General features: G+C 36.5%; 6 protein-coding genes, 1 long non-coding RNA gene and 2 other non-coding genes across 19 annotated transcripts; 4 read left to right on the top strand and 5 right to left on the bottom strand.

The window, feature by feature from the left end:
- Window positions 1-5,946: 5,946 nt before the first annotated feature.
- Window positions 5,947-8,941, bottom strand: LOC127944975 (uncharacterized). 2 transcript variants are annotated; one of them, XR_008150491.1, is made up of 4 exons: window positions 8,543-8,941; window positions 7,565-8,134; window positions 6,750-6,767; window positions 5,954-6,213 (listed from the first exon to the last, which is right to left on the bottom strand). It is a non-coding gene; the product is annotated as an uncharacterized LOC127944975 (long non-coding RNA). The 2 variants fall into 2 exon arrangements; XR_008150490.1 differs by having other exon boundaries at window positions 5,947-6,213; window positions 7,565-8,941.
- Window positions 8,942-54,996: 46,055 nt separating this feature from the next.
- Window positions 54,997-56,634, top strand: LOC127944271 (transcription factor 21). Its single transcript, XM_052540153.1, has 2 exons — window positions 54,997-55,589; window positions 56,183-56,634. The coding sequence occupies exons 1-2, from the start codon at window positions 55,149-55,151 to the stop codon at window positions 56,270-56,272; spliced, it is 531 nt and encodes a 176-aa protein (XP_052396113.1). The 5' UTR covers window positions 54,997-55,148; the 3' UTR covers window positions 56,273-56,634.
- A 17,948-nt stretch (window positions 56,635-74,582) lies between these two features.
- LOC127945114 (eyes absent homolog 4) lies at window positions 74,583-104,524 on the top strand. Of its 10 annotated transcripts, none has more exons than XM_052541685.1 (20): window positions 74,583-74,947; window positions 80,692-80,763; window positions 88,768-88,817; window positions 90,011-90,129; window positions 92,122-92,190; window positions 92,373-92,450; window positions 93,560-93,626; window positions 93,782-93,924; window positions 94,083-94,232; window positions 95,136-95,209; window positions 96,323-96,503; window positions 97,722-97,858; window positions 97,998-98,081; window positions 100,196-100,285; window positions 100,415-100,473; window positions 100,645-100,805; window positions 101,239-101,353; window positions 101,449-101,570; window positions 102,229-102,329; window positions 103,838-104,524. In XM_052541685.1, exons 2-20 carry the CDS (start codon window positions 80,731-80,733, stop codon window positions 103,916-103,918), a joined length of 1,914 nt encoding a protein of 637 aa, XP_052397645.1. In that variant the 5' UTR covers window positions 74,583-74,947; window positions 80,692-80,730; the 3' UTR covers window positions 103,919-104,524. The 10 variants fall into 10 exon arrangements, with proteins under 10 accessions (XP_052397645.1, XP_052397646.1, XP_052397647.1 ...); XM_052541686.1 differs by having other exon boundaries at window positions 74,584-74,947; window positions 94,089-94,232; XM_052541687.1 differs by lacking the exon at window positions 102,229-102,329 and adding an exon at window positions 102,072-102,172 and having other exon boundaries at window positions 74,584-74,947; window positions 94,089-94,232.
- Window positions 104,525-107,099: 2,575 nt separating this feature from the next.
- On the bottom strand, window positions 107,100-109,870 carry LOC127944811 (40S ribosomal protein S12). Its single transcript, XM_052541094.1, has 6 exons — window positions 109,765-109,870; window positions 109,592-109,637; window positions 108,823-108,939; window positions 108,530-108,632; window positions 107,627-107,728; window positions 107,100-107,192 (listed from the first exon to the last, which is right to left on the bottom strand). Exons 2-6 carry the CDS (start codon window positions 109,603-109,605, stop codon window positions 107,130-107,132), a joined length of 399 nt encoding a protein of 132 aa, XP_052397054.1. The 5' UTR covers window positions 109,606-109,637; window positions 109,765-109,870; the 3' UTR covers window positions 107,100-107,129.
- LOC127945694 (small nucleolar RNA SNORD100) lies at window positions 108,698-108,782 on the bottom strand. The gene has a single exon (XR_008150944.1). It is a non-coding gene; the product is annotated as a small nucleolar RNA SNORD100 (small nucleolar RNA).
- LOC127945690 (small nucleolar RNA SNORD101) lies at window positions 109,013-109,087 on the bottom strand. The gene has a single exon (XR_008150940.1). It is a non-coding gene; the product is annotated as a small nucleolar RNA SNORD101 (small nucleolar RNA).
- Window positions 109,871-113,537: 3,667 nt separating the features above from the next.
- Window positions 113,538-120,954, bottom strand: LOC127944812 (SH3 domain-binding glutamic acid-rich-like protein 2). The gene is made up of 4 exons (XM_052541095.1): window positions 120,710-120,954; window positions 116,378-116,563; window positions 115,223-115,294; window positions 113,538-114,822 (listed from the first exon to the last, which is right to left on the bottom strand). Exons 1-4 carry the CDS (start codon window positions 120,752-120,754, stop codon window positions 114,808-114,810), a joined length of 318 nt encoding a protein of 105 aa, XP_052397055.1. The 5' UTR covers window positions 120,755-120,954; the 3' UTR covers window positions 113,538-114,807.
- A 908-nt stretch (window positions 120,955-121,862) lies between these two features.
- LOC127944358 (lebercilin) lies at window positions 121,863-131,893 on the top strand. Its single transcript, XM_052540234.1, has 8 exons — window positions 121,863-122,240; window positions 124,163-124,510; window positions 126,629-127,170; window positions 128,160-128,297; window positions 128,392-128,488; window positions 128,824-128,957; window positions 130,632-130,875; window positions 130,973-131,893. The coding sequence occupies exons 2-8, from the start codon at window positions 124,171-124,173 to the stop codon at window positions 131,758-131,760; spliced, it is 2,283 nt and encodes a 760-aa protein (XP_052396194.1). The 5' UTR covers window positions 121,863-122,240; window positions 124,163-124,170; the 3' UTR covers window positions 131,761-131,893.
- A 3,204-nt stretch (window positions 131,894-135,097) lies between these two features.
- On the top strand, window positions 135,098-142,193 carry LOC127945033 (high mobility group nucleosome-binding domain-containing protein 3-like). The gene is made up of 7 exons (XM_052541545.1): window positions 135,098-135,263; window positions 137,243-137,293; window positions 137,467-137,496; window positions 137,822-137,872; window positions 138,122-138,229; window positions 139,671-139,770; window positions 141,467-142,193. The coding sequence occupies exons 1-7, from the start codon at window positions 135,249-135,251 to the stop codon at window positions 141,487-141,489; spliced, it is 378 nt and encodes a 125-aa protein (XP_052397505.1). The 5' UTR covers window positions 135,098-135,248; the 3' UTR covers window positions 141,490-142,193.
- The last annotated feature ends 1,986 nt before the right edge of the window (window positions 142,194-144,179 follow it).

Here is a 144,179-nt window from a genome sequence, read left to right as displayed (position 1 = left end):
AAAGATGTTAAATACTCATCTGAGGAGGAAATAATGTTGCATCATAATGAAAGGATGTGTAACGTACACTTTTCTGTAAACTGAGCCAAACATTTTTTCACTGATTTAGGGTAGAGTAAGAATATTTACTGTATTGCGCAAGTTAGTTCATACTTAAATATAATTTCATATGCAATATTACCTTTTCTTTTCATCATCATCTTTAAGAGTTCATGATCATTTCTGTTCAACTTTATTTCCCAGTTGATAAATCCATCCACGATTCATAAAACACAACACAAGCAACTGAGGTACAAGAAGTATTGACATCCAAAAGTCATTGAAATCATTTAAGAATCAAATCGACAGGTTAAAAAAAAGCCTCAGGTCAAATATTCATTTATTACCAATGAAATGTTTGACAAAAACTTCCTGCTCCGATGTCCAGATCTGAATTTAAAAAAATTACAAACAGGCTCCGAAGTCCCGATCTGAATCAACCGATGTCGCGAACAGGCTCCGAAATGTCGAACTGAATCAACCGAGTCGCGAACAGGCTCCGAAGTGCCGAATTGAATCAATGAAGTCGCGAACATGGTCCGTAAGTGCCCAACTGAATCAACGGAGTCGCGAACACGCTCCGAAGTGCCGAACTGAATCAACGGAGTCGCGAACAGGCTCCGAAGTGCACAACTGAATCAACGGAGTCGCGAAAACGCTCCGAAGCGCCGATCTGAATCAACTGAGTCGCGATTAGGCTGCGAAGCGCCGATCTGAATCAACCGAGTGGCGAACAGGCTTCGAAGCGGCGAACTGAATCAACAGAGTCGCGAACAGGCTCCGAAGTGCGGCTCTGAATCAACCGAGTCGCGAACAGGCTCCGAAGTGCCGATCTGAATCAAAACAATCAACAATACATCCTAAAAGAGTTCTATTTTCTTTTTTGAAAGAAAGAATAAATTTTACTGACCCCAAACTTTTGACCTCTAGTGTTTATTGTTAGAAAATACTTATATTTTAAATAAATGCTCTTCTTTTTAACTTTTTATTCATCAAAGAATGCTGAAAGAAGTATCACAGTTCAGCAGCACAACTCTGATAATAAATCGTCATATTAGAATGATTTCTGAAGATCATGTGACACTGAAGACTGGAGGAATGATGCTAAAAATCACAGAAATAAAATAGATTTTAATGTATATTAAAATAGAAAAATGTTGTTTTACTCTATAATAATATTTACCTTTTCCCTCTGTATTTTTGATCAAATAAATGCAGTTTTAATGAGTATACTCCTGTAAAAAAATAAATAAGTAAACATAATTCTGATCCCAAACTGTGTGTGTGTGTGTGTGTGTCTGTGTGTGTGTGTGCGTGTGTGTGTGTGTGTGTGTGTGTGTGTGCATAGCACTTACATACTAATCCCCACAATAATAAAGATGTTAAATACTCATCTGAGGAGGGAATAATGTTGCATCATAATGAAAGGATGTGTAACGTACTTTTCTGTAAACTGAGCCAAACATTTTTTCACTGATTTAGGGTAAAGAATATTTACTGTATTGCGCAAGTTAGTTCATACTTAAATATAATTGTATATGCAATATTACCTTTTCTTTTCATCATCATCTTTAAGAGTTCATGATCATTTCTGTTCAACTTTATTTCCCAGTTGATAAATCCATGCACAATTCATAAAACACAACACAAGCAACTGAGGTACAAGAAGTATTGACATCCAAAAGTCATTGAAAACATTTAAGAATCAAATCGACAGGTTAAAAAAAAGCCTCAGGTCAAATATTCATTTATTACCAGTGAAATGTTTGACAAAAACTTCCTGCTCCGATGTCCAGATCTGAATTTTAAAAAATTACCAACAGGCTCCGAAGTCCCGATCTGAATCAACCGAGTCGCGAACAGGCTCCGAAATGTCGAACTGAATCAACCGAGTCGCGAACAGGCTCCGAAGTGCTGAATTGAATCAATGAAGTCGCGAACACGCTCCGAAGTGCCGAACTGAATCAACGGAGTCGCGAACAGGCTCCGAAGTGCACAACTGAATCAACGGAGTCGCGAAAACGCTCCGAAGCGCCGATCTGAATCAACTGAGTCGCGAATAGGCTCCGAAGCGCCGATCTGAATCAACAGAGTCGCGAACAGGCTCCGAAGCGCCGAACTGAATCAACAGAGTCGCGAACAGGCTCCGAAGTGCGGATCTGAATCAACTGAGTCGCGAACAGGCTCCGAAGTGCGGCTCTGAATCAACCGATGTCGCGAACAGGCTCCGAAGTGCCGATCTGAATCAAAACAATCAACAATACATCCTAAAAGAGTTCTATTTTTTTTTTTGAAAGAAAGAATAAATTTTACTGACCCCAAACTTTTAAACTCTAGTGTTTATTGTTAGAAAATACTTCTATTTTAAATAAATGCTCTTCTTTTTAACTTTTTATTCATCAAAGAATGCTGAAAGAAGTATCACAGTTCAGCAGCACAACTCTGATAATAAATCGTCATATTAGAATGATTTCTGAATATCATGTGACACTGAAGACTGGAGGAATGATGCTGAAAATCACAGAAATAAAATAGATTTTTATGTATATTAAAATAGAAAAATGTTGTTTTACTCTATAATAATATTTACCTTTTCCCTTTGTATTTTTTATCAAATAAATGCAGTTTTGATGAGTATACTCCTGTAAAAAAAAAAAAAAAAACATAATGAAATCATTCTGATCCCAAACTCTCTGTGTGTGTGTGTGTGTGTGTGTGTGTGTGTGTGTGTGTGTGTGTGCATAGCACTTACATACTAATCCCCACAATAATAAAGATGTTAAATACTCATCTGAGGAGGGAATAATGTTGCATCATAATGAAAGGATGTGTAACGTACTTTTCTGTAAACTGAGCCAAACATTTTTTCACTGATTTAGGGTAGAGTAAGAATATTTACTGTATTGCGCAAGTTAGTTCATACTTAAATATAATTTTATATGCAATATTACCTTATCTTTTCATCATCATCTTTAAGAGTTCATGATCATTTCTGTTCAACTTTATTTCCCAGTTGATAAATCCATCCACGATTCATAAAACACAACACAAGCAACTGAGGTACAAGAAGTATTGACATCCAAAAGTCATTGAAAACATTTAAGAATCAAATCGACAGGTTAAAAAAAAGCCTCAGGTCAAATATTCATTTATTACCAGTGAAATGTTTGACAAAAACTTCCTGCTCCGATGTCCAGATCTGAATTTAAAAAAATTACAAACAGGCTCGGAAGTCCCGATCTGAATCAACCGAGTCGCGAACAGGCTCCGAAATGTCGAACTGAATCAACCGAGTCGCGAACAGGCTCCGAAGTGCCGAATTGAATCAATGAAGTCGCGAACACGGTCCGTAGGTGCCGAACTGAATCAACGGAGTCGCGAACAGGCTCCGAAGTGCACAACTGAATCAACGGAGTCGCGATAACGCTCCGAAGCGCCGATCTGAATCAACTGAGTCGCGAATAGGCTCCGAAGCGCCGATCTGAATCAACCGAGTCGCGAACAGGCTCCGAAGCGCCGAACTGAATCAACAGAGTTGCGAACAGGCTCCGAAGCGCGGATCTGAATCAACTGAGTCACGAACAGGCTCCGAAGTGCGGATCTGAATCAACGGAGTCGCGAACAGGCTCCGAAGTGCCGATCTGAATCAAAACAATCAACAATACATCCTAATAGAGTTCTATTTTATTTTTTGAAAGAAAGAATAAATTTTACTGACCCCAAACTTTTGAACTCTAGTGTTTATTGTTAGAAAATACTTCTATTTTAAATAAATGCTCTTCTTTTTAACTTTTTATTCATCAAAGAATGCTGAAAGAAGTATCACAGTTCAGCAGCACAACTCTGATAATAAATCGTCATATTAGAATGATTTCTGAAGTTCATGTGACACTGAAGACTGGAGGAATGATGCTGAAAATCACAGAAATAAAATAGATTTTTATGTATATTAAAATAGAAAAATGTTGTTTTACTCTATAATAATATCTAACTTTCCCCCTGTATTTTTGATCAAATAAATGCAGTTTTGATGAGTATACTCCAGTAAAAAAAAAAAAAAAACATAAAAAAATCATTCTGATCCCAAACTGTGTGTGTGTGTGTGTGTGTGTGTGTGTGTGTGCATAGCACTTACATACTAATCCCCACAATTATAAAGATGTTAAATACTCATCTGAGGAGGAAATAATGTTGCATCATAATGAAAGGATGTGTAACGTACACTTTTCTGTAAACTGAGCCAAACATTTTTTCACTGATTTAGGGTAGAGTAAGAATATTTACTGTATTGCGCAAGTTAGTTCATACTTAAATATAATTTCATATGCAATATTACCTTTTCTTTTCATCATCATCTTTAAGAGTTCATGATCATTTCTGTTCAACTTTATTTCCCAGTTGATAAATCCATCCACGATTCATAAAACACAACACAAGCAACTGAGGTACAAGAAGTATTGACATCCAAAAGTCATTGAAATCATTTAAGAATCAAATCGACAGGTTAAAAAAAAGCCTCAGGTCAAATATTCATTTATTACCAATGAAATGTTTGACAAAAACTTCCTGCTCCGATGTCCAGATCTGAATTTTAAAAAATTACAAACAGGCTCCGAAGTCAACATCTGAATCAACCGAGTCGCGAACAGGCTCCGAAATGTCGAACTGAATCAACCGAGTCGCGAACAGGCTCCGAAGTGCCGAATTGAATCAATGAAGTCGCGAACATGGTCCGTAAGTGCCCAACTGAATCAACGGAGTCGCGAACACGCTCCGAAGTGCCGAACTGAATCAACGGAGTCGCGAACAGGCTCCGAAGTGCACAACTGAATCAACGGAGTCGCGAAAACGCTCCGAAGCGCCGATCTGAATCAACTGAGTCGCGATTAGGCTGCGAAGCGCCGATCTGAATCAACCGAGTGGCGAACAGGCTCCGAAGCGGCGAACTGAATCAACAGAGTCGCGAACAGGCTCCGAAGTGCGGATCTGAATCAACTGAGTCACGAACAGGCTCCGAAGTGCGGCTCTGAATCAACCGAGTCGCGAACAGGCTCCGAAGTGCGGATCTGAATCAACGGAGTCGCGAACAGGCTCTGAAGTGCCGATCTGAATCAAACAATCAACAATACATCCTAAAAGAGTTCTATTTTTTTTTTTGAAAGAAAGAATAAATTTTACTGACCCCAAACTTTTAAACTCTAGTGTTTATTGTTAGAAAATACTTCTATTTTAAATAAATGCTCTTCTTTTTAACTTTTTATTCATCAAAGAATGCTGAAAGAAGTATCACAGTTCAGCAGCACAACTCTGATAATAAATCGTCATATTAGAATGATTTCTGAATACCATGTGACACTGAAGACTGGAGGAATGATGCTGAAAATCACAGAAATAAAATAGATTTTTATGTATATTAAAATAGAAAAATGTTGTTTTACTCTATAATAATATTTACCTTTTCCCTTTGTATTTTTTATCAAATAAATGCAGTTTTGATGAGTATACTCCTGTAAAAAAAAAAAAAGAAACATAAAGAAATCATTCTGATCCCAAACTCTGTGTGTGTGTGTGTGTGTGTGTGTGTGTGTGTGTGTGTGTGTGTGTGTGTGTGTGTGTGTGTGCATACCCAGATAGCAAACAGTCATTGAAACTATGCTGAATCAACATCCCGTTGTCAACATTAAGTCATTGAATCAACATCGAACTCTGATGTTGATCCAACATCATTTTGCACCCTGATTTAATATTGAAACAATGTTGAAATTCTGTCCATAGATCAACGGAATTTCAATGGTATTTCAATTATCAGGAATATTGAAACAATGTTGAAATTTCAACTGAACTAAGGATCAACGTGATTTCAATGGAATTTCAATCATTTTCAAATGTTAATTTTAAATGTAATGCCATAAATTAAATAGCCTGCTTTATCTACAGCCAGGATGTTAAAAATTAATAGAACATTTAAAATCTTGTATAAAACACAGAACACACCACACTATTTAAAATCAAATTCCTGTTTATTAGCCTCTACTCTTTATTTACACTTCATTGTCATCTGATGCCTGCATAAGTTGTCGTCCAGTCCCTCCTGCCCGGTCTGGCGCATAGCGCAGCCACTTTTGGGTGAAAATTGGGTGATGGTAGCTGTCCCCATCTGCTGAGTAAGAGCATCTAAAACAGAAGATAAAATCACAATGCAAAACAAATTTAGCATTTAAGTTAAACAGAACATATATTTGAACAAATTCAGTAACCTAGGCCTATGATTTTTCAATGATCGGATAAGGCAATAAGTTCTCGTGTTGTAGGCTAGATCATATTTCCCCTATATTCAAAGCACTTTTCAAAACTGCCTGTTCATGGATGTATTCGAATTAAAGGGAGGCAAAAAGGATTAGCTTGCAGTGACCTCTTTCATAAGGAAAATGTATGAGGCCAATTGACTCAAAAATGTTTATGTTTATTATTTTATTGGTTCAGAAGTAGTTGTTAACACCACAAATTTAATATAAATAACTGGATACTAATTAAATAGTTAATGTAGATTAGAGTTACCATAGACAAAAGATGTTTTGACAAAATAATCATAGACAAAAACCGTTGCATTCAGTTTTTGATGAGGTTTTGGGCTGGAAAACCAATTGCAAGTGGTGCAAGTTGTTTGCAGAAATAAAATAAAATGAAATCAAAAATATTGTTTTGCTTACTTGGTGTGCAATAGTGATCTGTAAAAGAACAGAAAAGACAAAAATTTCTGTTAAAAACAGCAATTAAAATTCACAATCATACAGTGTGACTGTACTTTATACATATGTACTCAGGTAACCAATCTGTTATTAAAAATATAAAAACAAAGAATATAAACAACATAATATACAAATTAAATATACAGTGGTTGATTATTTTCAGCTACAGTTGATGTAATAGTAGCATTCAAGAAATAAATGTAAAATATAAAAAACGAAATACACTTTAATGTAGGCCTATTAAATATACAATTCTCATTAAAGCTAATGAATTACGCCCCATTAACTGGACTCCCCCGGCCTCTCAGATCACCATACATGTTAAAGGGATTTTAATGCTAAAATATGCTATTTTTTATGCTGCACTTTCTTCCTATAGTGAATATCAAGCTACAATATATATGTTTGTCAGCTCAAATGTTTCAGTGGTAGAACTTTTGCCTGGCGTGTCAGAGGTCTGGGTTTGGGTATTAAAATGAAGTACAATAGTTGTGCAAGTACAATGCTGTATCACTTGTGACGCAAACATCCAAAAGCAAATGAAAGCCGATGAGTACAACTGATGAGTAGTTTACACTTTATAGATTAGGGGGTGCAGAAAGCTTTGTATATTATTTATAATGTTTATTGAGATAACAGTACAATGTTGACATTTCAATGATTTATAAGTGATTAATAATATATTAACTAGTAACTATTAACCATTAAGGATTTTGTTTGATTCAGTTGTTTACTGAAGGCCCTGACTGAAACCCCAGGGTACTCAGGGTACTTACTGTCTGACAGCAGGTTCACTCAGACTCTGCTCATCATCACTGAAGAGTCCAGGAACAAAACAAGCTGACACAGAGACAACGATATTTACTCTGCTGTTTCAGGTTCATTAGAAGGAAACAAGATAAAGCAGAGGTAAAATGCAGATAAAAGACAGAATAATATATATAACAACAATAATAACATATGTAATATACAAATTCTACTACTAATAATATAATCTTAAAATAACAGAATCTATATTTTTAATTTTAGGTTGAGTGTGACTTACGTTTTGATGTCAGGGACTCCTTAAAATTGGTGAAATATATTCTGAAAAAGGCATATTAATGTATTTCATGAGCTTCTTTCATGAGTATTTCATGAGCTTATTTTCATGAGTTCACCTGTATTTCTAAGTCAGTATCTCCCTTCAGCAACATTTCTGAAGGGAGATACTGACTTAGAAATACAGATTTACTGAAGAAGCTCATGAAATACATTAATATGCCTTTTTCAGAATATATTTCACCAATTTTCTTTTCAAAAATCTTGGAGTTTCACTTTGTTCTGTATAGTTTATTTCTGTCCTCCTGAAATCACAGAACAATTTGTATTAATATCTGTTTATCATGAAATATAAACACTCATGTGAACTTGTTTTCAGCCGATTAACGTTACACTCTCAGTGTAAGTGACGTCATCGATTCAGTAAATCAGCCTTTTCCAAAAAAAACACTGACAAATCACCAGCAAAACATTCACAGAGCCATCAAAATATCTCATACACGAAGATTTGATGAAAAGCCCAGAGTTTCATCAACAAGAGCTCAAAATTAGCCTAACGTTACCTGAAAACTGCTAAGACGCTAACGGACTTTTTCGAAGACATTAAACCATTTCTATAAAATAAATTTAATTGAAACATGTCAATAACAAGTAAGAAACTTGTCAGAAACATTTGTATATCATATTTGTGTGATTTTAGCGACTAAACTTACCTAAAACAGCGTAAACCGCAGCGAGAGACGGAGATTACTGCTTGCCAGTAACGGTTTTTGTGTTGACGCCCCGTTTCCATGGCAACTCTGTTCCCCGCTCGCGCAGAACTCAGCGCACACACAGCATTCACACAAACAAACATCTCGAGTTAAAACATTACATTTATAATGTACAGCCTCATTCAATAATCACTCACTATAGAGACGGATTCTTTCTGGCAGCCTGTAAAAGAGTGAAAAACACGACGAAAAAGCAGTCAGGACTTCTCTTTAATAAACCGCTTTTACATTTTCCCTCCGAGAAACTGCTGGAAACTCAAGGCTTTAACATTAATTTACCGTGACCGTTGTCTAAACAAGTTAACGGTAACATTATTTGAAAATGAGCCAGTCTCTTCAGCTGCCTACAGACTGTATAAAAACACACCGCGTGCCTGTGCTGTCTGGATTCATATCGAACATTAAGCAAGCTTACCTGTACGCTTGTGCCAAGGGTCCAGAAATGAGCTGTGTCCGGTGCAGTACGTTGGGTATACCACCCGTTGATCTCCCGGTCAACCAAAAATCGATGGATTTTCAATCATATTTCCTGGTCAACTATATTTCGATGCACTTTCTATCATATTTCCCGGTCAACTATATTTCGATGACTTTTCAACAACCGCATCGTTTCTCTGTCCACTATAAATCAATTACTTTTCAACACATTCAGGGATCACCCGGTAACCAAATATCAATGCTTAATCAATCATAAAGATAACTATGGATCAATGTTGTTCCAATATTGTTGCCATCAACATTAATAACATCAGGTTTTCATCGATATGGTAATGTTGATTCAACATTTATTTTGCATTGAAATTTCAATATCAACCATAATGATGATTCAGATGGAAAAACAATGTTTATTCAATGTTGGCTTGCTGTCTGGGATAGCACTTACATACTAATCCCCACAATAATAAAGATGTTAAATACTCATCTGAGGAGGGAATAATGTTGCATCATAATGAAAGGATGTGTAACGTACTTTTCTGTAAACTGAGCCAAACATTTTTTCACTGATTTAGGGTAGAGTAAGAATATTTACTGTATTGCGCAAGTTAGTTCATACTTAAATATAATTTTATATGCAATATTACCTTATCTTTTCATCATCATCTTTAAGAGTTCATGATCATTTCTGTTCAACTTTATTTCCCAGTTGATAAATCCATCCACGATTCATAAAACACAACACAAGCAACTGAGGTACAAGAAGTATTGACATCCAAAAGTCATTGAAAACATTTAAGAATCAAATCGACAGGTTAAAAAAAAGCCTCAGGTCAAATATTCATTTATTACCAGTGAAATGTTTGACAAAAACTTCCTGCTCCGATGTCCAGATCTGAATTTAAAAAAATTACAAACAGGCTCCGAAGTGCGGATCTGAATCAACTGAGTCACGAACAGGCTCCGAAGTGCGGCTCTGAATCAACCGAGTCGCGAACAGGCTCCGAAGTGCGGATCTGAATCAACGGAGTCGCGAACAGGCTCCGAAGTGCCGATCTGAATCAAAACAATCAACAATACATCCTAAAAGAGTTCTATTTTTTTTTTGAAAGAAAGAATAAATTTTACTGACCCCAAACTTTTAAACTCTAGTGTTTATTGTTAGAAAATACTTCTATTTTAAATAAATGCTCTTCTTTTTAACTTTTTATTCATCAAAGAATGCTGAAAGAAGTATCACAGTTCAGCAGCACAACTCTGATAATAAATCGTCATATTAGAATGATTTCTGAATATCATGTGACACTGAAGACTGGAGGAATGATGCTGAAAATCACAGAAATAAAATAGATTTTTATGTATATTAAAATAGAAAATTGTTGTTTTACTCTATAATAATATTTACCTTTTCCCTTTGTATTTTTTATCAAATAAATGCAGTTTTGATGAGTATACTCCTGTAAAAAAAAAAAAAACATAAAGAAATCATTCTGATCCCAAACTCTCTGTGTGTGTGTGTGTGTGTGTGTGTGTGTGTGTGTGTGTGCATAGCACTTACATACTAATCCCCACAATAATAAAGATGTTAAATACTCATCTGAGGAGGGAATAATGTTGCATCATAATGAAAGGATGTGTAACGTACTTTTCTGTAAACTGAGCCAAACATTTTTTCACTGATTTAGGGTAGAGTAAGAATATTTACTGTATTGCGCAAGTTAGTTCATACTTAAATATAATTTCATATGCAATATTACCTTTTCTTTTCATCATCATCTTTAAGAGTTCATGATCATTTCTGTTCAACTTTATTTCCCAGTTGATAAATCCATCCACGATTCATAAAACACAACACAAGCAACTGAGGTACAAGAAGTATTGACATCCAAAAGTCATTGAAAACATTTAAGAATCAAATCGACAGGTTAAAAAAAAAGCCTCAGGTCAAATATTCATTTATTACCAGTGAAATGTTTGACAAAAACTTCCTGCTCCGATGTCCAGATCTGAATTTAAAAAAATTACAAACAGGCTCGGAAGTCCCGATCTGAATCAACCGAGTCGCGAACAGGCTCCGAAATGTCGAACTGAATCAACCTAGTCGCAAACAGGCTCCGAAGTGCCGAATTGAATCAATGAAGTCGCGAACACTGTCCGTAGGTGCCGAACTGAATCAACGGAGTCGCGAACAGGCTCCTAAGTGCACAACTGAATCAACGGAGTCGCGATAACGCTCCAAAGCGCCGATCTGAATCAACTGAGTCGCGAATAGGCTCCGAAGCGCCGATCTGAATCAACCGAGTCGCGAACAGGCTCCGAAGCGCCGAACTGAATCAACAGAGTCGCGAACAGGCTCCGAAGTGCGGATCTGAATCAACTGAGTCGCGAACTGGCTCAGAAGTGCGGATCTGAATCAACTGAGTCGCGAACAGGCTCCGAAGTGCGGCTCTGAATCAACCGAGTCGCGAACTGGCTCCGAAGTGCGGATCTGAATCAACGGAGTCGCGAACAGGCTCCGAAGTGCCGATCTGAATCAAAACAATCAACAATACATCCTAATAGAGTTCTATTTTATTTTTTGAAAGAAAGAATAAATTTTACTGACCCCAAACTTTTGAACTCTAGTGTTTATTGTTAGAAAATACTTCTATTTTAAATAAATGCTCTTCTTTTTAACTTTTTATTCATCAAAGAATGCTGAAAGAAGTATCACAGTTCAGCAGCACAACTCTGATAATAAATCGTCATATTAGAATGATTTCTGAAGTTCATGTGACACTGAAGACTGGAGGAATGATGCTGAAAATCACAGAAATAAAATAGATTTTTATGTATATTAAAATAGAAAAATTTTGTTTTACTCTATAATAATATCTAACTTTCCCCCTGTATTTTTGATCAAATAAATGCAGTTTTGATGAGTATACTCCAGTAAAAAAAAAAAAAAAACATAAAAAAATCATTCTGATCCCAAACTGTGTGTTTGTGTGTGTGTGTGTGTGTGTGTGTGTGTGTGTGTGTGTGTGCATAGCACTTACATACTAATCCCCACAATTATAAAGATGTTAAATACTCATCTGAGGAGGAAATAATGTTGCATCATAATGAAAGGATGTGTAACGTACACTTTTCTGTAAACTGAGCCAAACATTTTTTCACTGATTTAGGGTAGAGTAAGAATATTTACTGTATTGCGCAAGTTAGTTCATATTTAAATATAATTTCATATGCAATATTACCTTTTCTTTTCATCATCATCTTTAAGAGTTCATGATCATTTCTGTTCAACTTTATTTCCCAGTTGATAAATCCATCCACGATTCATAAAACACAACACAAGCAACTGAGGTACAAGAAGTATTGACATCCAAAAGTCATTGAAATCATTTAAGAATCAAATCGACAGGTTAAAAAAAGCCTCAGGTCAAATATTCATTTATTACCAATGAAATGTTTGACAAAAACTTCCTGCTCCGATGTCCAGATCTGAATTTAAAAAAATTACAAACAGGCTCCGAAGTCCCGATCTGAATCAACCGAGTCGCGAACAGGCTCCGAAATGTCGAACTGAATCAACCGAGTCGCGAACAGGCTCCGAAGTGCCGAATTGAATCAATGAAGTCGCGAACACGGTCCGTAAGTGCCCAACTGAATCAACGGAGTCGCGAACACGCTCCGAAGTGCCGAACTGAATCAACGGAGTCGCGAACAGGCTCCGAAGTGCACAACTGAATCAACGGAGTCGCGAAAACGCTCCGAAGCGCCGATCTGAATCAACTGAGTCGCGATTAGGCTGCGAAGCGCCGATCTGAATCAACCGAGTGGCGAACAGGCTCCGAAGTGCGGATCTGAATCAACCGAGTCGCGAACAGGCTCCGAAGTGCGGCTCTGAATCAACCGAGTCGCGAACAGGCTCCGAAGTGCGGATCTGAATCAACTGAGTCGCGAATAGGCTCCGAAGCGCCGATCTGAATCAACCGAGTCGCGAACAGGCTCCGAAGCGGCGAACTGAATCAACAGAGTCGCGAACAGGCTCCGAAGTGCGGATCTGAATCAACTGAGTCACGAACAGGCTCCGAAGTGCGGCTCTGAATCAACCGAGTCGCGAACTGGCTCCGAAGTGCGGATCTGAATCAACGGAGTCGCGAACAGGCTCCGAAGTGCCGATCTGAATCAAACAATCAACAATACATCCTAAAAGAGTTCTATTTTTTTTTTTGAAAGAAAGAATAAATTTTACTGACCCCAAACTTTTAAACTCTAGTGTTTATTGTTAGAAAATACTTCTATTTTAAATAAATGCTCTTCTTTTTAACTTTTTATTCATCAAAGAATGCTGAAAGAAGTATCACAGTTCAGCAGCACAACTCTGATAATAAATCGTCATATTAGAATGATTTCTGAATATCATGTGACACTGAAGACTGGAGGAATGATGCTGAAAATCACAGAAATAAAATAGATTTTTATGTATATTAAAATAGAAAAATGTTGTTTTACTCTATAATAATATTTACCTTTTCCCTTTGTATTTTTTATCAAATAAATGCAGTTTTGATGAGTATACTCCTGTAAAAAAAACATAAAAAAACATAAAGAAATCATTCTGATCCCAAACTCTGTGTGTGTGTGTGTGTGTGTGTGTGTGTGTGTGTGTGTGTGTGTGTGTGTGTGTGTGTGTGCATAGCACTTACATACTAATCCCCACAATTATAAAGATGTTAAATACTCATCTGAGGAGGAAATAATGTTGCATCATAATGAAAGGATGTGTAACGTACACTTTTCTGTAAACTGAGCCAAACATTTTTTCACTGATTTAGGGTAGAGTAAGAATATTTACTGTATTGCGCAAGTTAGTTCATACTTAAATATAATTTCATATGCAATATTACCTTTTCTTTTCATCATCATCTTTAAGAGTTCATGATCATTTCTGTTCAACTTTATTTCCCAGTTGATAAATCCATCCACGATTCATAAAACACAACACAAGCAACTGAGGTACAAGAAGTATTGACATCCAAAAGTCATTGAAATCATTTAAGAATCAAATCGACAGGTTAAAAAAAAGCCTCAGGTCAAATATTCATTTATTACCAATGAAATGTTTGACAAAAACTTCCTGCTCCAATGTCCAGATCTGAATTTAAAAAAATTACAAACAGGCTCCGAAGTCCCGATCTGAATCAACCGATGTCGCGAACAGGCTCCGAAATGTCGAACTGAATCAACCGAGTCGCGAACACGCTCCGAAGTGCCGAACTGAATCAACGGAGTCGCGAACAGGCTCCGAAGTGCACAACTGAATCAACGGAGTCGCGAAAACGCTCCGAAGCGCCGATCTGAATCAACTGAGTCGCGATTAGGCTGCGAAGCGCCGATCTGAATCAACCGAGTGGCGAACAGGCTCCGAAGCGGCGAACTGAATCAACAGAGTCGCGAACAGGCTCCGAAGTGCGGCTCTGAATCAACCGAGTCGCGAACAGGCTCCGAAGTGCCGATCTGAATCAAAACAATCAACAATACATCCTAAAAGAGTTCTATTTTCTTTTTTGAAAGAAAGAATAAATTTTACTGACCCCAAACTTTTGACCTCTAGTGTTTATTGTTAGAAAATACTTATATTTTAAATAAATGCTCTTCTTTTTAACTTTTTATTCATCAAAGAATGCTGAAAGAAGTATCACAGTTCAGCAGCACAACTCTGATAATAAATCGTCATATTAGAATGATTTCTGAAGATCATGTGACACTGAAGACTGGAGGAATGATGCTAAAAATCACAGAAATAAAATAGATTTTAATGTATATTAAAATAGAAAAATGTTGTTTTACTCTATAATAATATTTACCTTTTCCCTCTGTATTTTTGATCAAATAAATGCAGTTTTAATGAGTATACTCCTGTAAAAAAATAAATAAGTAAACATAATTCTGATCCCAAACTGTGTGTGTGTGTGTGTGTGTGTGTCTGTGTGTGTGTGTGCGTGTGTGTGTGTGTGTGTGTGTGTGTGTGTGCATAGCACTTACATACTAATCCCCACAATAATAAAGATGTTAAATACTCATCTGAGGAGGGAATAATGTTGCATCATAATGAAAGGATGTGTAACGTACTTTTCTGTAAACTGAGCCAAACATTTTTTCACTGATTTAGGGTAAAGAATATTTACTGTATTGCGCAAGTTAGTTCATACTTAAATATAATTGTATATGCAATATTACCTTTTCTTTTCATCATCATCTTTAAGAGTTCATGATCATTTCTGTTCAACTTTATTTCCCAGTTGATAAATCCATCCACGATTCATAAAACACAACACAAGCAACTGAGGTACAAGAAGTATTGACATCCAAAAGTCATTGAAAACATTTAAGAATCAAATCGACAGGTTAAAAAAAAGCCTCAGGTCAAATATTCATTTATTACCAGTGAAATGTTTGACAAAAACTTCCTGCTCCGATGTCCAGATCTGAATTTTAAAAAATTACCAACAGGCTCCGAAGTCCCGATCTGAATCAACCGAGTCGCGAACAGGCTCCGAAATGTCGAACTGAATCAACCGAGTCGCGAACAGGCTCCGAAGTGCTGAATTGAATCAATGAAGTCGCGAACACGCTCCGAAGTGCCGAACTGAATCAACGGAGTCGCGAACAGGCTCCGAAGTGCACAACTGAATCAACGGAGTCGCGAAAACGCTCCGAAGCGCCGATCTGAATCAACTGAGTCGCGAATAGGCTCCGAAGCGCCGATCTGAATCAACAGAGTCGCGAACAGGCTCCGAAGCGCCGAACTGAATCAACAGAGTCGCGAACAGGCTCCGAAGTGCGGATCTGAATCAACTGAGTCACGAACAGGCTCCGAAGTGCGGATCTGAATCAACGGAGTCGCGAACAGGCTCCGAAGTGCCGATCTGAATCAAAACAATCAACAATACATCCTAAAAGAGTTCTATTTTTTTTTTTGAAAGAAAGAATACATTTTACTGACCCCAAACTTGTAAACTCTAGTGTTTATTGTTAGAAAATACTTCTATTTTAAATAAATGCTCTTCTTTTTAACTTTTTATTCATCAAAGAATGCTGAAAGAAGTATCACAGTTCAGCAGCACAACTCTGATAATAAATCGTCATATTAGAATGATTTCTGAATATCATGTGACACTGAAGACTGGAGGAATGATGCTGAAAATCACAGAAATAAAATAGATTTTTATGTATATTAAAATAGAAAAATGTTGTTTTACTCTATAATAATATTTACCTTTTCCCTTTGTATTTTTTATCAAATAAATGCAGTTTTGATGAGTATACTCCTGTAAAAAAAAAAAAAAAACATAATGAAATCATTCTGATCCCAAACTCTCTGTGTGTGTGTGTGTGTGTGTGTGTGTGTGTGTGTGCATAGCACTTACATACTAATCCCCACAATAATAAAGATGTTAAATACTCATCTGAGGAGGGAATAATGTTGCATCATAATGAAAGGATGTGTAACGTACTTTTCTGTAAACTGAGCCAAACATTTTTTCACTGATTTAGGGTAGAGTAAGAATATTTACTGTATTGCGCAAGTTAGTTCATACTTAAATATAATTTTATATGCAATATTACCTTATCTTTTCATCATCATCTTTAAGAGTTCATGATCATTTCTGTTCAACTTTATTTCCCAGTTGATAAATCCATCCACGATTCATAAAACACAACACAAGCAACTGAGGTACAAGAAGTATTGACATCCAAAAGTCATTGAAAACATTTAAGAATCAAATCGACAGGTTAAAAAAAAGCCTCAGGTCAAATATTCATTTATTACCAGTGAAATGTTTGACAAAAACTTCCTGCTCCGATGTCCAGATCTGAATTTAAAAAAATTACAAACAGGCTCCGAAGTCCCGATCTGAATCAACCGAGTCGCGAACAGGCTCCGAAATGTCGAACTGAATCAACCGAGTCGCGAACAGGCTCCGAAGTGCCGAATTGAATCAATGAAGTCGCGAACACGGTCCGTAGGTGCCGAACTGAATCAACGGAGTCGCGAACAGGCTCCGAAGTGCACAACTGAATCAACGGAGTCGCGATAACGCTCCGAAGCGCCGATCTGAATCAACTGAGTCGCGAATAGGCTCCGAAGCGCCGATCTGAATCAACCGAGTCGCGAACAGGCTCCGAAGCGCCGATCTGAATCAACAGAGTTGCGAACAGGCTCCGAAGCGCGGATCTGAATCAACTGAGTCGCGAACAGGCTCCGAAGTGCGGCTCTGAATCAACCGAGTCGCGAACAGGCTCCGAAGTGCGGATCTGAATCAACGGAGTCGCGAACAGGCTCCGAAGTGCCGATCTGAATCAAAACAATCAACAATACATCCTAATAGAGTTCTATTTTATTTTTTGAAAGAAAGAATAAATTTTACTGACCCCAAACTTTTGAACTCTAGTGTTTATTGTTAGAAAATACTTCTATTTTAAATAAATGCTCTTCTTTTTAACTTTTTATTCATCAAAGAATGCTGAAAGAAGTATCACAGTTCAGCAGCACAACTCTGATAATAAATCGTCATATTAGAATGATTTCTGAAGTTCATGTGACACTGAAGACTGGAGGAATGATGCTGAAAATCACAGAAATAAAATAGATTTTTATGTATATTAAAATAGAAAAATGTTGTTTTACTCTATAATAATATCTAACTTTCCCCCTGTATTTTTGATCAAATAAATGCAGTTTTGATGAGTATACTCCAGTAAAAAAAAAAAAAAAAACATAAAAAAATCATTCTGATCCCAAACTGTGTGTGTGTGTGTGTGTGTGTGTGTGTGTGTGTGTGTGTGTGTGTGCATAGCACTTACATACTAATCCCCACAATTATAAAGATGTTAAATACTCATCTGAGGAGGAAATAATGTTGCATCATAATGAAAGGATGTGTAACGTACACTTTTCTGTAAACTGAGCCAAACATTTTTTCACTGATTTAGGGTAGAGTAAGAATATTTACTGTATTGCGCAAGTTAGTTCATACTTAAATATAATTTCATATGCAATATTACCTTTTCTTTTCATCATCATCTTTAAGAGTTCATGATCATTTCTGTTCAACTTTATTTCCCAGTTGATAAATCCATCCACGATTCATAAAACACAACACAAGCAACTGAGGTACAAGAAGTATTGACATCCAAAAGTCATTGAAATCATTTAAGAATCAAATCGACAGGTTAAAAAAAAGCCTCAGGTCAAATATTCATTTATTACCAATGAAATGTTTGACAAAAACTTCCTGCTCCGATGTCCAGATCTGAATTTTAAAAAATTACAAACAGGCTCCGAAGTCAACATCTGAATCAACCGAGTCGCGAACAGGCTCCGAAATGTCGAACTGAATCAACCGAGTCGCGAACAGGCTCCGAAGTGCCGAATTGAATCAATGAAGTCGCGAACATGGTCCGTAAGTGCCCAACTGAATCAACGGAGTCGCGAACACGCTCCGAAGTGCCGAACTGAATCAACGGAGTCGCGAACAGGCTCCGAAGTGCACAACTGAATCAACGGAGTCGCGAAAACGCTCCGAAGCGCCGATCTGAATCAACTGAGTCGCGATTAGGCTGCGAAGCGCCGATCTGAATCAACCGAGTGGCGAACAGGCTCCGAAGCGGCGAACTGAATCAACAGAGTCGCGAACAGGCTCCGAAGTGCGGATCTGAATCAACTGAGTCACGAACAGGCTCCGAAGTGCGGCTCTGAATCAACCGAGTCGCGAACAGGCTCCGAAGTGCGGATCTGAATCAACGGAGTCGCGAACAGGCTCCGAAGTGCCGATCTGAATCAAACAATCAACAATACATCCTAAAAGAGTTCTATTTTTTTTTTTGAAAGAAAGAATAAATTTTACTGACCCCAAACTTTTAAACTCTAGTGTTTATTGTTAGAAAATACTTCTATTTTAAATAAATGCTCTTCTTTTTAACTTTTTATTCATCAAAGAATGCTGAAAGAAGTATCACAGTTCAGCAGCACAACTCTGATAATAAATCGTCATATTAGAATGATTTCTGAATACCATGTGACACTGAAGACTGGAGGAATGATGCTGAAAATCACAGAAATAAAATAGATTTTTATGTATATTAAAATAGAAAAATGTTGTTTTACTCTATAATAATATTTACCTTTTCCCTTTGTATTTTTTATCAAATAAATGCAGTTTTGATGAGTATACTCCTGTAAAAAAAAAAAAAGAAACATAAAGAAATCATTCTGATCCCAAACTCTGTGTGTGTGTGTGTGTGTGTGTGTGTGTGTGTGCATAGCACTTACATACTAATCCCCACAATAATAAAGATGTTAAATACTCATCTGAGGAGGGAATAATGTTGCATCATAATGAAAGGATGTGTAACGTACTTTTCTGTAAACTGAGCCAAACATTTTTTCACTGATTTAGGGTAGAGTAAGAATATTTACTGTATTGCGCAAGTTAGTTCATACTTAAATATAATTTTATATGCAATATTACCTTATCTTTTCATCATCATCTTTAAGAGTTCATGATCATTTCTGTTCAACTTTATTTCCCAGTTGATAAATCCATCCACGATTCATAAAACACAACACAAGCAACTGAGGTACAAGAAGTATTGACATCCAAAAGTCATTGAAAACATTTAAGAATCAAATCGACAGGTTAAAAAAAAGCCTCAGGTCAAATATTCATTTATTACCAGTGAAATGTTTGACAAAAACTTCCTGCTCCGATGTCCAGATCTGAATTTAAAAAAATTACAAACAGGCTCCGAAGTGCGGATCTGAATCAACTGAGTCACGAACAGGCTCCGAAGTGCGGCTCTGAATCAACCGAGTCGCGAACAGGCTCCGAAGTGCCGATCTGAATCAAAACAATCAACAATACATCCTAAAAGAGTTCTATTTTTTTTTTGAAAGAAAGAATAAATTTTACTGACCCCAAACTTTTAAACTCTAGTGTTTATTGTTAGAAAATACTTCTATTTTAAATAAATGCTCTTCTTTTTAACTTTTTATTCATCAAAGAATGCTGAAAGAAGTATCACAGTTCAGCAGCACAACTCTGATAATAAATCGTCATATTAGAATGATTTCTGAATATCATGTGACACTGAAGACTGGAGGAATGATGCTGAAAATCACAGAAATAAAATAGATTTTTATGTATATTAAAATAGAAAATTGTTGTTTTACTCTATAATAATATTTACCTTTTCCCTTTGTATTTTTTATCAAATAAATGCAGTTTTGATGAGTATACTCCTGTAAAAAAAAAAAAAACATAAAGAAATCATTCTGATCCCAAACTCTCTGTGTGTGTGTGTGTGTGTGTGTGTGTGTGTGTGCATAGCACTTACATACTAATCCCCACAATAATAAAGATGTTAAATACTCATCTGAGGAGGGAATAATGTTGCATCATAATGAAAGGATGTGTAACGTACTTTTCTGTAAACTGAGCCAAACATTTTTTCACTGATTTAGGGTAGAGTAAGAATATTTACTGTATTGCGCAAGTTAGTTCATACTTAAATATAATTTCATATGCAATATTACCTTTTCTTTTCATCATCATCTTTAAGAGTTCATGATCATTTCTGTTCAACTTTATTTCCCAGTTGATAAATCCATCCACGATTCATAAAACACAACACAAGCAACTGAGGTACAAGAAGTATTGACATCCAAAAGTCATTGAAAACATTTAAGAATCAAATCGACAGGTTAAAAAAAAAGCCTCAGGTCAAATATTCATTTATTACCAGTGAAATGTTTGACAAAAACTTCCTGCTCCGATGTCCAGATCTGAATTTAAAAAAATTACAAACAGGCTCGGAAGTCCCGATCTGAATCAACCGAGTCGCGAACAGGCTCCGAAATGTCGAACTGAATCAACCTAGTCGCGAACAGGCTCCGAAGTGCCGAATTGAATCAATGAAGTCGCGAACACTGTCCGTAGGTGCCGAACTGAATCAACGGAGTCGCGAACAGGCTCCTAAGTGCACAACTGAATCAACGGAGTCGCGATAACGCTCCAAAGCGCCGATCTGAATCAACTGAGTCGCGAATAGGCTCCGAAGCGCCGATCTGAATCAACCGAGTCGCGAACAGGCTCCGAAGCGCCGAACTGAATCAACAGAGTCGCGAACAGGCTCCGAAGTGCGGATCTGAATCAACTGAGTCGCGAACAGGCTCCGAAGTGCGGCTCTGAATCAACCGAGTCGCGAACTGGCTCCGAAGTGCGGATCTGAATCAACGGAGTCGCGAACAGGCTCCGAAGTGCCGATCTGAATCAAAACAATCAACAATACATCCTAATAGAGTTCTATTTTATTTTTTGAAAGAAAGAATAAATTTTACTGACCCCAAACTTTTGAACTCTAGTGTTTATTGTTAGAAAATACTTCTATTTTAAATAAATGCTCTTCTTTTTAACTTTTTATTCATCAAAGAATGCTGAAAGAAGTATCACAGTTCAGCAGCACAACTCTGATAATAAATCGTCATATTAGAATGATTTCTGAAGTTCATGTGACACTGAAGACTGGAGGAATGATGCTGAAAATCACAGAAATAAAATAGATTTTTATGTATATTAAAATAGAAAAATTTTGTTTTACTCTATAATAATATCTAACTTTCCCCCTGTATTTTTGATCAAATAAATGCAGTTTTGATGAGTATACTCCAGTAAAAAAAAAAAAAAAACATAAAAAAATCATTCTGATCCCAAACTGTGTGTTTGTGTGTGTGTGTGTGTGTGTGTGTGTGTGTGTGTGTGTGTGTGTGTGTGCATAGCACTTACATACTAATCCCCACAATTATAAAGATGTTAAATACTCATCTGAGGAGGAAATAATGTTGCATCATAATGAAAGGATGTGTAACGTACACTTTTCTGTAAACTGAGCCAAACATTTTTTCACTGATTTAGGGTAGAGTAAGAATATTTACTGTATTGCGCAAGTTAGTTCATATTTAAATATAATTTCATATGCAATATTACCTTTTCTTTTCATCATCATCTTTAAGAGTTCATGATCATTTCTGTTCAACTTTATTTCCCAGTTGATAAATCCATCCACGATTCATAAAACACAACACAAGCAACTGAGGTACAAGAAGTATTGACATCCAAAAGTCATTGAAATCATTTAAGAATCAAATCGACAGGTTAAAAAAAGCCTCAGGTCAAATATTCATTTATTACCAATGAAATGTTTGACAAAAACTTCCTGCTCCGATGTCCAGATCTGAATTTTAAAAAATTACAAACAGGCTCCGAAGTCCCGATCTGAATCAACCGAGTCGCGAACAGGCTCCGAAATGTCGAACTGAATCAACCGAGTCGCGAACAGGCTCCGAAGTGCCGAATTGAATCAATGAAGTCGCGAACACGGTCCGTAAGTGCCCAACTGAATCAACGGAGTCGCGAACACGCTCCGAAGTGCCGAACTGAATCAACGGAGTCGCGAACAGGCTCCGAAGTGCACAACTGAATCAACGGAGTCGCGAAAACGCTCCGAAGCGCCGATTTAAATCAACTGAGTCGCGATTAGGCTGCGAAGCGCCGATCTGAATCAACCGAGTGGCGAACAGGCTCCGAAGTGCGGATCTGAATCAACCGAGTCGCGAACAGGCTCCGAAGTGCGGCTCTGAATCAACCGAGTCGCGAACAGGCTCCGAAGTGCGGATCTGAATCAACTGAGTCGCGAATAGGCTCCGAAGCGCCGATCTGAATCAACCGAGTCGCGAACAGGCTCCGAAGCGGCGAACTGAATCAACAGAGTCGCGAACAGGCTCCGAAGTGCGGATCTGAATCAACTGAGTCACGAACAGGCTCCGAAGTGCGGCTCTGAATCAACCGAGTCGCGAACTGGCTCCGAAGTGCGGATCTGAATCAACGGAGTCGCGAACAGGCTCCGAAGTGCCGATCTGAATCAAACAATCAACAATACATCCTAAAAGAGTTCTATTTTTTTTTTTGAAAGAAAGAATAAATTTTACTGACCCCAAACTTTTAAACTCTAGTGTTTATTGTTAGAAAATACTTCTATTTTAAATAAATGCTCTTCTTTTTAACTTTTTATTCATCAAAGAATGCTGAAAGAAGTATCACAGTTCAGCAGCACAACTCTGATAATAAATCGTCATATTAGAATGATTTCTGAAGATCATCTGACACTGAAGACTGGAGGAATGATGCTGAAAATCACAGAAATAAAATAGATTTTTATGTATATTAAAATAGAAAAATGTTGTTTTACTCTATAATAATATTTACCTTTTCCCTTTGTATTTTTTATCAAATAAATGCAGTTTTGATGAGTATACTCCTGTAAAAAAAAAAAAAAAACATAAAGAAATCATTCTGATCCCAAACTCTGTGTGTGTGTGTGTGTGTGTGTGTGTGTGTGTGTGCATAGCACTTACATACTAATCCCCATAATAATAAAGATGTTAAATACTCATCTGAGGAGGGAATAATGTTGCATCATAATGAAAGGATGTGTAACGTACTTTTCTGTAAACTGAGCCAAACATTTTTTCACTGATTTAGGGTAGAGTAAGAATATTTACTGTATTGCGCAAGTTAGTTCATACTTAAATATAATTTTATATGCAATATTACCTTATCTTTTCATCATCATCTTTAAGAATTCATGATCATTTCTGTTCAACTTTATTTCCCAGTTGATACATCCATCCACGATTCATAAAACACAACACAAGCAACTGAGGTACAAGAAGTATTGACAACCAAAAGTCATTGAAAACATTTAAGAATCAAATCGACAGGTTAAAAAAAAGCCTCAGGTCAAATATTCATTTATTACCAGTGAAATGTTTGACAAAAACTTCCTGCTCCGATGTCCAGATCTGAATTTAAAAAAATTACAAACAGGCTCCGAAGTCCCGATCTGAATCAACCGAGTCGCGAACAGGCTCCGAAATGTCGAACTGAATCAACCGAGTCGCGAACAGGCTCCGAAGTGCCGAATTGAATCAATGAAGTCGCGAACACGGTCCGTAGGTGCCGAACTGAATCAACGGAGTCGCGAATAGGCTCCGAAGTGCACAACTGAATCAACGGAGTCGCGATAACGCTCCGAAGCGCCGATCTGAATCAACTGAGTCGCGATTAGGCTGCGAAGCGCCGATCTGAATCAACCGAGTGGCGAACAGGCTCCGAAGTGCGGATCTGAATCAACCGAGTCGCGAACAGGCTCCGAAGTGCGGCTCTGAATCAACCGAGTCGCGAACAGGCTCCGAAGTGCGGATCTGAATCAACTGAGTCGCGAATAGGCTCCGAAGCGCCGATCTGAATCAACCGAGTCGCGAACAGGCTCCGAAGCGGCGAACTGAATCAACAGAGTCGCGAACAGGCTCCGAAGTGCGGATCTGAATCAACTGAGTCACGAACAGGCTCCGAAGTGCGGCTCTGAATCAACCGAGTCGCGAACTGGCTCCGAAGTGCGGATCTGAATCAACGGAGTCGCGAACAGGCTCCGAAGTGCCGATCTGAATCAAACAATCAACAATACATCCTAAAAGAGTTCTATTTTTTTTTTTGAAAGAAAGAATAAATTTTACTGACCCCAAACTTTTAAACTCTAGTGTTTATTGTTAGAAAATACTTCTATTTTAAATAAATGCTCTTCTTTTTAACTTTTTATTCATCAAAGAATGCTGAAAGAAGTATCACAGTTCAGCAGCACAACTCTGATAATAAATCGTCATATTAGAATGATTTCTGAATATCATGTGACACTGAAGACTGGAGGAATGATGCTGAAAATCACAGAAATAAAATAGATTTTTATGTATATTAAAATAGAAAAATGTTGTTTTACTCTATAATAATATTTACCTTTTCCCTTTGTATTTTTTATCAAATAAATGCAGTTTTGATGAGTATACTCCTGTAAAAAAAACATAAAAAAACATAAAGATATCATTCTGATCCCAAACTCTGTGTGTGTGTGTGTGTGTGTGTGTGTGTGTGTGTGTGTGTGTGTGCATAGCACTTACATACTAATCCCCACAATTATAAAGATGTTAAATACTCATCTGAGGAGGAAATAATGTTGCATCATAATGAAAGGATGTGTAACGTACACTTTTCTGTAAACTGAGCCAAACATTTTTTCACTGATTTAGGGTAGAGTAAGAATATTTACTGTATTGCGCAAGTTAGTTCATACTTAAATATAATTTCATATGCAATATTACCTTATCTTTTCATCATCATCTTTAAGAATTCATGATCATTTCTGTTCAACTTTATTTCCCAGTTGATACATCCATCCACGATTCATAAAACACAACACAAGCAACTGAGGTACAAGAAGTATTGACAACCAAAAGTCATTGAAAACATTTAAGAATCAAATCGACAGGTTAAAAAAAAGCCTCAGGTCAAATATTCATTTATTACCAGTGAAATGTTTGACAAAAACTTCCTGCTCCGATGTCCAGATCTGAATTTAAAAAAATTACAAACAGGCTCCGAAGTCCCGATCTGAATCAACCGAGTCGCGAACAGGCTCCGAAATGTCGAACTGAATCAACCGAGTCGCGAACAGGCTCCGAAGTGCCGAATTGAATCAATGAAGTCGCGAACACGGTCCGTAGGTGCCGAACTGAATCAACGGAGTCGCGAATAGGCTCCGAAGTGCACAACTGAATCAACGGAGTCGCGATAACGCTCCGAAGCGCCGATCTGAATCAACTGAGTCGCGATTAGGCTGCGAAGCGCCGATCTGAATCAACCGAGTGGCGAACAGGCTCCGAAGTGCGGATCTGAATCAACCGAGTCGCGAACAGGCTCCGAAGTGCGGCTCTGAATCAACCGAGTCGCGAACAGGCTCCGAAGTGCGGATCTGAATCAACTGAGTCGCGAATAGGCTCCGAAGCGCCGATCTGAATCAACCGAGTCGCGAACAGGCTCCGAAGCGGCGAACTGAATCAACAGAGTCGCGAACAGGCTCCGAAGTGCGGATCTGAATCAACTGAGTCACGAACAGGCTCCGAAGTGCGGCTCTGAATCAACCGAGTCGCGAACTGGCTCCGAAGTGCGGATCTGAATCAACGGAGTCGCGAACAGGCTCCGAAGTGCCGATCTGAATCAAACAATCAACAATACATCCTAAAAGAGTTCTATTTTTTTTTTTGAAAGAAAGAATAAATTTTACTGACCCCAAACTTTTAAACTCTAGTGTTTATTGTTAGAAAATACTTCTATTTTAAATAAATGCTCTTCTTTTTAACTTTTTATTCATCAAAGAATGCTGAAAGAAGTATCACAGTTCAGCAGCACAACTCTGATAATAAATCGTCATATTAGAATGATTTCTGAATATCATGTGACACTGAAGACTGGAGGAATGATGCTGAAAATCACAGAAATAAAATAGATTTTTATGTATATTAAAATAGAAAAATGTTGTTTTACTCTATAATAATATTTACCTTTTCCCTTTGTATTTTTTATCAAATAAATGCAGTTTTGATGAGTATACTCCTGTAAAAAAAACATAAAAAAACATAAAGAAATCATTCTGATCCCAAACTCTGTGTGTGTGTGTGTGTGTGTGTGTGTGTGTGTGTGTGTGTGTGTGTGTGCATAGCACTTACATACTAATCCCCACAATTATAAAGATGTTAAATACTCATCTGAGGAGGAAATAATGTTGCATCATAATGAAAGGATGTGTAACGTACACTTTTCTGTAAACTGAGCCAAACATTTTTTCACTGATTTAGGGTAGAGTAAGAATATTTACTGTATTGCGCAAGTTAGTTCATACTTAAATATAATTTCATATGCAATATTACCTTTTCTTTTCATCATCATCTTTAAGAGTTCATGATCATTTCTGTTCAACTTTATTTCCCAGTTGATAAATCCATCCACGATTCATAAAACACAACACAAGCAACTGAGGTACAAGAAGTATTGACATCCAAAAGTCATTGAAATCATTTAAGAATCAAATCGACAGGTTAAAAAAAAGCCTCAGGTCAAATATTCATTTATTACCAATGAAATGTTTGACAAAAACTTCCTGCTCCAATGTCCAGATCTGAATTTAAAAAAATTACAAACAGGCTCCGAAGTCCCGATCTGAATCAACCGATGTCGCGAACAGGCTCCGAAATGTCGAACTGAATCAACCGAGTCGCGAACACGCTCCGAAGTGCCGAACTGAATCAACGGAGTCGCGAACAGGCTCCGAAGTGCACAACTGAATCAACGGAGTCGCGAAAACGCTCCGAAGCGCCGATCTGAATCAACTGAGTCGCGATTAGGCTGCGAAGCGCCGATCTGAATCAACCGAGTGGCGAACAGGCTCCGAAGCGGCGAACTGAATCAACAGAGTCGCGAACAGGCTCCGAAGTGCGGCTCTGAATCAACCGAGTCGCGAACAGGCTCCGAAGTGCCGATCTGAATCAAAACAATCAACAATACATCCTAAAAGAGTTCTATTTTCTTTTTTGAAAGAAAGAATAAATTTTACTGACCCCAAACTTTTGACCTCTAGTGTTTATTGTTAGAAAATACTTATATTTTAAATAAATGCTCTTCTTTTTAACTTTTTATTCATCAAAGAATGCTGAAAGAAGTATCACAGTTCAGCAGCACAACTCTGATAATAAATCGTCATATTAGAATGATTTCTGAAGATCATGTGACACTGAAGACTGGAGGAATGATGCTAAAAATCACAGAAATAAAATAGATTTTAATGTATATTAAAATAGAAAAATGTTGTTTTACTCTATAATAATATTTACCTTTTCCCTCTGTATTTTTGATCAAATAAATGCAGTTTTAATGAGTATACTCCTGTAAAAAAATAAATAAGTAAACATAATTCTGATCCCAAACTGTGTGTGTGTGTGTGTGTGTCTGTGTGTGTGTGTGCGTGTGTGTGTGTGTGTGTGTGTGTGTGTGCATAGCACTTACATACTAATCCCCACAATAATAAAGATGTTAAATACTCATCTGAGGAGGGAATAATGTTGCATCATAATGAAAGGATGTGTAACGTACTTTTCTGTAAACTGAGCCAAACATTTTTTCACTGATTTAGGGTAAAGAATATTTACTGTATTGCGCAAGTTAGTTCATACTTAAATATAATTGTATATGCAATATTACCTTTTCTTTTCATCATCATCTTTAAGAGTTCATGATCATTTCTGTTCAACTTTATTTCCCAGTTGATAAATCCATCCACGATTCATAAAACACAACACAAGCAACTGAGGTACAAGAAGTATTGACATCCAAAAGTCATTGAAAACATTTAAGAATCAAATCGACAGGTTAAAAAAAAGCCTCAGGTCAAATATTCATTTATTACCAGTGAAATGTTTGACAAAAACTTCCTGCTCCGATGTCCAGATCTGAATTTTAAAAAATTACCAACAGGCTCCGAAGTCCCGATCTGAATCAACCGAGTCGCGAACAGGCTCCGAAATGTCGAACTGAATCAACCGAGTCGCGAACAGGCTCCGAAGTGCTGAATTGAATCAATGAAGTCGCGAACACGCTCCGAAGTGCCGAACTGAATCAACGGAGTCGCGAACAGGCTCCGAAGTGCACAACTGAATCAACGGAGTCGCGAAAACGCTCCGAAGCGCCGATCTGAATCAACTGAGTCGCGAATAGGCTCCGAAGCGCCGATCTGAATCAACAGAGTCGCGAACAGGCTCCGAAGCGCCGAACTGAATCAACAGAGTCGCGAACAGGCTCCGAAGTGCGGATCTGAATCAACTGAGTCACGAACAGGCTCCGAAGTGCGGATCTGAATCAACGGAGTCGCGAACAGGCTCCGAAGTGCCGATCTGAATCAAAACAATCAACAATACATCCTAAAAGAGTTCTATTTTTTTTTTTGAAAGAAAGAATAAATTTTACTGACCCCAAACTTTTAAACTCTAGTGTTTATTGTTAGAAAATACTTCTATTTTAAATAAATGCTCTTCTTTTTAACTTTTTATTCATCAAAGAATGCTGAAAGAAGTATCACAGTTCAGCAGCACAACTCTGATAATAAATCGTCATATTAGAATGATTTCTGAATATCATGTGACACTGAAGACTGGAGGAATGATGCTGAAAATCACAGAAATAAAATAGATTTTTATGTATATTAAAATAGAAAAATGTTGTTTTACTCTATAATAATATTTACCTTTTCCCTTTGTATTTTTTATCAAATAAATGCAGTTTTGATGAGTATACTCCTGTAAAAAAAAAAAAAAAACATAATGAAATCATTCTGATCCCAAACTCTCTGTGTGTGTGTGTGTGTGTGTGTGTGTGTGTGTGCATAGCACTTACATACTAATCCCCACAATAATAAAGATGTTAAATACTCATCTGAGGAGGGAATAATGTTGCATCATAATGAAAGGATGTGTAACGTACTTTTCTGTAAACTGAGCCAAACATTTTTTCACTGATTTAGGGTAGAGTAAGAATATTTACTGTATTGCGCAAGTTAGTTCATACTTAAATATAATTTTATATGCAATATTACCTTATCTTTTCATCATCATCTTTAAGAGTTCATGATCATTTCTGTTCAACTTTATTTCCCAGTTGATAAATCCATCCACGATTCATAAAACACAACACAAGCAACTGAGGTACAAGAAGTATTGACATCCAAAAGTCATTGAAAACATTTAAGAATCAAATCGACAGGTTAAAAAAAAGCCTCAGGTCAAATATTCATTTATTACCAGTGAAATGTTTGACAAAAACTTCCTGCTCCGATGTCCAGATCTGAATTTAAAAAAATTACAAACAGGCTCGGAAGTCCCGATCTGAATCAACCGAGTCGCGAACAGGCTCCGAAATGTCGAACTGAATCAACCGAGTCGCGAACAGGCTCCGAAGTGCCGAATTGAATCAATGAAGTCGCGAACACGGTCCGTAGGTGCCGAACTGAATCAACGGAGTCGCGAACAGGCTCCGAAGTGCACAACTGAATCAACGGAGTCGCGATAACGCTCCGAAGCGCCGATCTGAATCAACTGAGTCGCGAATAGGCTCCGAAGCGCCGATCTGAATCAACCGAGTCGCGAACAGGCTCCGAAGCGCCGAACTGAATCAACAGAGTTGCGAACAGGCTCCGAAGCGCGGATCTGAATCAACTGAGTCGCGAACAGGCTCCGAAGTGCGGCTCTGAATCAACCGAGTCGCGAACAGGCTCCGAAGTGCGGATCTGAATCAACGGAGTCGCGAACAGGCTCCGAAGTGCCGATCTGAATCAAAACAATCAACAATACATCCTAATAGAGTTCTATTTTATTTTTTGAAAGAAAGAATAAATTTTACTGACCCCAAACTTTTGAACTCTAGTGTTTATTGTTAGAAAATACTTCTATTTTAAATAAATGCTCTTCTTTTTAACTTTTTATTCATCAAAGAATGCTGAAAGAAGTATCACAGTTCAGCAGCACAACTCTGATAATAAATCGTCATATTAGAATGATTTCTGAAGTTCATGTGACACTGAAGACTGGAGGAATGATGCTGAAAATCACAGAAATAAAATAGATTTTTATGTATATTAAAATAGAAAAATGTTGTTTTACTCTATAATAATATCTAACTTTCCCCCTGTATTTTTGATCAAATAAATGCAGTTTTGATGAGTATACTCCAGTAAAAAAAAAAAAAAAAACATAAAAAAATCATTCTGATCCCAAACTGTGTGTGTGTGTGTGTGTGTGTGTGTGTGTGTGTGTGTGTGTGCATAGCACTTACATACTAATCCCCACAATTATAAAGATGTTAAATACTCATCTGAGGAGGAAATAATGTTGCATCATAATGAAAGGATGTGTAACGTACACTTTTCTGTAAACTGAGCCAAACATTTTTTCACTGATTTAGGGTAGAGTAAGAATATTTACTGTATTGCGCAAGTTAGTTCATACTTAAATATAATTTCATATGCAATATTACCTTTTCTTTTCATCATCATCTTTAAGAGTTCATGATCATTTCTGTTCAACTTTATTTCCCAGTTGATAAATCCATCCACGATTCATAAAACACAACACAAGCAACTGAGGTACAAGAAGTATTGACATCCAAAAGTCATTGAAATCATTTAAGAATCAAATCGACAGGTTAAAAAAAAGCCTCAGGTCAAATATTCATTTATTACCAATGAAATGTTTGACAAAAACTTCCTGCTCCGATGTCCAGATCTGAATTTTAAAAAATTACAAACAGGCTCCGAAGTCAACATCTGAATCAACCGAGTCGCGAACAGGCTCCGAAATGTCGAACTGAATCAACCGAGTCGCGAACAGGCTCCGAAGTGCCGAATTGAATCAATGAAGTCGCGAACATGGTCCGTAAGTGCCCAACTGAATCAACGGAGTCGCGAACACGCTCCGAAGTGCCGATCTGAATCAAAACAATCAACAATACATCCTAAAAGAGTTCTATTTTTTTTTTTGAAAGAAAGAATAAATTTTACTGACCCCAAACTTTTAAACTCTAGTGTTTATTGTTAGAAAATACTTCTATTTTAAATAAATGCTCTTCTTTTTAACTTTTTATTCATCAAAGAATGCTGAAAGAAGTATCACAGTTCAGCAGCACAACTCTGATAATAAATCGTCATATTAGAATGATTTCTGAATATCATGTGACACTGAAGACTGGAGGAATGATGCTGAAAATCACAGAAATAAAATAGATTTTTATGTATATTAAAATAGAAAATTGTTGTTTTACTCTATAATAATATTTACCTTTTCCCTTTGTATTTTTTATCAAATAAATGCAGTTTTGATGAGTATACTCCTGTAAAAAAAAAAAAAACATAAAGAAATCATTCTGATCCCAAACTCTCTGTGTGTGTGTGTGTGTGTGTGTGTGTGTGTGTGTGTGTGTGTGTGCATAGCACTTACATACTAATCCCCACAATAATAAAGATGTTAAATACTCATCTGAGGAGGGAATAATGTTGCATCATAATGAAAGGATGTGTAACGTACTTTTCTGTAAACTGAGCCAAACATTTTTTCACTGATTTAGGGTAGAGTAAGAATATTTACTGTATTGCGCAAGTTAGTTCATACTTAAATATAATTTCATATGCAATATTACCTTTTCTTTTCATCATCATCTTTAAGAGTTCATGATCATTTCTGTTCAACTTTATTTCCCAGTTGATAAATCCATCCACGATTCATAAAACACAACACAAGCAACTGAGGTACAAGAAGTATTGACATCCAAAAGTCATTGAAAACATTTAAGAATCAAATCGACAGGTTAAAAAAAAAGCCTCAGGTCAAATATTCATTTATTACCAGTGAAATGTTTGACAAAAACTTCCTGCTCCGATGTCCAGATCTGAATTTAAAAAAATTACAAACAGGCTCGGAAGTCCCGATCTGAATCAACCGAGTCGCGAACAGGCTCCGAAATGTCGAACTGAATCAACCTAGTCGCGAACAGGCTCCGAAGTGCCGAATTGAATCAATGAAGTCGCGAACACTGTCCGTAGGTGCCGAACTGAATCAACGGAGTCGCGAACAGGCTCCTAAGTGCACAACTGAATCAACGGAGTCGCGATAACGCTCCAAAGCGCCGATCTGAATCAACTGAGTCGCGAATAGGCTCCGAAGCGCCGATCTGAATCAACCGAGTCGCGAACAGGCTCCGAAGCGCCGAACTGAATCAACAGAGTCGCGAACAGGCTCCGAAGTGCGGATCTGAATCAACTGAGTCGCGAACAGGCTCCGAAGTGCGGCTCTGAATCAACCGAGTCGCGAACTGGCTCCGAAGTGCGGATCTGAATCAACGGAGTCGCGAACAGGCTCCGAAGTGCCGATCTGAATCAAAACAATCAACAATACATCCTAATAGAGTTCTATTTTATTTTTTGAAAGAAAGAATAAATTTTACTGACCCCAAACTTTTGAACTCTAGTGTTTATTGTTAGAAAATACTTCTATTTTAAATAAATGCTCTTCTTTTTAACTTTTTATTCATCAAAGAATGCTGAAAGAAGTATCACAGTTCAGCAGCACAACTCTGATAATAAATCGTCATATTAGAATGATTTCTGAAGTTCATGTGACACTGAAGACTGGAGGAATGATGCTGAAAATCACAGAAATAAAATAGATTTTTATGTATATTAAAATAGAAAAATTTTGTTTTACTCTATAATAATATCTAACTTTCCCCCTGTATTTTTGATCAAATAAATGCAGTTTTGATGAGTATACTCCAGTAAAAAAAAAAAAAAAACATAAAAAAATCATTCTGATCCCAAACTGTGTGTTTGTGTGTGTGTGTGTGTGTGTGTGTGTGTGTGTGTGTGTGTGTGTGCATAGCACTTACATACTAATCCCCACAATTATAAAGATGTTAAATACTCATCTGAGGAGGAAATAATGTTGCATCATAATGAAAGGATGTGTAACGTACACTTTTCTGTAAACTGAGCCAAACATTTTTTCACTGATTTAGGGTAGAGTAAGAATATTTACTGTATTGCGCAAGTTAGTTCATATTTAAATATAATTTCATATGCAATATTACCTTTTCTTTTCATCATCATCTTTAAGAGTTCATGATCATTTCTGTTCAACTTTATTTCCCAGTTGATAAATCCATCCACGATTCATAAAACACAACACAAGCAACTGAGGTACAAGAAGTATTGACATCCAAAAGTCATTGAAATCATTTAAGAATCAAATCGACAGGTTAAAAAAAGCCTCAGGTCAAATATTCATTTATTACCAATGAAATGTTTGACAAAAACTTCCTGCTCCGATGTCCAGATCTGAATTTTAAAAAATTACAAACAGGCTCCGAAGTCCCGATCTGAATCAACCGAGTCGCGAACAGGCTCCGAAATGTCGAACTGAATCAACCGAGTCGCGAACAGGCTCCGAAGTGCCGAATTGAATCAATGAAGTCGCGAACACGGTCCGTAAGTGCCCAACTGAATCAACGGAGTCGCGAACACGCTCCGAAGTGCCGAACTGAATCAACGGAGTCGCGAACAGGCTCCGAAGTGCACAACTGAATCAACGGAGTCGCGAAAACGCTCCGAAGCGCCGATCTGAATCAACTGAGTCGCGATTAGGCTGCGAAGCGCCGATCTGAATCAACCGAGTGGCGAACAGGCTCCGAAGTGCGGATCTGAATCAACCGAGTCGCGAACAGGCTCCGAAGTGCGGCTCTGAATCAACCGAGTCGCGAACAGGCTCCGAAGTGCGGATCTGAATCAACTGAGTCGCGAATAGGCTCCGAAGCGCCGATCTGAATCAACCGAGTCGCGAACAGGCTCTGAAGCGGCGAACTGAATCAACAGAGTCGCGAACAGGCTCCGAAGTGCGGATCTGAATCAACTGAGTCACGAACAGGCTCCGATGTGCGGCTCTGAATCAACCGAGTCGCGAACTGGCTCCGAAGTGCGGATCTGAATCAACGGAGTCGCGAACAGGCTCCGAAGTGCCGATCTGAATCAAACAATCAACAATACATCCTAAAAGAGTTCTATTTTTTTTTTTGAAAGAAAGAATAAATTTTACTGACCCCAAACTTTTAAACTCTAGTGTTTATTGTTAGAAAATACTTCTATTTTAAATAAATGCTCTTCTTTTTAACTTTTTATTCATCAAAGAATGCTGAAAGAAGTATCACAGTTCAGCAGCACAACTCTGATAATAAATCGTCATATTAGAATGATTTCTGAATATCATGTGACACTGAAGACTGGAGGAATGATGCTGAAAATCACAGAAATAAAATAGATTTTTATGTATATTAAAATAGAAAAATGTTGTTTTACTCTATAATAATATTTACCTTTTCCCTTTGTATTTTTTATCAAATAAATGCAGTTTTGATGAGTATACTCCTGTAAAAAAAAAAAAAAACATAAAGAAATCATTCTGATCCCAAACTCTGTGTGTGTGTGTGTGTGTGTGTGTGTGTGTGTGTGTGTGTGTGTGTGTGTGTGTGCATAGCACTTACATACTAATCCCCATAATAATAAAGATGTTAAATACTCATCTGAGGAGGGAATAATGTTGCATCATAATGAAAGGATGTGTAACGTACTTTTCTGTAAACTGAGCCAAACATTTTTTCACTGATTTAGGGTAGAGTAAGAATATTTACTGTATTGCGCAAGTTAGTTCATACTTAAATATAATTTTATATGCAATATTACCTTATCTTTTCATCATCATCTTTAAGAATTCATGATCATTTCTGTTCAACTTTATTTCCCAGTTGATACATCCATCCACGATTCATAAAACACAACACAAGCAACTGAGGTACAAGAAGTATTGACAACCAAAAGTCATTGAAAACATTTAAGAATCAAATCGACAGGTTAAAAAAAAGCCTCAGGTCAAATATTCATTTATTACCAGTGAAATGTTTGACAAAAACTTCCTGCTCCGATGTCCAGATCTGAATTTAAAAAAATTACAAACAGGCTCCGAAGTCCCGATCTGAATCAACCGAGTCGCGAACAGGCTCCGAAATGTCGAACTGAATCAACCGAGTCGCGAACAGGCTCCGAAGTGCCGAATTGAATCAATGAAGTCGCGAACACGGTCCGTAGGTGCCGAACTGAATCAACGGAGTCGCGAATAGGCTCCGAAGTGCACAACTGAATCAACGGAGTCGCGATAACGCTCCGAAGCGCCGATCTGAATCAACTGAGTCGCGAATAGGCTCCGAAGCGCCGATCTGAATCAACCGAGTCGCGAACAGGCTCCGAAGCGCCGAACTGAATCAACAGAGTCGCGAACAGGCTCCGAAGTGCGGATCTGAATCAACTGAGTCGCGAACAGGCTCCGAAGTGCGGCTCTGAATCAACCGAGTCGCGAACAGGCTCCGAAGTGCGGATCTGAATCAACGGAGTCGCGAACAGGCTCCGAAGTGCCGATCTGAATCAAAACAATCAACAATACATCCTAATAGAGTTCTATTTTATTTTTTGAAAGAAAGAATAAATTTTACTGACCCCAAACTTTTGAACTCTAGTGTTTATTGTTAGAAAATACTTCTATTTTAAATAAATGCTCTTCTTTTTAACTTTTTATTCATCAAAGAATGCTGAAAGAAGTATCACAGTTCAGCAGCACACCTCTGATAATAAATCGTCATATTAGAATGATTTCTGAAGTTCATGTGACACTGAAGACTGGAGGAATGATGCTGAAAATCACAGAAATAAAATAGATTTTTATGTATATTAAAATAGAAAAATGTTGTTTTACTCTATAATAATATCTAACTTTCCCCCTGTATTTTTGATCAAATAAATGCAGTTTTGATGAGTATACTCCAGTAAAAAAAAAAAAAAAACATAAAAAAATCATTCTGATCCCAAACTGTGTGTGTGTGTGTGTGTGTGTGTGCATAGCACTTACATACTAATCCCCACAATTATAAAGATGTTAAATACTCATCTGAGGAGGAAATAATGTTGCATCATAATGAAAGGATGTGTAACGTACACTTTTCTGTAAACTGAGCCAAACATTTTTTCACTGATTTAGGGTAGAGTAAGAATATTTACTGTATTGCGCAAGTTAGTTCATACTTAAATATAATTTTATATGCAATATTACCTTATCTTTTCATCATCATCTTTAAGAGTTCATGATCATTTCTGTTCAACTTTATTTCCCAGTTGATAAATCCATCCACGATTCATAAAACACAACACAAGCAACTGAGGTACAAGAAGTATTGACATCCAAAAGTAATTGAAATCATTTAAGAATCAAATCGACAGGTTAAAAAAAAGCCTCAGGTCAAATATTCATTTATTACCAATGAAATGTTTGACAAAAACTTCCTGCTCCGATGTCCAGATCTGAATTTAAAAAAATTACAAACAGGCTCCGAAGTCCCGATCTGAATCAACCGAGTCGCGAACAGGCTCCGAAGTGCCGATCTGAATCTAAACAATCAACAATACATCCTAAAAGAGTTCTATTTTCTTTTTTGAAAGAAAGAATAAATTTTACTGACCCCAAACTTTTGACCTCTAGTGTTTATTGTTAGAAAATACTTATATTTTAAATAAATGCTCTTCTTTTTAACTTTTTATTCATCAAAGAATGCTGAAAGAAGTATCACAGTTCAGCAGCACAACTCTGATAATAAATCGTCATATTAGAATGATTTCTGAAGATCATGTGACACTGAAGACTGGAGGAATGATGCTGAAAATCACAGAAATAAAATAGATTTTAATGTATATTAAAATAGAAACATTTTGTTTTACTCTATAATAATATTTACCTTTTCCCCCTGTATTTTTAATCAAATAAATGCAGTTTTGATGACTATACTCCTGTAAAAAAAAAAAACATAAAGAAATCATTCTGATCCCAAACTCTGTGTGTGTGTGTGTGTGTGTGTGTGTGCATAGCACTTACATACTAACCCCCACAATAATAAAGATGTTAAATATACTCATCTGAGGTGGGAATAATGTTGCATCATAATGAAAGGATGTGTAACGTACTTTTCTGTAAACTGAGCCAAACATTTTTTCACTGATTTAGGGTAAAGAATATTTACTGTATTGCGCAAGTTAGTTCATACTTAAATATAATTGTATATGCAATATTACCTTTTCTTTTCATCATCATCTTTAAGAGTTCATGATCATTTCTGTTCAACTTTATTTCCCAGTTGATAAATCCATCCACGATTCATAAAACACAACACAAGCAACTGAGGTACAAGTATTGACATCCAAAAGTCATTGAAAACATTTAAGAATCAAATCGACAGGTTAAAAAAAAGCCTCAGGTCAAATATTCATTTATTACCAGTGAAATGTTTGAAAAAAACTTCCTGCTCCGATGTCCAGATCTGAATTTTAAAAAATTACCAACAGGCTCCGAAGTCCCGATCTGAATCAACCGAGTCGCGAACAGGCTCCGAAATGTCGAACTGAATCAACCGAGTCGCGAACAGGCTCCGAAGTGCTGCATTGAATCAATGAAGTCGCGAACACGCTCCGAAGTGCCGAACTGAATCAACGGAGTCGCGAACAGGCTCCGAAGTGCACAACTGAATCAACGGAGTCGCGAAAACGCTCCGAAGCGCCGATCTGAATCAACTGAGTCGCGAATAGGCTCCGAAGCGCCGATCTGAATCAACCGAGTCGCGAACAGGCTCCGAAGCGCCGAACTGAATCAACAGAGTCGCGAACAGGCTCCGAAGTGCGGATCTGAATCAACTGAGTCGCGAACAGGCTCCGAAGTGCGGCTCTGAATCAACCGAGTCGCGAACAGGCTCCGAAGTGCGGATCTGAATCAACGGAGTCGCGAACAGGCTCCGAAGTGCCGATCTGAATCAAAACAATCAACAATACATCCTAAAAGAGTTCTATTTTATTTTTTGAAAGAAAGAATAAATTTTACTGACCCCAAACTTTTAAACTCTAGTGTTTATTGTTAGAAAAGACTTCTATTTTAAATAAATGCTCTTCTTTTTAACTTTTTATTCATCAAAGAATGCTGAAAGAAGTATCACAGTTCAGCAGCACAACTCTGATAATAAATCGTCATATTAGAATGATTTCTGAATATCATGTGACACTGAAGACTGGAGGAATGATGCTGAAAATCACAGAAATAAAATAGATTTTTATGTATATTAAAATAGAAAAATGTTGTTTTACTCTATAATAATATTTACCTTTTCCCTTTGTATTTTTTATCAAATAAATGCAGTTTTGATGAGTATACTCCTGTAAAAAAAAAAAAAAACATAAAGAAATCATTCTGATCCCAAACTCTGTGTGTGTGTGTGTGTGTGTGTGTGTGCATAGCACTTACATACTAATCCCCACAATAATAAAGATGTTAAATACTCATCTGAGGAGGGAATAATGTTGCATCATAATGAAAGGATGTGTAACGTACTTTTCTGTAAACTGAGCCAAACATTTTTTCACTGATTTAGGGTAGAGTAAGAATATTTACTGTATTGCGCAAGTTAGTTCATACTTAAATATAATTTTATATGCAATATTACCTTTTCTTCTCATCATCATCTTTAAGAGTTCATGATCATTTCTGTTCAACTTTATTTCCCAGTTGATAAATCCATCCACGATTCATAAAACACAACACAAGCAACTGAGGTACAAGAAGTATTGACATCCAAAAGTCATTGAAAACATTTAAGAATCAAATCGACAGGTTAAAAAAAAGCCTCAGGTCAAATATTCATTTATTACCAGTGAAATGTTTGACAAAAACTTCCTGCTCCGATGTCCAGATCTGAATTTAAAAAAATTACAAACAGGCTCCGAAGTCCCGATCTGAATCAACCAAGTCGCGAACAGGCTCCGAAATGTCGAACTGAATCAACCGAGTCGCGAACAGGCTCCGAAGTGCCGAATTGAATCAATGAAGTCGCGAACACGGTCCGTAGGTGCCGAACTGAATCAACGGAGTCGCGAACAGGCTCCGAAGTGCACAACTGAATCAACGGAGTCGCGAAAACGCTCCGAAGCGCCAATCTGAATCAACTGAGTCGCGAAGAGGCTCCGAAGCGCCGATCTGAATAAACCGAGTCGCGAACAGGCTCCGAAGCGCCGAACTGAATCAACAGAGTCGCGAACAGGCTCCGAAGTGCGGATCTGAATCAACTGAGTCGCGAACAGGCTCCGAAGTGCGGATCTGAATCAACGGAGTCGCGAACAGGCTCCGAAGTGCCGATCTGAATCAAAACAATCAACAATACATCCTAATAGAGTTCTATTTTATTTTTTGAAAGAAAGAATAAATTTTACTGACCCCAAACTTTTGAACTCTAGTGTTTATTGTTAGAAAATACTTCTATTTTAAATAAATCTTCTTTTTAACTTTTTATTCATCAAAGAATGCTGAAAGAAGTATCACAGTTCAGCAGCACAACTCTGATAATAAATCGTCATATTAGAATGATTTCTGAAGTTCATGTGACACTGAAGACTGGAGGAATGATGCTGAAAATCACAGAAATAAAATAGATTTTTATGTATATTAAAATAGAAAAATGTTGTTTTACTCTATAATAATATCTAACTTTCCCCCTGTATTTTTGATCAAATAAATGCAGTTTTGATGAGTATACTCCTGTATAAAAAAAAAAAAAACATAAAGAAATCATTCTGATCCCAAACTCTCTGTGTGTGTGTGTGTGTGTGTGTGCATAGCACTTACATACTAATCCCCACAATAATAAAGATGTTAAATACTCATCTGAGGAGGGAATAATGTTACATCATAATGAAAGGATGTGTATCGTACACTTTTCTGTAAACTGAGCCAAACATTTTTTCACTGATTTAGGGTAGAGTAAGAATATTTACTGTATTGCGCAAGTTAGTTCATACTTAAATATAATTTTATATGCAATATTACCTTTTCTTTAGAAACAGAACGCTGTTCAAATTTCTGCCGCGCAACAGAGCGCCATCTGCATAGTTTTATATAAAAAAAAAACATCATATTTGTATCTTCATTACACCAAGATACCACTGCTGCAAAATACTACTTATATTAGTTGTACAGCTTAATTAAAATGTAAACATATAAAATTAAATGTATAATAAACGTAGTGCTTTTAATATTTTATTTTTCTCTTGAGACATTTTTACATACACGAAATATTAAAGTATTGGCCTGTGGAACATTTGCCTGTCAATTAAGCTTTTATCAATTAAAATCATATATTTAAAATAATAATAATAGATGAAGCTAAAACTCACACATCTTGCTGCGAAATTGAGCTCGCGCATATAGAATGTGCGCTTCCGGTGTGCGATGCCTCGAGTTGTCCTACATTAAGGCGACCGCCTTAAGAATATTTACTGTATTGCGCAAGTTAGTTCATACTTAGATATAATTTTATATGCAATATTACCTTTTCTTTTCATCATCATCTTTAAGAGTTCATGATCATTTCTGTTCAACTTTATTTCTCAGTTGATAAATCCATCCACAATTCATAAAACACAACACAAGAAACTGAGGTACAAGAAGTATTGACATCCAAAAATCATTGAAATCATTTAAGAATCAAATCGACAGGTTAAAAAAAAAGCCTCAGGTCAAATATTAATTTATCACCAATGAACTGTTTGACAAAAACTTCCTGCTCCGATGTCCAGATCTGAATCAACGGAGTAGCGAACAATCTCCGAAGCGCCGATCTGAATCAACCGAGTCGCGAACAGGCTCCGAAGTGCCGATCTGAATCAACGGAGTCGCGAAAACGCTCCGAAGCGCCGATCTGAATCAACCGAGTCGCGAACAGGCTCCGAAGTGCCGATCTGAATCAAATGCTTCACGACCCGTGCTTTGAAGTTATGACAAGTTATGACAGTAAAATGACAGTAATCAGTGTTTCACCCAAGTTTTCAAACATTTACACTTCAGATTTATCAATCTATAATATCTATAATACCTGTGAATTTCCTCAGGGAAGTTAAATCCTCAATATCTCGCTGTTAGTGCGGAGTGACTCCAGGTTATATTAAAAAAACTTTACTGGTTTGTTACATCACAGCGTGTGTTTTGTGGGTTGATTCCTCTGTTGAAAACAGTTGTGCTGCTCAATATTTTTGTGATGACTGTGACCAATTTTATTTTTCACGATTCACTAGAAAGATAGAAATCATCTGTTTTTTTACACTGGATAAATGTATTGTGTCCATGCTGAATAAAATTACATAATAATAATAATAATAAAACCCCTGCAATGTTCTGGGAAAGTTAATAATAAACAATTAAAATAAATAAATCTATAACAAAATCCCCAAAATAACCATTAGGGGATGTTTTATGTTGGTTTCATTTCAGTTGTCACCAGATAAATAAAACAAATAAACGTAAAAGTGTAAACGTTTATTTGGTCTTATTATTTAATATGAATAAACAACAACAACAAACAATTCCATAAATAACCATAGGGGACGTTTTATTTGGGTTCCTTTTTGGTTGTCACAAAATCATTCCTGCAACATTGAAAATTAGTTTTATTTAGTTATAAAAATAAGACCTAAGCACTCTATGAAAACGTTCTGGGAACGTTAATTTGTTCTCATTTTTATAAATTAAAAAAAATCCAGAAATAACCATTAGGGAACGTTTTATGTTGGTTGCTTTTTAAATGTCACAAAACATCCCTGAAACGTTCTGGGAATGTTTCTATAAAAGAAGGAACCACCAGAGAGCGATCCCAGAATTTTATGATTTGATTCTCAAAAAGAGTTAGAGAAGCGTTCTGTGTTTTCATTTATATGGAGTGTTTTGTGTATTTACAGAGTCTTCTGCACTTTACTCTAACACGTGGAAAATTAGTAGCCTACATCTTGTCTGGTAGGCTTTGTATTATTATGTCTTTGAAAAAAACAGTTTGGGTAATAATCACACCTCCACGAGAAATCTGGCAGAATGCATGGAGCTGTTGGCATCCTCGTGCGATGTTTGGCGCCTCCCTCTTCTCCCTCACATGGACAAAAGAGCTTCCTGTTGACGTGCGCGCGACCTGACAATAGAGTTACTTCAGTCGTTTCGATAGAAAACAGAAACTCATCAGAATCGGCCTCGGTGAGGAGAAACTTCACATCCGAGTCCGAGGAGGAATGCAGTTCAGATCTGTTGTCGTTGTGTTTTAGTCGGTAAATAACAGTATTTCTCCGGTATGGCGGAGGCACGAGCTGAGGAGGACGAGGAGCGTCTGCGCGCGACACGGAGCACAGGTACGCGCGACACGACAAACAAACAAACAATTAAAATCCGCGCAGACGCCAATACATTTTTTTGTTATAATTTACTTTTCACCATCTGTAATCACCCTTAGTGCTTCATTATTTATTTAATTTTTAACGATGATTTTGATACGAATACTTGTGAACTAATTAAAAAGGCATAGGTATTATAAAACACACACACGCCGCATATATATATATATATATATATATATATATATATATATATATATATATATATATATAAACAAAAAAGTTAATTAAAGTTAATTAAAATTATGTTTAAATGTATAGCTATTATTCAATTTATTTAAATTTTTTGGTCACATACCATCTCTTTTTAATTTTATTTGATTATATTTTCAGTTAGCTCAAAAAGTGGCATCATAATTATTATTTATTACTATTTATGTTCTTTTGTTAAATTTACAGAAATTTCTATTTTAAGCCATATATCATTTCTGTTTAGTATTAAGTATTATTATATTTAAACAGCATACTAATAATACAATTATATATATATATATATACATACAGTCAGGTCCATAAATATTGGGACATCAACACAATTCTAATCTTTTTGGCTCTATACACCACCACAATGGATTTGAAATGAAACGAACAAGATGTGCTTTAACTGCAGACTTTCAGCTTTAATTTGAGGGTATTTACATCTAAATCAGGTGAACGGTGTAGGAATTACAAAAGTTTGTATATGTACATCCCACTTTTTAAGGGACCAAAAGTAATGGGACAGATTAACAATCATAAATCAAACTTTCATTTTTTAATACTTGGTTGCAAATCCTTTGCAGTCAATTACAGCCTGAAGTCTGGAGATCAATTAGACATCAGCGTACGCTGGGTTTCATCCCTGGTGATGCTCTGCCAGGCCTCTACTGCAACTGTCTTCAGTTCCTGCTTGTTCTTGGGGCATTTTCCCTTCAGTTTTGTCTTCAGCAAGTGAAATGCATGCTCAATCGGATTTAGGTCAGGTGATTGACTTGGCCATTGCATAACATTCCACTTCTTTCCCTTAAAAATCTCTGTGGTTGCTTTCCAAACACCAAACTACCCGGAAGACCATGGAAAACAACTGTGGTGGATGATCGAAGAATTCTTTCCCTGGAATTGTGTCGATGTCCCAATATTTTTGGACCTGACTGTATATGTATGTGTGTGTGTGTGTGTGTGTGTGTGTGTGTGTGTATAAATGTGTCATCTTCAGAACACGATTTAAGATATTTTGAATGAAAACCTGGAGGCTTAAGAGCCCATAGACTGCCAAGTAAATAACAGTGTCAAGGTCCATAAAAGGTGTGAAAAGTAATCATCAGAATAATCCATCTGCCATCAGATGTGCGCTGTTTCTACGTGTATTTAGCTTTGATTTGAAATAAAAAAGTGCATCCTTGTGGCACGGAGGACATAGAAGAGCATGAGCAGCCTGGTGATCAGGAGTGACACAGAGGAGACCGTTGCCCAAGGAATTATTGAATTTTTTTTTTTTCTTCACTTACAAAATGTATTCCTGTCACTTCATATAACCCAGATTGCACATCTGATGTCAGATGGAGTATTCTGATGACAATGAATAACAGTGAGAGTTTCTGCTTTTTGCTAATAAAACAATGATTTTAAAGAAGTTTAGTGCATTTTTCCCTATTAAAAATACAGTAGGACATCTTGGAAGATGCTAACATTAGCCGGATAGCACTGAAAGTGTATGTCCCACCCTCCCTGCCAATTGCTGTCTTTAGCCACACCTCCTAAACCCATGAACAAGCACAGACCAGATGACCAGAGACAACATTACTACATTACTACATCATATGTCATTCACTGGTGAGAAAACTTTATAGTACAGTTAGTAACAGTACTATAATACCAAGGATGGTCAGGTTGTTGTTGTTTGTCTGCCGTTCTCGCAAATGCATATGTTGATAGGCAGGTAGAAAAATCCTATCATAATGTTCGGGCTGAACATTTTGATTGGACGAACATTTCTTGGTCCTACGCCTTCCACAGAATATATAAATACATAGAAAATACATTTAGACTGCTTAACTTAATGATTGCTTTCAGATGTGAAGAGACTTTCAACCAGCATAATAAAACAAATTTCTAAAGACAATCACATATTGCACCTTTAAGGAAAAAAACAAAATATCTTCTTTTGCAAATGAAAAACAAAAAAACAATTTTAGTTATCACAGCTTAAAATTTTACATTAGAATAAGTAATAATGTGTTGTTTCAACTTAAAAAGTGTTCATGCTTTACTTTTATTTATAAGTTTAGTTATCGTTAGTTAGTTGGATATTTAAGTTCAAATTGTTACAAAAAAGTTGTTGTAACTAATTGCAGCAAATATTTTACAGTGAAGAAAGTCAGGTGGGTTTGGAATGACAGCAGGGTGAGTAAATGACAAAATGACAAAACTGTTCCTTTGACAGTTTTACTATCTAGGTGTGTGGACAGGAATGTCATCAGCATGAGTGTTACTCCGCACTGTATGAGTTCAACTTCATTCATCTGCTGAATTCTGTCATGTTTACAGAGCAAGAGAAGGATGAAAGGACCATGGGGAGGAATTGGAAAATGTATAAGGTGTTTATATGTATCAACGTGTGTGTGTTTCTGACTATGTGAGAACATGTATATGTGTATGTGAGTGAGTGAAAGAAAGAGTCATACATGAATCACTCAATCTTGACTATCCCCAAGTGTAGGTGTTAAATAAAACGCCTCAATCATCAGTCGTTGCTCACCTCGTCTCTGTAGAACTCAGCTTAAATACCTAACGAAGCTTCAGCTCCATAGAGAGAGCATCAGAGTGTTTGTGAACATGGGAAGTGTCGTAGAATGCATGCAGCTGGTCTCTTGAGAAGCAGACACACACTTAACACTGTGCTAGACAGACAATAAACAGAGATAAAAACATAAATACCGCCGACTAAACAAAATCGTAACAAATATGTTCGAAAGAAGAAAAATATCTAGCAGTTTAGCTTTTCAGGGTCACTGTTAATGATATTGCATTCCATGGCAAGAACAGATGGAGATAAAGAAGTACTGGAGCGAACATAAGCGCCGGAAAACAAATGACATTGATTGTGTTTTAATGAGCCTTATTCTTCAGTTACTCACACCTTAATGTGTGTGTGGGTTTTACTTAGCAATACTTTGCTTTCAGTTGGCTAAATCTGACAGAACATCCTTATATAAAACCATAGTTGAAAAGTTAAAAGAAGAAATTAATACTTTTATTATGCTTTAAATTGATCAAAAGTGACAATAAAAACATTTATAATGTTACAAAATATCTATATTTCTCATAATGATTTACTTTTGAACTTCCTATTCATCCTTGAATCATAAAAAGTGTATCATGGTTTTCACAAAACTATTAACCAGCACAACTGTCTTCAACCCTGATCATAATAAATGCTATCTGAGCACCAAATCAACTTATGAGAATGATTTCTGAGGGATCGTGTGACACTGAAGACTGGAGTGATGTTGCAGAAAATTCAGTTTTGCCATCGTAGAGATAAATTACGTTTTAAAATATACACAAATAGAAAACACTCATTTTAAATGGCAACAATATTTCACAGTATTATTGTTTTTACTTTAACAGTAAAAACAACGAAATTATGAACGAAATTTGATGAACGAAAGAGACTTCTCTCAAAAAAAAAAAAAAAAACTTACCAAACTTTTGAACAATTGTGTATAATTCTGTTTATGTGTGTGTGTGTGTGTGTGTAATGAAGTATGCTATTAAGTGATGGACTTTGGCACTTACTGCAGCATCTCCTGAACCCATTGCCTGCTTTGATGCACACGTCTAAGATTCACACACACTCACACACACCCCAGGGACCAATTCTTTCTCGTGTTCCTTCCTGTAGGAACATCCTTTTGGAAGACATTAGAGCGCATTAGACCAACCCCATCTGACAAAGTGATGATGGATTTTGAAGTTGCAGTTCTGGTGGTTCAGTCTCTGCTCTGACCCTCAATCCATTTCCCCCACAACATTTAAAAATACTGCAGTCCATAGACAAGAACTCCATTTTAAAATAGCATAATAGAAATAGTTCACCCCAAAATTAATATTTTGTCATCATTTATTCACCCTCATGACGTTCCAAACCTGCATCTCCTGTGGAACACAAAAGAAGTTCTGAAGATTTGCTTTTTAACATGCAGTTACTGCAGTATGAATAAGGACTGGAGCTTTCAAGCTGCACACACTGACACAAAAGCACCATGAAGGTATCATATGAGATTTGTGTGATATATTTCAATTTTTTTGAAGAAAAACATTAGCTATATGTGAGGAACAGACTGAAATATACATTTCTGTTCACTGATAATTATCCTCTCCACGGGTCTTTTGCAGATGGTCTTGTTGAATTTTAAAACCATGGCTGCATTTCCCAAAGCCTTAGTAGATCATGGAGAGCATTGGTGCCAAATAAATGCCACATTTTTAATCAAAATAAATGCAGCTTTGATGAACGAAAAAGTTATTTAAAAAACATTAAAGTTTCTACGATCTACTTACAATGCATTTGGCAGTAGTAAATTATTTGTTCACTTCTCTCATAAGCTCTCATGAACATAAATTTTCAGTGGATGGCAACTCAAATGTCAAACTACCAAATATAGTTTTTTTTTTTCTTAAATTGGCTCATTGTTTTTGATGTTATATTATAGTTATTGTTTGTTTTTTAGATCTGTGTGTTGGTTTGAAGTATTTAGAGAAAAACTGCTTCACAGAAAGCAAACAATTGTACCATTTATTTTGAAATACCAGCATACGATGGTTTCTTAAAGGGGGGGTGAAATGCTATTTCATGCATACTGAGTTTTTTACACTGTTAAAGAGTTGGATTCCCATGCTAAACATGGACAAAGTTTCAAAAATTAAGTTGTACGTTTGAAGGAGTATTTCTGTTCCAAAAATACTCCTTCCGGTTTGTCACAAGTTTCGGAAAGTTTTTTTCGAGTATGGCTCTGTGTGACGTTAGATGGAGCGGAATTTCCTTATATGGGTCTTAAGGGCGTGTCTGCCGGAAGAGCGCGCGCTCCCGTATAGCAGAGCAGAGAGAGGCTGTGCACAGACAATCACTCATCACAGCGAGAGCGTCGTGAAATGTCACAAAAGGAGTGTGTTTTTGGTTGCCAGGGCAAGACAACCCTGCACAGATTACCAATAGAGAAACAGCATTAAGGGACCAGTGGATGGAGTTTATTTTTACAGAGCATCAACGGAGTTGTGCAAGTGTTTGTGTTTGTTCCCTGCATTTCGAAGATGCTTGTTTTACAAACAAGGCCCAGGTTGACGCTGGATTTGCACATCGTTTATTTCTTAAGGATAATGCAATCCCAACGAAAACGATCACGGTCACGATCGTGTGTTGGAACCGCAGGCGGTGAGTAAAACTGCTTCAAATATCTCTGTGTTGTTAACTTAGCTATCAGCGCGTAAGCACATCAAGTAAACAACATGCGATGTTGTTATCAAACTGCACTTTCCACATGTACAGCTTAAAAAAAAAAAAAAAAAAGACGACAAAGTGGAACTTAGTCATTTTCCAAAACTGCTAAGCAAATATATACAGTTTCAGTACATACCACATAGAGAAGCCTTTGCTGATGCTGCTCTTGTTAAATTTCAGCCTCTGGATCTGTGTCACAGCTTCCAGACAGGATATTGAGTGAAAACGAGCATTTCACCCCCCCCTTTAAGAACTCAAATATAAAATATTTGTTAAATGACAGGCTGTAAGACAATGGATTAATTAATTTAAATTTTAAGGATTGCATAGAGCATGGGGCGGCAGTGGCTCAGTGGTTCATGTAGGTTGTCTACAAACCGGAAGGTTGGTGGTTCAAGTGTCGAGGTGTCCTTGAGCAAGACACCTAACCCCAGCTGCTCCCGACGAGCTGGATGGCGCCTTGCATGGCTGATACGACCGCTGTCAGTGTATGAATGAGTTGTGTGAATGGGTGAATGTGAGGCAATTTGTAAAGCACTTTGGATGGCCATGGGTCTGTTGAAAGCGCTATATAAATGCAGTCCATTTACCATGAGGTAATACGTTTAATGGAAGGACTCCATACATGAACTGATAGGCCTCTCTGTGGATGGAAATCTTTAGAAAATAGAGAAAACCATGTGCATTTGTGTGTGGGAATAGGGAGGCAGTCATGTATGGTATCTTAATGTAGGAGTTTGAGACATGTTGTATTAGAGGCAGTCACCATGTCCTCTCTATCACTGCTGCGATAGGGCTTCTCTCCATCTGGGCAGACACTCGGCGGACTCCAGTCTGCCTTTCCACCTGGTTATCAGCTTCAAACTGTGAGCTCAGTGCTGCAGATGCCCAAGAGAGCTCCGTCTGAACCATTCTGATATCAAGACTTCCTGGGAGTGGGTCAGAACCACTCATTACCATAGCGTTGTTGTCAGATTCATTTTTGGTGATAAAACAATTTGGGGAGTGAACGTGGGAGCATATGCACACATGTATGAACACAGAACCCATCACATTAAACAGTAGACGTCAAGATCAAGATCAAGAAACCTGAACCTTGACGTCTGACGAGGGAAGAAAAAAAAACACTTCATCCATCTAAATCTTTCACTCTGTCTTCCTCCTCTCGTTTTATTGCATGAAATTAATTCCTCTTTGTAGACATAAGTGGTGTCAGGCTTGTCAAACAGACTGATGGAAGTATGATGCTGGAGTATGAGTTTTGAATGTGTTTGTAGTGTTTGAGGTATCACAGACGCAGCATTACGAAACAAGCCGCACAGAGCCAGCTCTCTTCCTCTCATTATCCCACTAATGGGCCGATTGGCAAAAACACATCCACGAATATTGAGAAATATTACATACAGTATATGAGAGAGGAAAACAAAAGTGTGTGAGTGTTAGTGCTGTTATTTAGGATTATTTGCAGCATTTCCAATTTTCAACATTTATTTCGATTTAAATTCCAAATTATTAAAAACATTATTGTTATCAAAATAATAATAATAATATTCCCAGTGATTGCTAGGGCAATGCTATGATGGTGTGGGCGGTTTCCAGGGTGTTACTATGTGGTTGCTAAGGTATTCTGAATAAATAGGGTGTTTTGGATGGTTTCAAACGGTGTTGTTAAAAACCATTAGTCTGCATTACACTCCATGACTAGATATATCTGAACAAAAAAAGTTCTTCCACAGCCTAATAGGGAAGACATGAAGTTGAAGAGATTTGAAGAGAGTGACACAAATAAGATATCTCCAATCTTTTGGACACAGGAGGTTTGATAGTGGAGTTTTGCTGGGAAGTTTGGGGGTTGTTAGCTGTCTGAGCTGTCTTCACTGGTCTGTACTCTCATCCTGATGATAACACGCTCTCTGTGGACACAGAAACCTTTAGTTTTAAGTTTAGATTGTGCTGGCTCTGCTCATTTGAAAATCTGTTCCATGTGACTTCCTCCCACAGTACTCACATGCACAAAGATTGCATCCTTCCATCTCAGTCTCTTTCTTCCTTTCTGTCCCGCTCCATCTCCATCATAGTTACACATATTCACACAGTATTAGGTTTCATGCACCTGGTGCGTTTGAGTGTGTGTGCACATAGACAATAAGCGATGAGAAGAGGAGCAGTAGGTTGAGTGTGATGAAGCTCATATAGAGGAGAGGGTCGTTTATCTGGCCATGTGAGAGATATAATGTAAATAACCTCAGCCTCACACGATCAATTTATCAGACCTTCGGCTCAATCTCCCATAAACACAGCTTTGGGGTGACCCCACATCTGTCTGCACCACATGCACAACTTTAAGATGAACCCATAGTGTGTGAGTGCAAGAAAGCCTGCCTGCCTTTTATATAAACATATCTTTAAAATAACTGCCTGGTGAGAATTATTACATATTGAACTGTTCTCCTATTTTCTTACTGGATAAAACGGCAACATTTTCACACAACAGTACTGAAGGTCAGACAAAGTGGCATGTAAATAATTTCTCTAAAAAGTTTTTTTAATGGTACAAAGAATCATGTAATTAAATTTTAAGTATTTAAAAGGATTTAAATATAAAACAAATAAACAAAATAAAAATACAAATATTTTTTAGATATATATACGTTTACATTTTTTTATATATATGTTTAAACCATATTTTATAAGAATAAAATGAATAAAAGAAAGACCCTCAAATATTTTGGCCTAACTGTCTCTGTGATTGAAGGTATGGTATGGATAAGAAAAACAGGTAGGGATTCAGGGATATTAAAAAGTTATTGGAACTATTAAACTTTAAAACTGGAAAATCATGATTCCAGCCACATTGCACATTATACTATTCTGACATGCATTTTAAATCATTTACCTACAGAAAAACAAGAAATATTCTCGACAATATATGCACCCGAAATATGTGTGTGTGTGTGTGTGTGTGTCCACGCCTTCATGCACCTACACCTGAATGTAGAATGTGTTTATTAGAACATTATTTTTAATGTTTATGTTTGGTTCCACATTCACTGTTCTAAGATTGTACATCACCGATTTATAACAATAGATACACCCCAAAGATGAATTATTGTTTCCATCTTCATGCAGTGACTTACAAAGACTGCTTTGCTGACCACAGACAAACGCTGTAAGTGTTTGACTCTGTTTGTAGCAACACCTGCCAAAGACACCCAGCAAGACAGAATCTCTCTTGTATTGTTTAAAGTGATTTTTCTTTCTAAGTATTCATGTCCGGCGTTGTTGTGTCCTCCCTAAAACTTTGTGACAAGGCAAAACACTTGTGCATTCCAACTATGGACATTGACCTTGGCAGTTAGCAGCTCCAATGCAGAGGAGTAACACCGCCTCTCCCAGCCTCCTTACCCCGAAACACAAAAACATAAACACAAGCCACACACACAAATCCAACAAATACAGAACATACACAGCTGCAAAACATCTTGATAATATCTGACAGCCGATCCGTTCCAGGTCAGTATTCATCCCAGACTGCACTCCATGCTCTTGTCTCTCTTCTCGCTTGCGTCCGTGTCCTTTTGTGACACACTAACCATCCTACAGGTCAGATGTACAAACATAACTGTATATGATTATCTAAACAGAAACCTACATCTTCACTAACCAACAGATTTGTCTCATACATTCCAATGTACGACATGTGTCAGGCTTCCTCTTTTAAAAACAGAGTCCTTAAGCAGCATTTAAAACCACGCCATCTGTCTATATTAAACAGTTTGTCAGTTATAAACTCTTTCATGAGGTGTTATGTTTTTATTAAGTGACACCACAATGTTTGACCCAAGAGCTGCCTAACTGGATAATTTGTATTCAAGCCAATAAATCATTTTTTTTGTCTTGTTTTGTTATTCTAATTAATCTCTAAAGGGGTTGACACTTAATTTTTTTCCCCATCCTAGAGTTTAGTTCTGGCCTGGAACCGCCATTTGTTAGCTGCCACGTTGCAGCGTGTGTGTCATTGAAGTACATGTAAGATTAAGTGTGTGTGCAGTTGCTGTTATCAGTCATCTTGCGAGTTAGGTGACCACCTCTCATTATTGTTTGTTTGTGTGTGTGTGTGTGTGTGTGTGTGTGTATCTCAGAATTAGAGTGTGTATGTGTGCTTGAGTTCTAAGTTGGATGTGGACATGTGAGTGTCCAGTTTCCAGTGACCTTTGACCCTATAGAGCTAATTAGTGATATCCCCACTAAGACCACTAAGAAAAGCACATTCTGTGGCATTTGTTCAACCATTTTTCATTTACAAACACTGCTGTTCACCTGTTGCTGTCTGTCACCGTTATACCAGAGGAACTGAAAGACAAATGAAATGCAGTTAGTGATCACAAAAGATTTTTGAAATAGATATCATGCATGGTCAATATTTCCATATTTTATGTAATGAATAATATGCATGCAAAATGTCAATTTTGTTAAAGCCTCTGCTGACATTTTTATTCTTTTATTTTATGCTTTTATTTTTAATTATTTAGAATTACAGAATTATATATATATATATATATTTCCAGATATTTTTATAGTTAATTGCTCATTGAATATATATGTGTGTGTGTAAAAAAAGAGGATATAGGTATGACCATACAGTCTCTCTGTTTATTTTTTAAATACTAATTATAAAAATATTATCAGTAATTACAGCATTTGATGGGTCATACTTTTTCTAATTTTATGCATTTTTTGATCCACTATTTAATTTTGAATGCTCCAAATGTGACTAATATATAAAAATGAAAAATGTAAATATGGTTTCTGCAGGTCATGCCTGAGTTCCTTTTATAACGTTATGGAATACATTAATGGGACTGTTCTGTATTAAGCTGTCTTTCTGGGTGCTAGTGTCAGGGAAGACGACAGAGCTCAGTCTGAGAGTAACTGTGGAAAACAGTGGCTATGAAGTCTTCACATAATGCTGTAGCAGGGCAGGACAATTAATCTTAAATCCCGCTTTTATTTTCTTTTGACCAGCCCACCTACCAGGAAGGAAGAAAGAAAGAGACTCAAAGTCAGAAAGACTGTATGGCCCGATTACCATGTCCTCCTACTTTTTATATACCTGCACTGAGCATCTGTAAAGGTTCTTTCCGTTACTTCAGTTTAAAATAATTGAAAACAACTCTCTTTGATTTATTACACCTGTAAACTCAGTTAAACCTGATATGCCACTGCAAGAAATAAGATCTGTCCATTCATCTGTCAGGTTAAGAACTATGGCAAGGTTAAAATAACTCTGGTAATTTGCTGTGGTAAGGGATGCTGTTTGTGAGACACCGGAACTCTGAGGTGTCAGAGGGCAGATCTCTGGAGAATCTCTCTCTCCTTCTTCGGTAATCTCGAAGCTTACAATTTGTTTAATCTGTGCGTCACTATAAGTAAGGGCATCTAAAGATGATGGTCATTAACTAGCATGCTGAGGAGGAAGCAGCAGGTGCCCCTCGTGTGTTGTAGCAATCATCACCTGATTTAAAATCACTCTTGAGTCACCTTCAGCCGAGCCACTTAGAGCTCCCACAGATCGGGATGTTTTGGCTTGAATTAGTTGGTTGTATTAGAGACCGGTGTGGGGTACCATTAAAAAAGCAAAACATAGGGTTTTGGGACGCGGAGTATCCATTTCACGTGCCCCTCCGGAGGCGCCAGTGGGCCATTTGAGACATTTCTCGTGGGATCCTATTAGAGGGCATCGGTGCTGAAAGCCGTAAGGACTCTCCCATGATCAATGCGCGATTACGCGTGGGGTCACCACTGTACCATTTTATGAATCCCATGTTCCAATGCACGCACAACTGTTATTTTCGGTCATAGACCCAACTTTAAAATCATCAGTAATATGCCACCTGACAACTCAGTTGGACAAACTCCGAGGAATTCAGAGAGCACCGTCCAGATGATGCTAAGCGTAAAAAACGTTTGTCGGCCTTCATAAAATAGGCTACTATAAATGTATAGCTGTTTAACTGTTTCCATAATACTGAATGCAGTACGCTTAAAAATGTGTAATTATTTTTTTATGTAACACTTTAATAATAATTAATAATATTACTGTCGTTGTTTTGGAAAAACGTTTAGGAAAGAAATTCTATAGTTGCATTAATAATTGAAATTACTTTTCTTATTTGAAATGAAGAGGGGGCAAAATGTTTTAGCCTACTAATAAATACCGACGAAGAAAGAATTTGAACTGTGCTTTGAAAAACATTCATTTGATCTTTTTATTTTAAACATTTACAATTATTGTCATTGACTGTAATACACGTATAGCCTATAATAATTTTTTAATAATGCTTATACTACAATATAATACGAACTAATACAATTATTATTCAGATTAACCTAGAAAATGCACTGTGAATTAAAACTTACAATTTGTATCATAGCTTTTTCTGTTTCTGTATGCATGCGTGATGAATGACATTGCAATATCACTGCAAAAAATGTTGCACAAACAACTGATTATCTGAGCAGGTTTAGTGTTTGCTTCCACCATGAGAATCTTGCCGCGTGCGGGGGTTACGCCCCTGAGCGCGAGAGATAAATGGTAAGATCCTTTAGCTCGTGAGTTACAAGTTACGTTACGCTCATCCTCAGCTTGCGCATGACACGTTTCTGCTCCGAAGGCAGTCGCGTTATCTCCATGTCCCTTTAGAGAAGCACAAACTCGCTCAGACTTACTTTTCTCCACCACATCCTCGTCAGCTCAACATGTCCACCGGCTCCATCAGCGATGTGGATGAATTTCACGAGTCTGAGCTGCTGGATAGTCTTTTGAAATTCGGATCCGGTAAAGATCCGGGGACATCGAACGAGAGCACGGAGGACAGCTCCAACTGCGAAGGAGCCTCGGTTACAGAATGTACGGGGAAAAGGCGCAAATCAGCCGCCATGCGTAAACCGGCTCCCAATGGTGTAGCCCAAGAGGGCAAGCAGGTCCAGAGGAACGCGGCGAACGCGCGCGAGAGGGCGAGGATGCGCGTGCTGAGCAAAGCGTTCTCTCGGTTGAAGACGACGTTACCGTGGGTTCCGCCAGACACCAAACTCTCCAAGCTGGACACACTGCGGCTGGCCTCCAGCTACATCGCGCACCTGCGACAGATACTCGCCAATGACAAATACGAGAATGGCTACATACATCCAGTCAACCTGGTGAGAGACTTTTGAAAAACTTTTTGCAAAAAATAAAATAAAATAAAACAAAGAAATAATAATACTAATAAAGAAAGAAAGAAAGAAAGAATCTCAATAAGCAAGATACGTTTATGCTATGATAATGTAACACGTTTTCCTTATTTTAACAACATCTTTACTTCCAACCAGTTAACAATTTCTGTAATTTCTATCCGTTTTTATGAATTTTCAGAATTTAAGTTCGATTTTATTAATTGTTCCAAAAGTTGACTTTGGTAACACTTTACTTTGACTTTACTTGGCCTAAAAAAATAGAGGCAGAAATTAAAGGTTTTAGTGTTTTGATTTTTTACTTTTTACAAAAAAACAAACAAAAAACAAATGGAGGCAGGAATAACATTTTAGTTTAGTGTATAAATGGTAAAATAAGCATTTTCTGAAAATTACTAGTCCTTCAGAAATAATATGGAAAAATAATATGGAATATCCTCAGTTATGTAACCAAGGTTATGTTTACCATGTGTAATAATAATAAAAAAGTTATTAATTATCAGTTATTTGGTGTGTTTACCGATTTTAATTGAACTTTCATTCATACTTCTTTCCCACAGACGTGGCCGTTTATAGTGGCGGGCAAACCAGAAAATGAACTTAAAGAAATGCTGAATTCTACACGTTTATGTGGGACTACAGCTTCCTGATACACCAGATGGACTTAAAACATGGACCTATTTGAAATATTTGAATTAAAAAAATATGAATAACACGTCATCTCCTATCTAAACACACGAGTGGGAATAATGGGGACAACATCCTCACTCGCATTCCTGTAGAAACTGATAGAGAAACTGATATCTAGCCTATTTAAATACTCACACGTGGGCCTTGCTGGTTCAAGGCAACAATGTGTGATTTTATGCAACTGTTTTTATAAAGATTCTGTCATCACTTTTTTTTTATTATTAAAAACACGAGAAATGATTATGCGTAGGGCTTTGGTGACACGGAATGTCATAATATCACGCGCCTTTGCTGTTTGCATTAGAATAGTTGTAAATAAAAATGTTATATTTTCAAGTGATGCAAGTTTTTTTTGATCGACCATGGACAGAGAGTTCATGTTTATTCACTTTGCTTTGACCTGTGTGAACCTTGTTATCATTTCGCCCCACCTTTTTCTCTCAAGATCTCTGGCGAGAGGACATGTCACCCTGTCACCCTGCCTGCGAGAGATAACGTGATTAATTCCCTTAATCGGAAGAAACGTAAGCCTTCTCTTTATCATGATATATCTGTCATCAGATAAGCATGGCCTTAACCGTTTTGGAAATCAAAGCGAGCGCTTCCAATAGAGATCGAGAAACTTCTCCAAAAACTCTTAGAATTCCTCCGACTTTTAAGAAGTCAGGCCAGAGAAAACTGTGGGCTGACGTGGTCCGTGTTTAAGGTCAGTTGTTTTTAGACCAGTGAATCGCGCGGCTCTTAATCTCACCGTGCAGCCGTTGTTTAATTTCGCTCGGGGTTGTGACCGTTATGTTTATAGCGCGCGGACAGATATTTATGCATCACTCCTCTGAGGGGCGCGAGAGCACGGTTTACCCGGAGTTACCGATGATGGGACGCCCGATGTCACAGCCACGCCGCGGCATTACAACTTAGAAAAACACTGCTCCCGCGCGTATTCCACATTAAACCAGTCATCACTGCTCTATAGCAGAATTACAGAAATCCGCGCGGTGAGACAAAACGGTTTGATGGCTCAAGACAATAACAAGCCCGCCGCCGTCATCAATCACGCGCTGTTATTGTAAGGAGAGGCTGAGGGGTGATCTGTGCGAGTGAGAGCGAGGGAGGCTTAAGCACACGCGCGCGCACGCAAGAGCCGCATGCTTGGACAATAAACCAGCTCTAAAACATTGTGAAATCTTCTGATAAGTCTTAAAATGAGATATGACTGTAGGAATCTACTTTTCATTTAATATAAAAATAGAGACACCAGTTTGTAGGCCTGTGCTGTCCTCAAGGCTAATTTTGTTCCCTTAGAAATGTCCTTTGGGTTTTCAGCATTGTGGCTTATGATTAATGCGATACTTGTATAAATTTCATTTAAATCACCTTACATATCAAACGCAAAAACATGCAATTGGTTAAGAAAAGTAACACAGTTGTGGTTATTTGTAACCCGTATTATGCTTTTGAATTTGAAGTGACTAATTTACAGTGAGCAAGAAAAGTTTTTAAATTCTTTGGGTATAATCGTTCAGCATAATATCGGCAAAATTGGCAAATTGGCATTGCCAAATCGGTTGTAGTTATGTAGCCTATTATTTAAGCAACAATTGGAGCAGTAACTTGAAGATCTCTGTGACAATCTATATATATATATATATATATATATATATATATATATATATATAGGCCTATATTGTTTATAAAGATTCTCATAAGCCTAAGTATACACTTTTTTTTCTCATCTTTTTGAACGTAGTTTTTATAAAATTGTATCAGTCTGCTGAGACAGTGAAAGTAAAACTTCTTTAGGCTTTAGACTTTCAAAAGGATGTAAAATATCCTAATAAGCTTTATGGGACATCTTTTTCTCACGGGACCCAAACATCCCCTACGAGAATACGACCGAAAAGATATTTTCTTTCTCCCCTTCTTCCGTCGTCTTTTTCTGTCATCATCTGAAAATCAAAAGAAAGTATTTTCTTTTCAAAGGAGTTTCCCTTATTTCCTGTACGAAGCTCACGTTCATCTATATAAATCAGCATGGATAAATCAAGGCGGTCCATCACCGCAAGACCACCGCAGAGAACACTGAACAGTGTCCGGGTCAGCTGCGCTCTGCCCGGCAGCGGGAGGAGGAGGAGGAGGCAGGGAGGCTCGGTCATTAGAAAGATAAAGTGGACCCAGGATTCCCATGTGTTGCGAGAATATGGCTAATTGTTTTGTTGGACTGCTGCCCAAAGCTCTCTTTTATAGTCATAAAGTCTCTTGAGAGGGAACATTGGAATGTAGTCTAGATGCACATAACTAAAAACTACCATATAAGAGTGCGCGTGTGTCAGCTAAAGTTTATAATTAGCAAAGTTGGTTTAAAATGGATAATGAGCTGGTTTTGTTGCCTTCACTCAAAACATCGTTCCTTTAATAGATTTTCCAGTGGCTTAACAACTTTAACAAACGAACTTTTAATGTTCTTTTGTAAGTGGGAGAAACTGCATCAATCTTGACACAATATGTTTCAGCACCTAGACACTGAACAGCGACTGAAGAGCTCAGTCAGTCTCACTAGTTTGGACGTCAAACCCAACACTGCAGCAATATGCATTCATTTTGCAGACTGGATTAGTGCACCAGAAGGTACAAATACTTGCAAATGTAGGAGTTTGTTTCATGTATGCTAGTGCAAGAGAAGCCAATATCCTATATTAAAAATAAATTAATTAATTCATATTCACCCAACTTAGTTTTCTTTAAAAGAAAACTTTCTAAACGTTCTAATAAATCCAAACTGACAACCTGCAGTTGATTTGCGCTTTTTGGACCACTTTGAAATAGGTTACTGATTAATTACATTTAATTACTATTAATAAAATTTGAAACTCTGAAACTCATAAAATCGTATACATTATTATCCATCCATTTCTAAATTTAACCGAAACAAAAATTATGAATCCTTATATTATACCATTCTTATCTCTAATAGTGGTGTTTGAAAAATTACTAATCACTATTATCAATCGTTTCAGGTTTTTTTACATAATTGCGATTATATTTTGTGCAGATTCTGTATTATTACACTGTTTATTTATTTTATTCTATTTTTAATTTAGTTGTGAATAATACAAACATAAATGGAGTACGTTTTACAAGAAATTCACAATATTTCTGCTTCAAATTTTTTTAAATGTATACTTGCCGCTTCTTTGTCAAAATTGTTTCAAAGTAAATCCTACACTTTTTATTATTATTATTTTACATTAGGCCTAGGAACTTTAGTCATTTATTTTCAGTTCTTAACCTGTGTGTGTGTGTGTGTGTGTGTGTTTTATTTTTTTTTATTTTATTTTTTTTTACATTTTTAAATAAAAATCCTCACTGCATTGCGTAGTGGAAAATTCAGTGCTGGACCCCCTTTGATGCAGAAATATGCCTTGTCCAAATGCCCACACTTGCGGTCTTTGCACTTGATCAATTGACTACTTATATGACGTATTTCCTGTAGGCCTATTTGGCCCAAGTGTTCAAGTAAGCATGAATACTGCAAGTGTGTGTAGAACTTTTCATTACCTGATGGGACACACTTATAGTGTTATAAAAACACAAATGTTTACATTGCTTTATTTTAATTTATATTTTAAATACTTTGCATTTTAAAATCAACTTCTAAATAGGATGTTCAGTAGTCCCAATAACATGACATCGTTAAAATCTGTGGTGCTTCTAATTAAGTGATAAAAAGCTGCTGCAAATATTGTACAAAATAAATATCACCACTACTCATCTTTGCACCAATAAAACGTAAAAACACTGTTTATGTACCAAATTATATGTAATATCTAATTACTATATTAATATTCAACTTACATTAGAAAGGTTTCCTTGACCTATTGCGAGATCTCGGCAAAAAGTTTACAATTTATTTCCAAAATAAGATGCAAGATTGGATACACTTTGAATATTCGAGTGCCTTGTCCAAATACCCACACTTTTGTTCTTGGCCACTTAAGAGCGCATGCGCGCGACAGGAAGTAAGTGTGCAAGACAGATCCCAGATCTTAATCACACACTAAATCCACACTCTCTCGAATAACGCTCCAGATCGGCATTCAAGGCTCAGTGTATCCCATCATGTTGTGGAAATAAATCGCCAGACATTTTGCCAAGATCGGTACGGTAACCTTTCCCATAAGTTAGATATTATTAATAATTTGATATTACATATAATTTGGTAGTAAAACAAAGTACTACACGTTTTATTAGTATATTTATTTTGTACAACATTTGGAACTGCTTTTTATCACTTAATTAAAAGCACCACAAATTAAAATTGTTATGTTATAGGGATTACTGAACAGACATTTAGAAGTTGATTTTAAAATGCAAATTATTTAAAATAATAGTAAAATAAAGCTATTTAAACACTTGCAAAGGTTTGACACACACACTTCATCCTTACTTGAACACTTGGACCAAATACAGGAAATACGTCATAGAAGTAGTCAAGTGGCCAAGAAAGCAAGTGTGGGTATTTGGATGACTGAAGGTCCTCAGTATAGCCCTACTTGCAATATAGCGACAATATCCTACAGAGGGCGCTATAATACAGTTGTTCATATTAGATCAAAACTGTGCCAACACATGAGTTCAAGGAAAATGTCCATTGGGTGGCAGCAAAACTGCAGACAGGCAACTAAAGTATCTCTTACTTCTTTTAGCCGGGCTTTCCAAGATAATCGTGCACATATATGTATCTACATACCCGTTATGAAATTAATCATTTCAAAAATAGAAAAACACATTCAAACTAGCCGTAAAGTCACACTCCAAAAAAACATAAGAGAATCTGAATGACATGTTTGTAGATAAACCACCCTCCACAGCATTCCCCACAGCTGTGTCTGTATAAGTAGTGTGTTGGTAATGCATTTGTGTGGGACTGTGTCTGGTTATTCAAGGCTAAACTACTTCTATTTAAGTGAAATTGACCAGCTTCTCAACTGCCCTCGCCACCATACGCAAAGACTAAAGAGCTTTAAATTCAACCCAGAAGTCCACTGCACATCAAAAACGCACAAAGACTGTCCTTCATCTCATAAGAGTTTTATTAGAAGTGTCATTTAAATTGAAGTGTGTGAGTGTGTGTATGTGTGTATTTTTGACTCATTTGGATAAGTGTGCAGCCAGGGGTTGATCATAGTCTTGTAAACTCTGCCATGATGAAAGTGTAGCGAATAAATGGCTCAAAGTATCATACGGGGTCAATGTTACAGCAACACGACCATGAGCACGCGCGTGTACAGGGTGTGAAATGTTTGTCCAGGTGGGGGTGATTACTGAGTGGTGTGGTAGAAGAGCAAGTCACTGCAGATCCTGTCCTTTGAGAATAAGCAGGTGTTTTAGATTAAAAAATTGATTGGTCTTGTACCTCATTGTCTTTAAAAATACAAAATATTAGAGTTTACAGTGAGGAATATGAAAATGAAAGTGAATGGGGGCAAATTTAAGAGGATTTAAAAGTAGAAATGTAATTCTTATAGTTTTATAAAATTGCTTACATCAAGTTTTCTCTGTATTATTCACGTTATGTTCACGTAAACACTTTTGGTTTAAATCTTGATTAAAGACACATAATTTTAGCCAAGCATTCACATAATGCTTCTCAAAAAACCTACTACATTTATGTTCAATAAAATGCACCAAATGTACATGATCATATTGCCAGAAATGCTCTGAAAAACAGCAAGGCTAATTCTTCAGGCTTTGCTTTCCTGTTTCTACCTCAGGCTCTCCATTAACTGAATGCGTTATGTTTACAAACCACATATATGCATTATTATACATCTGTATATTATGGACACTACTCTGAATGATGACAGAATACTTCCTAATACATGCTTTTTAAATAATAATTTTGTCAGTGATTACAATGATACCATGCCTCTGTGCAATTATTTTTATCGCTGTGCTATGGATTCTGCTGTTCCATTAAATTTAGAACTAAATTATATAATATATCCTTTAACCCCTGAATGTTTGTTTGTCTTTTTAATTTCTCTTTGTCCAGTCTGCCTGCCTACAATGTTTGTAAAAATGTCTTCATCCAGCACTTTAACAACCACTGCTGTTTCTGCACCCACTTTCTTTAACTGAAGCTCAGCTGTGTGTGTGCATATGTTATGGTGTGTGCTGCTCTCTGCACAAGCACACACCTTCCTGATAGCCACACGGATCCAATTATAGCTGGAATTCCCAACCTAAAGACTGGAATCATTCATGTCTCCACCTCTGTGATATTCCAGGGTGTCCCCAACCATGTGCTCTGTGTTTGTACGTGTGCATAGAAGCGTCAAGTCTGCATGTGTTTCAAAGTACTTCTGCATAAGCATGCAAACGTGTGTGTGAGGGGAATTCTGAAGATAATTGAGAGCGGGTGAGGTTCCCACTCATCAGCAATGAACGCTGTAATAAGACTGTGTTTGGGCTGAGACAGGGAGAATGTCTGATTTTAGCGTTCCTTTAAACAAAAGTGAACAGTGCTCTCATTCAAAACAGATGGTGAAGGTCAAATCGAGGAAACAGTGACAGGAGTGAGTGAGGGAGAAAGAGCCAGAGACAGATGGAGTGAGAGAGACAGAGAGGGAGGAGGACAACAGAGAGACAGATCGAAGAAGAGCGAGGTAGAGGAGAAGTGAGGTGAGGTAATAAGGGAAAAAGAAAATGAATGAGATAATTAGATATCCTTTCCAAAGCAGTGTGAAAAATAAACTCTGGACTTTCTGATTCTTTGAGAGATGGGAAAGTTTATATTTATAATACATTTTTATAATATATAGGCCTATATATATATATATATATATATATAGCGTTTTTTTCATATATATATATATGAATATATATATATATATATAATTTATTTATTTATTTATTATCTTTTTTTTTTACATATTTTATTGTAGCCAAAGATTTAAACGTTGGCTTGGTATAATATTTAATATTGATGTTTACATGATATTTTATTGTAGCCAAAGATTTAAACGTTGGTTTGGTATAATATTTAGGATTGATGTTTGTATACATTGTAAATGATGCGACATGACTTTGTACAAACTAAATTATCATTGTTAGTTCTTCGAGTGCTTCAAGTACTTGGTCCTTTCACTGCGTCTCCGTTTGTCCACCCATGAGGCCACGATGCCCTTCCGGAGCGGCCAAGGATCACTTTTCACGCGACACCGGATAACAGTCTCCCTCCCTCCCGCTATTAATATTTAATCAAGCAGCGCGCCCAACTGCGGACAAATGATTTTTTATTTCTGACTGACGGGCGGCCTCGGGCTCGAGTTACACGCGTCGAGCAGCCGGTCATCACAGCCAATGGTTGGACGCGGGAACGAGCCTCGTGCCCCTACTGCGTTCTGGCACAGCGCACATAATCCTCGCCAATGCACGCTCTTGAAGCCAAAACCTATCAAGCGTTAAAATGAGCACGATGACGCGACAGTTTCATTAATTCAGGATTATGGAGACTTTTCGTCTAATTCATAAAGATTAAATTAGGTCTACTTATTGCCCCTTGCCTGTTCATTGACATTGGAGACGTGTAGAGAAATCTGTGAGAGGTAAATTGTCCGTGTTAAAAATTGGCAGCTGACATAAATTGTCTTTATAAGTCAGGATGGACGATGTGTTATATTTTACATAAATAATAAATGAGGATAGATAGAGGTAAAACGTGTCTTTACTTTCCAACCAACTAGTTAATTGGTGAATGGTGAGGTTTTTCTATTTCATCTAAATTTATTCTTATTCTTTAGTTCAAAAATTTTCAGCAGTCACTGATGAGCAGTTCTTTAAGTAGGCTACAGTAGTACGTACACATTAGAAACGGTATTATTATTATCTTGATTTAACTGATGATGTTTTCCACACATTTCCCCACGAGTCAGTTAAACTCCATTTCCCATGATGCCCTGAGAGACACAAAAGGTCACAACTCAGGCAAATCTCCTATTACAAATCAATACTGAGAGTTATTGGCCGGGAACAGTAATTCATTAAGTGCCATATCAGATGCAGCCTAGATTGGCACAAAACTAAAATATGTCACCAAATCAAATGTTATGAGAAAAATACATATTTGGAAAGTATCTCTTTACAATGATTTGTTCTGATGTACACTCTTTAAAAAAAGTGTTTAAAAGGTTCTTCACAGCGATGCCATAGAAGAACCATTTTTTGGTTTCACAAAGAACAATTCAGTCAAAGGTTCTTTAAAGAACCATCTCTTTCTTGCCTTTTTATAATGTGAAGAACCTTCTTTCACCACAAAAAAAATAAAAAAAATAAAAATAAAAAAAATATATAAAATATATATATATATATATATATATATATATATATATATATATATATATATATATATATATATATACATATATATATATACATTTTTTTAAAACCTTTTGATGAACAGAAAGGTTAATCATATATTAAAGGTTCTTTATGGAACCATTTAGACAAAAAAAAAATGTTCTATGGAATCGTAAAGCACCTTTACTTTTAAGAGTGTATAACCTATTTTATCTAATCTAGTATTCAAATGACCATCAGTATTCGCACTCTCTTAAGATTTGAACATACGTAAGGTTCAAATGGAAATTAAATCTTCTACAGAACTGTAAATGTGAGTATCCAACATGAAAATATAATAAAATAAAACTATATTGAAATAAAATAAATGATGTACAGTATATATTAGCCAAAATATTGATCCATATATTATTTTATTTCTTATCTCTTTGTTAACTACCTGTTTACTTAAAATAAAACATCACTGTGTGGGGGTTCGCTATTTGCAGAAATATTTCCATTGTCTGGAGGTTTCTAGCTTCAGGCGTTGGAATGGCTTATTCTGTCCCATTTCCAAGTCTTCGTTTCACTCACTCTTTCCCTTTTGTTTCTGTTCTTTTCTTTTCTCTGAAGTTCTCTGTCTGTTTTTAGGACGGGCCAGGCTGAAAGGAGTTTTTTTAATCAGATCATTTTCTAAGAGAAACTAGAGATGTTCAGGGACCTACGTTTGCAAGAGACACACCAGAGGATTACGGTATGACCCCTCAGGGATGCTCACAATGTGCACACAAACACACACCGACATTCTTAAACGGGCACGATAACAAATTTGTGCAATCAGGAATAAATGTGCTGAAACACAATATTTATAACAATGAGGTTTCTGAGATTATGGCGATATCATCTGAAGTGGAGAGAGAAACAACAGACATACATCCCTTATTAAAAGCGGCATACATATTGTCTCTCACACACCTGGTGTCCCTGTCCGTACCTGTGAGCGTGCTTAGCAGCTGTTGAGGTAGTCAGGGCCGGGATGTCCTGCACCACAGATGGTGTGAGCTTGGTTGAATAAATATAAGTAATGATTTATTATATTTAGACGTATGCATTTGGTCAGAAGCCTAAAGTATTCATGAGTGAGAGGTTATCTCTCTCTATGCTTTTTTCAATCCTGAATTTTGAAGTGATGCCAAGTACAAATACTCAGACTGTGTGAGCGTCTATGTGTGTGTGGGTGAAGGGGACGGGATCATTTTACCCCAAAAATGTGGCAGCTACACAAAAGCATCCCATCCGGCTGGACCTGAGGGACCAGAGGAGGGAGGGGTTACCACGGCGATGGCAGAATCCAGGAAACTCGAGATGACATAAAAGAATGCATTAACAGAGACCGAGAGAGAGAGAGAGAAAGAGAGAGAGGTAATTCCAAGAGGGCAAAAAGAGGTAAAACAAGTTAATCATTTTGAACTGCTGTATGAATGACTGCATGATTTGTGTGTGAGAGTACATTGTTTGTGCCTGGGAGCCCATGCTTTTGAGGCGTGTTTGAAGACACAGTGCGTCAGGTGTAACATTTCTTTTGGCACATTCTGAGCTGTTAGAAGCACATAATAAAAAGATGCACATTAACATTATAGCTTCAGATTAAAACATGCAGTGTGAATATTTATGAGATATATGTGGCTTAAGGATTGTTGCTGTCTCTTATTTATACTGTAATCTAAGAGGAATTTGTTCTGAAAATAAAAATCTGAATTATTAAAGGGATAATTCACACAAAAAAAAATAATTCTGTTATCATCTACTCACCCTTGTGTAGTTCTGTCCTCTGTGGTCTCTGGGATATTTTGTGTTTTTCAAAATATCTTCTTTTTGTGTTCCAGATAAGAAAGGACATCATGCAGGTTTTTAAGGGCATGAAGGGTAATAAAAGTTCATGTTTGGGTGAAATGACCCTTTAAGTCTTATACATTTCACTTACTGCATGACAATAATATTCATAAAATGTAATAAAAATAAAATTTACTCAGTTTTTTTACTTTCTCTCTCACTCTTAAAGCATAAAAGAAACCGGAGCTTCTATTAGCTAATGAAAAAATCATTAGCACTCCCTTGATAACATAAGCTTTGACCCCCTGAATCAAGGATATGGATTGGTCCTTGTCAGCCAGGTTCAGGTCACACTTGTTCAGATGCAGCCCAGTTAAAGAAGTGAGGGCATTATTTGAAATATGAGCCTGTGCAACGACTGCCTCACTGGGGTTAAAATAGCCAACTCTCTAATTATTAGCACACTTGACCATCACAGTGGCCTTTGGAGAACAATTGGATTTTTTCCAAATGTAAATATTTAAAAAAAAAATTAAAGCTTAATTGGCTTGAATAGTGGACATTTTCATATTGTTTGTCTGATGTTAAGTAACTGATGGGCTAATAGTAAAACTATTTGTACACGGTTCTCAAGTAATCATTTTTAAGGAATCTGTTTTTTTTACCATATGAACATAAAGGGACCAAACTAAATCACAAAAATAATGATGGTTTTCAAACAGAATTTGCACTCCCTCATCTACCACAATGTTGTAAAGTTATTACAGGCGTTTGGCAATGATTGAGAATACATTTGTTTTAGCAGAAGTCAAATGTATTCTAATATGAATTGGTTTGTTCAATTTGTTTCTGTGATCTCAACTGGTTAACAAAATCACTAATTTATTGCATCAACACTCATTCTGTTCTCTGGAGTCTTCCAATGTCCATGGAAGCCATAGTTTCCACCAACATACAAAACAAAAGTTACTAAAGTTCTTACTTTTACTGTAAAACCAAAAGAACAATAGTCAGTATCTCTTACAAAAGCTTTCAAAAGTTTTATAAGTCTTCGTCATTTTATTTCTTTTTTTTGATGACAAAGTTAACCCATTTTTATGAATAACAATAACTGTATAAACTATGGTATTTTAAAGGAAAATATGGTTTCATGGTGCATTTTTGGCATGGGTCATGCTGCATAACATGGCTTTTTTTGGTGGTAAAATACATTTGAGTAAAATACTGCTTGTATGACCATTTTTTATTAGTTTCCATCTAAAGTTATTTATCCGAAAGTTTCCTTACAGTACAGTGACATAAAACTTGAACTAAATCATAAAAAAAAAAGATCTGTTTTGAAAGAAAAAATCAGACATCACTAGTTTGTTGTTAAGGTTATCAATTAAATCAGTACATGTACCACAAAAGTGCTGACAGAGTAACTTCCTCTCTGGTTTGTGTGTCAATGCTGTCGCCGATGCTGGTTTTGTGTATGTATGTGTGTTTAGATATACGTGTGCTAGTCAGGCAGAGGGCAGTATGGGTTTTTGTATTTAAAATGGTAAATTAGCAGATTCCAACCCTCCCGGAAAAACCTTCCCTTTGTTGAAATCTTAATGTCATCATAAATCTTTCTCTTTTGTCTTACACACCCACACATCAGAAACATAGGAAATTAATTCAGGTGTCAGAGCCCAGCAGGGTTGGTTGGTAGACGGTGACTAGTTAAACATTTGGTCCGTCAAAGAGAGTTACAGATCTCTGTTTAATAAAGGATACTGACTAACAGAACCAATCTTCAAAGACAGATAAACAGTGATCCTAATTACAATGTGTCCAACAATACAGCTTTGTGCACATCAGTGGTCCTTGCCATGATTCCTGCACAACAGATGCAGATATGATGTGTGTAATGATGTATGTTCATGCATAGTAAAACCACCCAAAATATATAAAAGGAGCTTATGTTCTTATCCCAGATTTAGGACATTAGGATCCTATAACATTATTTTGAGGGCATTACAGTGACTGTATTAAACTGGCCCGAGTTGAGGAGGTATAATTAGAAAGTGATATTTGAGAGGCATTTTCAATACATGCTCAATAAATGTGCATAATCTGATACATTTTAAAGTGCCTTAAAGATCTTGCCAAAGTCAGATCCAAGTTCTAGGATCGGGAGTAAATCCCAATTTGACTGTCATCCTATAATTATCAATAATCTCTGTACTGCCTCTCAGAATAAATAAAGTGACAAACGCCAACCCCTTTTTTACTTGCACAATGTCCCTCTAGGCTGTCAGGGTAATTCTGAAGAAGAACCAAGTTACTTTCATTTTGGACAAGTATGACTGCCTTGTAAAAAATGTGTAAAAAAAAAAAAAGGTGAGTTTGTATTAACCCCTTGTCAAGAGTTAACAAAACATCTGGAGAAGTCTTTTTAAAGTTTTGATCAAATAAAAATTGTTTTGCTGTGTTGATTAATCAGAGGACTATTTAATGCTGTTTATACTTAATGTTATATATAATCATGATTCACAGTTTCCATCTTTGTACAGCAAAAAAGCCAGTAAGGCATACAAAAGCTGATCATGATATAAAGCTGATTACGAAATTTGTGCAATCAGAGTCCTTGTACATTTCAGTCAGACTGATTAATTGAGGGCTCTGGCTTCTTCTCAGTTTGGTGTCTCAAGACTCACCAGGCCTGTAATTGTCAATTTACTTTCACAGTGACATTTAACTATTTTTTATGGTCATATTTGCAGGTGCAGGTCATTGGTGTGAAATGTGTTTTTTTTCTGAGCCAGTCGGGCAGACCTGCTCTCTGTCACTGCCAGCACTGAACTCTGAAGTTGAGAGTAATTGGGGACCTTTCAAACATGAGGTCATTAGCAGTGAAGATATACTACACCTAGAATCAAAATGAAAACATTTCTGTTGATATTCACGCTGGAAGTTTATAATTAAAGCTCGAAAGGCTAATGAGTTGGATTATTAAGGCATGTTGAAGGAATGTGCCTCTAACGGAAAATAGAAAAGTGAACTGCTCTGTTTTCTCACTCTTTCATGCAGTTATTTTCTGATCATCTCTCTATTAATATAACCCTTAATGTTTATTTCCCCTCATGCGCTCATTAGAAAACTTTGTGCACATTTTTACTTGTAGATCTTGGACAGAAGAGGATCAGGGATTCCAGAAAGAGCCAGAGTTTGAGACCAGCAACTCACATATTATCCTTGGAGATGGCCATTATTGCCAGGACATCGAAGCCAGGTCCGTAGTCTCAAAGCATGCTGGGAGTTGCATGCATTCCACTGTACCCACGTCATTTTGGGAGCTATGGGTAAGATGGGTTCACTGTCTGATCATGACTCATTGGTTAACAAACCATCTAATTCACTTTTAGTTTTTTAGCTCTTCGCCATGACTGCTCGTAAACTTTAAATTGTGGTAGCCCACTAATTTGTATATACTCTGAGGACACGCACATGCTGACTTCAGTCACCAGAGAATAGCTCAGTAGTCAGACACAAACTCGTGGGATTCTGTTGGCAGCCAAAGATGTGGTTTTGTTTAGTTCACCAGACTAATCAAGTGGAAAGCATTCATATTCGATAAAATGGCACTATACAGATGTTGGTCATGTCAGATCATTTCTTGTTCACCTACACAAACATACTAATGCATTACGAAGACATCATTCTCTGGTATATAACCTTTCAGCTACCTTTCAAGAGACATATAAATTGACAGTGTAATTCCAGTGGTAGAGGGTTTCTTCCAATCGCATATGACCAGTCAGGATCCAGTCTGGCATGAAGTAATGATCTGGAGTGCTGCTAAGCCATGGAGGTATGTTACTAATTCACTTTGTGGTACAGTACTTTATTGACTACTCAGTGAGTCACAATTTGACTAAAAACCAAGAAAATTTCCTTTTGAAAAGACCACACTGGTTCCACACTAACTAAAATGGTCGCAAAAGTGACATAAAAAAGGAAAAACCAATAGACCACTAGATTTAAGATCTAGACTAAAATCTAGTCAGTTTGGCAATATTTGTGTGTGTGGTTTCGTCAGATATCAAGTGCATGCCAGTGTTAAATATATGCCGCAACGAACACAATGCAAGCTGTGACATCCTTTTTTCAAACAACAAGCAGTATACAACCAGTCAAAGGTTTTAAATAATTATACATTTTTAAATGTTGTTGAAAGAATTATCTTATGATCACTGAGGCTGCATTTATTTGATCAAAAAATGCAGCAGAAGCAGTAATTAAAATAAGAAAGTGTATTTTAAATTGTAATAATATTTCACAAAATTGTCTTTTTGTATTTTGATCAAATAAATGTAGCCTTGGTGAGCATAATATATGTCTTCAGAAAATATAAACGAAAATATATATATATTATTACGAACCTTTTGACCTGTGGGGAACCTTTGTTTAGGAATAAGACTGTAAGGTGATTGTCATGTTGGAACCATATTCTGAAAAACCAACTTCAGAATGAAAACTTCTTTACTAAAATCAGTTGGCTTGTTATTGTTTTATTTTAGAAGCCATTGGCTCCCTATTTATTTATTTATTTATATATTTTTTTGTGGTTTTTGTTCTGTTTTTGCCTGTAGCCCTGCTGCATCATTTAGCGCTTGCCTTGTGATACTTTAATGGGAAGTCCATGTGTCCATGAGAGAGAGAGAGAGAGAGAGAGAGAGGTTCTTTAGGTCCTGCCGACATGCTGAGTTAATGGAAGTAATCCTACACCCTAATGAAATAACAATGGTGCTGGACAGGACACACACACACACACACAGACACAGACACACAGACACAATTCCTCTCTGTCACTCTCCTTCCCCTGTCTCTCTCTCTCTGTCTAGCTATTCGGATATGATGTACCCTCTAAATTCATGTGCAACTGTAGATCATGCAACACGGCTGTGACCTCCAGACGGCACATAGACATGCCTCACATAAAAATGTGTTTAATCGCTGGCACAGACTTTATTTTTTACATTACTGTTAGTTTAGGCAGGATGGTAGAAGTCTTTAAGTGATTTGACCTTTGCCATTTTAGTTGATGTTAAGAAATTTGATTAAATATTCTGCATAACCATACTTTAAATCCCTTAAACTTTCCACATAGCTACTTAACAACTACCTTACTAACTTTTAATAAGCAGTAAATTATGAGTTTATTGAAGCAAAAGTCATAGTTAATAGTTAGTTATATACAAGAATTGTTACCCAAACTAATGTGTGACCTAAATTAGTTTGCCTATGCGTTATTTGTTTTATCTGCCTGTAGTACCTTATTAATAAAAGATGTATTGCCTCAATGGGATTTAAAGCCTGGCAAATAAAACTCTACTCTGTTAGTTCCAAATATTTATGATTGGACCCAGAGTAACCAGTCTTAGTGCAAAAAACAGAAGTCAGTGTGTACACAAACACATAAATACACACTCTCCCACATGTACATAGACATGTCGGCTTGTTTTCAAACTGCCACTTATAATAAATGAGTCAAATGGAAGCATTCTACTGTAGGAGGAAATGACATCATTTCCAGAGGCAACTTCAGTATCTGCCTTACATGCTATATGGAACCTAGCAAGACGTCTACATCAGCGACAATTCTAAACAAACAAACATGTCAGAAGTATTTCTGTCACACTCTCCTCTTCGTTCTCTGCCTCTGTTGATTGTTTCTGACTCACTGAATTCACTCTGTAAGTGCTTCGGATCGTGAGCATATTTTCTGGGCTTCTTTCTTCATGTATTAGCAGTATTTATGAGGTGTTAAGGCAGCTGCAGGAACCATCAGAGCCCACACGGCCAGGCCGAGTTCATTAACCTGCTTAAAGAGCCTGTCTCTGGGGCTCAGTGACCACAGTCCTCCCATGCCTCCCTTCTCTACAGATATCAAGAGTATGGTTACAGCACTTTAACTATTAATGAAATCTATTAAATAATGTCTTTTCATTACAGTCTGCCAGTGATGCATGAATCACTTTTAAAACTGCAGAGAGCTACTGCATGTTATACTTCACGGTCAAGCCACAGTACATCGGTTACACTCGAATAACAGACAATACAAATGAGACTCAGACTCCTTTTAGTATTTAGAGATGATAGTCATATTTTTATATTTAATTATACAGTTATAGAAGTTAATCAGGCACCACAGAGATTCTTCTGTGGAACACAAAAAACGTTGATTGAAAAAAGTTATTTTGTTCTCCACTGTCCTGATTGGCTATCAATGTTTTTATTGTTAATGACTTGGGGGGGGGGGGGGGGGGATGTTAAGAAAGTTGTTTATCATCTTTGATGTGAACAGGCTTTTTGATATATACCAATTGAGTAGTATGGATTCATTTCCTTTGAAGAACAGCTGAAACGTTGTTCAAAACATTATCTTTTTCGATCCACAAACGACAAAGCCATAAGAGTTTGCACGACATGCGGGTGAGTAAATAATGACAAAATTTCATTTTTGAGTGCACTATTTCTTAAATGGACACTTATCGCTATATAAATACATATCTGAGACCACAGATGAAGATTTTGAGCAGCACTCGTTTTTCATCCACTTGTTGCACAATATCTGGGCAACATGGGCCTATGTGTGCTGTGGGGGAGGGGGCGTAAACTGTGCGTCTTCACGCCAGCGAGCCAGATGCAACCCCATTCGCGCCCCTCTTGGTGTATTTTTATTCTTTGTTTGACAGGCATCTTCTGGTTCTACCGCGTCAGCACAGTGCAGTGTGCAGCCAAAAGTTTTGCACAAGTCTATAAATAAGACCCCGCTAAGCGCATGCTAGCCCCCCCACCCCCACCCAAAAAAGTAAGGCCTGCCTGCACTTGCTTAAAGACCTTTTTACCGATTTGATTTCTTTCTTTTAATTAGTAGCCTTTGATAACCCAGTTCCGTTGAACATTGAAATGTTATTCCAATAAATTGAACTTAAATACAAAGTACAAAATGACATGAGGAGAGGTGTGTGCTCATCTCCCTCGTGTTTTAAATGTTGTTTCTTTCCTGATGTTTATGGAGCCAAATTCTCATGCAGCCTGTGGAGTTAAGCCTGCAGATCAACAGCAGCCCCCTGCTAGTTACATTCCACTCAACAGCATGAAATTCTTGTTTTCTTTCTGTAACAGTGTGTCAGTCAAACGCGGCCCAACTTGGCCCTCAGGAGCATCATTTTTCAGTGCTCGAGGAGGAGTCTGGCTAATATAGCAGTAATCACTGAGCACATTCAAGCAGTGAATTACTTTATAGTGGAGCTTTGCTTTTTGTTGCTCGCTTTTAGTATTCCTTCCTCACTCATTGCATTTCTTTGCAAAATACAGGTTTTAGAGGTCAAATCTAAAAAAGCTTTTACTCACCCACAGTCTGTTCACTCTCTGTCTGATGTGTATAGCTCTTAAACCAATACTTAGATACACTCATTATTTTTTTTTGCCAATTTTTTCTGCACAACATTTGCAGAGATACCTGGCCATTATTTAAATGATTTTTCCCAGGCCAGTTTGTGGCTCAGGTTGGGCATTTGTGGTTCTCAAAATAGGGAAATGTGAGCCCCTGCAATACATAAGCTACTTTGCCAGTTTTTTCATTGTTTAAAAATTATGATGGCTTTGCCCGTACCATCTCTCATGTGATCTGCAACCATACAAGCATCAAAAACTTCCATGCAACTTGTGACGTTTTCCTGTGTCTTTCTCACTGCTGGCTGTATTTCAGCATTACTTTTTCCGACCTCATGTTAGAACATGTTTTAAATATTAGACCAAAAAAATGAAGCTATTTTAGTGGTTTGGCTGCTCTAAGTGTTGATAAATGTTAATTAGAGGAGATATTTTTTCTTGCGGAAGTGGAAGCCCACTATGAGAGTGAATCTGATCCCAGGACAAGGGTTTGACTTGGTTGTTGTTGTGTGGTGGTAAATAAATCTGTGCTGATCACTCGGACGAAACTATTAATAAGAGCCTCATCCTGGCCCTTGTGTTGTGCCCCATTACTGGCTTGGGTGAGAGCCAGCAGCAGCACCCCACATGGCAGCTGCGCGCATGCGCATCAATGATCGCTCTCGCTTCGCCGCTGCAAGAGAACTTTAATAATGAAGTAGACCACGGAGTGCGCGTGTGCTCACGTTAACTTTAGGAGAGTAAATTAAAGCGGAAAACACGGCTAGTGCAAGACAGCGCTCCTCGGAGTTTGGGTTATAGTGGCGATCTGTCGGTTCTATCGTTTTGCTCCAGTCCGGCCAGTGCAGCTCTCATGAACTTAGGGAGGACTTTCCCGCGAGCTTCACTGACAGCGCGTGCACTGACTGGCGCGAGCTGTTCCTCGCGCTTCACGCAGCTCGACCACTTGAATATTTTTGGTTGAGCATGTCAACAGAGTGAATGCGAACGGACCTTCTGGAGAGTTTGGAAATTGTAGCAACGCACAACTCTTAAGAGTAAGTACCCATTTTGAATAGCCATAACATATGTTGCTTTAGAAAACTTTTAAAGTTTTGCGGAATATTTAGGTGACAATTACAACGTGTGAGAGCAGTTTGTTGGAGCACCTGCTCACTCCTGATAGATTCACATGATTGAAACGTCTGAGAAAATTGGAGCTCATAAACGGAGAACTGAATTGCAAGTTATATAATCAGAATACCTATTTACTTACCCATGGAAGTAAAATATTTTTCATCTTCTTTTTTTTTTTTTTTTTTTTTTTTTTTTTACCAGTTATCACATTAAAATATCAGCACAAAAAAAAGTCTAACTGCTGCCTGGAAATTATTAAATGGTACAAGTGGTTCAAAAGTGACCACTTTTCATTGTATTTTTTTAAACTTTATTTACCCCAAGAAAATAGATTTAATTTTTTTGAAAACTCGAGTATTATTTGGATGGAAAAAATTTTAGGGCACTCGATTACAAGGATTTAGATTCAAATGGAGTTATTTCGACAACATAAACGCATAATTTTTGGTTTTATTTTTTCTTATTTGCTCTTACTTAATGCATGATTATATTCACAAATATTCAAGTGTTTTTTTAACAGTAGAGTGATTTGTTTATTTACTGTTTTTTATTTTATGTTATTTTTCATTGAAAGCCTATTGAGCAGTGGTTCTGAGTTCGTCAGGTGATTACCGTGTCCGTTGAATCGCGCGTACCTCGTTCATTTTTGAATGCACGTGGAGTTTGTGTTTGTATTTGATAGGAGGAAGCTGGGAATATCATCCCGACACTGAACCCGATTCACTGCGCGTTGGCCATTGGTAGCTTTCTCGCGCTGTCGATAGCAGCTCGAGCCGATACCGGAGAAGGAGCCCGGATTAGATTACACATTTAACACGAAATAATTCAAAACAAACAGGTCGCTCTGGTGGCTGTTAATAAGATGGAGTGTAGGCTACTGGCCAACAATTACATAAGAAACACCAGTGACCTCCTATTTGGCAATATCCAGGCCTCAGACTATGGGGAAAAACTCGAGACTGTTTTACATCTATTTAAAAAAATTACAGGACACTTTGATTGACGGATTTACAAGGTACAGTTTAGGATTTAAAAGATGGGGCATCATTTTACCTACTACCTTTTTTGTAGTGTTTTGTAGAGTCTCTTGATGAAATCTAATAATAGCATTTGTTTTGATCACATACACGTTTCTTTTTTATTAGATTAATTATTAAATCGCCAAAAAAGTGTTTCTAAGTTTAAAACAAGAATTATTTTAATAGTTGCACATCTGTAAATGTGTCTTGGTGGATTACTGCTTTCGCCAGCCATATTGGGTAAGGGTCAAATAACCACCCATGGTGATTTGGATGTAACATCAAACCCTGAATGGTTAAAAATGTGTTTTTAAGATCTTTGCACTTGGATGCCATTTTATATTTCACAGCGGTTTACGACAACAACAACTCTTTATTAAAGCTAGTAAACAGTAAAAGAAGTAACAGTGAATACGTTTGCCAGTGAAGTACACTGTTGAAAAATAAGGTTCTTAAATGGTTTCTTGTGGCATCTGAAGTATCAATAACATGTTTCAGTTCTTGAGTTGAGCTGTGCTTCTTTGGAATTACACACAGACTGGATGGTTTCAGAAGAATTAAAACTGGAACCTTTTGGAAGTTAAAAATTTCTCACATAGTGGAGGAGAAAACTTTTAGTCTATGATATTAAACATTAACCTCCTGAAACCCGAGAGATTGCCTGTTGTGCATTTTATAATTTTTCTTGCTATTTGGGATATGTAGGACCTAATAAGTATAATACCTAAAATTTGTTTTTGTACAGGAAGTAGTTTTCCCAGAAAAAAGATGTCCTCATGTGAGGACAGTGGGTCTATCATGATGTGAAATGCTGCAAAGCAGTTTCATTCACTTTGCAAGCACAGATGCACATTGCATGTCATGCATCGCACACAGGATTTCCCAGTGCAGCCTTGTGCTCTGCATTCATGCATTTCATTTATAAAGTTATGTTATGTCCTCGGCAGAGGACATCGGGACTCAATTTCTAAAAAAAAAATGAAAAGACATGAATGAAAATGCATAGGCAAAAACAATAGATTTTTTTAAATCACCAATAAATTTTTAATGTTCAAGATTTTTTTTTTTTTTTTACCAAACTTTGTATAAAGATGATTCTCAACTATGGTATAACAGAATAATTCAGTATAACATTTTTCTTTCTGCAAAATGTGTGTAAAATTACCATTAATGGGTTTTCTAATTATATACAATGTATCTATAAACTAAATCTAATTTGCATATAAATGTGTTTTTGGGGCAACATGTAATGAAAAAAGAAGTGTAATAATGTGAGTAATAATTGTCAAGATTTTCATAATAATATATAATATTTCATAGAATATTGAAATATAATTTCTTTCTCTATTCATTTGTTATGTCTCCAAAAATGCGTCATAAGCATGCGTTTAGTCCCGGTGTCCTCATCTGAGGACATGTATGAAATCAATGTCCTGTTTAGTAACAGAAAGTCATATTTTGATTTGAAACCCCATAACATATTTCTGAGATGTTGATTTATGACACAGAATTTAAAAATTAGACAGATTTAAATGATAACTACAATATATTATAGAAATATTATCATATTTCTATAAGAGTGTCACTAAATTAATTTCAGACATTTTGATGACCAAGGAGAGGGAGTGGTCATGTGAAACATCCAATCATTTGGTATCTCTGAAAAGCCCTGAATGTGCTCTGTACAGGACATCCAGATCTAAAACTGTGGCATGAACAGACTCAGAGAAATTCACAAAAATATAATGTCCTCATATGAGGCCACAGGGTCTCAAGAGGTTAAGGCCTGTCTATATAAATTAAATAGTGAAATCGGTTGTAATAATGAAATATAACAAATCTACACGTCATACATTAATAAAAAAATATTCCCTTAGGCAAAATCTTTGTTACCGGTCCAGCTTGTTTATTTATTAATAGACGGCGTGTTTTGACAAGGGAGTGAGCGCTGATGATTTAAAGGGAGGAAAATGAAAGCTTTGGCGCATTCGGCTTTCATGTGCGTTGCGCTCGTGCCGCGGCTGTGTCGAATCGCGCGCGCTTGCTTTACAATAACGTTAAAGCGCGCTATGCTTTTTTTGAGACGTAGTGATCTTCTCTAATTTACAATCCCCAGAATGTTTCCTTATATATTGTTTTCCTTCTGTGACTTAATCAAATTTTTGGGTCAGGGACAGTTGTTGCATATCAGTGGCTTTTGATTTGAAAACGCGTGTGTTGACAGAAGGGACATCAATTTCAGCTCCTACCCATTACATGGTTAGTGTAGCCTAATGTGTCTTCTGCTGTCCGTCTGTTCATTGTGTGTGTGTGTGTGTGAGAAAGAGAGAGTGTGTGAGGACAGTAGGCTCAGAGGGCACTGAGTGATAACAGTAAAAATCAATGCTGCTCAGCTCATTCCCCGCCTGAGCATTAAAGGCTAGAATTTCAGAACACAGCTTCACCAAGCAAATGAAAAATTCAAATGATCTGCTCTTCAAACTGTGCCCTTCAACTCTCTTTCTCTCCCTTCTACTTACACACACACAGACACACACACCCAAGCAAGAGCATGTGCTTGTGGAGACTTCCCATTTACATGCATTGTTCTTAGTACAGGTCCTTGTAATCAATATAGGCTACCATAAACTAAAACATATTCCCAAACAGAAGCATTATGACCATTCAAACCGCACCCTTCAATTTTTTGAGCAAAGTCAAAAATTGTTTCACTGAAGATAGAAACAGGTGTTTGTCTAAATTGATTTGACAGAAATATTAAAATTGTTGAGTTGCTCCTTTTTTCAATTCATTTACTTTAAAATGAAAATTCATTGCATACTCGTGGTCCACTTTGTTCCCCAAAACTTAAAATAAAATTAGGAGCTGCTCTTTTCCAAACAACATTTTTTCATTTTTTGTTATTTTTTTGACTGTTGTTCTGGATATATGTAAACAAATTGAATTTCCAATAGGTTGGCTAAACCTGTTCTCTCACACCCAAACACAAGTTTAATGTTAAAAATACAGCAGATCACAAACAGGACAGAAAATTAACCCATTCTCCTTATCCCGGAGCTTTCAAGGAGTTTTTGAATAAAAATGCTTTTCATTACTGAGTCCTCAGGAGGTTTCAAAGTAGTTTACAGAAGTATCAAGCTTTTAGATGACAGGGGAAGGATGAGAAGAGAGAAAGAGGAGGGTGGGATGGGATGGAAGGGGCTTCACTGGGGGACTCAAAATCATGGTAAGGTGTTTTTAGTGACTACTGCCATGCTAGCATCACCGTGACCACCGTGACAGCTTGGATTTTTGTGTGTACTGAGCAGTGTTGTGGGTAACGCGTTACAAAGTAACGCGTTAGAGTACTCTAATTACTTTTTTCCGGAAATGTGTAACTTAACGCGTTAGTTTCGTGCCGGAAGTAATCAGTAACTTCGTTATTTTTTTAAAAAAGTAATCCGTTATTTTAAGGAAAGGAAAATCCCGACTGCAGCCTGCTTTTTGTCAGACAGTAGTCCTAGGTCTACTGTGCCACCTGCGGATGTATCAGCGGAGCCGAAGCTCTGTGATCGTGAAGTCAATGGCTGTGATACGTCTGTGCCCTGCGCCTGACCCTGTGTGTGTGTGGGTGTGTTGTTTTTTTTTTTTTTTTTTTCGAACTCCCGTCTAGATGGCAGAGAGGACAGCGTTTGGTTTATGGAAGTACGCACATTATTTTCAATTTGTCAACGAAAAAGAAAAGAACATAACGGTAAAATGCACACTCTGTGAGTGACACTTTAATAATAATTAGTTCGGCTATTTGTCATTTGCCTGTGTGGCAGTGAAGGATTTAATTCGGTTTGTTATCATTTTTGTTTGACAGGCAGCTGTTAATTTCTGTTAGATCGTTTGCTGGCTGGTTGTTCATCATTTCTAAATGGATTTAAATCTGCAAGCCTGTTTAAGGTTGTGTTTACAAGTAAGCATACTTGTACTTTGATAACTGCATTATTTAAAGTTAAAGAAAAATCAGGAGTTATCTTGTGGTGCTCATAATATACAGTAGCCTAGGCTAACCGGGCTGGGTAGGTGCGAATTTTGATTAATAATATGTTCTGTGATAATAAATAAATAAAACGCCATGTGGAATAGCCTATTGCTGACTGTCTTTCCTGTTATTGTTATCCTGCAGTGTTAATTTAGTCGGATGACTGACGTTATTCATTGTCGGGAGTCACGACTTCTAGGTGTATTTAAAGGGGCCGGGGGCTGTGTCTGTCATGTGTGAGCCGCTGCAAACGGCTTTTAATTTTTGGTAACGCATGAGTACTCTAACGCGTTACTTTTATGAATAGGTAACGCTGTATCATAACTGATTACTTTTAATTGATGGTAACGTTGTAACCTAACTAACTACTTTCCAAAGTAACTATACCCAACACTGGTACTGAGTGCATTTGTGTGTGTGTTACATTGATTACATTTCTCTCAATCCATTGTTTAATGTTTACTTCTGTAAATTATATTTACTTCAGCCTAGCTGGCTATGATACGGTGAAGTTACCAGACTTCTTCCTTCCCCTCCTACAAACATATACCCACAGGCATAAAGAGAGAGAGAGAGGGGGATGCCTAGTGTTGTATTGTGTTTATGGCGATTTTAAAGCATCCTTTATTTGCAGGTGTCTGGACTGTAGTCAAGGTGACTGGAAGTTCATCTGATGGAGAAAACACAGGGGCTGAATGAACAGAGTGTAAGTGACATACAACTCACACTTTTCAGATGTGTTTTACAACATTATGGCTTTATCATAATATTTACTGTATCAAGAACTCTTTGAATGTTCCTTGGTCAATCAAATTCAAGAAATAGAACTAACTTCATAGTATCATTTATTTGATTTTACTGATTATTTTATATTGTAAATTACTTGATTGGATATAATTCCTCATTTTTGAATGCTTTCTGAAATATGTGACACTGAAGACTGAAACAGTTTCCTTAACTGTAAAAATATTTCACAATATTACTGTTTTTACTCTGTTTTTACACCAAACTTTAAACATGACGTGTCCCTTTTACAAACTGACAGGGGCAGTTGTTGTATGTGTGTATATACATATCTTTAGGATGTTTGTATGTTTCTTTTGTTTCAATACAGATGTTAGGTATTCAAGTACTGGCATTGAATTTGTTTCTTGAGAAAATTTCTTCAATGTTGCCCCACAAAAAAGTAAAATGAATGATAATGCTGAATGATTTCCAGTAAAGTATCAGTTGAGGAACACATGTCTGGTTTAGTGTTGCTGTATCCCTGTATCTAAGGCAAAAATGTGTGGGAAATGCTGGTCTATACTATGTGATAATTGTAAAGTTTGATCGTGCGGTTTGAAGTGTGAGCATGTTTGTGTGCATGAATGAGTGTGTGTGTGGAAAGCCCACCCAGGTGTGTACTGAGCAGTGTTAGGTCTTTAATACACAACAGATGTGAGCTGAAGTGTCGAGCACAGTAGCCATATGGCCACTACGAGACTGAGCAGTGTCACATACGCATGCACACTGACAGTAAAACACACGTTTCAGTGCATTTGTGTTCTTGGGAGACACTCTGATCATTTTCTTTTGTGGAAAACAGGCTTGAATATGTGTTACAATATCTCTTGTTTGTGCTTTTCATATGCGTACATGAGCGCTCTGTAAAAGACAGACAGGCGTCCATAATCCAGATACCGATCTGGGGGTGTTTGGGGTAATGGAAGGAGAGGAAGAGGGAGATTGAGGTGTGGGTGGAGGGGGGTATTTTGTGGCTCAAGGGATCAATGCTTTTGGTTCTGGAAGAAAATAGCAGAGGAGTAAAATGAAAAGGGGGTGTAGCTACAGCCTTTTCCTCTGGTGCAGTCTGTGCCCCAGAGCCCCAGAGCAGAGACCACAGACAGAGAGAGAGGACTCAGGTTACACACACTCACACACACACCTACAGAGAGGGAGGAAGAGGGGACGAGGCAGGGAGAGGAGAACAGAGAGCACCACTTCACGTTCACATATTTACACCCCCCAATTTAAGTCTAATCAGCAAATGACCACAAATAATGGAGAGTACAGGTCGTGAGTCTGTTGAAGGCTGCTGAACTGATGCAGTAATATTTATGAATCTTCTGTACTGTGAAAAGAAGTAGGACTTGCTTTATAGCAAAACAAAGTTTGGTGTCTCCCTGACGTAAAAAAGGCTTGTTATAGATTTTTTCCTGTAAACTTGTTATCATCCTGATGGTTATTGGTTATTTACACCTGTTGCTTGTCTTTTGCACTGTAAATCAGTTAGCAGCCTTAAAGTGAGTTCAACCAAAAATGAAAATTAGCCCATAAATTTCTCACCCTTCTCACAAGTCATCCTAGGTGTATATGACTTTTTTTCTTTCAGACGAATCCAGTCGGAGTTATATAAAAAATTGTCTTTGATCTTTCGAGCTGTTTCATGGCGATCAGTGGGTGCTGCCATGCATCAGTCCAAAAGACGTGAAATAAAAATCCCCCTTCCATTAAAAAAAAACGTGTCTCACATGGGTCCGGGTGGTGAACAAAGGCCTCCTGTAGCGAATCGATGAGTTTTTGTAAGAAAAATGACCATATTTAAAACGTATTAATTTAATCTAGCTGCTATCCAAGATTGTGCACATTATTCTGTTACTTCTTAAGCCATACGATAGTTTAAGGGGTTACATTTTTTGTCATTAATCAATTAGCCCCATGTTGTTCCAAACCCGTAAAAGCTTAGTTTGTCTTCAGAACATAATTTAAGATATTTTAGAAGAAAACCGGGAGGCTTGTGACCGTCCCATTAACTGCCAAGTAAATTACATTTTCAAAGTCTGGAAAATATGAAAAACATCATCAGAATAGTCCATCAGTGGTTCAGCATTTCTCCGCTGTGGCTGTCAGTCATTCATTCATTCTTTAAACCCGGTCGCATTCGTTTACGACAGTCAGCTCGCTAGAGCTCTCTCCAAGATCATTCTGTATTGCCATTATCATAATTGAATTTTAAATAAATGTCTATGATTTTGCAAAAATGACTTTATCTTCTTGCTGGAGTTTAATGTTGTTTTGTTATTTGCTACCGGGTGTCGATGAGAACAACACAAAGGTGTAGAAAAGACTATAAATTGTTTTTAATGCACACAGTAACTGAAATTTAAAACCGTTATAAGAAAAGGCTCAATAACTGTTTCACAGATATAGTACAATACGCATCAGTTTCTCTCCCCTTTGTGCTTTGCACTTTTTAATGCAAAGCGTTGTGTGCTGTGACTCCGTGTTGCTTCAAGCCCATCATTCTGCACACCAGATGCGCATATTGTAAACGCTTCATGCACTGTATTTGTTTTGCCCTATCGAATCTATCATATGTTGTTGCGTTATTAAACAATATGCTAAAGAAATGTATTTTAATTTGATAGTATATACTTATATATAAATACATTCATGAATGTTTTTCATTAATTGATTTTATAATACAAATAGCATGGGTAACATTTTAACATATTTATTGCAACACTTTTATTTGTTCCCCACAAAATATATTTTTTTCAATAAATGTTTTGATTTCTAAAATTATTGTTCACTGATTTTTCTAGAATAACTTTTGCTGCTGAATTATCTGATAAACTAGTTTAGCATATATTTTTGTCATATATTATAAATATACATATTTCATATTTATTGTTTATTTTACATTATTATGAAGTAGTCTGTATTTAGTAGATCGTGAAAGAATGAATATCAGTTCCATACTCAGAGATATATAAATTCTACATTTATTTAAATAAAAATAAAAAACCTTCACTGGTATCGGATCGGTATCGGCCAATACTGAACCCTTGGTATTGGAATCGGTATCGGAGGTGAAAAAGGCGCATCGGAGCATCCCTACAAACAACCACTTAGTTGATTACAAGTAACACTGAAGACTTATAATGTCACAAAATAAGTGAAATTTTTTTCCTGAAAAAAAAATGTATTATGGTATCCACTAAAATATTGAGCAGCACAACTGATAATACTATAATATGTTTCTCGAGCACAAAATGAGCATATTTGAATGATTTCTGATGGATCATGTGACACTGAAGACTGTAGTAATGGCTGCTGAAAATTCTGCATTGCCATCACAGGAATAAATTACATTTTAAAATATTCAAATAAGAAAACAAATGTGTTGACAGCATACATTCAAAGTCTATAGGACATTCGTTGGAAGTTATATACTTCAAATGTAAGTGCATAAGTGTCAAATTTTCTTTAAGATCCTTCTAGATCTTGTGTTTAATACAAATGTTAGGTATTTAAGTACTGACGTTGAGTTTGATGAGACTAAATTGTATCCAGTCACGTTTGAATCAGTACAAGCTGTCAAAACAAGCTGCAGGTTCGAGCAGACTGTATTCATTCCTAAAGCTGGGTGTAGATGATGTTTTTACAGTCATGCGGAGTCATTGATTAATAAACAGAGATTATCTGACGGTTCTCCTGGTGATCTTAAAATCTGCATTAAGTTGGGGAGTACAATGGCACTAATGTGCACTATGATGGTTCTTGTGTGCAGTTTTGGGTTGAGTCTATCTGACAGCTTCGGGTCCAGCCTGAGCACATTATTTAACAAGCACATCGACATCTGGGAAGCAATTCATCATTTAATTAAATGCTCCTGAAACCTGGCCTTTCGTTAATGAGATTAATTTAAATAATTAACGAAAAGCTGACACAAGCACAAGAACTCATGAATAATTAAGCAGCATTTTTTTTCTGCTGCAATCAGAGGGGAAGGGAGCACTTTGATGCAAGAGTGCTTTTTTATATATTTATAAGTTTCAGCTCTTTTCTTAAGATGATACACACACACTCCAGTGCGCACCTAGAGAAACTTGTATGTGTGTGTAAACACTCTGGTTGCTGTACGAAAATACATGAATCAGTGAGACAGTAGAAGAGAAAGACAGCGTCACTCACGTAGTTACACACTAGATCATACACACACACATACACACTCATTCAAAGCTGCGAAGGTGTGTCTATCTATAGGGCTTGGCCTGGTGTCCAGTTTCCCTCTGACCCCTTTCCCCTGGCGATATATACCATTTAAATCTCATACACCAGGTTGACATGCAACCGAAGCAGTCCAACATATGGGCTGCTGCTTTAACTGGTCATTTTAGTGGATCTGACTGATCAAAAACATATTTGTCCCAGAACGCTGCTGTATGGCTGACTGTGACTGTGTTTTTATATTTTGCTTACTGAATTGACCGTTTTAAACCGATACTAGCATCTAATGGAGGCAATCATGTTAGTAGCATCATGTTAAAAATTTGCATTTACTAATGACATTGCAGAAATGCTTTGTTTGTATTAAGTCGTTTTTTATTCACTTTAATATGTTAACTGAAAATATTAACTAACAGGAGGTCGCTGACATAAAGCTAGTAGTATTTGGCTGGTCATGTCAACATGTTTTTTGTTTAACATTTTAATTAATATTATATATTTATTTATTTGATTTTTTTTTTACAATGAAAAGCTATTTTACTGATGTACTGGTATATCTTGGAATATCTTATTTGAAATATGTTATATTATTATATCTTATTTTGTATGCAAAATAATTAATAACCATTACTAAGGGAACCATTGCTAAGATTTAAAAATAATGTGTAAGAGAATCAGCAATTCTTGTGGATGGATTGTACCAAATAAATATACTGTATGTGCACATGCTATATATAAATTATATAGAGAGTGGACATTTTATTGCATGCACTACCATATTACATTTTGTCAGTATTTACATTAATTATTTAAAATCTTGTTGGCATGAATTTATTAGTTTCTGATTGAGAACAAGGATGTTGAATGGACTGGTCCAGAGGAACAGATGTGTGCGCTTGTTCTAATGTTAGTTTCTATTTCTTATTTTCAGTGTCCGTCGGGAGTTTGAATGTTTTCAGGAAATATAACAGCATAAACTACTTCTGATTGGAATACCCTTAAAAACATGCATGTCGTGTTTGTGTGCATATTACACACAGTACAGCTCTTTGCCCTGTCACACACTCTGTCCTTTTTTATTTCCTTTTTCTTCTTCTCTCTTCCTCTCTCTGTTGCCTTCCCCTACCTTTAGAGAAGAGCGTTTCAGGGAGGGGACACATCAGATAATCTTACACCTCCCAGGGGCATATGCTGAAATGTGTGTGTGTATTGGTGGGCGGACGGGTGGGGGGGCACAGGTAACAATGTATTTTACATGAAAGGAAGAGTATTAAGTTACAGCGCTGATAACCATAATACTGAAAGCACAAAAAAACACAAGAAAAGGGAGATTGTTTTCTGTGTGTTGGTGTGTGTATGTGTGTGAAGCCTCTGTGCCTGTAAGCAGGTCTGGAATCTGCACATAGAATAGAATTAAGCAGAAACGCCCTTGCATGATTGTTTATTAAATCTTTTGGATACATTTATGAATTGTGGAAAAGTGTGGAAATTGCTTAATTTCACAATTAATTACATAGTTTACATGTAAGCACCTTGTCTTAGGTGGTCTCTCAGCCTAGTCATGGTGGTCTGTTTTAGAGGAATCTTGGCAACATTTCACCTGGTTAGGATGGGAGACCATCTTCAACCAGCTCAACACAGTAATGTTTTGCAACGTATACCATAATTTCTGGCAAAAAATGTGTATATGAATAATTGTTATACCTGTATAATATTAATTGCATTTTTTTTTTTGTATATAAAAAAATGTAATCTCTATCTATTCTATGTCTGTCTGTCTGTCTCATTCTTTTGTGGTAAGGCCATTGAAACTCTTTTCAGTATCAAATAAAAATGAGCTGGTCAAGAGAAAAAAAATCTTTATCTTTGAGTCCTATGAGACCAGCTTAAACTAGTCAAGACCATTAAACCAGCTTAGGCGTGCTTTTTTCAGCAGGGTGACCTTTTGGTATTTGCTTTTTGAACCGCCTGCCAAAGAATTACTAATTTCACTTCATAAATCTATAAACTGTGTACAGTTAAACAGTCTTAGATGAGTGTTCACCAGCAGGCCTCATTGAGAGCTGGATCCTGCTGGGCTTCTCTCAAACGTGCTATTAACTGCTCTAAGAGCACAGATGCTGCTGGACAAGGAAGTAGTTACAGTCAGAGAGAGATTCACAGTAGGCTTAGAGCACCGTATGATCGACCGATCACCTTCTGTCCCTGGATGCCTCAGGCTAACTTGAGGAGACTATAATGGGTGGATTTGTACTCAGCACAAATCAAAACACAGAACCAAAAAGATGAGCCTAAACTGCAGGTACTTTTCTGAGAGGAACCTGCATGGGCATCTGTTGAATCTCATTTGTACAGCGTATACGCTAAGCAATATGATTTTTTGTTTTTTGTTTTTTTAAGAAAGTTTACTTTTATACAGCAAGGATGCATTAAATTGATCAAAAGTGACAATATTTCATCATGAAAATCAATACTGAAAAAAAGCAACTGTTTTCAACATTGATAATAAAAAAATTGTTTCTTGAGCAGCAAATCCTATATTAAAATGATTTCTCTATGATCATGTGACACTGCAGACTGGAGTCATGGCTGCAGAAAAATCAACTTTACCATCACATGAATAGATTTCATTTTAAAATATTCAAATAGAATTTGTAGTCATTTTAAAATAATGATATACCACAGTATTACTGTTTTAATGTATTTTTGATCAAATAAATGCAGTCTTGAAATGCAGCAGAGACTTCTTTCAGAAACTTCGAAACGTCTTATTGACCTCAAACTTATCAATGGCAGTGTATGTGTGTGAACATGTGTGGCTGGTTGCACACTCCAAACATTCTCCCCAAAAGCACACGCTACATCTGACACACACATGTATATGTGCATGTGTGCTCACAGGTCTGCATGTGTGTTTTCAATTAAGACCCAGATGACTGTGAGCAGCTTTGGGAGGGGTGAACCATGTCAATTGATTGCGAGAAATTTATAGACTTGTAGCACTCTTTGATCCTTCCTTTTGTTTTACGGTACATTATGTTTAAATATTCATATACATATTCAAGTGTAAAACAGGAAAAAAATATGTGAATTTAAGTTTCTGTATTAAGGAATAATGCACTGTTTTGACTGGTGACCTTGACAGTAAGAAAGAAAGATAGAAAGAAACTGAGTAGATTTGAAGAGAGTTGATCATAAGGATATTTCAAAGAGGAAAGTGGCAGTCATGGTTTTAACAACTCAGTATTAAGTAATATTGAGCATGACAGAGAGTAAGAACCAAGATAAACTGGTAGAATGGGAAAGAATGTATTGTGTGTGTATTAGAGAGAGAGAGAGAGAGAGATTTATGTAACTTAAAATAATGTGCTGAATAAGGTACATTCGCATAGCGATTCGGATTAACAACAATATATATTAGTAGTTGAGGCTTTCATCATCTTTTCATATATGTATTTTAAAATGTATTTTTTTCCTTTGTTGGTAAAGCTTTTCAGCAGCTATTACAGTCTTCAGTTCAACTATGATTTTTCAGAAATAATTTTAATATGCTGATTTAGTGCATCAGTGTGAAACAGTCATCAGCCATGGACAGTGAGGTCATCACATTGAGTCAAGTAGCTGGAAAATCCCTCCAGACTGGCAGCGCAATGTTTTCTTCATGCACTGAATGAGAAACTAATACATCAACTGTCTCTTCTGGTCTTTTATACAGGTGAAGAAATCTACCACTGATTCCCATGCTCCAGACCCAGTAGACAACAGGTAAAGTGAACGCACATATTCTCCCCGGGAATACATTTAGGGTAGTACTTATGAGTGCCAAAGACAGTGGACGGTGGGAGTATGTAATATTGTACACATAAAGACAGGGGAGAGATAAAGAAAGAGGGATGTTAAAGTCATTGTGTGTGAGTGAGTGGGTGTAAAGCAGACAGCTTCACCTGGATAAAACATGTGTTAAAGCACTGTGTACTTTGAGATGCATTCAGAAATGTCATGCAGATGTTTATGCTATAAACAGAGAGCAACAAGGAGCAATTCTGTTCCCATTTGGCATTACATTATTATAAGAGCTGTCTTTATGCATTTGTCCTTTGGATAAAAGTGTAATTTTGCATGGAATATTTGTACTTGAAAATAATAATTTAACACACTTCAGGGACTAATTAAGTGAATTTAAAGAAACCATATGCACACTTAAACATATGTTGGTCATGTTTGACATATGTTTGACCTAAAATCCTGTTGGATAAAAACTCATTATTTGCCATATTTGTATGAATTGAAACAAAATATATTTACTTCATATAACAATATTGCATATAAAAAATATTTAATTAACATTACATGTAAAAAAAAAAATAATAATTATAATTCTTACTGCATGCTGAGAATATTAGGCAGTTTTTGATTCATATTAATGTTACACAATGCAGGCTGTTTAACGTAATAACATGAAGATACTTTGTGATTTTGTTCCTCATATTTTCATGTGGAGGGCTTAGTCTGTAGAATTGAGGAAAAGAAAACTAGATTCTAAGTAAACATGACCTAGATAAACTGCTTTCCAGCATTTTGAGGTAAAAACTCTTAAAAGATGCACAAGTTGGGACGTTTTCTTTAGCATATTCATATTATCAGCCATTAGTCATTTTGGGGTCAGTATGATTATTATTTTTTTTTATAAATTAATATTGTATTTAGAAAGGATGCATTAAAGATTCAGCTTTGCCATTAAATAAATAAAGTACATTTTAAAATATATTAAAAGAAAAAAAAAACAGCTATTTTAAATTGTAGAAATATTTCACTATATTACTTATTTTGTTTGTGATCAAATAAATGCAGCATTGATGAGCATAAGAGACTGTTTTCAAACATCAATAATTTTTTACCAACCCCTAACTTTTGAATGGTAGTGTAAATGTATTAAACAGTTATATTTGTCATCACAGGGCTTTGGAGATGCAGGATCTAACAGACCCCCAGCACTCTGTTAACAGTGGCAGTGACAGCACGTCCAAACTGGACAAAAACATCCTCAGCAACAACATCACAACCAATGGAACCGGAGGTATGAGAGAATGACAAATCAAAGAGCAAGCAAGCTAGAAATTACGAGTGCACATGAGTGAGCGAGCAACATATTAGCTGATAAATAGGCCCTTTCATCCAAAGCATTGCCTTGAGTATAGGAAATCAGCTTTAGCAATGAACACTCCATGATCTTCGCTGTGGATTTTCTTGATGTAATTGAAAGCAGGGTTCAGTCCTGTTGTGTGATGTTCAGATTGCAAGGATAAAGTGTCTCTTGTTCTGGTGGTTTTGGTGCCATCCAGAGCGGGTTTGGTGGATTAGTGGCAATGTCGTGTGCCGAGATGCTCTGAGCTCACACTAACCTCAAAGGTCAGATGCTGCAAACAGGCCTAATTTAAACAGAAGAAAGCGTGTATGTATACAAGCCTCTTTGTGCTGAAACATTTCCCAGCACTTCTCCGTGCATGTTTCAGCAAGAGCCTGGTCCACAGAAAGCTATTTCCTGCGTTTAAACTCTCATTTTCTCTCTGATGTCAACACGCGCTCGCTCGCTTTTCTCTCCTTGAGGAAAACGCTGAACAAACGTTTTAAGAGAGAACATTAGGCAAACATACACATGGCTAAATAGACTCTCAACACTCTAGAAAGTGAGTGTTTGATGTATGGCTATGTCTGTGTGGTACACAAGAGAGGTAAAGTTTAGGGACCCTGGAGAGTGTGTGTGTGTGTTGTGTGTGAGCTCAAATGTTTTTGACATATAGCCGGAATAAAACAATAGCAAAAGACTGGGAGAGTAAAAGGAGCAGAACTCAGTAAATCATTTAGATTAGAGCTCAGCTAATGATTTTAACAGCTTGACATACACACACATATTCACACACACACTGGGATTGTGCTTCTGCCAAAACAACGACATATTCAACATTCTCCTCTGTCTACCTCATCAGCTCACAGCCTAGACTGAATCCCTCCATGTACACACACACGCACACACACACATGCTAGCCGCCCACACAGCCACCCACACACACACACATATATCCCAACATGAATCCCACTGCCAATGAAGCCTCATTCATCTTACTTTAGAGGACTTTCATTCTTTCCCTTTACAAACACACACACTGATTCACAATGTTTTTTTCTTTCTTTGAAAGAGCTATCATAAAATCAGCATGGCAGAATATGGTTTTAGAAACCTAATATGATTTATATGATGTCATTTTTTATTATAGAACGATGGCTGTACTATTAATAAATGTTTGTTTTAATGAAAGCAAATTTAATTAGAATGGAATTCTATAGGAATTTATCAACTTTTCACTAATTATTATATTCTTTACTATTTATAAAATGTTATCAGTTACTATCCAATAGCTTTCTATAAAATATGGAATGGGGAATTTTTTTATTTTACAGTGGCCACAAAATGGATTATCTGGACACTTTAGTCACACTTAAATATATATATTTACATGCATTAGATAACAAAATATCATCTGAGATTTGTAAACCTTTCATGCTGTTTTCTCAGAACTAACGTCTTCTTCGGGAACCATTTCATCTGCAATTCGTTTTAATCAACTTCTCATTTTTAGTACATGTAAGAAATCACTAGATAGGTTTCCCAACAGAGTAACCAAAGGTGTGGGTCATCAGGTTAACCAACTTTTTTTTTTCTTCAAAAAGTTATTTTTGTTTTCATTTTGTACACTTTAGCTATCATAGGTTTTAAATGATAAAAAAAAACAAATGCCACATAGCTTTGCTTGAAAAGTTTGGAAAATATTTTAAATATTTATTCACAATTATTTTATAGTAATGTGATATAAATATAACTTATATTATTTTAAATTTGAACTATTTATGTATTATATGTATTTATTTTAATGCAATCTAGTGACATTTTGTGTTTTTGAGTGTGATGTAAGTGTCCATATAGTTTTAGGTTTAGCTGTATGTGCTAAATTCATAATATTAAAGAATGAATGGGTAATACAGTCCACTATACATCTGACTCCGCCCCCAGGAGAGAACATGACAATTCTAAACACGGCTGATTGGCTGCTGGGTTGCAGTACCCCGCCCACTGCCCCAAGTATGAAGAATGATGGTATACTGCATGTGTTTGTGGAGTGACATATAAGATAGCACATGTGTGAGTGTTTGGGTGCAGTGATTTGGCGTTTTTGTTTCAGAGTTTGTTTGATTTAGAGAGGTTTGAGAGGAGATTGACAGCTGACAGGGTGCCTTATATATTTCTTGGTCTCTCTCTTTAAGTTAAGTCTGAGCCTCTGAACAGCAGTGAAGCTGTGAGCTCGGCGGGAGACACTGGGTTGGACACTTACACTGGGTCAGGTAAGACATCCACATACACACACACACACACACACACACACACACTCACATGCGCTGCATTCAGTATGCCTGTTGCAATCCCGCTTGGGAACTTGCTGAAAGCTCTGAGCCCTAAATCTCTGTACTGCCCTTGAGCGAACGTCATCAGAGCCACAAACTCTTTATTTAGATCAATGTGCTCACACACACTCAAAGACTGAGAAACCCTCTGTCCCTTTAGCTCCCCTGCAGAGAAGGTTGAGGCTCTTGCTTGAGCTGACAGTGTGATGTCTCTATAGACAAGACAACAGAATGTTCTTTTATATGCACTGCAAAAACTTGTATCCTTGCCTTATTTTCCAGTAAAAAAGGTATCATTAAGCAAGATTAATTAGGTATGTCAGAGCTGAACACACACACACACACACACACACACACACACACACACACACACATATATAGATAGATAGATAGATAGATAGATCGATAGATAGATCGATAGATAGATAATCTTTTGTCTATAAAGGCTTGTTTTCAGAGACTACGTATGTATATACATATATTTTAGAAATGTTATTGAAGAATAAGAGAGAAATACTGATTAAGAAAATGAGTTGGACTGGGAAATGTTTCAGCTCAGGAAGGGAATTATGACAAGCAAATGCCAAAATTTGTTTTTGATTTTGCATCTCAAGGAGAAGAGGAAGAGAGGGAAGGCAGGAGGAGGAAACGAGGACATTCTTTGATGTAGAAGGAAGGATTTTTGAGAGAAAAGTTCCTGTTGGGTTTTTTTTTCTGTGATTTCTTAAATTGAATCCAGCTGGTGAGAAAGACTGTGAGCTGTCAATCAAAACTGTGAGCTGCGTGTGTGTGTGTGGATATAAATTGTAGGCTCTTGGAAAAATGTATTGTAATGGAAGAAGTCCAGCACACATTTTATTTTATGGTTGTGATATGTAATAAATTACACATTCAGTCCAATGACAACTGACATGCAGTACTGACTGCTGATACATCCCAGTAAAGTGTGTGTGTGTGTGTGTGTGTGTGAGCTTGCACGAACCATTGTCCATAAAAATTCAGTCGGTATAGCTGATTTCTTAATTTTTCTTCTTTTGTTATTTGTGTAGTTATAAGCAGCAGTGGATTCAGCCCTCGGCCGGCTCACCAGTATTCACCTCCTCTCTATCCCTCAAAGTAAGACACATGCAAAAACATCTAACCATCTTCACTGGGGTCAACACCGTGATGAACCAGACAAATTAACAATGGCACTTGTTGTCAAAAAGGCTGCTGACCCTTGATCTAATCAAATGAAAGCTGAATGTTTTGATTTTGTTTTTGATTGGTAGGCCTTACCCCCATATCCTGACTACTCCCGTGGCTCCTCCCATGTCGGCCTACACAGGCCAATCACAGTTCACTAGCATGCAGCAGTCGACAGTTTACACGCCGTACTCTCAAACTACTCCACCCTACGGTCTCTCCACCTATGGTAGGTTCTTTACTTTTGTTCACATGCTTATGGATGACATATTTACGTGTGATGATGATAATGGAATCTATTATTTATAATAGAATATATGATTCATGTGAAAGATCCTTTTAGTATTAGTCCAATTTGATTGACATGTCCATTCTCTTGATCTTGAGCTACAGATTTGGGGGTGATGTTGCCAGGCATAAAGACGGAAGGAGGGCTGACACAAACCCAATCAACCCTCCAATCAGGGCTCAGCTATAGCCCTGGATTTACCACCCCTCAGCCCGGACAGACAGCCTACTCACCCTATCAGATGCCAGGTGAGTATGTTCATGCAACCAAGTATAAGAGTCTTTAACTATGTTAATTATACTGCGTGGCTTCAAATGCTGATTGAGTTTTATAAAATGGTAAATAAAGTGAAATCAGGACACAGTAGAAGATGCTGTCATGCAACAAAAATAACAATCACTTGTGAGATCTGACTATTACTGAAAATGATGTAGTTAAAGGAGCAGTTCACCTACACATTTAAAAATATTGTCAATATAATACATATACATTAATTATTAACTTAAGGCACATAAATGTAAATGTTTTGGAGAGTTGTTATGCAGCTCTTCCCATAAAATGACCCTTCATAGTGACCAGGATCTGAAAAAACGCCATAGTAGTCCATTTGACATAAGCACTATATTCAACATCTTTTGAAAAGATATGATTAAATCTAGTTCAGATTTGATGCCGTTTGATTGGCTCTAACAAATGTGACTAAATGCAACATTATTTTGAATTCTGGATGAGATTATCGCTGACTAAAACTATTTAAACATTTTGTTAATAGAAATAAAGCTTAAAAAAAATATTAGAGAAACTTAAACTTAATAAAAATGTGGAATGTTGCCTTTTAAACTATATAAACTAAATATGTTTAAATTGCAGCACTTAAATTATTAACTGGAATTAGATAAAAATTCAAACTGAAATAAAAATAAATTACGCCCAAATAATACATTTTAAAAAGAACAAAAAATTATAAAAAATAACAACACCATATAACAAAAGCTATATTTCTGCCTGTTTCTTACACAAAACTAAAACTTCTGAAGACTTTTTATGAAAACTGAAAAAAAAAAATAACAGCATACAGGTTTTGAACATTATGATGGTAATCAAGCATAGTATTTTCGTTGGCAAACACTGGCTTTTCTCTCCATCAGCAGGGTCAGGTTTCACAACCTCTCCTGGTCTCTACACATCCAACAACTCCAATCCAGGCAACTTCACCACACAACAGGTACAGTCACGCGTGCACAGATGAACACACACATGCACCAATAACGTCAGAGTTCAGCACAGGACTGACAGTCTTTTTAAAACAACCCAAGCCTCAGAGAACAGATCACCATCCTTCATCTAAGAGCATTTATGCTTTTAGGACTTAATGTTTCCTTAAACTTTTATGATTAAAAGTGCTGCCAAAGAAAAGAACCCAACTACACTTAGACTCCCACTGATGAGTTTAGCTGTGTAAACAAAGTGAGGTTCTGGTGATGGTTGAAATGAAGGAGTAAGCGGAATTAGGATGAAATGAGAGAGTGAAAGCAGTAGTGGAGCTTTCTCGCCGAGTGCATTTTTCTGCAGCGCTCATGTTCTTGAGCGAGTGAGTCAATGACAGTTTTAGAGTCATCTCCTGTAAAAGATCCGTCTGTCTCCGCGCATGTAAAACTCTCTCAAAGATACAAGAGAAGTCAGGGAGTGATAAAAAGCTCTGTGTGGATGGGCCAGAAATCTGTACGTTCCAGTCCCATTTATCTTTTTTTTCTCTTTATTACTCCCCTGATAAACTCCCTCTCTATTTTTTATTCATCCATTTAAGAGCATTAAATCTATATTCTTTCCAGATTTCACCTGAATTATAGAGGGAAGCGGGGCTAGTTGTCACACTCCAATGTTTGTTTCTTAGGGCAGATTTACTGTAAATTGGCTACAAAAAGAAGCTGTTGATTATTTCCACCATTACTGAACAAGAAAAAAAAAAAAAAGAGTTCATTGAATATACATAAACCTTTTGTGACAACATGCCCAAATAGCAGGCTTCAAACTCATCACACCAATATGGGGTAAGTTGTCACAATGAGACTTGCCATTAAACAGCCTATTTAAGGCTTTTCAGCAACATTTAAATATTATAACACAACAGGCAAACATGTAAAAGGTGATATCAAACCATTGTTTTATTCAACAAAAAATTTAACGTTATTGCATCACATACATTTTTAACACATAACAACTTGCAACAATCTCAATTAAAAATACCCTGTCCACTATAAGGATAGTTTTTGGTTTGGGTTGGACTCAAACCAATGAATAAATAAATATTTCTTATTTTAATTTTATTTGTTTCTAGCAAGAATATCCCACCTATACAACTTTTGGGCAGAATCAGTATGCTCAGTATTACTCCACCTCCTCCTACGGTTCCTACATGACCTCTAACAGCTCATTGGATGGCACAAGTTCAGTCTCCACCTATCAGCTGCAAGACTCCACCCCCATCATGACAGGACAACCGGCTGACCTGAATCCAGGTAAGCACTATCAGCAGCCACCCGGCCCATCCTAACAACTGCATAACAATGAGCTAAAACCTCCCCAAAATACCTTGGGTGCTTCTCAATATCCCTCCTCGTCTCCTCGCTCCTCCGTCCTTCATCCTATGACCCGGAAACCGATCGAGCACAGCCATCTTGAAGGACATATCAATTATCTAATTACACCACGAGGAGGCGAGGATCGAGGAGGGAGGAGGCTTCATGAGGAGCGATGAGCGAGGATACACAGGTGTATCCTATCCGGAAGTCTTTTATCGACTTAACGTGACGCACGTATAAATTCTCCTCCCCCTTTACATCTGTTGTAATCATTTTTATTTATATTTTACCTTTTCACTTCAAATAAACCATGTATGTCATATAATTCAAACAGGGCATCTTGCTTTATTAAGATTTATTATGAATGTCTTAATTAACAAACTTTAACAACAATAGGGGCAGATCCTTTTAATCACAGCTGATGACACTTTGAAGTAACGCTGAACGGAGTTCCTTGCATCCTTGCACAAATAAGAATTGAGAAGCACCCCTTGTTTTGAAACTGAAAAAAAAAAAAAACAGGCAGTTTGCACAGGCAGTTTTCTTCCGAAAGTGTAAAAATCAAGTTTTCCCCCAAACATCTCTACTGTTTTCTGTCAAAAATTGGATAATTGCCATTGTAGTTTAAACTTAATCATTCCAATAAAGCAACAAATGATGCAGCTGAAAGTTAGAATGAATGTTAGAATGTTTTTTTCACGGCCTTTGGCACGGAGGTATAATTTACTGTACTTGTTGATTATGTTAGTAGAGTGATGGTGATTGGGGGCTTTGTCCAGCAGGCCCAAAATTTAGTGGGGTCCTAAAGCTGCGTTTCTCAGTGATTAATCTTGGCTGCAGTACGGCAAAGCTCATTACAGTAAATTTGCTCACACGCATAGACACACAAACATCATTTCCCACTTTCAGTACTTGTATAAAACATGTTGTTGTTTTTCCAGTAAAAAACAGATATGAGAATGTACAAACATAAACATTGCCGTTTTCGATCCACATATACAATCCCTGATTATAAAGAAATACTGTAACAGCAAAGCATTATCTTTATTTCTTTGATTTACAGGACATATGAATTATCAGGTTGAATTTTTGCAGCTCAGCTGAAAGGTAAAACATTGATGTGTGTCATAAATGTTTCTCGTTTCCCATATACAGGTGAGTTTGAAGCGGGGCAGAGCCCATCCACGCCCATCAAGGAGATGGAGGACCGGGCGTGCCGAGGGGGTGGGCCTAAGGCGAGAGGGCGGGGCAGAAAGAACAACCCCTCCCCAGCACCTGACAGTGACCTTGAGGTATGTACAGATATATGCAAAGCTCACAGTTGAAGCAGATGCTCACTTCATCTAATGTAATCATACTCTTCACTACCTAATCCCTGTGTCATCACTGTTGGTTTACTGAGATCAAACATGGGTCTGCATGTTTTTACAGAGAGTGTTTGTTTGGGATCTGGATGAGACGATTATTGTGTTTCACTCACTCCTCACAGGCTCCTATGCACAGAAGTACGGCAAGGTGAGAGCAAACACACCTACTGTGCACAGATATTAAACACTTTCTTCAACTGTGGTGACAGTGAGCAACATGCAAGGTCATGTAAATGACCTTTAAATAGTTTTATCTGACATTAAATATCATAAATAGTTTAAGCAAAACTATTTGTAATGTTAACCACTGTTCTGGTGGCCTAATCAGTGTTGGATGTTGATTTAGTTTGACATAAAAACCTCAATTTTAAGTGTCATGTCAGTTCTGTTTTATTATATCATTTGGTTTTTATAATGAGCTCACTTCTGCAAATTAGCAACATTTAGTGTGCATGTAAATGCACAGAGGTTTTTTTCTTACCCGGTACATAATGTGTACGTTTTACTATGTACAGTTTTCCATTAGAAATTCCTAGTAAATTTCACAAACAATTACAAAGAAATGACTTCAAAGTTAAACATTGAATCAATAATTTTGAAGTAGCGTTTTTTTTTGTTAAACGGAATCCAATAATCTTTGTTTTGCTGACAACTTTAAAAAATATTTTTTTTTTTGTGTATATCTCCGGAATGCGATAGTAAATTTTGAATCTTGCCCCAATATTATGACTCCCACAACTGTGCGCTTCTGTCATAGGCAGAGTGCATGAGAACAGAGTTGTTAGATTCAGCACTGTGACGGCCGAACTCAAGGAGTGTGAAGCGCCAGTCTTCTTCTGACACCTTCCCTCATTTCTTGTACAGTTGGTGAGAGACATAGAGACAGCTGCGGCTATTCACGGCTCTGGGGCTATTTCTGCAGGCTCTGTGACGATGAAAACCCTTCGTTCTTAAGCACTCTCGTCAGAGACATTGCACATGCTGTCAAGCCCAAGCGCCAGCACACACCGATCTATAGATTAATAACTGCAAAGATTGTGAAATTATTAAACATCAGAGTTCAAAAGTGGGAAAAGCAGCTCTATGCCAGTATGTCTTGAATTGTTTATTTTCATTGAAAAAAAAGATTGCCTCAATTATTTTTTTTTTAACATTTGCTTAGATTAAGTTGAAACATTTTCAAACAGTTGAATCATCATTTCCAATCTCTGTCAGTTTTGCCATTAACTTTGTGTGTGTGTGTGTGCTTTTCTATTCTCGTTCACTGTCTTAGCCAATCACCTCTGAGCCAACAAACTCCATCACTTATGATGATTTTTACAGCTGGGTGCCCTCCCCCTCTCTCGTTCTTTCACTCTGTGTGTGTGTGTGTGTGTGTGTGTGTGTGTGTAGTTTGAAGGGTGAGAGCATCTGATGATCTGAGACTAAGTGTAGTATCTGTCATCATTTGATGGAAACATGGAACATTGTATTTACTGAGCAAAATGTGCATTTGAAATACCGTATTCATATCGAGCCAAAACTGCAGAATTAAACACAATACAACATGCACATGTAATGATCACTGATTTTATTGATATTCATAAAAACATCTGGTTAGGGTTTGTTCGAATTTTGATCTTTTTGGTTAAGTCTTGGCACATTCAGAGTCTGGTTGCTATACTAAAATCTATAATTATTATTTATTTTATTATTACTTTTAATGTGTATTTAAATCTGAATGCATTATGAGGGTTAAAATTAAAGTTCTTATGTTATTAGTTCTTTCATAGAGTGAATTTTCAGCTTTCATGAAACTCTCTGCAATGATGTCATCTTCATTTTTGCATACTGGTTCGTTCTATTTGCATATTAAGGTTATAATCAGTCTTAACTTGTTCTTTGCATATATTTAATCATTTAATGTTATAGTCGCCTTTACACAGACTATGGTTCCATTTGCCATCTAGATAAAACGTTGTACTGAGTTGAGCTTGTTGCAGTGCATTCTGGGATTGCCTTCTCTGCAGTACAATCAAAGTTGTCTTAAAATTTGGCCAAACGTAATGGATTTACCATAATTTTGGAATAACTTTGCATCAGGAGTGTCTATGATGCCTTAAAATGTTGTAAAATAAAAAAAACATACGAGTGTCCTAACAACAGCAAAGCATCTCCATTTCAAACTCGCCTAAAATTTCAAGTATGATAGGTTTGTTATTGGTGATGACAATGATAGTTGTCAAGTAATAAAATCCTAATAATGAACATTTGAATTCTCAGGACCCTCCTTTGGCTGTGACTCTTGGTTTAAGAATGGAGGAGATGATCTTTAATCTTGCTGATACACATCTATTTTTTAATGATTTAGAGGTAAGCAAACTGCTCTCCTCATCTTCCTGTCTTAATTGTTTCCTCAGTTATTTTTTCCAATCAGAGTGTGTTTATGTGACTGTGTGGCCCCCTGCTGGTTAACAGTAGTAACCCCACGATGTTTCACAGGAGTGTGACCAGGTGCACATTGATGACGCCTCTTCTGATGATAACGGGCAGGACCTCAGGTGAGTTTATCATCAGGATGATTTGATTAATTTAGCTGTATTTGAACTTTTTTTTAAGACACCCATTATTCATGCAGCTGTAACAAAAACAAAGCCTAAAACTACGTCCTAGAATATGACTATGTATTTTACTTGTATGTAAAACAAGATTGTTATTGTTATTATCAACAGTACTTACAGTTTTGCCACTGATGGCTTCCATGCAGCTGCAACAAGCGCAAGTCTCTGCCTAGCAACAGGTGTTAGGGGCGGAGTCGACTGGATGAGGAAGTTAGCTTTCCGATACAGAAGAGTCAAAGAGATGTACTGTTCTTACAAAAACAACGTGGGAGGTAAGATCTGATCACAAGCTGAAATATTTTTACAGGATTTTAATTCTCCACAGCAGTGTTATTTAGTATTACTTATACACAGTATCATAGTATTTATTGATATTTAATATCAGCTTTTATTTTATTTTTTTTAATTTTATATTTCATTCATTATTTCAGTTTTAGTAATTCAGCTTGAACTTACTTTATTTTAGTTAATAAAATACAGTTAATTTAGTTAATACAATAAATAACAACGCTATTCCATAGGTATAATGAATAGCACAATTTAACTTAATGGAATGACTCTACAGCATTAGGGCTTATGGGTACTCAGTGTGATCTGTTTTTTTTTTTTTTTTGTGCCCAGATTGTGCCAATTAATATCCCCAGTTTCATGCCGTAATTTATGCTCTATTTATGAATGTGGCATTTTGTTTTTGATCTATTTCAGGGTTGCTGGGACCGGCTAAGAGGGAGGCGTGGCTCCAGCTGAGGGCAGAAGTTGAGGCTCTCACAGACTCATGGCTGACCAGTGCGCTCAAGTCCCTGTCAATCATCAGCTCAAGGTCCGGCTCTTCATGCATCATCAACCTTTGTCATTGAGGACTATAGCAATATCTTACACAGCAATAAAATCACGATCTGTGTCTTTCTCAAACAGGAGTAACTGTGTTAATGTCTTGGTGACAACGACGCAGTTAATACCTGCGCTGGCTAAGGTGCTGTTGTATAGCCTGGGCTCAGTGTTTCCTATCGAAAACATTTACAGCGCAACAAAAATAGGTGAGTTCAGATACAGCTCCATAAAGCAGACTTTGCCTTTAATTCATCATGTAAATTGTGTTGAACTTTTTATTTCCATTACATTTCATTTTGGCATTCAAGTGTAGAGTTCAGTCTGTGTGGTGCATGCTTTGGCTCACATTATTGCATTAAATCAAAACACATCAGGATGACCTGGCCATAAAGTTCACATTCATTCTCCGTCTGATCGTGTGGAATTGATTGTGATTGGCTGATCTCTCATCATCTTCCAGGGATAAATTATTCTTTCGTTACACTTCTTTATAAACAGCCGGTTTCATTCACAGTGGGTTTATTCCACTCTCGATTCTGAAACACCCTATTTGAGCTGATATGTGGAAAAAAGAGTGTCTCTTTTTCTTCCTGCTCTCAAATAATCATACTCAACCATGCACAGAATAATCATGCTGCTTGTTCATCCCATGAGTAAAGCCAATGTGTTCTGAGCTTAAGGTTTTTGTCTATGCCTTGTTTTTGCAGGTAAAGAGAGCTGTTTTGAACGTATAGTATCCAGGTTTGGCACTAACATAACGTATGTTGTGATTGGCGATGGGCGCGATGAGGAGCATGCAGCCAGCCAGGTAAAATCTGACCTCTGACCCCAAGCCTCTGACCTGTCACCTTATTTATGTTGCAGGCAAAGAGAGTTGCTTTGAGCGCGTAATGCAGAGGTTTGGCAGGAAGGTAGTGTATGTTGTAATTGGGGATGGTGTAGAAGAGGAGCAGGCCGCTGCTAAGGTAACGACCTGCAGGTGAACCGGAAGCAGTGTGTGCTTCTCAGATTGGACTTCCTGCCTGTGTGTGCTGTAGAGCTTTAGATGAAACTGATCGGCAGCTTGTGTGCTTCATTTATTTCCTCATCTGTAGTTTAAATGTGGACGTCTGTAGTGATTGCTTTTTCCCTCTGATCATCTGAGACCAGCTTTTCTTTCTCAGATCCCAAGCCATCTAGAACAGAGCTATTCAACAGAGGTTCTCCAAGGTCTCAGGCATCTAATCGCGTGCTGTAGCTTCCTGTGGTCTGAGATTGGTCATGTTAACCTCCTGTAGATGATCCGCTGAGATGCTGAACCTAAAGACCCAGTTGAATACTTTTGTTCTAGGAAACCACTCTGCAGCATTTCTAAGAGTTTGTGGAATAAGTCTTTGTGGACACTACTGTTCAAATGTTTGGGTTCAGTGAATTTTTATTCAGCAAGGATGCATTAAATTGATCAAAGGTTACAGTAAAGAAAAAAGATATCCGTTTCAAATCAATGCAGTTTTTTAACTTTCTATTTATCAAAGAATCCTTATGTTGTGGTTTCCACAAATATATACAGTTTATATAAAGCAACACAACTGTTTTCAATATTAATAATAACAAGAAATGTTTCTTGAGCAGCAAATCAGCATATTCTGATTTCTGAAGGATCGTCTGACACTAGAGTAATGATGCTGAAAATTCAGCTTTGCAAATGCAGAAATAAATTACATTTTAAAATATCTTAAATACCTTAAATAGGGATTTCACAGAATTACTGTTTGACTGTATTTTTGATCAAATGAATCCAACCTTGGTGAGCGTAAGAGACTTTATTCAAAAACTTTAAAGACCCCAAACTTTTGAACAGACCAAAAAACAAAAACATATTTTTGAATATTTTTTATTTCACAAAATGTTAGTGCTAAGCTGAAGGATTTGTAAAGGGTTTATTTGAAAATTCTAAATCTTTTTAGTTAATAGTCCAAAAAGTAAATAACGTTCAATATATAAAATTAGTGATTAACTTTAATATATAAATGTATACATAATATTTAGATTTACTTATAGCACTTTACAAGAAACATCATTTGTTAACATTAATTAATGCAATAGAATCTACATTTATACACAATTAAAACAACATCAATATTTACCTAGATTAATAAATGCTGTAAAAAAAAAAAGTAACCTTTTTTGTAAAGTGTTACTTTATCTGAAAATAAAAGTTTGTAAATGCTTTACTAAACTCTTTATAAACCCTTTGTAGCTTATTTTGAACTATAATATGAGTAATCAGTGGTTATTGTTATCTGGTTGTTTGATCTTTTCACCTCATTTACGGAAATAAAGAGAACTGTTGAGCTATAACAATAATATTAGACAAAACTTAGTGCAGTGACTTGACTTGCCTGCATGGATAATGCTGTTAAGCACTGAAGCCAAAGTTATTTTCTGTACAACTATTTTCAAACACACACTCACGGTGTGTTTCTCCCCACAGCACAACATGCCCTTCTGGAGGATATCCAGCCACTCTGACCTGCTTGCCCTCCATCAAGCACTGGAATTCGAGTACCTGTAGCACTCGATACCTGTATCATAGGCCTTTTTTTGTACAACTATTTAAGAACAAGAGTACACTGCAATCTCTTTTTATGTTGTTGTTGTTTTTTGATTATTTTTAAAGAAAACTCCAGCTTTTAAGATATTTCTGCACTGTCTTAAGAAGACTAGGACAGACTGGAACAAGGGAAAAATGGGATTATAATGGACAAACCAGGCTTGTAAAGAGCTTACTAAGGTCTTACGTCACACACACTGCATTTCATGTCTGAATGACCCTCATCTTCATCCTGAACCCACATATATCCTCACTCATCTACAGGAATTTGATTATCTCCGTCTATACAGTAGAATTCATCTCCACTTAAACAACTCGAGCACTGTATTCTAATCAAGGATCATTTAGAATAGACACATAACATGTAAATTATTTTACAGTAACTAGATTAAACACTAAAGGACGCTGTGTGTTTTCACATGGTATTGTTTTGATTTTGTGTTTTTTGTAAGGTTTTGGCAAAAAAAAAAACAAAGAGTCTGTATAATTTGTTGTGCCTTATACGATGTTTTGTGTGTCAGTTTTTATTTTTGAGAATGTATGTAGATAAAAAATGTAAACATTTGAGATTTTCTTGAGTTCTCTATTTTCTAATGTTTAAGAAATATATGTATGCTGTCAATACTGGTGCGTCTGTAGAAAACCAAAGATTTTAACTTTTTTTTTTCTTTCTTTTTTTTGTGAGGAAACATTCGTTTGTACTTTGGTTGAAGTTGGAAAGAACAGCGAAATAAAAGTCTATCCTCAGAAAAAAAGAAAAGAAAAACGTTAATAAAGCTGTAGTTTCATCCTGACTGACCACTAACAAAACCGTAAGCGTAGTGCTTATTCTTATATTTTATTAAGGGAATGCACCTGTCTTTCTCAAAAAAAATTTAAAGTTGCGTTAATTTTAAACTTTAACTTATTGACAAACATTTATGGAAAATGAGTATAGATATTATAGGTAAAGTCACGTCATAAACACAAGACTCTGGGCTTACTTTAACTTAACGTACTCACGTCTTTTGTGTGTGTGTGTACCAATTAAAAATAAAAAAGTTACATTTTAATCCTGGTTCATTTAGCTTTCACACTGCCATTTGTAACCCAGAACCTAAAGACAAGGAGGTCACACACTCGTTGGACAGATTTTAGGAGGTATATTTTATGAACTTCCAAACATCCAAAATGCCATGACTTTGGTTAATGAGCTTGTTGTGAATTTACGATGGTTTAAGAGCGTATAAAATGCGTGGAGTCAAAGAGGTGCCAGGAATTCCTCCGTTGCGCACATACAGAGATCTGCTGTAAATAGACGGCGATTCCGAGGCCTGGACTGAACTGTCAACATGGATCTACGAGGAGAAAAACCAGGTATGCTGGAGCCTTTATCATTTTTAAAGTCACATCTTAACACGGCACATCTGTTTTTGGTTAATTTGGATGTTTTTGGTTCATGCTGCATTTACAGGTGAATCTTTAAAAAAAAAAGCTGATCATGGAAAAGTTCTTTTTTTTTGTAATTTAACTCAAAAAAACAAACTTTCTTATATTCCTGATTCATTGCACACAAACTGAAAGCTTTTTTTTTTTTTTAATTCTGATATGATTTATAGCCTATGAAAAAAAAATTCAGTACAAAAATCGAAAGATCAATCAAAAAAAAAAAAAAAAAATATATATATATATATATATATATATATATATATATCAAAACAGAAATGTTCAAGATCTCCAAAGCAGGTTTAATTATGTACTCAATGGTTGGTGCTCCCTTTGCATGAATTACTGCTTCAGTGCGGTGTGGCATGGAGGTGATCAGTCTGTAGCACTGCTGAGGTGTTATTGACACCCAGGTTGCTTTGATAGCGACCTTCAACTCCTCAGTATTGTTTGTCAGATGTTACTTATCTTCCTCTTCACAATACACCATAGATACTATGTGAGGTTCAGGTCAGGTGAGTTTGCTGGCCAATCAAGCACAGTAGTAAAATGGTCAGCAAACCACTTGGAAGTGTTTTTGGCACTGTGGACAGGTGCTAAAGTCCTGCAGGAAAATGGAATCAGCATCTCCATAAAGCTTGTCAGCAGATGGAAGCATAAAGAGCTCCAAAATGTCCTGGTTGATGGCTGCATTGACTTAGGACTTGATTAAACACAGTGGACCAACACTAGCAATGTCCCGGCACCCAAATCATCTCTTGACTTCAGAAACTTCACTCTGGACTTTGGATTCTGTGCTTCTCCAGTCTTCCTCCAGACTTGCTTTCCAAATGAAATGGTAAATTTACGGAAAGAGGACTTTAGACCACTGAGCAACAGTCCAGTTCTTTTTTTTTTTTCTCCTTACTCCAGGTGAAATGCTTCTGACAATCTTCCCAAGACTGTGGTCATGCCTGTTGCTTGTGCAGCTTTTCCTACCACATATTGTCCTTTGTCAAATTTCTATGAATATATTTTGATATAGCACTCTGTAAACAGACAGCCCTTTCAGCAATGACCTTCTGTGGCATACCCTCCTTGTGGAAGGCGTTGATGATTGTATTCTGGACTGTCAAGTCAGTAGTCTTTCCCATAATTGTGGTTGCATATTCTAAACTAGCCCAGGAGGAACCCAGCATTTATACTCAATCAAACAAAACCAGCTCAAAATGGAATATATTTTTGGAGGTACAGAATTGTTAATTTCCCTAAGCTGCAAGTCGTAACCATCAGAATCCCCCCCCCCCCCCCCCCAAAAAAAACACTTGAAATGTGTGTGCAATGAGTATAGCATATAAGTTTGCCTTTTTTTTTATTAAGTTAAAATATTATAAAATAAGACCTTTTACACGATATTCTATTTTTTATTTTTTTTTGATGCACCTGTATCTCAGTTGAACCACACTAGAGCTGTCTGCACCCATTTGTGCACCAAGGTTCAGATGGCAGCGTTCATGCTTATTTAAATGAACCACACCAGAACTGGTTATATTTAAAATCAAACTCTAAGTGTAAACTCAACCTAACAAGCCACAAAGTCCACCTTAAAAGCTGGACAAGAGTTCACTCTGTACCAATTGTTTAAGACAGACAAAACCTCAATTTTGGAATTAAACTCAGAACTTGCATGAACTGCTATGACTTCCATACTCCTTTCAAAAACAAAAAACAAGTTACATAATTTCCAAAAGATCTTTTATTTGGCGCCTTATTTCTTAGATTTGAAGTACTCCTCAATGACGTCCTTAGCCTGCGACTCTTTGCCATAGTCCTGCAGATGGAGACATGAATACATTAGATGCATATTAAACTCTTTTAGACTTTTTTCAGTTTAAAAAAAACGGTCCTGACTGAATTCTTCCTGTAATTACAAGAGAAAACTAAATATATATATATACACCGTCCAGTTATTCAGTACATTAAGTTTGTAGCCCTTCTAGGGACCTCAAGAATCAAAACAGGAACAAGAGGCTCGTGTTCAGGCACTCAATCTAGCCAAGACATACAAAAACCAAACACATGGCATGGACAGCCAGCATCTGGACTCGAGCTGGCTCAAATAACCTAAATCTGAAGCTCAAATATTCTTTTAATAAACACTAATCGTAAAATTTGAGGCATCTCTTCTCCAATAAGGTTCTAGATTAAAGTAACAATTCAAAACAGACTCAGGGTGTGAACAGGACTACAGTCAGAGACACCCACCTTAATGACTACACAGCTGCAGCCCACCACCTTGCGGGGTTTGCCCTCTCTGTCGATCTTGCACAGACCAACCCACTCACCAAGCTTCTTATTGTCATCAACCTACAGGAGAGCACAGAGACCATTATATTTTATGACTCCACACCTTTAAGCAGTTCAAATCAGAGTTATGGTTCCCAAATAAAAAGTTCTTGGCAATATTCAAGAGAACACTTTGCATTTAGAGTTTTCATAGAATATAATAGCTAATAAAAAGGAACTAGAACTTTTCTGAAGCAAACATGGGTGTTGCTGGCCACAAGAATAGTTTTTAGCTAATTGTGGTGGTTCAGATGTTCTGGGTGGTCCAAATCAAGAGCCCACCACCAGGTCTCCAGATTTGGCTTGGTTACCACCATCAACAACAATTTATCAACCAGGACAGGTGTTTTTAAATCCTGGTCATGGAGACCCAGAGCACTGCATATTTTGCATGCCCCTCTTCTGTAAAACACTCAATTCAGTTGCAATAAATAAGGAAAATAGACAATAATCAGTGCCATGGGTCTCCAGGACCAGAATTTTTAAGTCAAATTCCAGGTAACAAGTTACAATTTAAGTCCAATGGAAGATTTCTGCCACAGAATAAAAAGGTCATTGCAAAGTCCCACAATTCAGATTTTTTTGCAATTGCAAGTTTCACAATTTTAAATTTATATCTTGCAATATTGATTTTGAAAGTCTGAATTGTGAGATGAAGATGCCAAAAAAAAAATTGTGGCGGATATGTGATGCAGAATTCAGAGTTTCTCATAATTCTGAGTTGCAATTAAGTTTGAGAAAGCTCAAACTATTGGAGGCACAGTTTTGTTCTGTGGTTGAAAAAGCTTCCATAAATCCTGATAATTCTCATAACTTCCTCACCTTGATAAGGTTGATCTGATGCTCGGCACAGAGAGCCTCCACCAGCTTGACGTACATGGGCTCATCACAGTTTGCTGCCAGGACGCAAAGATGAGCCTGGCGCCTGTCAAACACAGAAAGATCATGAGCCTTCAACCTCCTCCAACAGGTAGAACCGATCACTTCAACAGCATCTCAGACAGAAATTGGGTAACGAATGGCAGTTATCCTCACAGACTTCAGAAGAGGGAGCCAAATTATCATCATAGACACACAGCAACATCTCACAGCATTTAAAAATGGTAACTTCTTACTTGTCGAGGGCCTTGGCGGCCTCACGGATACCGCGGGCCAGACCGTCGTGGATGAGTGCGGTCTTCAGCACTTCAGGCAGAGCCGTGTTGACATCCATCACACCTCCGGCAGCGATGCTGTCAGTTGTACAAGAGGATGTTATTGGGGTGTAAAGAGTCAGGCGTGCACACATGCATTTAACAACCTGCGGCTTTTCAGATTGGACGTCTCACTCAAGATTAGAGTGAAGGGGTATCCGACTAAAGACTCAAAATTCATCACAGCCGAGGTCACCGAAGACTCACTGATATAAACCTTAAAATGCTATAAAGTGTCACAAGGACAGAAATCAAGAGAAATATTCAACACCTGTATGACTTTGTGGCACAGGAGCATCAATGTGTTATACATATACATCTATAAATACAACATTCAATATGTTCTCTTTGATACATCGAAGAGGAATCTGTCAAGATATTACGTGCAAACTTAAATTATGCCAATCCAGTCACAAAACGACAACATGTCTTCAGATTAAGTTTAATAATCATGTGGACTACTATTGAGTGTTTTGCCTCTTTTTGGAGACCACTTTAGATCACGGTTTACTTTCTCTGCACAGAAAACTGGAGTTCAGACGTTGTTATTTTTTTATTACACTATGGGCTAAGTCATTAGATTTCTAAATATTAAGGTGAGTAAAACAAGCTCTAGTCACTAGACACATGTTCTGTATTAAGTTGTGCAGTGATTGCACATTGAAGTGTGAATATGAGAACAGTCACTCACCCTTCCTCGGCCATTGTAGATTAGCGATGGATGAGAGGATAAAAATCTGAAATAGAGACATTATATAATCGATATATTAGTATCCATTGCTTAGGATACATCTTAGAGTACTTTAAAGGCAGGATGGTGGATATTTAAGACCGATTCTGTCAGATCACAGAAACTCGCCCTACCTTCTCTCTGACTGCGGGTAAAGAGGACGTCATAGCGTCGACAGCATTGTTTTAAGCGCGAAGGGCCCTGATGGTGTCCATTTCACTGCCTGCATGGAGAGCCACGAGGAACTTGTACACACGGTGTATAGAGTTTACTTACTGTGTGTTATTGTTTTTATTATTATTTAGAAAATATATTGCTCGACAAAACTGTAACACTTCCGTCTAAAATGTCTGCTTAATCTACTGCGATGGCGCAAGCCCCTCACTCCCCCACAAGGTGGTGCTTTTGTGGCTCATCAGCGTTGCTAGGTGCGTTCCATTATGCACTATTCTACGACGTTTTGTAGTATAAATAGTTTGTGTAGTGCGTTCACACCATAGACTGTATAAAATCAGGTTCACAAAGGAAAAAGTGCACTTTAAACACCCGGATGTTAAATAAACGAAATGAGGAATGATGGACACTTCATGCACTCAACGCTATCAGGTTATCAGACTCTGATTATGAATGACAGAATAACTCTAATAACTAAATTAACCAAAATAACTGAAATTCATACACTACATGGTTGAGTACATAGAGTATGTGTGCCTAGTGTATGTGAGTCACTTGGGACGCAGCTAGACAGTGTCACCAAAAAGTATGTTGACATTTACACTTAAAAATTATAAATTAAGAAATTGTATAACTATATATATATATATATATATATATATATATATATATATATATATATATATATATATATATATATATATATATAACTATATATATATATATATATATATATATATATATATATATATATATATATATATATATATATATATATATAACTATATATATATATATATATATATATATATATATATATATATAGTTATATATAGTTATATATATATATAAAACTGCTAACAAATTATATTCATGTTTATCTTAAAATGAGAACTTTATGAGCCATATTTGCAACCAGCTTTTGTCAGGTTGATTATAATACATTTTGTTGTGCAAACTCAGTGTAAAATGCCCCCATGCAAGTTTAAGGCAGAATGCAACAGTTGTGTTTATGTGTTTGTGTGTTTGTGTGTGTGTGTGTGTGTGTGTGTGCTGCTTATGGTAGGTGGGGCTGTCAGGTGTAGCTACTGTCAAAACGAGCTTTTCCTGGTCCTTGAGTTTACGTTTGTTTAAAGGTTCAAACAGTTTACTGAAATACCAGAATACCAGTCTACTTCAGCAGCCACTTTTATTCTCAACAAAACTTATAGCACGTTTGAAGATGTCCCTTACAATCTATTTCAGCAGTGTGAGTGGCTCTAGAGAGGTATGTATCTATTTATTTCTCTGGACTTATCTGGCAGTTGTTTTATTTTTTTATTTTTTATTTTTATTTTTTTTACTTTTTAAATTATAAATTTATATTCTTAAGTGTATAGAATTTTTTTTGTGTTAACATGCTAACTAGACAGTCATCTTATGTCAAATTAGATCAGTGAAAATAACTCGATAGATCTTTGTGTATATATTTGTTTCTGCAGAAGGATTAAAAAAAAACTTTTAGAAGGTGAAAAACATTATTTCAAGATAACTGAAGAGAATAACTACTTGTTCTTGTCGTATGTTTTAAAAAAGGAAGAGGAGTTTCAATGTGTGTTGTCAGAGGTTTCATTTGATCTCTGTTTCTTCAGGTAAAGCAACATCAGTCTGAGATTTTCCAGTTCCTGGATTCCAAAAAGATCAAGTACTTTGCTGTGGACATTGCAGTAAGCACTGAAGTGAAGGAGGAGATGAGGAAGAAAGTGGGAAACCCCTCAGCCATGCCCCCTCAGGTCTTTAATGGAAACAAATACTGTGGGGTGAGTCTCATCTTGTAGCCTAGTTTTGACACTTGTCTGTAGATCAAGAAAGAAATAGTGCATCTATTTTACCTGCATCAAAATCACCATCAAGTCAGGAATGGTGCGTTGATTTTGCTCCCCCCCCCCCCCATAAGTTCAGATCCATTCGTTTTTCTGTTAATTGTGAGTATTATGTCATGATTTACAAATGAAACCTGGGAATAAGTATTTTGCAGTTATTAAGAAAAACACATAAAGTTCAGACTATGATATGAATGTGGAAATCTTCTAAACAAACAATGTGTATCTGTCAGTAGCTCCTTGGGTTTTGTAACAAGCGTGTTAAACCACTGAGTCAGTCACTGAGAGGGCGTAAGTGTTTGTAGTGTATATCAATGCTAATCATTTTGTTGTGCAAACTACACTTGAAACAAAATGTTCATATATGCACAGTAAACCTGTTAGGCTCGTTCAGTTTCTTGTAAATTAAAACACACCCTTTCAAACACTCCCATCATCTATAGATGTTTCCACTGCTTGGAATGCACCAGTGGTTTCTTGTGATAGTGTGGGAACACACACTGTTTGCAAATTAACACACATGCCTTGTGTCTGGATGTCCTTTATCAGTAACCCCTATGTAAATGCTTTAAAAATGATCACTTGAAGTTTTCAAATCTTATTCTTCCATACTCATTTTTTATTTGTAAAGACCATATAAAGCTGTTATCACCTGTCTTTGTGTTCATAGGACTATCAGAAGTTTTTTGATGCAGTGGAGGATGGGAAACCAGAGGCTTTCTTCAAACTCTGAGCTACTATAGGCACAATGAACTAATCCTTGTAATTTTAAGATGACATATGTTAGGAAGCTACATATTTTACATCATTAAATGCAAAAGGATTTTAATTCAAACTCATCTCGGTTACATTTTGTATCTGCGGTACATTTATATTTTTAGCACCTTCCCTATTTGACCACTAGGGTGCAGTAATGTCTCAAATACCTCAAATGTCATCACCGTTGATGCATTTAATCCCCCTGATGCGTTTTTGAGCAGTGTGATTACACTTAAAAGTTCAAAACCCATCACAGTGGCTTAATAGCTTATTAATTTTAGTTTACAGGAAGTGTTGTATTTGGCCTTCATTGCCATGCCTTATCTTTAAAAATCATAACTGATGTCATTATCTAAATTTGATTTCAATTAAATTGTAATATTGTAATTAGTATTCACTATCATTAGTATTCACATTTAAATAACAAAAGCAAAATGTAGGTATAATTATATATATATATTTTTTTTTTAATTCTGATTGACCTATTAAAAGGTAATGGCAGCAAATGCAAACATTGAACTATAACAGAGATTCAGATGAACAGTTTATTGAAAATAAACTATTTGATAGATTTAAATTAAAGTGAAACAATGTGACTAAGATCAGTATCCATGAATTTTTTATTTATTTATACAAAATTAGTTTGAAATCAAATAATAATTGGCAGACCCTCTAGACATCATGGACTCTCTTATAAGGAATTTTGTCCTGTGTGTCAAAATGTTATTTGAATACTGTATCCATCCATTTTTAGTATTCAGCTCAAGGTTAGCAAACATCTGTATCTATTTATAGACGAACAACATTTTCTCACACTCTCTACGTCAGCCTCTTATGCTAGCTAATGCAAAACTGCCACTTGCAAAGGCATGCTGGGATATCTGGACTGTTCCACTGGGCTTTTTCAAAAGTTACATTATGCTGTACACACACATTATACTGTGTTTGGAAAATTAATACAGCACAGCAAGTTAAGAAAAACGATATACAGTATGTTATATATATTAAAGACAAATCATTTGTTTCAATTATAGAATGCCACTTTTGTTTTATGTGCAATATTTGCCTAAAACAAGACTCTTGAGAAACACAAGAAAACACCATTAAAGAAGTTTTTTATATATATATATACTTTATTAAAAATTAGATTTTTAAATTATTCATTTAGAGTAAACAACAGTAACTTCATACAAACATCAATATAGAGAGGAATTATACATATGTGTGACTATATGTGTGTGTGACATAAACATGATTGTGTCCTGAGAATGGTGTGTGTGTATGTGTGCGTAAACATACATTTAGTGCTTATTCATGTGGAATGGGAGGAGTGATGCAATCTAAATGAATAGTAAATGGAAAATGTAATGAAAGTATGTTTGGGAGTGAGTCTGTTTTGTTTAAGGTGGTTTTGGGGGAGAATGGCAGTAGATTGTCATAAGAAAAAAGAGAGTAGACTGTGTTAATATAAAACATGTTCCACACAACCGACACTGTGCGTAAACCAACTATTCTCCCCTGCTTTGTATAAGTCACTATATGAGCTACATAAATGGGTGAGCTGGGAGTCAAGGCATCACAGTGTGATACATGCTACATGCTACCATACCCCTGAGAAGAAAAACACATTTTAACAGAACAATAAAGAGAAAAAAACAAGATATGAGTTCTTTAGCATGTTTTCCAGCAGAAGGAATGAGAAAAGGATGTAGGAGTGAGATCTGAAATTCTACTAATAAAGCATAAGGTGTTCGAAAACTGATTCAGGACCAGTTTAACACTCTGAAAAGCTTTGAAGAGCCATTATGTGTCGTGGAAACACTAAGCTTAGATCAGCTCTGTTATGCTGAGATATTAATTCAGGTCAGGAATCTATTTCCTGTTTTGAGGCTGTTTTTGGTGTGAACTTCTTTTTACAAATAGATCAAAGCCTGCCGAAAGGACAACATTATACCAAATTCTTCTGCTGTTTCCCAACAGTTCCTTTTGGCCGTCCGTCTGAGCTCCTTAACAAAGAACGACTTACAAGAGACTTGCATACTTATTATTCTCTTTGTGTAGATTAACAATGTAAGTCTTATGCACACAAAACACACACACAGGTATAAGTTCACTTTCTATCCCTGTATCATGTTTAAAAAAGCAGAATAGGCTTTTCATGCAACACGTGTACAACAAATGAAACAAAACAGCAATGCACATAAATAATTAATTAGCCATAGAAAACATATGTAATCACCCTGTGTACGTGTGTGTTTGAATGAGAAGATGTTTCTTCGGAAAAGCTGGGCCGGAGGGCAGCTTGTGTTTGGCAGAAAGCATTGCTGGCAGTGAGGGCTTCAGAGTAGAGGACGAGAGTTACATCAATGTCAACAGCACGATCTACGATTCAGAGTCCTGCAGAGAACAGAACTGAATTCACTTAGATGTTAATCCTATAATATAATCCATAATAATATCACATTAAACAAGTGTAGAGCCAGTAACAAAATATGACAAAAAAGACATCCACTATGAGAATTACATAATGTGTTTCATAGAATATATTTTGAATACACTTTATTTTTCTTATTCCACTGGCAAATAGTGTTTTTAAGCATAAAATATAACAAACTTAATGCATAAAAAAACAAGAAAATAAATTGCCAATAGGAGAAATATATCAAATATACTCACAATATATTTTCTGAAAACAGGTTTTATCATCTAATATAAATTAGCTTTTGAAATAAAATAGTTTTAAGAACTTGTTAAACATAAAACATTTATTAAAAGGCAAGCAGGAGTGTGTTTGTACCTTTACAGGGGACAGACGGAGGAATGAGAACACTGTGTTCATCTCTTTAGACTGGAAGAAATCTTCATAATCCTGCAGAATTAAAAAAATGAGAATTTTTAGCAACTATAACACAGTGTTTTTGTGCTGTTTGTCTTGGATATTGGATATAATAATGACATTTTTATCTATATATATAGATATTTTATCTATATAATATAATATACATACATTCATATTAAACTAAAGCATCTTGGTAAAAATACACAAGGATGTGTTTTGCCCTCCAATAGTGTTGAATAGTTAATCACTGTGACATGTTAAGGAAACAGATCTGCTGTTCTGATTGGCTACGAGAGATGTTGGGGGCAGGGTCTAAGAGTAATCAGGATTATTGTGAGATTAGTTCGGTTGGACACTCAAAATCCAGCCACTTCCATGAATCATTCACAAAATATACAAACCTTACCATAACTCAAGTGTTAAGTGATGAATCATTTCTAAATTAAGATTCAAGCTCATAAATGTCTTTGTGATTCTTCAGCCATTTATGGCAAGAGAATCATAGTAGCATATTACACTACAACTCTAATTAAGAAAATAAGTGTGTGTGTAGGTGTGAATGTGAGTAATAGGGTTTGTTTTTCCTCTTTTGTTTTAGGAAGAATCAGAGGCATGCAAATGCCTTCCTCTTTTTAACTACCTTATATAAGACATCTCATGCTTTAAAGTGATTGGAGAGACAAAACATAATAAATACCACACTAGAATGTAGGCTGGAAAAGAGAACAGTGCCACACATCTTACACCATGGAGCTTTGTTTACATATATTGATTTTTAATAAACATCCTCTTAAACCAACCCAATATGGACTCTTTGGTCAGACAGGGAGCTTTTAGCTTATCATTGATTTAAGTGTCTGAGAGAAACAGTGTATTACTTCAGCAGAAGACATTTTACAGAACCAATTAATACGAATGAATTGTGTTTTGTGGTAAACTGATGAAGATATAACCAATGTGTGAGTATCTATAACTATAAATTAGCTTCTGATAGAAGATTATTGGTTAATCTTTGTACAAGTTAAGTGAGAATGTTTTATAGGAGAAGGTACATCACCTGTCCAGTGTTTGATGTAGCAAGCATAAGAATTTGTTTCTAATTAAAAGACTCACGCCGCAGTAGTCGTCTCCATTGAAGATCTGAGGGGGGAGAGGATTGCCTTTTTCAGGTCGTTTCTCTTCAGGAATATTCCGGTACATCCAGAGCCTCTGATCCTCCAGCATGGTGATGTCAACCTCCTCAAAACTGATCCGGTTGGCCTCCAGAAAGCCCACGATGGCCTGCTGATGTTTCTTCAGCTGAGGAATCACACAATGAATGATCTGTGATAGGTATTGAATGATCTGTTTTATCAAGATTATTAAAGTTTACTCTCAAATGTGACTGAGTATTTATGAGTGTATAATAGTGGAGGTGGTGTACTGGTACTAGTTAAAAGTGTTTAAAACCATTTTTGTACTGATCAACCTTGTAATTTTCCGTCTTGAAACATTTTTAATTTAATGCACGCTTAATAAGTGCTGACAAAAAAAAGGGTTGTGAATGTATACGTTTCTGTGTGCATTAGTGTCTGTGTATTCATTCTGAAAACACACAGATGGAAAGCATTCAGTGAAATTCCCATTAGTCAGATGTAGGAGGAGAGTATTGATCGACAAAAAGGGATTTATTTGAAACCAAATGTAAAATGTACTGTTGGGACTTCAGACACACCTAAAAAAATTCCCTAAAAGAAGAATAGAATCTGACTATGCATTTAAAACACATCAAATTTAACACAGAACGATGAAAGACTCTGCGTGTATGTTGCTTTGGAGTGTCCATTTTTGTGGTCAAAAAGGTTATTTAACATCTGCTAATTTATTCTGGCATCCTGTGATTCTGAATCCTTCCCCATATTAACAATGCATAAACATTTTGTCCTTATCTTACCCACCTGTCTGTCACCCTCTGCACTCAGCTCTCTGTTGAGCTGTTTAAAAACGCAATAGTTCAATTCCATTGCAACAATGCCAGGTGAAGCAGATTTTCCAAAGCATAAATATGTCTTTCTTTAAATTCCCAGCATGTAGTTAATGAATGCATTAAGAAGTGGCACACAGAGATTTAATACAGTAGACTTAACTGATGCTTCAGTTTTAACAATAAAAATGTAACACATTTTAGCTAAAAAAAAAACAGGTATGAACCATGTAGACTATTAAGAGCCAACAAAATTCCAAAACCTTTTATATTTCCAAATAAATAGATAAATAATTTTTTTTTTATTGTGTTTCACGGAAAAAAGAATACAGATTTGGAACATTGTGAGGTTTTCGTTAACTAAGACTATTAAAAAAAAGTCCTTACTTGAAATAAAATAAATATTATAGTGAATAAAATGAAATATTAAAAAACCTAATAAAAACTATACAGACATCTTATAATAAAACAGAAACTTTGAATTATTTGTCTACATTTTATCAATGGTACTAAAATAGTTTGTTGATGGCAGAATGTTCATTTATGGTTGAACTATCCCTTTAAGATAAAAATTTGTGCATGCAACCTTAAATCTTTAAACTATTATTTAAACACCACACACACATAAACACACACTAATCTGATGCATTAGCTCTACAGTATGTATACCTTTAGCTGATGATATACATGCATTATGCCTCAACAGACTCCAGGGCTGATGACACTTCTTCAGTCTGCGCATCTAACTACAGTATGAGGCCTGGTTTCAACAGCTGTTTGAGAGGGTGTGACTTACAAAACACACACACACCTACACACCCTAGTCTGGCAGTATTACAAGTGTGTTGTCCAGAGAGAGTGTTTTTGAACATATCCACATTGTGGAGGAGGACAGACAGAGCACAAAAAGTCCCCTGCCTTAGTTCACCTCGCCTTGCCAATCTTTGTTTCTCTCTCTCTCTCTGCTGACTTTGCAGAGCAAGCTGCTGGGCGGACACTGCATGCAGAGCTGTTCAGATAAATTCTGTCACTAAACACACACACTTGTGTGCACACAGAGAGCACAACTGAATAAAGATTCATACCCAGTGATGTGTCGATGAGTGAATCACATATCTCTCACACACATAGGCCTATGTGCATGTTTGACTTAGTAAAGGTAGAGCAGCTCTCCGTTAAACATTAAGCTCTGTCTGTGCTTTTTAAAAGCTCTATAAAATTCCTGCCCTGATAAACCGAGAGCAGGACAAGCAGATCTAGCCTTGTGTCGAACCCGCGCAGCCACACAATGCAGCTATTGTTTTATCCTCAAAACAAAATACATACACATTCTCTGTCTATATGATTCAGCTAAGATTGTGTTTCCTGTAAAAACTGGCTATCATTAAGTTACATAATTCCACCAGTAGGTCTTTTGAGTGTCTCGTTTCTTCATTTAACTGATTCGTTTAATAACGCTGATTCGTTCCGAATAAAAGTACTTTTATTAGGATACTGATATGACTTGGATCTGAATGTACATCATTTGAAAATTTTTAAGTACACAGAAGTTTTGCATTTGTACAACTTTTTAATTTATAGTAAAAAGACGAAGTGCTCTTTAAAAGAAAAACAAATCCCATGAGGGTGTGCCATCCTGTTCTGAATCAATGCGCTGAATGCACTCTTACCACTCAGACGTTCTTAACACACTTACAGGCCCTGTATCACTGTAGAACCTCTCTCTCCAATAAGTTCAGCTGACTGAAAATCACTCAGTGAGTGCTCTCAGTCACAGTCCTTCGCATGCATGTGTAAAGTGCAACGGTTGGAGGTGGATGAGTGTAACAAGTGGAAAAGGTTAGCCAGGGTATGACCTTTATAACCCCCCTTTGACAAAAGCTTATGGGAACTATGTGAATCAGAGTGTTTATGTAGCTGTAAGTAAAAATAATAACCCTCACTCACATGATCCTAAAATCTGTAGTACAGTCTTTAAGTAGAGATTGGTTTATTCAGCCATCACTTGCTTCACATCAACATGACAAAACAAGTCATATAACAAACACATGTAAACTGAGTGAACACACACACAGTAAGTCTGTCCACCCATCACGTGCCAGTTATTGATCGAAACATTTCCTTTTTCCTTTCCATTTATCATCTTGTTTGCCATGCATAGAAGAATGTGAGCATAAAAGACATCGCTTATATGAGAGCAGTGTGTGCTGAGACGATTGAGACTTAAAAATAGCTCTTTTTAAACAATCCGGGTCTTGTAGAAATAAGGAGATAGCGGAAATCGGTGCATAACTCATTTAGGCTATTACCTCATTCTGGTACTATTAGGTTACAGTGCTGAACTGTACTTGCCTCTCTATCTCCTAACATCCAAAAACACAGGCTTCATCTTCATATCAAAGCTGTCAAATACACAGCAAGTCACTATACAAACATCATCTAAAAACCATCAAACACCAAGTGAATGACATTACAGGAAAATATGAGTAGTTGCCCTTCCTTTCTCCCAATCCCAATCCCTCATTTAAATGACAAAAAATTAATGTCACTGGACCAGCCTGCTAAAAGGCGGAAATATAATCCCAGCTCTGAATAAATCAAGACATTTCTTGTGCTTTCCCTGCAGGCTGTGTAACAGAGCGATTAAAACTGAGCTGATCTGCACGCCAGTGATTGTGGCATTGGAGTTGGAAGTGGGTTGGCTTTTTCTGTAAACATGCACTTTGTCCAACCTTTAAGCTTTATGGCTGTTAGCAGTGCGCCGAGGTGGACAACAGCTTTGGATTATCTTAAATACAGCATAAACCACATTTAATAACCACTGAAAAGCATTTGTTAGAAACCATTGCTGAATACATAGATCAGAACTGAGTTTGGCAGTGGTTATGTAATACATTTTAGAGTCACAATAAGTCATATCTATTCCAGAATGTTCTGCACTGTGTGGCTTGAAAACAGACCCAGTTTTAAGTGTGCACTTTGGCAGCAAAATGTCATTTAAATGTAAAATACAAAAATGTGCCACAGTTATACCCTTATGGTATCCTTTCATTTTTGGGGTGGGTGGGGTGGCTGTTATCATGAACATGGATAATCAGATCTATGGTTTATGTTGAAATTGCCATTTGATTAAATCACTGTACCATGGTATTGCCTGCAAGAGAGGGTGTGTTTTCCAAGATTGGTTAAGTTCATTAAGTGGCCCGGGGTTACTTGAACATAAACGCAATAAATTCTTATTCGTATATTACTCGCGTGCACACCTTAGGCTACTGAGTGCCATAAATGTATCATGAAGTGAGGTTATTCATATAAATCTATAGCTAATCTATGACAGTCTTACTTGATCTAAGTATTGTGTTATTTAAATAACTATTACATGGAATAGATTATAAAATTGCAGATCACAGAATAAAAATTAGCTGTCGTTTGATGTCATTCTCCAGTTTTACAACACGCGACTCGGTGTAAACGTTACTCACCGCGACAGACCCGGACGAGGAGGCGATGTACACTCTGATGACCATCCTAATCCACACTTGACCTCTCGCGGAAGAATGAAGGCTGGGAAATGTTGCGCTCTCCTTTTCTATAGACTTCGTTGGACCTGCGGTGACGTCACCTTCACCCTTTGAAATTAAAGTGAGTGCGCGCGCCCGGTGTTCTGTAATAAAGCCGCTCGCACTCCATCAGTGCACTTCACTCGGGAACGCAACTATGGACTGTATAGAGCGCGACAGACTCACAGCGCTTATCCTCTGGCTCCAGATCAAAACGTGAATCATGGGAAATGTAGTTTACATCTCCTACAAAAGACTAAGGATATTCGTGTTATTATTTATACGATTATCATATGTAAAATACCTGAAAAGCTATGCAAATCCCGCTCTCACAGCGTTACAAATGCAAACAAAAACGTTGAAACATTAAAAATTATAAATATTACCAGGAACGATAGGACCACCAACATGCTAAATTATTGATATGACAGTGGATTACTGATATTTATATTTTATTTAGATATTATTATTTTGTCATTTCAAAATTGTGGAAATATTTTTGTAGGCCTATATAATATAAAATGTTTTTAAATCAACGGTAGACTAGGATGTGGCTCTATTTTGATAAGTGTCAGTTTTATATGTTTTATATTTTATTTAATATTGTATTTTGATAGTATTTAATTGGGCATTAACATGTTCGTTCTAACTGTGATGACATGAAATATATTTTACATTTATGCATTTAGCTGACGCTTTTACCCAAATAAAATTATTAAATATTATTAATATTTTTATCCCTTTATTTAATCCAAAATATTATAAATCAATGGGACACAAGTTTTATTATTTAGATACAAAATTTTATAATTTTCATTTAGCATCGTTTCTGCTGGAAATTTATATTTTAACTATAATAAAAATATTTTTATCATCTAACGCATATTGTATCTATCATGTGAGAGTTATCATCACCAAGAGCTATAATAGTAATACCATTCTGATTCTAAACTGCCTTTTTTAATCTTTCTGACATATTTTTGTTACTTTTTATAGTATTACCATAGAGTATTACCGACGCCTGAAGCCTGTATTATCCGTGCTCCACAAGTGGTGATGGTCAGGGGCGCGCGCGTTGCCATGGCGAAGCGTCATTATGACACCAGAAGCAGAAGGCGAGGCGTGGATTCAGAGTTTTCACGAACTCCTTCAGTAAAGCACATTTTTCCTCTTCAAAAGCTACAATTTCCGCCAGACGACGCTTGATTAAAGGACAGACGACCAAACAACCGCATTCGCCCTCTCTTTAACGTCTCGGATAACGTTTTGCTAATTGTTTGGCGTCGTCACTACGGTAGAGAGTGTTGTGTGTTGTCGTAGTTGCACGATATACAGTAATCCCAGCTAGCTAGCTCATCATGTAGCTGGCTAGCGAGTTTGCGAGCCGTTAATCGAGTCAAATTATGAAGGAACTGACCATATAGATATGGATACTTAGAAGGGCAAGAAACTGGTAAGTACTTTTAAAATGATTTCACGTGCGTTGTTGCAAACTGACATGTGTTGTTATGGTCAAATTGGCCTGACAAAGACAGATGGTTTTAGTGCTTGATGCCAGTTGTGTCATTAGACTAAATGAAATAACGCGTAAAAACATTCTTAACTAACGCTATATTTTATTAGTTTTACATTTTCATAGGATTCCTTGTCTAAAGCCAAGACAGGTTCTTGGCAGAAAAAAATTAATTTCAATTACTTATTCATTCAGATCTAACTGATTAGGATTTGTTCATTATTATTGGTAGTAGTAGTTGTTGTAGTATTTTAGGCTGCAGGTAGCAAATAGTGCATATATCTGTTTGGTGAATGCCTTATAAAACTCAAGATTTCCTTTATGCATATATTTTGATATTAACTTAAAATATTTAATACTAGTTTCAAAGAATTGGTTTGTTATTGCAAAAATTAAGATGTACTTAATTATTGATTGACCGATATTGATTTTTTATTTAAATTGTTTATTAGAGATACCAATTATTTGCATGTTTACACTCCCGATAACCGATATGCAAAACCGATATTTATTAACTGTTATAAAGTAAATAAATGACAGAGTGAAGACAGAACATACTTTGATTTTTCTTCTTTTAAGTCATCATTTTTTTAAGTGTTGAAAATGAGTCTTTCATGTTACATTTAATCTTTATATTACAACAATAAAAAACATTTTATTTCTTAAAAGCATCAACACCAACAACACTAATATTAACAATAAGTCAAATAAACGTTGAATGTCTAATGTTATCAACTTCATTTTTAAAATACCGTTTTAGTAGGTTTATAAGATGTTTAATAGATACAGAGTCAAGAATTATTATTCACTGGATCAACCACATCAACCCGCTGAGTGAACACGAACAGCAATATGAAAGCGGCTTCACGAGACTAATGATGGAGCAAATTTACAACAGAGAGAGAATTAAATTCAGCGCTTTTATTTACAACATGCGCTCATTCATGACTGTATTATTTAATTCATGCAAAGTTACATCTTTATTGGGAGAGGCCTTGATGGTTTATTTAACATGACTTCGTGAGTTAGTCACTATTTCTTAGAGCCAAGCTGCGTAAACTGCATATCAGGCATTTATGTAATGCATCTAATTTGTGCTTAACTGGCTGTTATGTTAAATTAAGTTGACTAACTACAGCAAATCAAGTACCTGCACGCCGTTGTTCTTGTCTCCCCTCACACGCGCTGCAATGGGCAAAGGGTCATAAATCTTACATTATGAAGACACAACAGATCTGCTGTAGCTCATTTTGTCTTTAATCCAGCTCTATTGGTTCGTTGTTCTTAGTGACACTTTGTGATTTCTTATTTGTACTCAACTTATGATCTTCAACTATTACACTTCACAAACACAATAAATACCCTCATTTGATAAGAAAGTGTCTAGTTAGAACATAATGCAATAATACATAATACAAGTTTAATTTGCACAAACCAAGCTATTTATTTTAATGCCTAAGTGTTCAAGATTTGCTCAGTAATGCCAAAGAGTGATGTTTTTAATGTTTTGGCTGAATACATGATATGTGTTAGTGGCTAGACCGTATCCCCTGCCACATTACTAGATGAGAATTAAAAATACACTGCTGTTGTTAATGAGCAACAAACATGATGGTAACTTGATGCAGTCTTGATGAAGTGTCTCAGACATCTTGAGTGTTAAGCATCTGGTGGTTTTATGTCACAATTCACAGAAAGCTCACACACAATCTAAATTGCAAAATACAGTGCCGTAGCAATCATGCCTTTTTCTGATTTGTGTGTTTGGATGTGTGTGTGCGCTGCTTATTAATTGTGAGTGGAGCATATATTCAGTACAGTCTCAGTCTGATCTGCCTCGATCATTTTGAACTGAATTGCAGGGAGAGACATGGATTTGCATGAAGACAATCATGAATCAGAGCACAGCCGATTGTCTCACCACAGTGATGGGAAGATCTCAGATTCTCCTTTTCAATCTGAGAAACAGGAGAAACACAAAAAAAACATCAAGAGCTTGGCTGGTGATCATGTGCGAACCAGAAAGCGAGAGCCGGCCGGAGATCAAGACCCTGATCGGTGTTTGGATGGAGAGCGTAGCAGTGCCTCTTTCTACTCTGATGATTATGAAAATGTCTCTCACTCGGATCGGTCTCTCAGGTCAACCTCTCTGTCTCCACAAAGAAGAGGGAGGTCTAGGAGGGTGTCCAGCAGCCCTTTGCATCGAGCAGGTATGCATACACGTTATAGGCAAGCACACAAGTCTGAAATCACATTGAAAATCTAGGCAGAAATATCAAATTAAGAAGGATAAATCATTTGTGTACACCTACTGAAGCACATGAAATTAGTCAGATGTCTCCTCTGGTTCACCAATTACAGGTATGACATACTTAACATGATGGTCGAGGCCATTAGCAACTGAATTCTGTTGTGAATGCATGGCCAGTTTTGGTTTTGTTTGTGTCCAGTCATGTTTCTTGAGACACTTTGATTGCTGTTCAACCCAAGATCTGAGTAATGGGCAGCAATTGGATTTTCTTACTCAAAAGATACTCAGTTGTGCAGTCATATTAATGAGCTCTTTGTGGATAAATCTCTTGAAACCTGTCAAGGACATGAGCTGTACCATAATGGTAGTTGAACAAATTCAGAGTTACAGGATTAGTTTCAAGCTGACGAAACTTTTTTGGTACCATGATGCTGTTCATGAGCTTTCTTTGTCAACTCAGGCTTTGATCCTGAGTTTGTGGAGTGCATGCACATAAATGTGACATCAATGGCAAACAGCCAATCACATGCTTTGCAACACAGAGAAAATGTGATTCACTTCTCGCAAAAGAGCCAGCGAGATCCAAAACTCTTTTGTTAAGGGTTAAGAGATTTACGAATATAAAGAATTTAAACACATCTACACTGAAGAAATACTTGTCCATGAAAGAGGACAAATAAAAAAAAATTATCTTGTTCAATCAGTGCAGTCAAAAATGACACGTGTATTTAGTTTATATAGTTGACATATAGCAATAGAGACTCGAACATGACACGTAGCATTTTTAAAGCATAATCTATTGATTCTACAGCTTATTTATCTAACATGATTTGTAAATATTAATATTCATTAAAAATAAATGCTTTATAATAATTGTTAAACTAAAATTGCTTAATAATAAAACAAATCATATTATAATTATATAAATCATATAAAATTATTTTAAGTAATCATTAAAGCCAGACAATATTGTTGTTAATTTTATTTTAGGTCAGTGTAAGTGACCTTTAATCTGGAGGAAGAGAAACTGAGGGAGTGACTTTTTTTTGCATCAGACATGTGTCACTTTGCCCACATCTGATTGTTCCAATTTCAGCTTGAGTTCTCTTACCCAGAACATAACACAGGATTGGTGCAAACTAAACTGAAATTGACCTGGCTAGCCAGCTAATCTGGCTTCATGGTACAGGCTCCAGGTCATATCTCACTCCAAAAACTATAAATAAATTTTTACTAAAACAATATGGAGCAAATTTTGAGGAACAATATTTTTTTTTTTGAATGATGACATTATTTTCTTCACAGTTAAGCACATTTTACATTTTCACATCAATTTAAAATTCATAATGCAAAAAAAAAAAAAAAAAAAAAAAAAAATATATATATATATATATATATATATATATATATATATATATATATATATATATATATATATATGAAAATAACATTAAATATATTAAATATTAATATAATTTAGAAATAATACAATTTAAATGTAGATATGCTTAATTGCATAAAAATAATGGCATAATGCAGCACATCCTATGGATTCTAAAAATAGTTTTAAGTTCTTAATGCAAAATGAAAATTTTTTTTTTTTAAATAATGTATAATCTAAGTATTAAGCTCTTAAATAGACAGAACCATTTAGAGAATTAGAGAATAACTGTTGTGTTCTGCAGTACCAGTAATGACCAGCAGAATCCACTAGACACATTTGGCATCAAGTGTCATATTAATGCCTGTGTTTTTTTTGTTTTGTTTTTTTAGAAAGAAATACATTTATTCATCAAGGTTGCATTAAATTGACCAAAAGTGGCATTAAAGACCCAAAATAAAATCTATTTCAAATTAATGTTCTTTTTAACTTTATATTCAACAGACAATCTTAAAAAAGTGTTAGTCAAAAAAAATATTAGGCATCACAACTATTTTCAACATTATTAATAATTAGAATAATTATTAGAATGATTTTTTAAGGATCAGGTGACCGAAAACTGAAATTTCAGCTTTGCCATAAAAAAAATACATATGCAAGTACAATTATGCAAATAATTATGGTTGTTTTTTTCAGGTGTACATAAAGGTGTGTCACACCGTCTCCCACCCCGCTCCCATCATCCTCAGCAGTGGTCAGGAGGCCTCCGATCCCAAACTTTGAGTAAAGATTCTCCATCTAAAGAAGTGGACCCAGTCACCAAACACATGCTGTCTGCACGTCTGCTAAAGATCAACGAGTTGAAGAACGCATTGTCTGAGCTGAGGCTGCATGCAGACGAGCTGCAGCGTGAGAACCGTTTACTGCGACAAATGCAGCTGCGGCAAGAGAAAGCTCTGCATCGCTACAATGACACAGAGAGTGAGATCTCGCAGCTGTTGTCTCGTCACAACAATGAGACTCATGTACTGCATGCGAGGCTGAGACGCAGTCAAGAGAACCAGCGCACAGCAGAGCGCAGCCTCAGGGAAACAGATGCCCAGCTCCAGCACTGTCGAAGTCATCTACAGAAACTGCAGCAGCTCGCAGATGAACAGAATCTTGGAGAGAGGGAGGAACTCTCACGAAAACTCACATACACTCAAGGCAAACTGCAAGAAAGTGAACGCAGAGTGAAGGTAAATTAAAAAAAGTTAAAAATTACAATCAAGCACACACTGCACTGCTTAGCAATAAGGAATGCCCAGCTGTCCCAGGGCGACATGTCTATGCATTTGTGCCTTACAAACTTAATTATTTGGTTGTCAAACATGTCACCAAGGTCAAATTATCTACTGGCTAAGAAAGCAGATAATGTTAAAATTGTAAGAATGGCTTGTGTATTATTATTATTAGGGAGAATATTATTATATTAGTAAGAATGGGTTGAAAGTTCAAAGCGATGAGTGATGTTTGATCATGTGTCATAGTTCCCTGTAAAAGTGTTAATGAATTTATGGTTTCTGGTATAATTCTAATTAGGGCTGAACTTTATTGCATGTGATTGTCATGCAGTAAAGCTGGTTCTGATCAGTCCTAAATATCCATCACCTGCTTTCAAATGGAGCAGCACTTAATATACAGAGCTGTAGATCATAACCATCTGTGATTATGAATGCGATATTGCATAGCTTATCAGTGAACTACGGCTCTGTATATTAAGTGCCGCTCCATTTAAAAGCAGATGATGGGATATTTAGTACTAATCACAGAACCAGCTTTACTAAAGAGACACGCATGACAATCACATGCGATTAATCGTGCAGCTTTAAGTATAATGTATATATATTTTTTCTTTTTAAAGGAAACTGAATTAAAACTAAATTAATAAACTAATTAAAAATGTTCTCATCAAATTTTTTGTCTGAAATTAAAAATAAATTCTAATTTTTATTTAATTATAATTTAATTATATTTTATTTAAATAATTATTACCAATTATTTAAGAATACATTAAATATTAAATTATACATTTAACTTTTAAAATCGAAATACAAGCTTTTACCAAAGGAAATGAACTTTCTTTAAGGGGCTATGGTTGATTATAATGACTTCATCCATCATCATGCTTTCAATATGAGTTTGTCTTTTTATGACTGTGTGTATAATGTGGGTAATGTGTCATCAGGAATTGGAGAAGAACATGGAGCTGAGCAGTGGGAGCTTTCAGAGGCAGCTAGCTAATGAGAGGAGGAGAACTCACAATGCACAACAGGAAGTTAAAGCACTACAGGAGGAAGTGGAGAGACTTTGCTCTAAACTAAAGGTTCTAAGGTTCCAAACTCCCACAAACCACATACATGCAAAGTTAGATTTTGATTCATTAAAACACAAACCTAATTTTTTGCATTTTATATCAGGAGAAAGAAAAGGAGCTGGATGCTCGGAATATCTACGCTAACAGGATGCTAAAAGCTTCTTCCAGAAAAGAAGCAGAGAATGGTAGCAAACAAAAAGGTAGATGAGCATTTGTTGATAGGTTCATCTAAGTGCCATTACACGACTGTATGCATCTTCCTCACAGGGCCTTCTTACACACTTTAAAATTCAATTCAAAATTATTAATAGCAGACAGGTACTCCATAACAAACATCTTTCTGTGCTGATTATATTCCCATGAGATTCACAGCATTAATTACGGTGGTTATATGGATTAAATATATGAGATTAGATATGTTTGAAGAGATGTTGTATGGGCTCTAAAAGATACAGTAGTTCATTATCAATGTATAATGTGTGTGCCTGTAATCTATGCATTTTGTCACATGTTTGTGTTTGTATATGTGTTGAAGGCTCCAGTACAACCAGCACTAAGGCAGTACAGACAGAGGACAGGACGTCCTCACTGGACTTCCCATCACCACCTCCAACTCTTACCAGCGAACTCCCACTTGACGACCAGACTCATAATTACTTCTCGCTGAAGGCATGTATAATCTGCTCAATAAAGATCTTATAAATGATATGTCCTTTTAAATTGTATTTTCTGAATCTTATATATTAAACGTAAGAGAACTCATGAAATTCATGAAATTGTGATTAGCTTCAGTTTGTGATGCCATTACTGTAATTAACCTAATGTTTAATATAGCTTTGTCTTAGACAACAACTCGCAAATATAACTCCATTTAGGAGATTTCAGTAGATATTGAATAGTGTGATATTCTAATAAGAATGAAAATACATCAGAAAATACATCAGGTAAAGTAATACATTTTCATTTACTATTATTATTCATTAACTATTTTTTTTTATTGATTGATTGCTAAATAATAATAATAATAAAGATATAAATAAATAATTAGCAAATTCCTTTCCCTCTTTCTCATTCTGTTTTATCACCTAGCGATCCTTTCAGATAGCTCACATACCATGAATTTCCTTGTTAATTAATCTCTTGAGTAATTTTTTAATTATTGACTTTCATGTTCAAAAGCCTGCTGTGAATCACAGGGTGAAAAAAGATTGCCTTTGAATATCTGTCCTCCTGTATCCCAGCATGCACCACACAACAGAATAGAATGTAGTTCATATTCTGGCTCCCAAAGCAAATGTTCACATCTTTAAGTGCTAACCTCTTAACCTCTGCCAGATAGTTTCAACAGAAGAGCACTAGTAACCAGGCTGATTAGTTTTACAGCATGAGTGTTTGTGATATGTAATAATAATTCTGAATTAAGAATGATCCCAAGTTAGGTTTTTTAAGAACAGTTCTTGGAATAAGAGCAGTTGCACAGAATATTTATGTTGTTATTTTCCCATATAAATTCAGTAACAAGGGATGGTCAAGCTCCAAAAATGAAAAACAAATTAAACCATAAAGCCTTATTAATATTCACTGCAACAGCTATGTTTGATGTATATATAAATATGTTGCATCGGTTTTGACATCAGTGATGCCAAATGTCATTGGTTCGACCTGCCAAATTAAAAACATCATGATGGTGAGAAAATGCTGTCAATTTTCATTTTTGTGCAGATTGTCACTTTACATGCATACTTAAAGCTGCAGTAGGTAACTTTTGTAAAAATATATTTTTTACATATTTGTTAAACCTGTCATTATGTCCTGACAGTAGAATAAGAGACAGATAATCTGTGAAAAAATCAAGCTCCCAGTGGTCCTATTGCCATTTTCAGTTACAGACCGCTCCCGTTAAGAAAACAACCAATCAGAGCTGCGGTCCATAACTTTGTTTGTGTTCAAAATGTAGAAAATGTATACAATAAGCGAGTGCACCATGAATCCATTTTCCAAACCGTGTTTTTAGCTTGTCCTGAATCACGAGGGTACATCTATAATAAGTGTTTATATTCAGAATATTTTAGATTGCTTCGGGGATACCGCGGCGGAGTAACCCAGTATCTTTGTGATTCTTCATAGACATAAACAGAGAGAAGTAGTTCCGGCTACGATGTTCATCCGCAAGACGCAAGCAGTTTTGTTTACTAACCGCTAGAGCGTCAAAATTTACCAACTGCAGCTTTAAGTAATATTTCATTGAGCAAGCTTTGCTTAGATGATAAACTTTGTGTTTTCCTCAATCCCTGTCCTTTGTTTGTCATCTTCTTCATCTTCATTTTCTTCTTCATATATCAGCAGGAACAGCAAGGCGGGGAACAGAGATCTAGAGAAGCAAAACAATGGAAGAAACGAGAGTTTTGGAGGGAAAGGGAGAAAGAAAGAGACATGGAATCTGGGATGGAACAGACAAGGGAGAAAGAGAGAGAAAAAGAGATGCTGCATGACAGAGAAAGAGGCATTGAGCTGCTGAAAGACAAGGAGAGGCAAAGACTTAATCAACAGCACAGCTCAAATGAGAAGAACTCAAAGGGATACAAAGGTAAGAAAGTAACTGGTCATAGATGTCATTTCTTACCATCCTAACCATACTTGTTGAAATGCATGTTCACATCTGCAGTGATTTTGTTTTAAAATAGGCCTGGACAGAGAGGAAGAAGATTGGAGGATTGGCCGGTCTATATCTCAAAGGGAGGAAGAGAGCAGGAGGCAGTGCGAACAGGAAGAAGAACAACCTAAAGCAAGAAATGTAGACATCCAGGCTCGTAATCAAGAGAGTGCTGAAGAGGAACATCAGCGCAAAGAGCGGCTACTGGCTAAGATGCGTGAGATCGACATGCAGACTCAAGGTCAGGACTCAGACTTCTTTTCTGACGACACAGGAAGTATCCGCTCTCCTCCACGGTTGTCTGAGCAACGGAACCACAACGGTATTTTCAAATTTACAGAGCCAGAAGAAAACACAAACACATTTGCGAGTGAGAGAAGAGCGGGTGTTCTCCAAGCACATGGACCAAGTGAGGGTCTTGACCTTGCTTTTGGTAGCTACACCCCTTCTTTTGGTAAATCTGCCCAACGTGCTGGTTTAGGTGCACGCAATGAAAATCAGCTACCCCGAGAACTGGATGAAGAGATTAATCCGGGTGGCCTGGTTAAGGAAAGGAAGTCAAAGCTCATGCAGCAGCTTTTTGGGGCATCTGCCACACCACCTTCTTTAGATAGCAGGATGCAGATCCTAAGCACCCCTCTAACAAGCCAATTCACATCAGGTTCAGTTGGTGGACGCAGGAGGGACACAGACACACCAGATGGACTAAATATCAGTTCTCTGCCCAACAATAGGAGCACTCTGCATGTGTTTGAGAGCCGACCCATGGTCAGGGCCATTACATCATTTGATGATGACATAGAAGAAGTCACACTCTGAATGGGGTGCTTTTATAGCCAGTATGGCTATACGTTTTTTTAAAACACAGAAAGAATACAAAAACCTCTGATATTTTGTTTTGAGCTCCGTTATTATGAAGTAAGCACTGATTAAACAATGCTTAGTTTGCTAATATGCCTCTTTTTTTTTTTACTTTTCCGGCAAAATCTTGAAGAAAGATTATTTTCTTCTATTCTTCTATTTTCATAGTTGGGTTTACAAAGGGTCCAAAATTAACACTCACTGCACTCTTAAGGCCATAAAAGCACTGAAGGGATTGGAAAGTTCTGTGGATGATCTACTGATGTGCGCAAATTAAAGAACACGGACGTATCCAGATCCATAATGACCAACGTGATCTACCAAGAGCTGCGCCAATTTGCAACTATCAAAGCCATGTCAAACGCAAAATGGGTTAAGACATATTTTTTTTGGTGGGCCAATAATGGCAAATAATGGTAAACTGACTACCACAAACCTTAATAAATCACATTGTATGATACATTTAAATACTCCCCTCCTATAAATTTTGCATCTGAAAGGGAAACTCCTACAAATGCATATAGTTTATTTTTTTACCAAAAAGCAAGCTGTTAACAAATCTGGCCCTGAATGTCAGAAAAGCTCACCTGTTGGCCAGTAACTTTTAAGGAACCACAGTGCATTAGATGGTTTAAGTCAAAATGTAAGATTGATAATCTAATCCTTGCTGATGTAATCAATAAGAGTGACTCATATCAAGAGCATAAGACCCGTCAAACAGGGGAAACATCTATTGTGATTTTCACATTCTCAAAACAACTTCTACCTCAGTGGAAAATTCTGAAGTTTACCAAGGGGTTTAGGTACTTGTTTTGTTTTTTTCACAGCTTGTGGAGCATTTCTCATTTAATGCTACCATTTAATGCTCTGCACTTTCAGTACTGATATGAGTGTGATTTTGATATGAGTGAGAGCTTTGCCCTCTCAGAGAGCTTGGCTGACTTAGGTCTGAGCGAGTCCTCCCACACAGCACTTTTAGTCTCTCCCCCCTTCTCTCATTGTAGATACATTTCAATGGCAATTATTTGACAAAGGAGAGAGTCTGGTTCATATGTTTGTAGTTTATACACTAAAAACGAGCAAAGTACTCAAATTAGATCTATACAGGACACCCCAAAAATTTGGACAGTTACAAATGTGTATTTTCTTTGCATTAGATAGCAAAACAACTAGCCAAGTGACATTTTCTTAACAAACTGGTCCCAATTTGAGATTGTGTTTTAAAGCTTTTAAAGCTTATTTTTCTAAAATGTTTGCTTGAAAAGTGAACTTGAGCAGATGAATGTCTCTTGGTTTGTTATTTTAATATTTAATAAAGTGATTCTGTGTGTGGTACAAGTGTACAAATATTTTGGGGGCCACTGTATATGTTTTTGTTTGTGCACAATATGAACCTTTTTACAATAACCATTTAGTGACCAGAGAACTCTTAAATAATTCGACTTCCCTTTTAATTTCCAGCTAATACAGTGTCTTTGTTTGCCTGCTTACATATGAGTTTTCTTTTTTATAAATACAGGGTTAATTTAGAATTTGTCAAGTGGTTGTGTTATTTTTTATTTATTTATTTTTTGTGTGTGTAACTAAAAGATATGTTTACTCCATATAAACTGTAGTAATTTGTTATTTATTAAAGCATTTCAGGGTTTATTTCAATCTCAAATACTGAGAAATCTGTTATGAAATATGCTTATTGTGACTTTTTAATGAGGGATGTCACAATTTATTATTTGACTTGAATCAAAGACAGATTTACATATGAAGTATAAACATGAAACAAATACTTAACAATGTTTTATATATATAAAAAAAAAAACTCCCAGAATTTTCAAACCCATGGCCAATATTACTCAACCTTTTTAAAAGAACATCTGGCACTAGTCTAGTATTCACTGTGCATTTAAAATGTTGGTTTATTGTTCTGTCCAAGTTTATTGTTATGTACAAATTCTCACTGGATATTGACCGAGATCTGTGAATTAACATCTGCTTTTAATTCTTGTCCATCCATCAATTTTCCAAAGCACTGCAACATGTTACTGAAGCACTAAAATGGTTCATTGTGAAAGCAAGTTATATTATTTAATGGTATTACAATGGCTTGAGGTTGATTCTTTTTGTGTTTTTTGTTTATCTGACTGTATTGTATGTTAGAATTTGAAATAGTGATCCTTATTGATTATTCAAATACAATTTTTTTTTTATCCGTGTTCGTTACATCTTTCCACATCTTTTGAAAGAGAGATGTCATCAACGTCATACACACTGGAATATGCATAACTATTAGTCAGCAATTGAAATTGTATATGGAGTGATCTCCAGAATCAGATCCATAGATGTCTGTGACCTAGAAATGTAGGTTTGCTACATGAACATCCTATGTCATTTACAGCAAATTTCTGATTGTCTTCTGTGGAGAGGCAGCAAGCTTCCAGAGGTACATGTGTGTTGTGAAGCATGGTAGAATGTTATCCATTGTCAAGTTATTATAGAATGCCATCCATTGTAAGGTCGTGGCAGAGATGTGGCCATTGTGAGGTCATTGTGGAGGGATGCTATTGTGTGTGGGCAAATGGTTCTATGCGTTTAACCTTGAAATCACATGACTGTCCTGTGTGAATCATATCAATGATAAGTCAGTTATAGGTTTATAGTGTGAATCTCATGAAACATGTCAAGAAAATTGTCACATTTCTGTATGACACATTTCACCCACAATGATGTTTTGCCATATATGCCCAAACCAGGGCCAGTGGGCCAAAGTTGGCCATGATAAACTGTGAATTATCCTGCTATGTCATTACATACGAGGAAAAATATTGGGAGAAAACATGCCATTGTAGCACATATTCAGTAATAGATTATATTTTTGTTTTAACATTTTTTGAATCTATTTTTGCATTGAAATGTTAAAAGTTGTAAGTTAATGTTATGCTTTTATTTGATATGTTGTAAAGTTACTAAGCACATTAATAGAAACCTTTTCTCGTTTTCAGTGTATGCTTGTATTTGTTTTAAGGACCGCGCAAACGTTTCCCATGCAGCCGAGCTTGTGTTGTCAAGCCTGGATTGGTTTGCCGTCACTTATCCCCCTCACGCGGACCTTTAAACCCAACCAATTACAAAGCGCTCTCATTTGCGTACAGAGATCAGGTAACCAATGAGGGCGACATGCTGAAGAGCTTTCCTAAATTCTAACCAATGTCTGAGTACGTTATATTAACATATTTGCCGCACAGACCAATTGCTTTGAAGAATGGCGGTTAAGTGTGGACCAAACTGACCAATGGACAAAGACGGGGGTGGAGTCTGAGGTCTGCATAATATTAACATGTTATTACCAGAGGTGTTTTAGATATTGATCCTGGATTCGTTGGTAGTTTTACTCACAGGTTTATACCTGCTTTTCTAATTCAATAAAACAAGTAACGGGAAATTTTGCAAAAATGCCCAAGAGGAAGGTAAGTGAGTTTATACTTTATTATTCTCACATATCCTTGATTTCCCCCCCTTTTTTAAGAAATAGCAGCTCGCGTTTCAACGACGAGAACGTAAGCAACGTCGAGCAGGTAAAACGAGGATCAAGTTTTTAAAAGCGTTCTATCGTTATCCGCGGTTTGAATTTTGGAATCCTGCGGAAGCAATGGAACGTTCGGTCTTCTTTGCATTCGATCTTCGTCACACTTGCTGATTTCCTCCATGATAGTTGGCGCTTTAATAACCCGATGCCTCTTTCGCAGTGAAGCGGCCACATTGTGCGCACTTGTGCTGAATGTCACTTTGCGGTGATGCTTCAGTTGTTCTCGGTTAGAATTAAAACCGTGCGCTCTACTCCCTGAATGCGCCCGACCCTCAATTTTAAGATGTTCGTTTTTTATTAGCTCATTTTAGTCCATCGATAGAGGTCCTCATTATTTTTGTATAGCCATGTTTGAACCGATAGGCTATTCCTCCACCCCCATTGCGGAGCGACAGACCCGTATGTAACTAAGCGCTCAGACAGTCACACTCAACTCTTTCTCGCATAGAGAGGCGATTGTAACGGTTAGACAAAACAAAACACAATGTTGAACTGTGGACTTCATAGAGAAAAAAAGACTAGCAAATAATAATACTAATATAACAGTACATTTCATTGAAAAAAAATAGTCAAATGATGCTTTATTGATGATGATTCACCGCCCACCGAGCTTCACCATCCAACATCAGCGCCGCGGGGGCGTCGAATAATGCCTAACATTGTGGGGAGCTGAGGCCTTTTTTTCTTCTCTGTAACGTTAATTAAAAATCCGGTGAGATTGCACTGCTCTGTTTTATCAGCCAGATGTTGATAGAGGCACTGAATCGTGGGTTTCTCCAGTGTATCTTCTATTAGTGAGGCTAAACAAATAATGGACGCTTTCCAAGAATATGACCCCCCCCCCCATAAAAAAGAAAAAGAAAAACTTGTACAAATTTTAATAATAAAAAATTGAATGTGTTTCTTTTTCAGCAGTTTTTAAAATGAGCTGCTTAGTATTCATAAAAAGTTCAACCATTGATAGTCAAATTATATGAGGGGTTCTGTTTTCTATTCAGCTTACAGTATTGTTTTGAAATGTAGTCCCCCACCACCATTTATAAACATTCAATAAAATATAATAAGTCAAAATGTATTGAAATAAAATAACAGGCATAAATTAATCAGTTCCCTAGCTAGTTTGGAACAAAAAATTGCATACTTATATGATATGATAAACTTCCATATTTCCCATAAATGAATCTTTTTTATTATTAATAATTTCTAAAGATATTAGTTAAATTGTTTTTCTGCCATGGTGTAAATATTAGTGTTTTTGTATGGTTGTGTGTAGCAGTATTGCGGCTAAAATGTGGAACACAAATAAGTATGTTTTGGTCATTAAAATAAGCTCATCAATTATTTCACCACAATGACCTGACTATCAACAGATTGTCAAAACAACATTGTTCTATCACTTTAATGGTTGGATATAATTGGGAAGTTATAGACATTTGAGGTAAAGTTACTTTATTAAATAATGGCTCATGACGTATCTATACTTCTCACAGCAAGAAAACATGAGATTTGTGTATCTAATTCTCTCTTGTTTACATTCCCTGAGTATATTATGAAAAGTAATAAATACGGATTTAAATTGGCAACCAGTTTATTTAAAAGTGTAGATGTTGCATATTAAATTAAACAAGCTACTGAACATTGTCTATGAACTGAGATGAATTATTGTTATCTTTGCAAGTGTGACTTAATCAGTTGAAAAGAACCTGTTAGCATCTAAAGGGTGATATTAGTACTTTGTCTCAGGAGTCTTTTCAGACTCTTATTTAATCTGTACCTGTCACATGAAAATAAAACAAAAAATTATTTGTGTGAAGAAATGTCTGTATGTACAAATTATGTATGTTGGTTTCGCCTGTACAGTCACCTGAAGGAGCGGAGGCCAAAGACGCCACCAAAGTTACAAAGAAGGAGGTAAACTACTATTCACAATCATTTCTTTTTCAAATGTAGAACTGATTACAGTGCAGTTAAACCCTTGTAAATATAATTGTATGTACATTTTTGTTTGATTGGCATTCCTGATAGCATTAAAATAAGTAAAAAATGATCAACTTTCTGCACGCTTTCAATGTTTCTTCTCTTAGCCCACTCGGAGGTCAGAGCGTCTTTCCTCAGTAAGTGTCCTTTTCTTTCTTTCCATATGACCAGATGTCAATTGCATATTCCCTAGAAGGGTTAAAAAGTGGTGGAAACCAGTTCTAAAAATGGGTTTGTCATAAATGTGACAAATGTAGGTATCCTAAACTAGAAACACATTGATAGTGTCTATGTATTATTCAGTTATACAATTTAGATGCATTCGTTTTAAATTAAACTTGTAAATAACTATTTTATTAATGTGTCATACATTAATTTACCACTGGCCTTTGCATTATCTGTATTGACATCCATACACTGTTTTAATCTTCATTCTTTCTGTTGTCTTCTTTCAACCCATAGAAACCAGGTCCTCCTAAACCGGAACCAAAAGCCAAAAAAACAGCTGCCAAGGTAACAACTCTCTTTTCTTTTTCTTATATATAGCATGTTTTTGCATGTGCTTTGCATTGTAGGTAAGTTGTTTCTTGAATATATGAAAGCATGTTGCACGTGATGGCGTTTGTGTATTGTATGGACCGTATTAACTTTTTAGTAGCCAGTTTAGTAGCTTTTTTGCAGTTAGAGAGAGCTAGCACAATATTTTGGAGCAATTATTACAGAATGATTCAACACGTTGTCCCATTTGTGTTATCTGCACAGAAGCCATCCAATGACAAAGCGATAAAGGAGAAGAAGGGTGGAGCCAAAGGAAAGAAAGAAGAGAAAGAATCTGCGCCTACTGCAAATGGAGAGACCAAGCCAGAGGAGGTGTGTTAATGCTTTTTGGTTGCTAAAACAATTGTGTTGCATTTGTAGTAAGACCATATGAATGTTTGGCCATTCGAGAATATAGAGGGAATGTTTATGTGGCCTTAATAGAGAAAAAGGGTGAAATGACTCATGAAGAGCACAAATTAAGTATGACTCTAATGGTATTTTAATTCTAAAAGTTTTTGTATATGCATTACATTACCATTCAGAAGGTTGGGGATGGCAACATGTTTTGATGTTTTTGAAAGTGCTTACCAAGGCTGCATTAATTTGATCAAAAATACGGTAAAAACATTAATATTGTGATATGTTACAATTTAAAATAAATGTTTTAATTTTAATATATATAAAAAAAAAAAAAATTATATATATATATATATATATATATATATATATATATATATATATATATATATATATATATTGCTGCGATGGTAAAGTAAAATATTCAGCAGCCATTTTTTCAGTCTTCACTGTCACATGATCCTTCAGAAATTATTATAATATGCTGATTTGGTGCTCAAGAAAAATGTCTTATCATCAGTATTGAAATGTTTCTTTGTTAACCGTGATACTTTTTTCCAGAATTGTTTTTTTAATCGCATTTATTTGAAATAGAAATCTTTTGTAACTTTTTAAAAGTCATTTAATGTTATATTTGATCAATTTAATGCATTCTTACCAATTAAAAGTGTTAATTTCTTTCAAAAAATAGAAGATAAATCTTATTGACCCCAAATTTTGAACAGAAGTCCATGTCTACTTGAGTTCAGCATTGGTTATTTAGTATTGCAGATCAAGTTGCTAAACTGAAAATGTACTTTTTACATTAATTGTTTCCCTTTTCTCAAAATGGTTATTTAAATCGTCCTCCAGGATTATTTTCATAGAACATTTGTTGTGTGAACAAGAATTAAAGCGCAGACTTGTGAGGTGGGAAAGAATGACATTTGCATGTAGTGGTAAAGTGTATTCTGGAAGGTTTGTACTAAAATGACTGGGTGGGAATTGGTGGTATTCATGTAAAGTTCAGATGGGCTGATAGTGTTTGATTTTGAGGGTATAATATTGCTTAAAAAGAATGCAACTTAAAGGATAATATTCCTTGTTCTTTTGTATTAAATGTATTGTTGCGTCAAATTAACTACTGTAAACCAGCATGTAATCATGAATCTTTGACCTTTAGATAATGGTAGATTGTGTTGAATAGTCACAATCAGGGTAATTCCACGGTAATATCATTTGTCTTTTTTTCTCCATGCTTTTCTCATTTTTGTGTGACATATTGAATAAGGAAACATTACAAATCGAGATTGTTCAGCACTCTGTAACATGAATTGCATTATACTGACTAGTATCTAATCATCTTTTCATGTATCCTATGCATGCTTCTCAAACACCTGCATGTGCCTAAACCCTCACTCGCACACATGCACAGATCTGTGTTTCACGCTCATCTGTCAGTGTGTCATCATGGAGAACTTCCGCCCCCTCCTTCCTGTCCATCCGAGGGCAGAGTGAGAGTGTTAGAGTAAAGGGTACGAGAGTTTGAAGAGTGCAGTGTGTGCTTGTGTGCTCGTCGTCTTCAGATCTAGATTTATTCATCCATCTCTTTATGTGAGACTATATAAAAACAAAAGTTGTGAATATTGTGAGTGACTGGGAACAAAGTTTACCAGAATGTTCAGTGCATATGACATGATTTTGATATTATGGATCACAGCTAAAAGATTTTTTTAGTGTGCTTCATGAGTGTAGCCAATTGGAAAAATAATCACTGTTTTCAAACAGGTTTCCTGAACATTCACGGATCAAATAAACACATTGGTCAGTTTATCCACAAAGCATGGATAGAAGAAAGTTTAGTTTTTTTAATACACAGTTTACCTCTAAATTAATTCATTACAAATTAAATTAAATTGATTTCCTTTGAGACATAAATGTAAGGATATAAATGCACTCTTGTATCTGTTCCTGACATTTATTCTAAAGGACGTTGTCACGTTTAAAGGAATTTTTCAGCCAAAAATAAAAATGTATCCCTCAGGCCATCCAAGATGTAGATTTGTTTCTTCATCACAACAGATTTAAAGAAATATAGCATTACATTGCCTGCTCAACAGTGGATCTTCAGCAGTGAATGGGTGCAGTCAGAATGAGAGTCCAAACAGCTGATAAAAACATCACAATATTCCACATGACTTGTCTGTCAATTAGCATCTTCCGAAGTGAAAAGCTGCATGTTTGTAAGAAACACATCCATCATCTAGACATTTTAAATGTCAAACCATTAAGAGTTCTCTATCCGCAATATAATACTGTTTTCTCTATTGAAAAAGTTCTCTCGTCTGAATCAGGAGAGAAATATGCAGAGATCAAGCACCATTTACAAGTGATTGAAGCCTTAATGCTACAACCATGCAGCTTTTCACTTCACAAGCAATTATTTGATAGACTGGAGTCATGTGGATTATTGTGATGTTTTTATCAGATGTTTGAATGCTCATTCTGATGGCACCCAGTCACTGCAGAGGTGAGCAAGTGATATAATGCTAAAATTTTCTAAATCTGTCCCAATGAAGAAACAAACTAATCTACATTAAATTAAATCGGACTATAAGTCGCAGCTGAGTGTAAGTCGCATCAGTCCAAAAATACGTCATGATGAGGAAAAAACATATATAAGTCACACTGGACTGTAAGTCGCATTTATTTAGAACCAAGAACCAAGAGAAAACATTACCGTCTACAGCCGCGAGAGGGCGCTCTTATGTTTTCAGTGTAGGCTACAGGAGCACTGAGCAGCATAGAGCGCCCTCTCGTGGCTGTAGACGGTAATGTTTTCTCTTGGTTCATTTGTCTTAGTTCATTTCTCTTGGTTCACGTCAAATTAATTTTGATAAGTCGCACCTGACTGTAAGTCTCAGGACCAGCCAAACTATGAAAAAAAAGCAAATTATAGTCCAGAAAATACGGTAGTACATTTTCAGAACTTTTCATTTTTGGGTGAACTTTTCCTTCGATAAATGATGATTTCCAATATGAGGTAAGTTGAGTTCATCTTTTGTTTGTGGGTTTACTCATACTAACCGAGTGGCATTGGTTCTGTCTGTCTGACTTCACATCCGGTAATCTAAGAGTTTTAGAAAAACTAAAATCCTATCAAAATGTCCTGTGCATTAGAAAATCATAAACTTTTTCTTCGGTTTGTTTTTTTTCTTTTTCTCTGTATAGGAAACCGAGACACCCAAGACTGAGGCGAAAGAGTGATTGAAGTTGTTTTCTGGAATAACAAAGAACATTTTTTATTCCCATTAAGTATTTTGTAAAAATGCAAACTTTTTTTAGACTTACTGTACTAGATTTCCGTAGCTAAAAGTAAACTCACACTCCCCGCTGAAGCACCATACCTATCTCCTGCTCTTTCATCTGACAGAAAAATAGATACATTTTTTCAAGGAGAAGCAACAGTTGTTCTTGAATATTTCACCAGCAGCTCGCCTGCCAAATGCAACCACTTGGAACATGTCACACCCTACATATTAAAAGCAACCGGTTCAACTTTTGACATCAGAGTGCATAGCCTTAGCTTCATATAAGGTGTAAGTCTTTGGTGCATATTTTCTTTGAGTCTTGTTATTTAATTGGTCAAATATCATAAAGTAGAACAAAGAATACAGAAAGAAGGGAGAAAATGGGGATGAGAGATTTAAATAGTAACCCTTTGCTTTTTTATCTCCTTTGTAGCATTTTGAGATTCAAGCGTGTTCTTTTAAAATTGCTGAATTAAACATGACCCTTAACAGTGGCAGATATCCATAGCAATAAACAAGTGGTGCTTTGTGCTAAAAGGTTAGGAAAACTCTACAAGAACTGAATCACAGAAAGATGTACAAGTCCACAGAACTGGTTTGAAATACTCTGTAATATGTTTTCAAATAAAAGATGAATAAACAGTTAATAGTCTCTAGTGTGTGTTTATGCTCACAGAAACAAAAGTTCAAAGACTGCCTTAATGTCGATCTAGTATTTTTAACTAAATTTAGAAAAACTGGTTATCATTTTAGAAAAATACAAATATTATTTCCCTTTCTTTATTTTTATTTTTTGGCCAAAAAGGGGGTGGGGTTTGGTCTAATAAATAAAGTATGTAATAAAATAAAATATAGGAACAAGAATTCTTTCAAACTTTCATGAATGTATATATGTATTATTAACTTTAAAATTAATCCTTTAGTATTATATTCTTAAAGGCCTAGCTCACTCTTAGTTGGCTTTTCTGCATATTACTTTTTTTTTTTTTAGAACATTAAATATAAATCATACGCGTATTCTTTATAATAACATGACTATATAATTACTTTATTACTATAAACATTTGCACTATAACAGCAAATGAGGAAATTCACACACACACACAAAAACATGAATATTTTTCTGCCATGGTTAATATTTTATCAATTTATTGTAAAATTATGTTAGATAAACACATTTGAATGAAAACAGGTATTTAACTTTCCAATGATGCATCACAAATTTAGATGTAAAAGAAAGGTAAAGCCATTCTTCCTCGGATTATCAAAAGTCAAGTTATTTAAAACAGCATATAATTGGTTATTTTAAAAGACTTTTAATTCAAACTGAACAAGGAGAAAGTGAAGGAAAATAATGGCAACATTGTACTACAGAGAGTTCATTTTGTGGAAAACTCTTGAGGGTCCAGGGTGTTGAGGGTCTAAAGCTACAAAGGCCTTTCAGTGTAGTTCTTTATACACAGACACATGTGACCCTAAACACACATGCACACACTCACTAAATACAACTGCTGATGTCAGAAAGTGAAAGCAATGCATCAGCAATGCCATGGAGAGGCAGGAACAGAGAAGAAGAAATGAATGGACTGACAACACTCGTTGGTCTGGACTGCTGTCTTTCTGTGGGCCCAGCCAATAGACCAAAAGCCCCATAAAGTAATAACCGGTGTGTTCATGATCACACACAAACAAAATATTTCTGAAGTGCAGAAATGAAAGTGCTTTTTAAAATGATATGGTTAGAGGATCTGCATTTTATAGTGTTACTGTTGCTTGTTTGTGAAGGATGCCTTTAGAAAGTAGACCTACTGAATTTCATTTAAAATAATTAACAATAAAATAAATCTAAACAAAATAGAACAGGACACTTTATTAACATTAGAATAATTATCCACATTGCTTACATTTAAATAAACTTACCATGAAAACCGTCATTTGTATTTAACCAAATAATAATGCATCAACAAAATAGAGATATGTATTATACATTGAACTATTGAATTTAGGCCAGATTTATGTACCGGTACTGATTAGATTCTGATACAGAATTGGTGCTGTTGATGTGTACATTTTCCCATTATTCAAGAGTTGTATCCCTCCCTTTAAGTATTTTATAAGGTCATTGTCAGAGGTTACTCTTTGTGAAATGATTTTTAATGAACAAGCTTTCATTAATAACTATTATTTTACGAAACTATAACAATGCTCTGGTGGATCTTGAGAAGATCCAAGGAGACAAAAACCTCCAACCTGATTTATTTACCCTTATAACCTTTGACCCATCTTTGGCCCCTGAACTCATCATCTGGAATGAATGTCCTGACCTCCAGTGGCAAGAAAACTCACTGCATGCCACTGATCACAAAATGACACAACATTCTTCCATTTTAGAATCTTTAATCCAATATATTTTAAGAAGGTGTTTATGGTTTCTATTTTTATTATTCTGAATTAAAATGAGTCACACTTTGAGTGGGTTTTTGCTCCTGTCCGAACCTACTTATGAAGTTTAATGCCTACTCAGCCTCTTCACCACATCACCACCGTTACTCAAAAGTGTGATAAGTTGCATCAGTAAGTTGCTTAAGTAGCCTCGAGCCCAAAGCTGCTATATTCATATAGTTCTTAAGTAT

This window comes from Carassius gibelio, chromosome A23 (assembly GCF_023724105.1).
Source record: "Carassius gibelio isolate Cgi1373 ecotype wild population from Czech Republic chromosome A23, carGib1.2-hapl.c, whole genome shotgun sequence".
Lineage (NCBI taxonomy): Eukaryota > Metazoa > Chordata > Actinopteri > Cypriniformes > Cyprinidae > Carassius > Carassius gibelio.
The sequence above is the reverse complement of the archived record's forward strand: the minus strand, read 5'-3'. Positions and strand labels throughout refer to the sequence as shown.

Coding starts and splice junctions, on each gene's coding strand:
- LOC127944271 (XM_052540153.1), top strand. CDS start 55,149: ATGTCCACCGGCTCCATCAGCGATGTGGATGAATTTCACGAGTCTGAG. Junction 55,590..56,182: donor ACATACATCCAGTCAACCTG/GTGAGAGACTTT, acceptor TCTTTCCCACAG/ACGTGGCCGTTTATAGTGGC.
- LOC127945114 (XM_052541683.1), top strand. CDS start 80,731: ATGGAGAAAACACAGGGGCTGAATGAACAGAGT. Junction 80,764..88,767: donor AGGGGCTGAATGAACAGAGT/GTAAGTGACATA, acceptor TCTTTTATACAG/GTGAAGAAATCTACCACTGA. Junction 92,191..92,372: donor TACCCCGCCCACTGCCCCAA/GTATGAAGAATG, acceptor TCTCTCTTTAAG/TTAAGTCTGAGCCTCTGAAC.
- LOC127944811 (XM_052541094.1), bottom strand. Junction 107,729..108,529: donor ATCAGATCAACCTTATCAAG/GTGAGGAAGTTA, acceptor GCTCTCCTGTAG/GTTGATGACAATAAGAAGCT. Junction 107,193..107,626: donor GCAGCTGTGTAGTCATTAAG/GTGGGTGTCTCT, acceptor CTCCATCTGCAG/GACTATGGCAAAGAGTCGCA.
- LOC127944812 (XM_052541095.1), bottom strand. CDS start 120,754: ATGGTCATCAGAGTGTACATCGCCTCCTCGTCCGGGTCTGTCGCG. Junction 116,564..120,709: donor CCTCGTCCGGGTCTGTCGCG/GTGAGTAACGTT, acceptor GTGATTCCTCAG/CTGAAGAAACATCAGCAGGC. Junction 115,295..116,377: donor ATGGAGACGACTACTGCGGC/GTGAGTCTTTTA, acceptor TTAATTCTGCAG/GATTATGAAGATTTCTTCCA.
- LOC127944358 (XM_052540234.1), top strand. CDS start 124,171: ATGGATTTGCATGAAGACAATCATGAATCAGAGCACAGCCGATTGTCT. Junction 124,511..126,628: donor CAGCCCTTTGCATCGAGCAG/GTATGCATACAC, acceptor TGTTTTTTTCAG/GTGTACATAAAGGTGTGTCA. Junction 127,171..128,159: donor AAAGTGAACGCAGAGTGAAG/GTAAATTAAAAA, acceptor ATGTGTCATCAG/GAATTGGAGAAGAACATGGA.
- LOC127945033 (XM_052541545.1), top strand. Junction 137,873..138,121: donor CCAAAAAAACAGCTGCCAAG/GTAACAACTCTC, acceptor TTATCTGCACAG/AAGCCATCCAATGACAAAGC. Junction 139,771..141,466: donor TGAGAGTGTTAGAGTAAAGG/GTACGAGAGTTT, acceptor TTCTCTGTATAG/GAAACCGAGACACCCAAGAC.